The sequence below is a fragment of the Rattus norvegicus genome, chromosome 11 (assembly GCF_036323735.1).
Source record: "Rattus norvegicus strain BN/NHsdMcwi chromosome 11, GRCr8, whole genome shotgun sequence".
Classification (NCBI taxonomy): Eukaryota; Metazoa; Chordata; class Mammalia; order Rodentia; family Muridae; genus Rattus; species Rattus norvegicus.
In genome coordinates, this window is record NC_086029.1 from 43,650,055 (window position 1) to 43,755,991 (window position 105,937).

Genomic DNA, 105,937 nt, shown 5'->3' on the forward strand with positions numbered 1-105,937 from the left:
ATCGAGGAGGATATTGTAAGTGTTGGATGTGATGATTGAAAGAGTTGTTTTTTAAGGGGAGTATTGATCACTGTTTTAGTTTCTGTGACAAAATATCTGATGGTGCATGTGTGTGCCATGCACACACACACAGAGACACACACACAGACAGGCACACACACACACACACACAGGCACACATATAGACACACACAAAGACACACACACACACACAAAGACACATGCACAGGCGCACACACAGACACACAGGCATACACAGACACAGACACACACACAGACACAGAGACACACACAGACACAAAAACACACATACACAGGCATACATATAGACACAGACACACACAGACACATACATAGGCACACACACAGGCGCACACACAGACACACACATAAAGACACATGCACAGGCGCACACACAGATACACAGGCATACACAGACACAGACACACACACACAGACACAAAAACACACACATACACAGGCATACACATAGACACAGACACACACACAGACACATACATAGGCACACACACAGGCACTTACACAGACACAGGCATACACACAGACACACACACAGACACACATACACAAACATACACACAGGCATACACAGATACACAGATACACACACACAGTAAATAAATATACAATAAGACTTTGATAAAACTGGTAGGGAAGAAAACATGAGCTCAGAGGTATTTTATCATTTATTTATTTGAGTATTTAAAAGAATTGTTTATTTTATTTACACAAGCACACTGAGCTGTCTTCAGACACCAGGAAAGGACACTGGATCCATTACAGATGGTTGTGAGCCACCATGTGGTCGCTGGGATTTGAACTTAGGACCTCTGGCAAAGCAGTCAGCTCTAACCACTGAGCCATCTCTTCAAACCCCTGGTTTATTTATTTTTGAGGCACAACCACTCTGTGGATCCCAAGCTTGCTTTTCATTTGTGATCCGAGATCTGATCGCCTCAGCCTCTTCAACACTTGGGCTGCAGCCATGGTCACAGTCATGTGCCACCATGCCTGGCACACAGTTGATTTTTAATTCTCAGTATTATTTGTTTAGAGCAGAGACTCAACAGGATTTTTCTTGAAAGAAAGATGAGAAACTGCTCAGGCAGCGGAGGCCATGATTTTTTCTCCGTGTCTGTTGGGGGCCAGTTGATGGCTTCCTTCCCATCGCCATCGTGGGCTGGGTAGGAATGTCTGTTTGGAGGCCCTGTCCTTGTGGACACTGGCACTTGGATTCTGTTTACTTTCACACTCCGTTTGAGACTGTATCAAATGGCTTTTGTTATTTGTTGTCTTTTGAGACAGGGTCTCACATGTAGCTCAGGCTGGCCTCAAACTCACGACAACCCTCCCCCTAATGGGTGCTGGGAGCCCAGTGTGACTTCAGACACCCAGATCCAGCTGCTTAAAAAAAATCAACCATTCTGGGGGCTTAGGCTATGGCTTTCTCGTTAAGGATCCTGTGTGGCAAGCTTTGATTAGAATCTGCTCTTCAGAACACTTGTGAGAAAGCACGATGATCCTCCGCGCTCACCCCCAACCTAGCAATCTCGGAAAGTTCTAGGTTTAAGGGTGGAGTCGCCTAAGGACTGACACCCACGGTTAACACTTTAACAGTATGAAAGCTATCGGTAGCTCAAGGGCTATGCAAACCATGTAAGTGGTGCGATTTGGCCCATGCCCTGGTTTTGTTCCCCACAGTAAAAGTTTGCAGACTCCTGGGTTTGGGTTTTGAACCACAGCTTCTGGTCGTAATATCCAGCAGCTTGAGTGACCAAGGGTGTGAAGAGGGAGCTGTTGGTGACCACGTTCAAATCACTGCAAGGCTTGGGCTCTTCCCGCTGGAGCCGGTGAAGAGGAGAAAGAGAGGGCGCAGGGAGCAAGCCAGACAGGAACAGAGGTTGGTGGCATCTCTAGCTGACAGAACGCTCACAGCACGGGAGGTAGTATGACAAAAATTTTCTTCAGGGTCTTATGGGGCTTTGTCATGTTTAAACATTTGGTCCCCAGCTGGTAGCATTGAAATCTGGGGACCCAGCAGGAGGCTGTGCATTATAGGGGGGCAGGCTCTTGAGGTCCAACTGTCACCTTCCTTGTCCACGGATGCTATCCAAACAAGAGACCCCACATTCTGGTGCACGTTGCTTCTTCAACCACTGCAACGGACTGAAACTGTGGGCCGGAATAACCATTCTGCCGCACGCGCACTGCCTCTGCCAGGCACTGTGTTGCTTTAGTAACGCGAGACGTTTACTAATACGGACATGGAGCATGGGAGGGATCCTGCCGCATCTGTCACAGCCAGGGCCATCTGGGAATTCAGCCAACCTCATCGAATTGGTCCCTAGGCAAGCCTGTTGGGGGATTTCCTTGGGTAAGGATTGATGTAGGAGTTCTCACACCTTGGGTCGGTGGTGCTGGGTAGGAAAGGGTGCTGGGTAGGAAACAAAGCAGGCTGAGCAAGCCGGGAGGAATGAGGCAGAGAGCAGGTTCCTCTGCCATCCTGTCCCTGCCCTGCCTTCCTCAGTGTCAGGCTGCTGTGGCCAGTGCCTGTCCTCCCCAAGTGGCTTTGGGTGGTGGTGTTCATCACAGTGACGGAAAGCAGGACATGTGTCTCCTGAAGCCGGCTCTGCTGGCTCTCCCCGGCCTCATAGGAGTCTTCAAAGCATGTAGACCAGGCAACTGCAGGCCAACAGGCTAAGCACCGAGGCCCACAGCACACGGCTTTGTCAGAAAAGATGTCCTGTCATTTGAGTGGCAACAGAATTCCCTCAGGGTTCCCAGGTGTCTGACGCCTTCATCCACGTTTCAGGGCCTGGACAGAACTTGAGGGGTGCGGAGTGACATGTCCTAAATGTCACCGGGGAGTCATTTACTCTCCATTATAGCAGACAGGAGGTGACTTCTAGTACCCATTGCCCCCCTTTTTCTATTTGCATGTGGTGTGGTGTGCATATGTGTGAGCATATGTGGGGGGGTGGGGGCAGATGTGCACATATGTCCGCATGCGCGGAAGGCTTAAGGTTGATGTCAGGGATTCTCCATCATGCTTCCACCTAATTCATCAAGGCAGGGTCTCTTAATCAAACCTAGAGCTCACCGATCAAGGCTAGTCTTACTAGCCAGCTTGCTCTGCAGAGCGCCCAGCTTGTCCTTCCAAGGTTGGAGTTACAGGTGACCCCAGGTTCACCAACATGGTCTGTGCGTTCAGGGGGGGGGTCCCCAATCTCTCCTTATGCTTGTATGGCAAGCTCTCCAACCACGGAGCCTTCTCTCAGCCCTCAGAACCCGACCTCTTCATAATGATGTCGCTGTATTCTTTTCATTTCGCTGAACTTCAAGGGGCTGAATCCTGCTGCGGTCCTTGCTCTCAGAGTAACCCCCTCCTTAGTCGGTTTCTGCAGCCAACAAGGCCTCTTCTCCAGCTCTGGGAGCAGACGCTGTCAATCTAACATCTCTCCGTGGGACCAAAGAGAACATTGCAGCAGAAGGAGTTCCTTTACCACTTAGAGAGGGTTTTGCTCACACTAACACTGGCCACAAAGAATCCCACAGTGGTATCCTCTGAGTCCCTGTCTCCCCCAACACCTACCTACTACAGGCCTGCAGACATGCATTCTCTTAGCTATTACCTCTCTCTCTCTCTCTCTCTCTCTCTCTCTCTCTCTCTCACACACACACACACACACACACACACACACACACACACACACAGACACAGAGACAAACACAGAGACAGACAGACACAGAGACAGAGATAGACAGAGACAGATACAGAGATAGAGACAGAGATAGACAGAGACAGATACAGAGATAGAGACAGAGACAGAGATAGACAGAGACAGAGATAGATAGAGACAGACACAGAGATAGACAGAGACAGATAGACACAGAGACAGACAGAGACAGAGACAAACTCATGGCACATGCACATACTCTTCTCGGTCCCTTCGAGGGTGGCTGTACACCAGGCTGCCTAACCATGGATCAGTCTCTAGTCCCGCAAGTGCAATAAGCTGTTGGTTTGCATTTTCTGACCTCCAGCAGAGAACTCCCCTTTCTTCTCTGGGCCTCACGGGCCCTGCTGAAAGTGTTTGGTTGGGCACCAAGCCCAGAGGAAAATGACCGACGCACACTTGGATGAGGGCTGGCTGCTGGACCAGACTGTGGAGCACGGAGGGTAGGGTTGGGGGACGGGGGTGGGAAACGCCTACATGGAGGTGCGCCCAGGGAGCTCAGAGCCTCCACCCTCCACGACTGTGTGTGTTTCTGAGCAGAGGCATCCCTGCCACTACCAAGCCGTGGGGTCTTAGGAAGTGCTGTTGGGAGGTTTGCACACATAGCCACCTCGGTGGCCTGTGCTAATGCTGACTTTGAAGCTAAGTGCTGTCTGCAGTGAGCATCACCCTTCCAGATTGGCCTGAGTCATTAGAGGGTCTGCTGGGACCTTGGGGTGTCATGGTGTTTGCTACTGCTCTGGGGACAAGGAGTCTACATTCAGGAACCACCTGCGCTTTGTGAAGTCATGTGATCAGCCCACTACTGCTGACACATGAATGGAGTAGTTCGTGACATGGGTGTTTACTAGACCCCACAGCCATGGGAAGGGTGGCTGTGTCTGGTTCCTACCTGCCTTCCTCTGTGTAGAAGTGTCCCTCCCCTTCCCCTTCCCTGTCCCCTATCCCCCACCCCCACCTCTGCTGAGGGCTGGGAATAGGGCTCTGCTGCTGAGTGTTGGCCCAGCAGGAACGCAGTCTCAGGCCCATCTGTAGCACTGTATAAAGCAGCCATAGTGCGTGCCTATCACCCAGGAGCTGGAGGCAGAGAGATCAGATGTTCAAGGTCAAATCTCAAGCTGAGTTGGAGGCTGTCCTGGGAGACGAGAGCCCTGTCCTAAGATACAAAAACCAACACTTTCCACTTCAGAAACAGACTTAGAGCATCCACAGGGATGAGGTCTGGGTCCTGGGGAGGGTGCCATCCTTGGTGGTCCACGCTGTCCATGGGGAAATAGGGGAGGAACTCTTCAGAAAGTTTTTAGGAAGTCAGGGGATCCACTAGAACCCACTTACAACCAGCTCTTTCTTTCTCCACAAGTCTCTGGAAACCTGTCTGCTCCAGGTCACCCAAAAAAACCAAAGCCTGAGGCTGAGTGAGACTTAGCTGTCAGGCTGGAGCTGAGGTCCTTACCTCCATTTTCTGCTCACTGTAACAAAATATCTGTTGTTGGAAACTTTATAGAGAACTTGGGGCTGGAGAGATGGTTCAGCCAGTAAAGACTAGGCTCACAACCGGAATCTAATGGACAGAAGCTTATTTCCGGCATGTAGCTCTGCTTCTGTGGAAGGCTGCATGTGGCTGGCTCTGTGCCCGGGGAAGAAGAGGTGAGCGTCTCCAGAGGAAGTCACATGGCAGCAGGCGGCTGGAGGAAGCTGAGGGAGGTAAGCTCACTCTATACCAGAAAGCCCAGTGTCCAGGACAGCACAAGTATCTGAAAGAAGAAAATGGTATAAAGAAGGAAAAGAAGAACTTGAGCTTTCCTGAGTGTGAGGAATGTGAGCCGGCCGTGACTCCTTGAGTCACCTTGCCTAGCTTTAGGAAATAAGCTGGGTGCACAGATACCACACTGCCTCACTCCTGCGTGAAATATAAACTATCAGCCTCAGACAAGCTGGGAACAGGAGGGCGGCTATCGAGAGCTTAAGGAGCTTGGGAGGGGTGAGAATGGTTGTTATAGGGACAGCAAGCTCCAAGCTCTCAACTGAATAGAAGAAAGGATTTCCCATGTCTGTACCATGTAGATGCCACATCGGAGGAGAAAGACATCCCTAGCCCATTTTAAATATTGTACACTGTATATACGTATTGCGACATCTCTAGGTACCTCATCCATATGTGTGACAGCTGTTTTTCATAATCTATCTGTAGGATTAGTGGAGTCCCAAGTCTGCTCCTGCCACAGGGCTTGGCCGCTCAGGGAGTAAGGACATGGGAAGGTGACCCCATTTACGCCATACTACCCCATGCTGTTGCAAGGGGCTGTTGCCTATGGTGTTGGTCCCTAGGGAAGCCTGGGGACACTGCTCTCGGGGTGAGGAAGTGCAGTCTGAGGCACAGGACTGCCAGGGCTATCTGGTTCTCAGGCTCTTGGACATCCAGGCGCTGCTGGAAGCTGAGGAAGAGCTCAGAATGGAGTAGTCATTGGGCTGGATCTGATTGGGGCAGGGAGAGCTCCGGCTGGTCCCTCAGGGAGAATTTTTGGCTTGTTGGCTGTTGACTTGAGCTTGGGCTTGGTAGTGGCTGCGGCTGGGAACACAGGGAGGCTTTCTATGGGAGATTAGATGGTGGCTCTGTAGGCAAAGGCCTTCTGCATGGCTCCCCACAACCGATCCTGATGAAAAGAGGCAGTCCGTGGCTTTAAGACATTTATTGTCATGGTGGAAAGTGAAAGTGTAGAACAGTACCCCACTTCTCAGGGTGGGCCTGAGATTAAATACCTTTTGCAGGGAGGAGTGTCTGGGAAGGAAAGTTCATTGGCTAAGCCTCCAGGCCTTTAGGTACCTCATTATAATGGAGGTCTGTCTTGAGTCTACTTGACCTGTGGTCATGCCCTCTACCTGTGGAGGGGCTTGGGGCATTGCCCTTACCTGACTGATGGTCACAAATCTATGGGGGCCTGCGGCTAGAGACAGGGGCCTGGTGCCTGGGAACAGGTGAAGCTCTTACCTTCCCTTTGGGGTTTCAAGCCTTAGCTCAACCTGGAACCAGGCTGCTCTCGTGGTCCCACATCTATCAGCTAAAAATAGGTTTTGAACCAGTGTTGCTGTGTGCTTCAGGCTTCTTTAGAACTCTAATCCCCCACCTTAGCTTCCCAAGTGCTGGGACATGGAAGGCACCACTGCACCTGCCCTGGACATTATTTAATAACTAATACTACTAATAAAGACTGCCACTCACTTAGTCTTGAGAGCCTAGAAATTGCCAAATTACAGCTCAGTTCTGTTAGGAAACTAAAGCTGACTTTTCTTTTGGTCGGTTTATGTCATTTATTTTAATCTCTTCTTTGTTAAAAATTATTTTGTTTTCATTTCAGCCGCTGACCCCTCCCCATCCCTCTTCCCACAATTCTTCTTCCCCCTTGCCTCAGAGAGGGTGCTTCCCCTCTCCTCCCCCTAAAATTGACCTTCTTAGAGAGCTCCTGCAGCCGTGAGTCCTGTGAGCATTTAAGACGTAATTAGGCCCACCTTTGCAGGATTGTCAAGACCCTGACAGATTTTCTCCAGTGGAGCCCTGTTTTAAAAGGTTCCCAATCTTTTTTTGACAGTGGCTCACAGCATAAATTCATTTCTTTCAAATTGCTTCAGCAGAAAACGCACTTGAGAACTTATCTTGGGGTAGAAATACTGTTTTCCTGCTTTTGAGGGAACTGCCCATGCTATCATGAGCTTAGACTGGGCAGAACAAAGAGAGGAAAACTGGTCACTTCCGATTGCATGGGAGCCATGGAGTGGCCTTACTTTCTCTGTTCCAAGCTCTCGACTTCACAAACTGAGCGCTTTCAAGAAAAATAGAGCCTCTCTCATTTCCTTCAAAGACAGAGTCCAGCTCAGGACCAATGAGGAAGGCGGGAGGGGACCTGTGTTCAGATGACTAAGCACGCATCTGACCTGGAAAAGACTCATGTCCTTTATGCAGAAGGGACAGAGTCCAATTAGGGGCATGTATGAACAAATGACATTACCTCACTGAGAGAAAGGGAAAAGCTCCCTCTGGGCTAACAATGAACTTGAGAGAAAATGTGTTAACTAATCTACAAAGAATTTGCCAACCCGGTGAGTTGCCTCCGTGCCCGGAGCTCCCAAGCTTCCATCCTTAGAACTTGACCTCTGACCCAGTGCCGCTGGACCCTGAGAAAGTCAGGTGGGTGCTGGTCAGCTGAGGGGGCATCACATGAGCTGAATTTTCCTCTGGGGTCTCCTTTCTGTCACACAGCTTGTGCACAGAGATAAAATCTCCATGTTTTATTTAATTCATTTATTTTGCGTGTGTGTACCCGTGCCACGGTGTGTGTGGAGGTCAGAGGTCATCTTCCACCAAAGATTGTCAAGTGCCCTCACCCACTGAGCCATCTCAGTGGTCCTGGATACCTTTTTACTGAAAATGAGTCGGGAAGAAAAAAGTGATAACGTAAAGGCTGTGAAGTAATACACGGTTCATGACTGTTATGGCACAGCTCCTGAGTGGGTGCAGCCTGGGGCCAGTAGACAGGTTTCTGCTCCTCGAGGATGGGCAAACTCCCTGGAGGCTCTTCTTAGCTGGCTCTACAGTCCCACTTGTTGCTACTAATATCTTGGGGTTGCTAGTCCTGGGTTGCTCCATTATTCCGTTGCTGTGGTCCATACCCGGAAGCATGCACTTTGCCAGACTCTGCTCTGAATGCAGTCAGCCCCCATAGCAGAACCACCAGGGGCAGCCTCTGTCTCAGAGCAGTTTCTCTCCAGTGCTTGGGAGCAGAGACAGGGTACCTTTTCCAGAGTGGCACTGTCCTGGGAGAGGGCTGAGGTCAGTCCCTGGTCTTTCTGCTCTTCCAGTGCACCGAGAGAGCTGGCCTGAGGGTGGTAGAGACCTCAGGAACTTAGCCCAAAGCCTGAGAGGTGTAGATGGGTTAGGGAGTGAGTCCTGGTCTCTCAGCCATGCTCATCCAACATAGGGCTTTTATGGTGCGGAGCTCCATGAGTTTCTAATTCCTGCCCTTCACAGGATAAAACTAGACCCCTACAATGTGGCCCAGGGGAGAGGGAACCTCTGTCTCCCTGGTTGCAGCTGCCCACAGTGCAGTTCTAGTCTCAGGAAGCTGGGAGGAGGTCATCAGTGGCCCAGGCCATAGGCTGACCCTGTTGCTAGTGAGATCAGTAGGCTTTTTTCTTGGAAATGTTTTCCCATTTATTACACACCCCCAGGGCAGTTTCCAGTGGCTGTTCAGTGATGCTTTGGGTAGTTTTTAACAGTTATACAAATAGTTGCTTCAGAGCAGAGAGTGTGGGGAGCTTCTTATAAGGCTCCAAGGCAAGATCTATGCCAGTCTGTGGAGCCCCGTGCTGCCTACCCTGAGCTCCTGAAGAGAGACTGTGATGAGCTCCTGAGGTTAAACCACTTGGCATAGTGTGTGTGTGTGTGTGTGTGTGTGTGTGTGTGTGTGTGTGTGTGTGTCTGTCTGTCTGTCTGTGTGTGTGCGTGTATTTCCTGCATGTATGTCTATACACCACATGCATACATGTGTTCATGGATGCTAGAAGATGGAGTTACAGATGGTTGTGAGGTACCTTGTGGGTTCTGGGAACCAAACACATGACCCCTGGAAGAGCAGGAAGTGCTCTTTACCACACATCCGACTAGTCCAGTTTGTTTTTAAAACAGGCTTTTACTATGTGGGTCTGGCTGGCCTTGAATTCACAGATATCTTTTTGCCCCTGCCTCCTGGGTCAAAGGTGTGTGCCGCGCCCAACCTGGACCAGCAAGGAAGACACGACCACAGGAGATCTTCTTCAAGCAGTTTTACTCAGGAACCTTGATACAATCTTCTGACCTCTATCTCTTCTGACTCTCTCTCCTCTGACTCTCTCTCTCTCTCCCTTTCTCTCTTCTGATTCTCTCTTCTTGGGGAACGCCCTGCACCACACTTAAATAGCTAGCACTGGCCAGTCCTAGCAAGCCACGTGGGTCATGTAGATAGGCTGTCACTATGCGGAAGCTAGCGGGCCAGGCAGACATAGCCAAATAAGGACTTGTTTACTGCAAGGAGCGCTCACCGTTGGCAGGGTGGAAGGCAGAAACCAGGGCCAACTTTGAGGCGTGGCACGTCGAAGCTCTCTACAGATGTGCACCACCATGCCTTCATCATCATCATCATCATCATCATTGACACCACCACTATGCTTAACTAGCGCTCTGCTGCATTTCCACTCCAGACTCACAGCTAATTCTTCACTTACTATGTACTCTTGAAGCCCATGCAGACACGTGGGCCATGTTTTCTATCAATTTTTATTTCTTTCATGTTTAATGCTTGGGCATCATGCACTGAATCTGATGATACTAACTCCACGGATGAGCTCTTGGACCAAAGGTTCTTCCCCAACCTCTCCCACTCCATACATAAGACCTAGGACAGGCTGGCAGCTTCCTCCCCCTTCCTCCCGTGCCTATGCCAGTTTGTCTTGCTGTCATCCATCCATCCATCCATCCATCCTCCTGGTCACCAAGTTCTGTTGTATGCCAGTCTCTGGGACGAGAGATGGCACCGTCACAGTGAGTGGAGAGAGTCAGGGTGCTGTAAGGGTGGGTATCCTAGAGACAGCCTGACCCCAGTTGCTGGTTGGAGGGAATGCAGCTAGAAATCAAGACTGGCTCCATCCACCTCCACCCCACCTCATCCTGGTCTCAGCATTGCTCCCACCTCAGCCTCTGCAGAACACCCTGGAATGTCTCTCTCTCCCCCAACTCAGCATCCTCACAGGGATCAGGTCCACCTCTGGTGGCTCTGTTTTGAATCAGCTTGTCTAGAGAAGGAAAGTCATGGTCATCCTTGGAGGTCAGAGTCAGAGGTTCTGTTCTCAGAATCTGCGTACCTTACTGCACAGCTGCAGGGTTGCCTGTGAGGTGCTTGGCTGATGTCTGCTACTCCTGGGACTGTGGGAACCTCTAGCTGTCCCTCAGGAGCTGGTCCTGACTCCCAGCGCTTGCCTCCTCCCCTCTCACACTTTGGAAAGCTCTAGGAGTCAGTTATCTGGGGCACCCTCAGCTCTCAGTAGCTCAAAGTAACAAAATCTGAGACAGAGCCCATGGGAGGGCGATGGGCACTATCCCGGGAGAGCGTGGCCAGTCCTAGGTACATTGTGCATAGCTCTCTTGGCCTCTGTGTTCTTCTCTGTTATCCACTGCCTTGCCCACTCCACCCTCTCACCAGCCATGTGACCAGACATTGCACACCCAGTACAGCGGAGAACAACCCAGTATCGCAGGGTATTTGATCACACTGTGAATCTCAAGATTGTGAACTGGAAAAACCTGTTTCTTGTTGTGGTGCGGCTCAGCCCTAGCACTCACCTTTGACCCCAGAGCTTTCTGTTTACAAGAGTTAAATAAGGTCAGGGTTAGGTCAAGAGGCGGAGCAATCAGTTGACAGGGAGTGAACACAGGAAAGGCCAGGGAGGAGAAGGAAAAGGAGCTCTTTTCTCTTCTGGGAGTCAGTGGAGTAGGAAGGTCAGCTGGGCGCTTTCTCTGCTTCTTTGAGCTCGCAGGCCTTCACCACCACAGTGTCTGGCTCCTGAGTCTTTACTGGTAAGTCAAACGTTTGGGTTTTTGTTTTAAAAACAACAGCCCAGTTCATGGAGTCACACCAAAAGAGAACACAGGAAAGAGAATACACTGGCTTCTGGGACAAGCCTGAGGAGAGAGAGCAGGGCTTCTCGAGGCATCAAATTATGTTACCTCTGAGGGTGTGAGTGTCTGTTCCCAGACTTCCGCTGGCCGAGCCCCAACTGGCCCTTGGCGGAGGCCATGTGCTGCCTCTGCCCAGGTCTCTTCAACATTAGACATCTAAAATGATGGATCCTAATACAACCCCACCTCAGTTACTGAGAATCCTGAGCGCATGGCACATCCCTGCCATAGTTAGACGTCACTTCATACACAAAGATGATGAGATGAACTTTTGGGGGGTGGGTCCTGTGGATTCACATCTTCAGTATTAGCTAAGGGGTACCTGAGAGCCCTGCATGGTCCTGCCTGTGTTTCCAGGAGCCCAGTACTGGTTGCTTATTATATGGGCCTATCCCGCAGTGGGGTGTTTGTCCCAAAGCAGCCTCTTAGAGATCCTCACCCCCTTGAACACTTGTCTCCCTCCCTCTGCCTCTCCAGCCCCCACTGGGACCATAGCATTAGCTTTTGAGATGCTTTCCTGCCCCAAGTGTCTCCTCCAGGGACTGTTCCCTCCACTGGAGCCTCTAAGCCCCTGAAGTTGCAGGAAAGAGGAAGCGAGTTCCTGTGCTTTCTCGTTGGATGAGAATGAGGTTCAGTGAAGTAAGCAAGGCTGGCGTTGACAGGCGCGCCGTGCCCCACAGGTGTGAGGCATCACTATGGGCCCAGCAAGACTGATGGGAGTTGACATAGGTCTCTGAGTCTCCAGGGTCCTGGAAGCTTTGGCTGGATCTGCATGCAAATGAACAGTGACTTGTAAGTCTCTGAAGGTGACAAGGAAGAGACTGCATACACATGGAATGTAGGCTGTCACTGAAAAGCAAGATCCTCCATTAGTGGCCATGGGAGGTGGGGAGACAGGGGCAGAGCAGCAACCCAGGGCGTGTGAGCTGACGGCTGGGCAGACCCTGTTTACCCATGGGCTAATCAGGAAAGTGGAGCAGGTGGGCTCACAGGCCCCCTTTGCTCAGGAGTGCCAGGCAGCCCTTTCCCCATGTGATCTCTGCAGCAAGGATTCAGCAGTGTGGGGTGGGCTCCGTTTGCTCCTGATTCTTGTCCATCCAGGATCTGATCTTAGAGGATGCTGTGGTCGCATTTCTGTTGCTGTGATCAAACAAACAAACAAACAAACAAACAAACCCAACAATGTAGAGGAGAAGGGTAGCTCACAATTCTAGGTTACCACCCTCCATACCAGGAAAGGCAGAGGGGCAGAAACTAGAAACATCCAGTCACATCCACAGCCAAAGAGCTGAGACACAAGGCAAGAGGCAAGCTCGGTTCTGAGTGCTTTCCTTGGATGAGTGGCTGCTGCTGTCTACAGTTGCCTTGGCCCACGCAGCTCAGTCCTGCATCTGCCTCGGCTCTGAAGGGGACAGGCGCCTCCCGAGTTTAGAATTGCTATCTCTTGTCTCACAAACCCTCTCACATCCCTGCAGTTGGCACTTGATCCACGGCATGGTGTAGGCATCTTGTGATGACCGTTACTAGAAAATGTGGTCCCTCTGCCCTGGCTGGTTGGGGTGGGATTTGGGGAGCATTTGTTACAGCTGTCATCACCCCATTAGGGTAGCTCTTGGCTCACAGAGGCAACCCAGGCTCTGAAGTGCTGAGACTGGGGGATCAGCCCTGGGAAGTCCTGGTGGGGGGAGGTCACCCTGATGCTTACCTGTTCTGCCTGCTCAGCTTGAACAGCGAGACCCACAAGGACGTTGCTGTCACATTGCAATAAATAGCTGTGGGCTCTAAATCTCATTTTCCTTAAATCCATGTCCCAGAGAAATATTAGAGCATTTGCTCCTTCCATTTTATAAGACACAGTGAATAATGCCATTCATTCTAAATCCCTCTTTTCAGTCACTTTTAATATTCCTTTAAAAGAAAGAAAGGAAAACACTGTTGGGACCAAGAACCTCGCACACTTGGACCAAACCCAAAGGTGAACATTTATTTCAGCAAAACTCATTCAAGGTCTTGAAAGTCAAGTGTGTGGTTAAGATGCACCTTGTCAGCCAGGACAATGCCCTTTTCTGCCTCTGACAGGCTGACGTGTTTGCTGTTCCAGGAATGTGACCCTAGAGAGATCAAGGCGACTGTGCTGGTGGTGGGGGCCTCCTGGCTCGATGGAACCCGCCAGGATGGCTCCCTAACATGGGCTCTGGAAAGTCCCCTTCCATGTACCTTGTCACATGGTGGCTCTTCCTGAGACAATCCCCGGGACCAGACTTCAGGCCCCCACCTTCATCTCTAGTCAGTAAAAGGGAGTTCTGTCAGTGTTGCTTGACAAGCTCAGCTGTCAGCCCCGTTTCCAGCCTCAGGAGGTGTCTGGATGGTGTGCTGGGCACTCTCATGTGAGAGGGATCCATCAACACTTTCAAATTCTGGCCCTTGTCATGGTCATGGAGACACCACCTGCTCCTCACAAAGGGGATTTTGCCAGAGCTCTGTGAACAGGGCTCTCTTCCTGTCCTCCGCTCTTCATCCTAGCAAGGTTATTGAGAAAAGGGGGTGAGAACTGGCTTAGTAAATTCATCTGTTATTCATTCAATAAATGTTCCTTCCACCTCAACAATTCCTTGGATCATTTTTTTTAATTTGAGCAGTTTCTTATTGTAGCATTTAAGAAAATTTTAATTTATTTTGGATACTATTTCTTTGTCTTGATCCCCCCTCCACTCCCCCCGCTCCCAGTTTCAGGCCATTGCACATGCTGGCCAAGTGCTTACCTCTGAGCTACAATCCTTTGGTCTGTGATGGTTAGTGTTGTCAATGTGACAAAATCTAAAATGTCTGAGAGGTGGACCTCTGAGAATGTCCCTGAGGGGTTTATCTCGATTGTCTGAGTTAAGGCAGGAAGATCCTTCCACTGAGGGCGGCACCATTCCTTAGGCATGGTATCCTAGGTGCTTTAAATCGGAGAAAGCCAGTTGAGCAGTAGTGAGTCTGCATCGATTGCTCTCTTTTTCTGGTTGTGGACATCACGTGACCAGCTGCTGACGCTCCCATTGTCTTGACTTCCCCGAATGGTGGAACTGAGCTACAATAAGCTCTTTCTCCCCAAAGTTGCATTTGTAGAGTATTTTAAGACATGGTCTCATCTCTTGGTGTGAATAGTTAGGCTGTGCTTGGAGTAATAACTTACCTCATCAGAACTGCCAAATGGAAACTGACCGTGGAGTGAACTGTCCCAACTGTCAGGCTGACAGCATGGTGCCTGTTGTGGAGAAGACCCTTATTTCTGTTTTGTTTTTTTGTTGGTTTTTGTTGTTGTTTAATTATTTTTTTTAAAGCACAATGCATTGAAGCATCCCTCTTTAGTCCTTCAACCCTTGAGCACAATAGCCAGCAACACTACATCTTTGTTTACGAGAACCTTATGCAACTCTATCTGCTCCAATCTCGTTCCTCTCTGTGGCCTTGTGAGGCACTTCAGGGATGGGCCTGGCATGGTAGCAGGAGATGGGATGCCGGTTATTCCTGGTAGGATGAACAAAGGGTGAGCCACACATGTGATGGCTCACGGTGCTGCAGACCCAGACTCCTCCTCTCCTCTTGCTCTACTTATGGCTTCTCACCCAGGTCAGCTTCTCACCCAGGTCAGCTCCGAGCCCAGGTCAGCTTCTCACCCAGGTCAGCTCCAAGCCCAAGGTGCAGGTGCCATGGAGACCAGAGGTGTCAGGGTCAGACTTCCCTGGAATTGGAGTCCCAGGTGGCTGTGAACCACTAGACATGCGCTCTGAGAATAATCCTCCCTGACCCTTCTGCCCATGGACAGGAGCTCTGGAATCCATCTTACCCTCTCTGAAAGGGTGCCCGCTAGCTTCTGGATAAGGAGTCACAAGGCTGAGACTCAATGTTACAGTAGCCTAAGCAAGTGGCAGTTAACTGTAAGCTGGATGGCACATTCACTGCAGCAGAGTGACCAAGGGACAAGGCTGTCCTGCGACAGAAGTCTGGTTAGGCACTAGCAGTTGGATGGCTTAAAGGAGTTTAAGTGGTATCAAAATTTATCACCAGCATTCTTGATCACAGAGAGATATTCAAATTGTGTCAAAAGACAGAGAGAGCCACAGCTGGTCGGTGCAAACATCGGCTACTTCAGAACCCAAAGATGTACCAGGTCAAAAAGAAAAGAAACACAAGATTTCATGTTAGATGGTGGTCTGCACTGTCAAGGTGATGTCTGCTGGGAGTCTCCCAGAGATTCACCAGTCATGTGATCCAGGTGAGACACCAGGTTGGTAAACACATTGTGGTCACCTGCAGTGGGCCCTTCTGTATGGGCTGTTATGGAGGGGCCACGTTCCCCTGAGCATCTGGCTCTCAGTGGGGTTTGCAGCAGAGGATAAGAGGGCTGTGCATTGTATGGAGGACCTCCCTGTCTGCTGTTTCTTCCCTCAGAATGAGAAGAGAGGCTTGGGATGGCGAGTCCTGCTGCTTACGTGAAGCAAGTGTCACTGTGAGGCCACAGGCCACATCTGGTGTCACGGATGTCAGTTTCTAATCAGTGTAGTTTCTAAAAGTTCTGCTGAGGTCACACGCCTTGACTCACTCTCCCATGTAATTCAAAGCATGAATCTTCTGCACACAAACTGTACATGGGCAAAGGCAGGTTCCCCAGATACAACTGGAGGCTCTAAGAGCAAACATCATGCAAGGCCAAAACATTCCCAGAAAAAACTTAAAATTATAATCAAAGTAAGGAGGAATAGATGCAAATTTGGTTTGTACAAAATCTGATCAAAGTAGCAGAGCTACAAAGCATGGTCAGCTACATCTGGCTTGGGGAAGTGGCCTTTCAGGGGCTCCCTCTAAGTAGCTTGGTGAAGTAGCTTAGGAGATTGAAGCTTCTGGGAGAATCTCAAGGTGTGGGGCTTAGTCCCATGGCTTCTCCCAGATGCCCAAGTCTCCCTCCAAGTGTGGACAGGGACATCTAGCTAGTTTTATACCTGAGGATGAAGCTGGGCAGAAAAAGCGGCTTGCTCTTGTCACAGATCTGGGGTGCTGGCTCCAGAGAATGGCTGCCTTCGAGCAGTCGGAACCTGTCGGGATCAGCTCCCCTTGCTCCTACAGCTCCTTTCAAGGCTGTACTGGGGACCTTGGGTGCTCAGGTGGGAGGGGCAGTGAGTGGGAAGGGCAGTGAGTGGGAGGGCAGTGGGACAGGAAGTCCAGTGCAGGGAACAGTACTGTGCTTGCTTCCCGTTACGGGGCACAGGAACAATTTCCTTTTCACTGAGCCAGCATCCTGGAGGCCAAGGTCAAGGGTAAGTGTGTCTCTAGGACACTTGTGGCTGCAGGGAGCAGCCTGGGGTGTGCCTCATTTGTTGGCAGATGTAGGTGTTGTAGGTGTATAGTTGCTTGGGGCGGGGGGGGGGGGGAATAGTGACTTTAAAAAGGGCCAGTGCACCAGTATGTCCTATGGATGATTACTGAGCTGAACACAGCCTCACAGATCTGTTGTCATCAGCCTGACTGTGTGGACGTGGCCCAGGGACAGCAGGGAGCTGAGCCTGGAGTTGTTGTAGCCATCCCCAGGCATAGCTGTCTGGGCCTGGATCACAACTCCTTATCCCAACCTGTCTTAGTGCAGAGGAGATTTGAATGGTTAACTCAAGAATCAAGATGCCAGATTAGCCTAGCTGGCCACCAACTTGAACCATAGGTGGCCTCTCCTCCTGGCAGATCAGGCCAGGGAGCACCAAGCAGGAGCCAGGCTTAGCCTTGAGAGCTAGCACAGTCAGATCTGCCAGTGGATTCACCCTATGCTGCAGTTCTCAACCTTCTTAATGCTGCGACCTCTTAATACAGTTCCTCATGTTGTGGTGACCCCCAACCATAACATTATTTCAGTGCTACTTCACACTGTGATTTTGCTGTCATGAATCGTAATGTGAACACGTGACATGCGAGACATCTGGTTTACAACCCCTGTGAAAGGGTGGTTCGACCTACAGGTTAAGACTCAGAATTCAAGACCAGCAGTTGTACTGTAGCTGTTGGTTTCAAGCAGGCGCCTAAAGAGCTGTCCTCCTGTGGTTTATTGGCTCTTCTGGACTTCAATAGAGTGACTTCCCTCTGGAAGAAACAACCCCTTGTTCTGTCTGGTTTGACAGCTTCAGTAATGACTGATTCTTAGGAACAGCAGCGTACTGGGAAAAGTACTGGGAATAAACTAATTACTTAAAAAAAAAAAAAGACTCAGAATTCAACACCCATTCACAGCAGGAATGACAGGTCTGCAGCTAGCGGCCTCTAGTGGCCATGATGGTCAAGCTCCATATAGTTATGGGTATCTCGTGACAGAGGAAACTGAGATCCCCTCCAACACTGCACACACAAGATAAGGGAACTAGGGAAGACATGGCTCTAATGAACTATGATGCACCAACGAGGAAGTCCTTACATGTGACACAGTTGTCCTAAAATGAGGATGATTCACACATTTTCTTTTTTATTTATTGAGTTCTAAAACTACCAACAACTTATTTCAAAAATTCAAACAAAAGGAAAACCAGGGAAATAGAAATCTCCACATCTTTGATAGTGTTTTATAGTATTATGATTATTTTGCCCAAGGATGGTGGGCTGTGGTTCTGACAGCCGCATCAAGTGCTGGCATCACCTGGGTCGCCACTTTATGTCTTTTACCCCATGAAAATGTCTTTTCAAAGCCGTGTTGTCAGCCCACGGGGAGTTTAGACAGGAGTCATCGTCATTCTCTTCCAGTTTCTGGAAATAAACACGCCTTACTCAGGGCAGCACTTGAGGAAACAACTCAGGCCACTTCCTGCCGCCCAACCTGAACCCTGCCAGCAGTGGGACCCCCACCCTGTGGCCTAACGCTGGTGACAGCCTTGGAGAGCCAGAGAGCCCTTCCCCAGCACTGCATAGGCTGGATGGCACGGGGCCCCCGCCCGTGGGTGAGCACCGGATGCACGATGTGGCCCAGATCTGCTGCCACCCCTGCTGCCCAATGGCTACCTTGAGCTCCTCCTGCCTTCTGTGATAGAACAGCATCAGCTGCTTGTGCTCCTCACTGCTGATGAGCGGCTCCCTGGCGGGTGCACCCTGCCCTCTCTGCAAAGGCAAAGGCAGAGTCAACCAGGGCTGAGCCATCGTTTTGCAGAGACACTGGAGAGCAGCAGGGTTACTCTGCAGCTGCCTCTGCTCACAGCTTAGATGGCAGATGCTAAGCCAATGTGGGGTCATGGGCATGAGCCCTGCTGGGTTCTGGGCTCTGGGCTCCTAGTGGATGCCATCTCTGTCATGGTCCAGTGCAGACAGGACGACACTCAGAGCCATAACTCAGAAGACAGAAATCTTCAGGCCTTTTTCCTCAAATTAGTGGTTCAGGAATGTACCCTTGGATGAATGGCTTCCCTCACCTCCCATCAGACGGCAGCAGCCTGAAAAGCCTTAAACCAGTGTGGGCTGCATTCTCAGAATGAGGACATTTCTGTGCGTAGACCTGACTTTAGGTTGAAACAACATAGAAAGGAAATTTCTACTTCAAACTGGGGTGAACAAGGCAAAGTCCACACGGGGTCAGAGGACACACACAGTACTGAGGACACGTGAAGCAGAGGCGCTCACCTGCTGAATCTTGACAATGATTTTGGTTTTCTCATTTTTCCCCACATAGTCAGAAAGCTTCTTTGTTCTTCGCAGCTCCTTGGCAGCCCACCACAGCTGTGCCTCCGACTCCTGAATGACTTCAAGCGCTGCCTGTGGTAAGCCGCAGGAAGTGGCTTGAGGAGGAAAGCCATCCGCATCCCACCCCAGCACCAGAGCCTGGCTGCAGGCCCTGTAAGTCTCCCCACGCTGCCCCACACCTGAGTTCCTGACAGATCTTCTTTATTTTCAAACTCCATTCGGATAGGATCGTATGGCGGCAGCCCCATGGGGTAAACAATCATTACTGCACCTCGAAGCTGGTCCAAGGCATCTTTCACCATCTCCATGGTAACAAAGACTCCAGCTTCCACTTGTTTCTGAAAGTGGGTCAGGCATCACTATCAATTCAACCCCCCACCTCACCTCTGCACCCACCCCCGTCAGGTTCTCCTGTAAGGGCCCTGGTGGTCAGAGAAGGAATCAGAGAGGTGCTGCTCTCTGGGTGACTACTGTCCACTTTGGGGCTGAGCTGAGGACACTGTGGTCCAGGCAGACTGTGAGTGGCACCAGAGAAGCCTGCAGTGCTCAGGGCAGACAGCTGGGAGGAGAGAGTGAAGAGGTGGTGAGAGGCAGCTTCAGGACAGGTACTGCCCTGGGCAGGTGGGGGAGAAGGGGCAGGCAGAGCCTCAGTGTTAGGCAAAGGGTGACAATCTCCAAGGTGCAGGGACTACACTGGGAGCCTATCTTGCACTGAGCACAGTATGGACTGAGTTGGAGGGAAATCAGTCAGGAGGCTCTCAAGAGGACAGATGGAGGTCTATGAAAAGAACATAGCTAAAGTTTGTCCTGTTCCCTCGTACACAGAAGCCTGTGGGGTCACCAAGTGCTTGGATGGGGCAGTGCCTACAGGCACGTCTATGCTTGTACCATGCTATGCACCATGTGTTTGCCTGGTGCTTACAGAGGTCGTCACTGGACCCTCTGGGACTTGCGTTGAAGACCACTGTGAGTTGAGAGCCACGTGGGTGCTCTGAGCAGCAAGTGCTTTTAGCCACAGCCACCTGATGAGACAGATCTTCATGGGTAGGGCAGGCTGCCTGGGTCTCGGGGTTCTCACCTCAGCATCCTGTGTGCACCACCCGGCTTCCCTGCTGCCTACAAGAAGCTCCTCTTCATTAAACCCGTGTGCATCAGCAGCTTAGGTCATGGTCACTGGACACAGTCCCTGCCTAGCAAGGCGGAGAGGGGCTGGGGTCTTTATGCAGGGTGACTGGCTCACTGGGTGTTCTCTAGCTGGGGGATCTGAAACAAATGCAGGAGCTGAAGGGTGTGGCTCCTAACTGGGTCCCTGGGGCTGGACCTGAACTGATCTCCTGCTGGTACTGAGCAGGTTTTAAACAGCACCGGGGTGAGGGGTGGGAATGAGAGGAGGTGTTTCAGGAGTAGATGGTACAGGACCAGAAGATGACAGGCATGTGGATGACACAGGGAAGGAAGCTCTGAGGGTGACGCAGGATTATAGTCTATGAATTGTGTAAGTAACACTGTGGTCCTATGAACAGGAACCTACAGGGGATGCCCATTCTGAGGTACAGAATGCAGAGCAAAGGGTGAGGCTAGCGGAACTCTGTTCTAGAATCCTGACTGTCCCAATGGGGTGAAGGACTGTGGTCTGAGGTGAAGGATTCTGAGAGGACACGGGCTCTGAAGCCATGACCGACACTCTCCTCAGAGGCTCTTTGCTCAAATGTCTCTCCAAAACAGCAGGACTGAGGCTCTGGCGAGACTCCAGACCTCACCTCAACAGGCGGCTTTGCAGGAGCTCCTCGCAGACTGGGCAAGGCACATGGGGTGCATGCCTGTAATCCCAGCACTCAGAAGCTGATGCAGGAGGATTGCTATGGGTTCAAGGTCTGTTTGGGCCACGTAGCTGAGTATTAGGCTGGCAAAGGCTACATAGGAAGAGTTCAAATGTAATAAATTGAAAAAATATGTAGGCTAAGAGCTTGGAGAATGTTCAGAAGAACACTTTGTGGGGTAAATCTAGAAGCATGGGAGGACTGAGTTATGCCAAGACGCGCTCATGTGGGCATGTGGGTGGCAACGACTGTCACCCAACAGATAAATGTGACAAGTGAAAATACCAAAGATGTGTGTGTGTGTGTGCGTGCGTGCGTGCATGCGTGCGTGCGTGCGTGTGTGTGTGTGTGTGTGTGTGTGTGTGTGTGTGTGGTGTGTGCTATAGCACATTTTGGGGGTAGTGTGAGAGAACAATTTGTGGGAATTGGTTCTCTTACTACCAGGTGGGTCCTGAAATCAAACCCAGGTCTCTTGAACTTACGCCATCAGGCCCAGACGGCAGCAAGTGCTCTACCCACCCAGCCAGCTCTCCAGCCCCCAGGTGCTAAGACATGCCTGAATCCTCTTCATCCAGGGGCACATTATCTGCCCTTCAATGGTGGTATCTCCCTTCTGTGAGATGGGTCTTCTGTAAGCTGGAGATGATTACCACTGCTTTGTAGCAAACGTCTCTGTCAGCCCTGCATCTACAGCTCGGCTAGGACCTTCCCAGCTTAGCTTTCTAAATTCTTCAACACACAGAAAACTCAGTTCAGGTCGGGCTGCACACTGCACACCGCCCACATTCGCACAAGACAACGGAAACCTTTGTTTGCTTGGCAGGCACTGGCAGGGCTGGGTAACTGTCATCGTCAGGGAGGGAAAGCCAGGGCCCTCCGCAAACACCCTTGTTTGCTGTGCCACTGGAAGGCAGAGAAAGAAAGTAAAATGCAGAAGCCAAGGCAACAAAAAGGTGGGGAGGAGAGGAGAGGAGCAGGGACTGGTGCCGCCGATCGACAGCTAACTGACCCATCCTCTAGATCAGCCACTTCAAAGACAAGCTGACAGAAGTGCGTCCTGCGGAGAAGCTGACCTTAGACACCATCGCTTTGGCTTCTTCTACCGTCTTCTTTAAAACCTGCTTCATTTTCTCATTTGGAGCTACAAAAATAAAAAAAAAAGGGCAGTTGTCAAACACACAGCCTCTTTAAAAACTCATAATGTCCTCAAACTGGCCTGCCTGAGCCAGGGGGCTCGAGACATGGGTGTTCCAGTCTGGATTTAACCCACGGACATAGAGAACCCAGGTAGGGATCCCACAGCAAGGGGCGAGGCCTGCAGTGTCTTCTCCGCTGCTTGGCACAGGCTACAAAAGCAGGCCAGGGAAGTCGCTGAGCGGGCAGGGCAGCAAACCGAGCTCAAAGACTCTTAGGCCTCTTGAGCTACAAAGCTGCGACTCATCTCTGTCAGGATCTCAAAAGCAGACATGGCAGGAGCTGACTGGCTGGCTGCATGCTGTAGAACTTTGTGTGCTCATGCATGAGGTATGCTTGTCTGTCTGAGTTACGGCTGCCCTGTGCACCCAGGCTGTCCCAGTCTTCTTGTCCTAAGCTCCTGAGTGCTGGGATTATGCCTGTTTCCTCCTGACCCACAAAACTTTCCTTCACCCGACAATTGTCCAAATGTAGTATGGAGCACCAAATCATAACTTCCAAGCCTAAAACTGAGCACAGTGGAGACAAAGTCCCCACGTCTAGGGAGAAGGTTACAGTACCAGTCGGTCCATTTCTGGCCTACAGAAATGGCAAATTTGAATGGCACTTCATTAGGAGCAAGCAGACAGCGGGGTCCTCCCCTTGGCTCATCCTGGGCTGGGGTTTTAGCACAGGTGTTTCACAGTGCACTATTTCCCAGGTCTTCAGAGAAATGATGAAATTGCATGAGTGCGTGTGGGTGTGCATGTGTGTGACGATGCACACACGTGAACAGCGGGGAGTTAGCTCTCTCCATCCATCAAGGAATCTAGGGGCCAGACTCATCATTAGCACGCTTAACCTGCAGAGCCGTCCTGCTGGCCCGCATCTCTTAACCTAAAGCATTGCTTTCGGGTTTGCTGTGTTGTATGGGAGCCAAGGCAGAAGAGAGAGCTGGTTACCGTGCCCGTTCCTCCGTCCAATGTCGTCCTTCGTAAAAACAGACCCCCCGCTGGGCACACACTTCTCCCCCCACTCATCCTTTAGTTTCAGCTCTTCAATCTGCTCGTCAGTCAGTCCTTGCATGTTAGGGGGGAGAAACACACCGTGCTCTGCCAGCTCCTCTATCTCTGAAAAACAAGGGAAGGAAGGGCAGACCGTCTTCAACTGTAATCACGAACTAGACCCACAGACGTGCACACTCCTGGCTCAGGTCTGGCCCCTCTAGCTCACGATTTTAACACTCATATAGCACGAGCATGTGTCAGAGCTTTCCTCATCCTAGACAAAGCCACCGAGTCCTCCTCAGTCTGTCAACGTAGCCGTGAGCTTCAGATCCCCCTCCCCTGTCCCCAAGTCTATGCTCTAAGCCACTGCTCAGGCATTACCAGATCAACACTCAAGACCAAGCCCGTTCACACAGCTTTACCAACTTTTCAGGGAAAGTCTCAGATAGCCCCACTTAATGTACCTGTGTGAAGGGGGCAAGACAACTGCTCAAATGTCCTCTCCCTAGTGTGCAACTCTGTGATCTGAGGCTTGCTGAGAGCTCTGGCTAATATTTTATGAGACCCTTCCAAGAAGGCTCACTTGGTAAAGTGCTTGCTGTGTAAGCGTGAGGTGCTGACTTGAATCCCAGAACCCATGTAAGAAGGCCAGGTATGGTGGAGTGCACTTAAAACCTTTGCACTGGGGGTGGGAGTCCATATGGGAAGGTACAGACCTGGGAAACCCTGGGGATTGATTGCTGGTCAGCCTGCTTTGCTTAGGCCAACGAGATATCCTGTCTCAAAAAAAACCACGGTCACACAACACCCAAGTTACCCACCCCCCCCCCCACCACACACCCCTAACCCCAAACTCACTCATAAAACTTTCTATGACACTTCATAAAATCACTAGGAAGGATTTAAGGCAGCTTTCCAGGTTGGTTTTGTCAACCTGGCACGAATCTATACATGGCCTGGGAGTGGGAACCTCAACTGTGAACCTTCTCCCTCAGATGCCGACAGGCAGGTTGTAGGGCATACGTCTGAGTAACAACTAATGAGCACACTGCAGGCTTTGCCACCAGATGGGCAGACGGTCTGCAGAGGCAATGTCTAAGCAGACCTGAGGGGCAAGCAGGTCAACTGCTTTCCTTCAGGATCTCTGCTTCAGCTTTCTGCCTCATGTTCCCTCATGGACTAAAACTGCCAGAAAGAAAAAACCCTTTCTTCCCCAAGTTGTGTTTAGCCATGGTGTTGTTTGCTTTTCTTTCTTCTTCACAGCTACAGAGAGCTACTGAAGACAGAATTGGTATCAGGATCACGACCTATTATGCTAGGCCTGATCGTGTTGTTTGGGGACCACTGTGTGTTTGGAACTTTGGGCTGGAAAAGCCACTGAGCGCTCAGCACTTACTGGGCTGTTGGAGGAGCTCGAAGGCAGAGTGCAGAGAGCAGGGCAGACGATGCAGGTTTGCTTGTGAGGTGCAGAGGGAAACCAAGACTGCCTGGGTCAGTCCTGTGCTATTTCTGTATTAAGTATCTCCAAATGCCTTTCATCCCAGCACCTGGGAGGTAGAGGCCTCTGAGTTTGAGGCCAGCTTGGTCTACAGAGTAAGTTTCAGTCAAGGCTACATGGAGAAACCCTGTCTGGAACCAACCAACCACCCACCCTGTGGTTCTGGTCAGTCATCGAGAACTCAGCTGTGACTAATAAGAGACCAGAACCACTGAAGTGAAACCTTTGCCAGGGCTGAGATCAGCTGTGACTAAGAAAATACCAACATCACTGAAGCCAAGAGTCCTCTGGGATCCGCTTCCTCAGGGTCAGCGGACAGAAGCTGTTGTATAGAAGGGGCCAAAGCTAGGTCTCATGCCTGCAGTCAAACTTGGCAATGTGTATGAACTGGTTTTGAGGGCATGCAGAGTCATGGAGAAGGTGGGCCCAGGAAGAGGCCAGGAGATGCTCTCTGTGAAGGTGATACTTTAGTTTCAGGGAAACCCTAGGATTGAAAGGATCCTGGAGAGGCCGAGGCTTGGCATCATGAGGTGGGGTGAGACCCTGAAGAGAGGCCAAGAGGCAATTGATGCTACGGGTAAAGGTGAAGTCTGTGGCATTCCAGCATTTTGGCAATGCCAGTACCATGGGACGACAGCCAAGGACAGCAGCAGCTGTGGCCAGAGCCAGCCTCAGCCTATGAGATGTGTTCTGTGGGCTCTGGGTGGCAGAACAGAGGGGAGCCCAGATCATGAGTCCCATACGTCTGACACCGAGCTTCACTGTGTTGTGCATCGGTTTTCATTTGAATGCAACTGTGCTCTGGGTGTTATTTTTATAGGAGCCCAGTTATGAATATTATGGAGAGGTTTGAACTCTGAAAGAGACTGAACTTTTAAAGTGAATTTTTAAAAGCCTGTGGAACTTCTGACAGTTGAAATTGGTTTTATATTGAGATATTAATATTAATTAGGTCTTGGGGATAAACAAAAAGGGGAGGGTTGTGGTTTAATGGTGATGTATTGATGTTGACAAGGAAGCGTTCTGGTTAGCTTTTTTGGACCTGGCATGAACGGAGACATCTAGGAAGAAGGAACCTTGGTTGAGAAAATGTCTACACCAGCTTGCTCCAGACTTACAGGCATTTCTCAATGACAGTAATGGAAGGACCTGGCACCCTCTGGGTGTTACCACCCCTGGGCAAGTGGTCCTGGGTAGTGTGAGAAAGCAGGCTGAGCAAGTCACGAGGAGCAGGCCAGGGAGCGGTGCTCCTCATGGTATCTGCTTCAATGCCTACCTCTGTGCTTCTGCCCAGCATCCATTCATGATGGGCCGACCACAACTGTATGATGAAATAAACCCCTTTCTCTCCACGCTGCATTTTGTCAATGTTTTATCACAGCAATAGAAAACCTAAGCCTACCCCTCAAAACTGAGGGGTTTCACTTCATGCTCAGTCTTCAAAAGCATGGTTTGGTACTTTTCCTATCTCCTAAGTGTTTAAACCTACACTGGGCTTTTGAGGCTGGCTACACTGCCTCTCTTTCTCCTTTCTTCCTTCCCTTCCTGTGAGGAAGACACCGAGTGTTTCTCGAATGGGAAGATAGCATATGACCCGCGGCCATACAATACTACAGGGTAAATGATGTAAGGGGATGTTTGCTTACAGCCTCTCTCCATTTCGAGACTAAGGGACTTGGGAGACAAGGGGCTGGTGTGTCCCACCCTCATCTTCCGAAGGCAGACCACATCAGTGCCTGTCTGAGTGCCGGCTGGCAATGGTAACAGTATATCTGTAGGTTCAAAACTCACCCACGCAATTCTTACATGCTGCGCCACACTTTCAATTTATGATGTCAAAGACCCGGAGGTGTTTTTTCCCCCTAAATGTTTTACTTTTAATATGTCACTTAATATTGAGCCTTCTTTGAAAGCAGTTAAGTTTAATTAAAAAACATATAACGGGTCTTAAGGCGTTCTCTATAATGTAAAAAAAAAATAATACGTGTTTCCTAGGAAACAGAAAACAACACCAAGGTTCTCCCAGTGAGAACTTTTAATGGGCGGTTTCAGAGCCAGGAGACTCAAGGGCCAGGGCTCTTAACGTCTCAAACAAGGCATTCACTTTTGTAAACCCCCTTCCCTGCAGCTACCACTCCACTCTCATCCTTGCCAACTCCCACTGTTGCGCTGGATCACTCTGCTCGGTCACGCGGCCTCTCGACCCAGTTCGTTCGCACTTCCGGGAAGCCCAAATCCTGTCTCGGCCGTACTTGGCTTACCCGCCGCTCTCCTCTGAGTCGAGTGGCAGACTTGCCTGGGTTTCTCCAGTTGTTGGTTTTTCATCCCGGGTCAACCCTGATGCTCCTTTCCCACCCCAGGCTACTGCAAATCTTCCCGAATCCTCACAGCCCCGAGCTCTCCCACCACGTCCGCCGTCCTCCCGTTCCGCACCTGTGCAGAGCCGGTGCACCTTCAGCCGCCCGTTGTAGACGCGGGTCACCTGAGCCGTGAGCTCTTCCAGCTCGGTGCTCCCGGGCGCCTGCAGCAAGAACTGGCTCTCATCGCCTCTCTTCACGTGTAGCACCACCATGGCTGCGCCAGAGGCGCCGCCGAGGCGGCAGGGCTGCAGGCAGGGAACACGAGGCCCGAACAGAGTAGGCCTGACCCGCACCGCCCTGAGACTAACCGCTGCTTCGATGCGGAACCCCGGAACGCGGGCTCACGCGTCCGCCGGGTGGGGTAAGGAAAACGACGCACGCTCGCGGAAGTGACTGTTGCCAAGGGCAACAGTCAAACCCTGAGCCCGCGCCCAGCTAGAAGGCTCGCCTGGGAAGCCAGAGGCGCTGTAGAGCAGGTTGTCCGGTCCGCCGAGGCAGGAGTCTCGGTGCACGCTCCTCGCTACCGGAAGTAGCTGTTGCCCGGGCAACCGAAACCCAAACTAAGCAGCTATAGGCCTGTACGGACCGTCCAGGGGTCTCGGGAGATGAGCTGGAGGAGCATGGTAGCTCCTGGGTTGAGAATGAGTGGAAGGTGGGCACTACGGGAGCATAGCCGCCGCGAAACTGGTTTCGCACAGGCACCGATGGCTTCCGGAAATGCCTACGGTCTCCGGAAATAAGAAAGTGGGGAGCTCTGCTGCTGCGCACAGCTGATTTAGTCTCACTGCGGTCTACCGCCGGTCCCTGGACTGTCCTGCCAAGTCTGGCTCCCCACAATCTCAGAAAGGGCAAGCGAGAGCTGCGCTGTTCTTTCAGGGAGTTCAGACACACTTAAGGATCCCATTTTAGTGTTACAAAGAGGAAACAAATGGTCTGAGGAAATTCAAATGGAGGAGTAAAGAAAATTAACCAAATTAAAGAAAATTAACCTGTGCTTTGAATTGATCTCAAACTCATAGCTTGGCTAAATGGTGAGGTGTTTGTTTGTGGTGATGGATCATTAAATTTCTTTTTTACTTGCTAATGGAAATTCCTGGGAAGAAGCTGTGTCTGTAACTAATTAAAACTGCAGTGATGTGGAGAGACAGGGATTCTGCAGGTCCGGAGACTGGTTACCTTGTCTCTGTTAGCTTTAGCTTTCGGAACAGCCGTCCACTGCCCTCCTCTGGGCCAGAACTAACGCCCCTATAACCTTTAAAATCTATAAATGTAGCTTTCACTAGCCCAAAAGTTGGGAATGTCATCAAACAGCATCTGGTACCTATAGAAAAGCTCCATCTTGATGTAAGTGCCTCTCTGGCATTTCCACCAATGTATTTTAAACTTGCCATGACTTAATGACTTTGTCCTATAGAGCTATAAAACTTTGCGAAACTGCTTCCATGGCAAAACATGGAATTTGGGGTAACCTAAATCTGCCATGGTCACTCAAATTTGGCTTCAGAATAAACTATCTTATTCCCTGCATATATTATGTACACACACACACACACACACACACACACACACACACACACACACACACACTAATGCACACGCACATGGATGTGCACACACACACACAAAAAAAGTACAGAAGTCAGCTAGTGGTAAAGACATATTTATTTCATATGACAGCACATTTCACAGGATATGTACAGAATGTATACCAGCGACTTTAATACTGTACTTCTATAAAGTATATAGTTATAAATACTGTATGCCACATAAGCAATAAACCTCTTACATACATATAAACAGCAATCTACTAGAGAGAACAGAGACTCACAAAGATTCTTAGTGTCTGTTTTCTGCTTTGACCAGAGCTGGTAAATACACACAATGTTGAGTTCTTTGTAGCAAACTTTAACTTCCTTTGTGCGTTTCAGCAGCTACCAGACTTCCTGATAAGGAAGAGCTATTGCTCTGCAGACATTACAGTGGTTTATACCCGAGGGAGTCACTGCTCGGGGCTGCAATCCACACTCTGCTTCAGTTTCCTAAAATGGATTATGCTAATGGGGAGTGGATACCATACACACTACTCACACAGATGTTACAGCCACAATCTCCACAAATTAATTCACATTTTGAAGTACACTGCTCTAGTAATACTGCAGTTTAAAAGCTACTACTGCTGAAATGTTTAGAACCCCAACAAGCACAATATAAAACTCACAAGAGTTATTGCTAACAGCAAGTTACGGCTGTAGCAGAGAGTTACTTCTATAAATACAGGGTTTGATAACACTGAGCATTTGCAAAGGTGCTCTGTCCTAACAGATCTGCTCTATGATAGAAGTGCAATGCAGTCTGCTGTGCTTTTACAGAGGTGAGGGCAGCCATAAATTCTTTCTAATCTCACAATACACATCTTTAAAGGTTCATGTAGACTAGGAACTTGGGTGTAAGCATGGAACTCTTTTTATATAAAGAGAACATTAAGTCTTAATGGGTAAGGATGATTTTAACTTCAACTGACAACCAACAAAACAATAGCTTAGGGAATTTTCTGACTGGCTTACCTAATGATATCAAAATACTATGGTTTTGGGTGTTTTTGTTTTTTGTTTTTTGTTTTTTTTTTTTTGTAAAAATTCCATGTATTTTTTCACAAAATTAATAAATGCAAGATCAGTTGCATACTGGCAGTGCAGGAGACAAAATCCACAGCTAATTTGAGGTATAGCCTCTAAAACCTTAAAGCAGCATCATGGATATGTTATGTAGCCTCTTACATGGGAGAGAACCTATACTGGACATGTTCCTAATTCGGACCACTCAACAGCTGAGAGCAAAGCTCCAGGCAATTGGCAAACAGAAAGGTCTGAAGGGAAAGGGCTGTGCAGAGAAAGGAGCACACTGATAGTGTTCCTCCTGGAATCTGGTGGCAGGTGCCTACTGTTTTGAGTATCTGTCACATGACTGACCACGTCTGTACTGCCCATTGTAAATGCCCAGGGAAAGGCATACCAGAGGAGGAAGGTAGTAGGATGAATGTGAAGGTCTGAGGTGCAGCGTAACAGGAGATGGCAGCTCTGTAAAGGGACTGACCCTTCCATTCTGGGAGGCAGTTAGTGACGTAATGAAGCACACCCAGTGGCAGCCAGCTTCTTGATAGTGAGATATTGAAAAAAAGGACATTGTCAGAACTGTTAGGTAAAATTTGATCTGAATTATATCAAGACAGATTTTATAAGTATGTGGATGTACACATGTGTGTTTGTGCATACATACAGACATACACACACAGTGTATATATACACAGACCTTTTGGCTAAAGTAATGCCGTTCAAAGCAATCTCACCAGAACTCTGGAAGCTCTTTGGTAAGTATCCACGAATACCAATCGTCAACAGCACAATGGGCTGGCAGTACTGTCAGCTGCAGTTGTGTGGGCTTTACGTGATTGCTATGTGAGTATCTGAGTAAGGACTATTCTAGAGTAGTTTTAAGCACTTTTAAAAATGGTTCCTATTCTCTTCCATTCATCTGAAGAGAAAGGCCAGAACTCCAGTTAAGAGGATGTCTTTGCTATTTCTGATATACACAAACTCCAGCTTTGTCCACATCCTCTAGTGGTATTTTATATAGATATCAGTGCACTTACTGATTATTTATTGCACATAACAACTAATTAATGCCCCATTCTCTTGGGTCTACCCTGACAAACAGAAACAAACAGTCACACCACACCAGGAGAAACTCCCTTCCCTCCATGTCATTATCTTTCTGTGAAGTCCAATGTGGGAGATGCCTTAGATGACAGGGTTGTGCTAGGTCCTGCAGATGAGGTGGTGCCAGGTGGTAGCAGAGGGACAGGAGGTGGTGGAGGTGGTGGCCTTCTGGCTGGCAGCACACAGAAAGAAACGTTTGTACCTTTACTCCAGTCATCATCAAATGAAGCTGCTGTATTACCCAGGGAGTCTGGATAAACCGACCTTGACTTTCCTTTTGTAGGAAAGTCTTCATCTTCGTCAAATGTTACCCATCCTTTGGGGTTGCTTGTTTTTACTGTAGACTGGCTCTGCAGATCAAAATTGTCCTCAAAACCATCTAGTGAACTTGAAGGCTTGCTCATGTCGTGACTGAGAGGCATGAGAGGAGGGAAAGGACTGTTAGAAACAGGCTCTTCTTTGGATAGCCAAGAAGTTGCCTCTGATTCTTGAGACTGAACTCTAAATGGGTTTCCAGGGGCAGCAGTCCTGTCTGTAAAAGGGTTCCTGGTAGGCAGGCTGGGAAATGGGTTTGCAGAACTCCCCACACTTTCCTGTGACTTGCTTTGCTCTGGAACTGGAGGCATGGTTAGCATGCAACTTACAGAACTCAAAGAGTTAACTTTACTTTGCGATGCAGAAGGCAACTGAATCAACATCTTTGGGTCTGGGGTTAGAACAGGTGAAATCTGAGCAGAAGGCTGAGCCTTGGATACAGCAAGCACACTAAGTGAGAGGTCTTCAAATGGGTCACTCTTCAATGTTGGCTCTTGTTTGACACCACAAGCTCCATTTATTTTTACCTGGAAAAGAATGAACACTGAATGATTGGTTTTTTGTTTTTTTTTTTGTTTTTTTTTTTTATTCATTAATACTCTTCTCTTTCTCTTTTTATTATTTCTGCTTTTTTTTAAGCAACTATATAAATTCAAAAACTAAAAAGTACCTGTATAGAATTTTTGCTTTGGTGGTTTAATAAATAGGGTGAAATTGGTAAAATTATGTTCTTTAAGAATTCATAACTAAGTAAATCCATGTTTTTTTAAATCTCAAAGAAATGTGATAGGATAATTTCTTCCATTCTGTTTTTGAAATGGTAAAAAAGAGAATTTAAAAAAAATTATGAGTTTGCTCATGCTCTGTTATTTTAGAGTTTAACACAAACTAAAGGAACATATAGTAAAAGCATTGGGTAAACACACACAGTAAACTTCCAACACCATCTATGAGGATATGTGTCGTCTAAATTCCCTATAGAAATTCAACTTTATGAATAAAAGCTAACTTATTAGTATATTCATACATTCAAAGCTATAAATGGAATTTTTCCCTTTTGTATTTGGAAAGGTGAATTTTCAAAGCTTTCTTTTACTTTTCAATGGTAGTTTGTTTGCCTTTGTAGTTTACTCACTGAATAATGTAAGTTTCCTTAGCTGACCTTCCTTGTCCTGTCAAGCAAGGCAGATAAAACCAATGATTATTTAAAGTGCAAGGGGACATTCCATTTTCTATGAACACTGATTCTAAAAAAAAAGAAAGAAAGAAAAGCAGGTGTACTCTGAGAGCACTGGCCACGGAGGAATGTTCAGAGTTAAGTTCGTGGCCATAAAAAATTTGCACTTCTTCATAAATCCCTTTGTTCACCATGAGGCTGGTTACCGGAAGTCAGCCTTTGGAGTGAACGGGGCTCAGATGAGACTACCAATTACAGTGAGACCCACATTACCACCCTTAGAATTAAATTATGATCCAAGCAAGATTTGGAAACTCATGATGGCATCAGTAGTGCTTGTACAGGTGCTGGAAGGGCTTTTAAGTATCATTAATTTTAATCTAAATCACCAATTCTTTCATACCAAAAAGAATCTGAAAAAATCATCTGAAAAAAATATTTCCCAAAAGAAACCTAAGGAAAAAACAATTAGGTTTTCCCATTTATGTAGTTCTGTCAGATACAAATAGTTGGCGTTTTTGAAATTATACTTTTTAGTTTTGTTAATTTTCATAGAAAACAAAGCAAAAAATGAAAAGGCATTAGCAAAAACTAATATGATTCCTAAAAACCCAAAGTACTAAGAAAAAAAGCAGATATGAGTTTATGACAAGATAATAGAACTTATTAATGTGAGCGAGGAGATTTAAATGGGTGAAACTCTAGATGTATGAAGCAAAAGACTCATACATCGGATGCACGGGGAGACAGATGAAAAGCACATGGAAGGCGGATAAAGAGTCAGGTACCTGCTGTTACCCTGTTGGTTGCTCCTGCTTTGAGAAAAGGAACACAGACATCAAAGTAAAGAGTTAGGACAATTCCACCAAGCCGCAGCCCCAACAAGTCAGTCCTCAGAAAGCTTGTGGCCCCAGGTCACAGGTGGGGTCCAAGAGCAGTAACACTTGCAGGTGCTACTGTCAGTCAGAGCACAGTTCCGGTCTCTGTAACCTCACGGTGTATGTTTAACAGTGCCTAGGTTGATGACTAGCCAGTTTGTTATTCTGTGTTTCAGACTCGGAAGGCTAGAGAAAATGTACACAATCCCACTTTGCAGGTGTACAACCACACATTCATCGTCACAAAACATCAGGATGCAGGCCTGCTCTATATTGCTCACGTTTTCTAAAGAGTTTAGAAAAGTTAATTCCCTTACTGTTTACTAGTTGGGAAGTACAACAAGAAACTAATTTTTGGTGTTTAAATCTTAAATTATAATCTTTCAATAATTTCATGGCATCAGAACAATCTGGGGTTCTTAAATTGGATACTCTAACACTGCAGGTTATTTGTAAACAGTGACATCTTAGAGAAACATTACAGACTTTAGTATCTCCCCTCCTCACCGCCCCTAGTCCTTCCCCAGTACACAGATGACCCAGTGATACATGTGTGGCTAATGTCCTCCCACTGCCGTACAACCGTTAACATGATGCTCTGTGACTTCAGTCCCCACCATCTTGATGACCTAGGATGTTATGTGGCCAGTGTCCTGCCACTGACATGCATTAGTGTGATGCTTTGAAATGAACTTTGCGTTCTCCCTTCTCTCAGCTCTCCTACGGTGCCCTGTGCACATCTGTCACTGTGCTGTCCTTTGTTCTGTTCCTCTCTCTCTAGATTTTAGCTCACGGTGAGATGACTAAGATGTTAGAAGTGAGAGCAGGTAGCCCCTTACACCACATAAAGGCTGTACAGCATTTTCTCGAGCTAAAGAGCAGCAGGCAACACAGAGTAAAGCTGGCTCACAAGTCTCCTCTATGCTTTAGATACACCATAGAGTTGGGCCTGGATTAATAAAGACTTAAGAAATTACCAAACATTCACTTCTGAAACAATATAAGACTAAACAAAACAACAAACAACTCAGTAAATAGTGATAAAATACCAAACTTGTACAATTAAAATTCTCATCAGTGGTATGTACCTGAATATACTGTACACACACACACACACACACACACACACACACACACACACACACACACACACACAGTCAATGTATAGGAAAATCTCATTACTTAGGAGAATTTTTCAATTTTGTACCTTTTTTTAAAAACAGCATGATTACTATTATGATTCCAAATTCAAAAGGTAGAGAAGTGCAGGAAGTGCTGCCTTCCTGTTCTACTCAGTATCACACTCCTCCTCAGGGGACACTCTAGCCTATGTGACCCTACATCACAGTGGACTCATAAACAAGACCTGGAAAGGCAGAGTGTCTGGCTAAGCTAGGGTCAAATATGGATGGCTCAGGCAAAGAGAACTAGAACTTAGAGCATCTAGATCTCTGTCCTTTTTAGTGGGTAGACTGCAGCAAGATTCAATTCAGGGCCGGAGAAACGGCTCAGCTCAGTAAAGTGTTCGCCGTGTGAGCAAGCGAGCAAGAGAACGGGGGTTCAGTGCCCAGGGCCCATGGGAATCACTGGCCTAGTGGTGTAATCTTAGCACAGAGAATGCCTGCAGCTCAGTGCAGCTCAGTGCAGCCAGACGCGCCTCTTCAGCGCACCCCAGCTACTTGAGAGACTCTGTCGCAAACTCTCCAGGTTGATGGCTTCTATGGAATAACGTCTGAGGGTACAACACCATGAGTACACACGCAAAAGGGGGGGGGGGCACTCCAAAACAGTCTACCATGCCACCTGTAGACTCTGCTGCAGGCTGCTGTCTTCCCAGTCTTTTGTTTCTTCAGTGGGAAACAAAGAGGCAAGCAGAGAAAAGGATGGTTCCTGTCATCTCCACGGCCAATTACAGTGCCGGGCCACAGAAGGGGAGCGCCTGAGCCTCCAGTTGTCTCTAGCCATTTGCCATTTGCTCCTGCTTAACTTTTCATAGCAGAGCCCCGTTCTGCTCTCACAGGGGTCTATGGATACTTAAAGCCATTACAAGTGGATGGAGTTGTGTGTGGTGCCTTCTATCTGAAATGGATGCCTTAAAACAGCGCTGATAACATTCACAGTGACTAGTTTAAAAGACTTCAGCCTTCGGGACAAGATAAGTCTTCATTGTTGGAGAAGAGGAAAAAGAACAGGATACATTACTCTTTGTAGGGTTTCTATTAAATATCTTTAGCACTACTACTTAACCTATAAAAATCAGAGTAACCTTTAGATTTCATCGTCTGAGAACATTTTCCTATTTCTGTTGTTTTCTTTAGAGTTCACAAATGTGAGCAATAGTCTTGGCAAGTGCAAACTGCTAATGAACGGCTCTTAATCTTAGCTACTTTATTTAGTATTTGCTTTGCAACAGAGATATATGTTTGAAACAGTTTGCCAACTAGGGTGATATACACATATATCTGCAAAAATGCAAATTATTACTCATAAACTGTGTTCAAAGGCTACTGCCAACACACAGTATTTCAGATTAAATCATGGACTTCTAAAACCTTACACATTGATGTGGCTTTGATGGCATTTTTAAGTAAAGAATTTGTGAGCCAGCAAAATATACCTATTAAATTTATCAACTTTAGTGAAATGCACACAACAAAACTAGATCAGAATGTAAACATAGAACACTATGTGTGTGTGTGTGTGTGTGTGTGTGTCTGTGTGTGTGTATCACATGTAATTACAGTGGTTATCACAGCAGCCTGACACACAGCAGTGCTGTGGACAGGACACACGGAATGCCCGTGACATCAACATGTCAGGCCATGGACCAAGCTTCTACGAGACATTAATGAATGGATGTGCTCCTCTGTGGTTTTTGTGTGAGTGAATGAACCTTTTGCTTAGAAACCCAAACCTGCTAAGCTACTCCGGTAATGACTGTAACCTCTGGACCCAGTGCCAGCTCAACACAGGAGAGCCACTGCTCACGTCAGGAAGCACTGAAGAATCACTCTGCAGGAAATTAGCCATCATGCCAATGTCTAAACACTGAGCTGATCTTGGTTTGCCTGTCTCTCAAACTAACTCATCACCTCAGTGTTAATAAGAGGCCTCTATATTATCTAATTAACTAACTGCCTAGAGCAAACAATGTATTTAAAATGTTACAAATTAGCATGAAGAAACACTTGAACTTCCTAAAGAACCTGCTTTAGTATCAAGGGAACTGAGAACTGTTTGACTGTCTAGCTCTAGCTAGCCTGGAACTTACTATGTAGACCAGGCTGGCCTTCAACTTGTAACTCTCCTACCTCTGCCTCCTAACCTGAGATTACCTCCTAACTACTCCCGTTGCTCTCTGAGGTTTTCTTACTTAAGCAACACATACAAGCAAACAAACAAACCCTTAAAATTCTTGAATAATCAACAGCATATAGTCATTTTAGGTATCAAAGGATACAAAAAATCATCTCAAGATGCTATTACTTTCAAGCAGCAAAAATAAAATTTCTTATTTACTCTTATGAATGCTGATCATTAAAATAATTGTGCCCCACACTACGCAGTGTGGGCATCTGAGACACTTCCTTCAGTAGTGACACTTACTTGTAGCTGTGGTGAGGAGTCTGAAGGCAAGCTTTGAGATGACCTGCTCCGAGGTGGGGGCAGGGGTGGAGTTTCCAAATTCGATTGGGGAATGGAGGGAGGCATAGGTGCTGCTATGGGGACAAGTGGGTCCTGTAACTTTTGAGCAGGTGTGGGCAGAGAAGGCTGCGGAGGAAATGCAGCCTGAGGCTTCAGTGGTTCTGGAAGGACAGCAGGACCTAAAACACCAAGGATTGTCACACATTAGCTGTGCTCTAAACACCATGGTTTTTCTCTTGTTAACGGGCAGAGGGATTCTAGTTGTTGCCCTTTCCCATGGCAAACAGCCTCAATTCTAGGGCTACAGGGGAAAGATCCTGTTTGGATATGTTAGGTTTTATGGAGGGTGGAAGAAGAAAGGAGGCTCACAGAGCTGAGTGTGCCCCAGCAGTGCCTACCTTTCGATGTCTCCAAGGGTTTGCTTTGGCTTTCAGGAGTCAGCCTTCCAGCAGACACCCGAGCCTGGCTCTGAGGGGCACTGATCACTCCAGCACGAGCTGGAATTGTCTACAAATGGAAACATATAGTTAGATTCTGTGAAGAATCCATGTTTTCACGTCTCACTGATTCTCTGGATAATTTCCCACCTTGCCATTTGAATTGTTCTCAATTTGTAGCCAAACAGTGATACTTTCCTTTTTATTTTTGACAGTGTACTGTGTACCAGGCTCTTGTAAGTATGATATAGACATTTTTATTTAACCCTCAAAATAACTTATCTGACTCAGTCATCTTCATTTTAAATTAAGGTGAAGACCGTACAGAGGACGTGGGTGTTAGGATATACACAGGATGTGGTGTTGGGATGACAGGACTCATGCCTGGCTAGCTGTAGGTGAGGGACCTGACTGTGAGCAGTGCTACCTTAGGAAGCGATGCGTGCTGTGAGAGCATAAGCAGTGGAGACAATCCTAACACACTAGGAGACTTCCGAATTAACCCTCCCGGGTTGTTCTGAACATCAAATAACATTCTTAAATATCTAAATATTTAAATGAAGTAAGCCAGAAGACACATTGGTGAACAATGCTTTTTATTCTCGTATGTTTGGTGAAGGCTCTAAGCCCATATACTTATGAAAAGATGAAATTAGTATAGGTTTTTGGTTTAGGCCTGGGTGTTTTAAGCAAAGGTCTCACTCTGCGGTCCCAGGTGCTCTGGAACTCACTGTGTAGACCAGGGCGGCCTTGGACTCACAACAGCAATTTCCCAGCCTCAGCCACCTACTGCTGGGATACAGATGTGCGACCTTAGGCCTGCTGTTAGGACAGCTTTTAACCCACCCAAATCCTGACTTTCCTTCCCTATCCCTGCACTATCAAAGCACATGGAGGAGCGTGGCAGCAGAGTCAATACAAGCAGACTTCCCTTTGTGTGAAATAGAGAGTAACAATTATCTTGAGGTATATCCTAATTTAAAGAATAGAATTCATGTAGAAAAGGACCTTTGGTTTGTTACGCAAACAGTTACAATCTAAGCACAGTGGTAATTCTAGGTTCTCCGCTCTGCAGATGTAGTCTCTACTCTAGTGCCCTCAGCTACACTTAAAAAACATTATTTGTGTGTGTGTATGTATAGGCACTCATGCATGGCACAAGAGAGATGTCAGAAGAAACTGTTGGGTCTCTCCCCCACCATGACATGGGTTACGTGAAGATATACACAGGTTATCACACCTGCACAGCAAGCACTTGACCCAGCGAGCCATCTCTATGGTCCTATCTTTTTCGAGTATCTGGTATAAGTTAGAGGAATTTTATTTGAGTGAATAATGGAAAATATGATAACATATGATAAACTCACAGAAAGATTTAGATTTATAAAGAATACTGCAAGCCATCTTATTTTTGGTATCTCTAGAAACAGTTTAAGTATTCTATCACAATTTCATGTTAATCAAAGTCCTTACAAATAATTTTTTGGGGGTAGGGTGACACAGGGTCTCTCTCTATAGTCCTGACTGTCCTAGAAACTTGCTATGTAGACCATGCAGGCCTCAATCTCAGAGATCCACTTGCCCCTGCCTCCTGAGTGCTGGGATTAAAGTTGTGTGCCATCACACCTAGCTGGAAAGACAACTTATGATTTCTACTGATTTAATAGCTTAAATGATAAACAGCTATTCAAATACATTAGCTCTTTATATTTATTTTGAGAGACTTTACAAAATATTTATTTAGTGACCATAATTAAGTACATAATTTTTATGCAAAGCAGTTAATGTAGTCATTTGCAAGTCTATGAGAAAGGTTGAGTTGAGGTGTAATTGGAGATGACCGATTCCCGTATGTTAAGTTGAAGAACCAAAGCCTGGGAGGTTTCTTTGGATTCTCTCCAAGGTAACAAATACCCTAATTGTAGACTGGAACCTAGGACAAACTCCTCTTACCTCCCAGGCTAGGTGTTACCTACCGGTCTAGCTGCACCATATCCAGAAGGTCCTGGGCCTGCAAGTCCGGCTTGAGGGGAAGGCTGATTACGCCCTGAAACAAAAAAACACCAACCACAGTGTATATTTAAGTATAAGAGAGTTTTTTAAAAAGTAAAAAGAAATGAGAAGCCATGTACTTCTATTCCCAGTGTCTATTTTATGGTCCAGTTTTAAGGGGAAGTAACTACATTCAAGTGTTTTTACCTATATTATCTTTCCGTGCTGTTCCCGGGCTTTTGGGTGCTTTGAAGCAGAAAAGAAAAAGAGTCAATCATAAGTAAATGGTAAAACCACAATGCACGGCATCACCAGATTGTTCGGTTCACTGCCCACAGAGACAAAGGAGACAGCAACAAAACAAGCACCACGCTCTGGGTAAAGACAGAAACTGGAGTATTAGAGACCTGCATGGGAGACAAAGGGAGTCACACTAAGGTGACAGTCTTCACAGACCTCTGTCCATGAACCTTGAAGACCTGGTCAGGTGCTCCTTATAGCTTGTGGCTCCTGAGCCACCACTCCTAAGAGCTTAGCTTGTCATCTAGAGGTCTGACCATGGATAAAGTTATCCTAGGGTGAGGTCTTTCCAATCTCTACAAGAGACTATTAGCATCAAGACAGAAGACAGGTATGCACATATTTACAGCTGTATTACAATATTGTGCAAACCCAGTAGAAGGATAGCCTAGGGATGAAGAGATAACTACTCTGGGGACAAAAAGAGTAGAAGATAGGAGCAAGTAATATCTGTCTTTCCATTTTGAGAAGAAATTCAAGTACAATGGTTCTATTGAATACGACATCCCATAAATAATGATAGTCTCAAAGCGGCGCTAGACTTAGTGGTCTTTCAAGCAAATCCAGCTCAACATCGAGATCTTTAGAAGCACCTTTTATAAAAAAATCTGTAAAACACTAAGGACTTACAGTTACTAACTTATAAAGCTTCAGTTTAATCAAGAACATTGTCAAACATGTGACTTGTTCAAGAGAAAATGAAGGCGTTGTTCTTTCAACAGTTACTGCGGAGCCTGAGTACATGGGACTCGGTATGAACAACACAGAACCCTCGGGGACATTGAATGGATTGCCACTGGACACTATACAGACAGCATAGAAGGACAGAGGAGAAAAGTACAAGGTTTATGTACGGGGAAGGAGGGTGCTTCTGGTAGGACCCAGTGCCTTCAAGCGCTGGATGGACTGACAACAGAACAAGTCTACAGTGCAGAAGCCTTGTTACCTTCCATCTCTCTCCTAGTAACCCCGGGACTGGGAGGGGCTCCGACACCTTTTTAGAAAAAGAACAAAAGCTATATATTGTTCAGATCCCACAGCACAGGATGAAAGGCAGGCACACTACTACTCTTGCACGAAGGGTCTTTTATTGCTTTAAGTCTCTTGGAAGGTATCGATCAAAAGTCACTAAGAGTGACTGAAAGGACACTCATCTCTTCAAAGCTAGTTTCTGACGTGTGTATTCCCTTCTGTCTTAGAGGACTAGTGGCTGCAGAGTAAGGCGGTTGTAGAGGAATTATGAAAAGGGACATCTAGAAATGGAAACAGATTTCTAAATAAGCTACTGGTTTGCTGATATGGTACAAGTTTTTACAAGTTCATTGCAAAATTTATTTTCTAGATTGGTTTCCTAGTAAAGCAGGAGAATTCACCCCAAAAATAAACAAATAAATGAAAAAAGGAAAAGGTTTCACAGAAGCTATCCTGTTCAAATAAGTTATCTATTTTTATTACAAAGTCATCAAAATCTTCACCTAAGCAGTGTGAGTTCCATAACTGACCCTGTGTCTCAGGGACCAACAATGGAGGTAGCCAGGACCTCTGTACAGCCAGGGCTTTAGGAACACTAGTTAGAGCTGCTCAAGCTCTGAAGAACTGGTACAGTCTCCATCTTTTCTTGAGCCTTACTAAGTGTACCAAGCAAGAAGTGCTTCAGACTGGGCTGCCAGTTTACCCTTTGCGGTTGTAAGTACTAGGGTCTAAATCCATGGCGTGCACATGTCAGGTGAGCACACTGGTGAATGTACAGCCCACTTGCAGTTTTCATGTGAATGAAACAAATTACGTTTTAAAACCATCCAATAGTGAACACAAATTACCTCATTAAAAGTTATATTTTTCCATAAACAAATGAGGCAAGAATTTGATGATTTATTAAAAAAGCAAAATAAGATATAGTCTATTAGTTATACTCACAGAATAACTAAGCTCTAATATAGAAGTTTGGAGTATAAATGCCATACATTTTGATGCTTACCAAACAGATTTAAACTGTCTCTGAGTTACAAAATATTAAACTCCAAAATATCAATAAGCCAGTAGTCACACAGGATAGTGAATGTAAATGGTTACCTCCAAATTCTTTTCTAGCAGGTGCCGGACTCCTAGCCCCTTATAGTTCATAAGAAATTAGGCAGCAGAAAGGGAATGACATTAAATAAAGAGTTGAAATGTCAAAATCTGCTCTAATAGTCATGAATGCACACAGCATGTACAATATGTAAATATCTAGACATTACACAGAGCTGTTGTTCAGTGCAGATGCTCACAAGAAGTGGGCATTGCATTTAGCTAAGAGAACATTTAAAGAGGTATATAAAACATATTAAAAACATGTATGTTCTTCACTTCTAAAATACATTTTCCAGAAATTAATAAATGTTAATTGTCTTTGTAAAACTACAGATGAGGAATTAAAAAAATATTAAATTTAGTTTTACCAAAGAACTTCATACATGCCCAACCACATCAAAGTAGCAAAATGCAAGCAAGTGTCTCCTGTGCAAGGCAAGGAGGCAGCCTGACCCTGCTCGAGAAACCCGCTGGATAGACACACCATCTTGCTGCTCCCCAGCGTTCCTTTCAGACAAGCTCAAGAGGTAGCAATAATGACATAAACACGGAAAGTCCAGAGGATGAAGAGAAAACATGCACAATGTGTTAAATGAAGTGGAGGAAACCTTAAGTTAAACAGGCATCCTAAGAGTAGCTGGTTACCTGAAGGTGGAGGTGGCCTCTGTGGTGGGGCAGGACGTGCTGGAGGAGCAACTGGGCGGGGAGGGGGTGGCCTCTTGGGCTCTATGGTCTGGGAAGACTCCTTCTGGGCTGCTGGCTGGGTGTCAACTGGAGCACCTGTGGGAGTGAGTAGGTGAGGTCAGGTGCTAAGCCGGTGCTAGTGAGAAGGAATGCGCACATGTAATGCACTGACCCAGTTTTCTCCTCTAAAAATTCTGTGCATCAAAGAAAGAATAGAACCAAAGCAGTGGTTGCCATGGGACCACCTTCTGGAGCCATGGGCACCATGGGCTACCCTGTGCTGACTTTTACATGGCTGAGGTGCTACAGGCTGCTTTACTGAGGAGGACTATTATTAGGAGACAAATTTACTGTTTGAGTTAGGTCATACATAACTTGCTGGTCAGCAGAGAGGGGAAAAGCCCGATTAGTCACGGATTCGTAGGATAGAAAATCACCAGCTGTAAACAGACACTTCTGACCACATGGATAGGACTGAGGCAAACCATCCAGTGGCAGCAATGGCACAGTTCTTTCACAAAGAGTTACGGTCAGGAAATCCACCTTCTGTCTACAGTGCACTCAGCACACAGTTAAAACAATGTGCGCTGATTAGTTTTTGTCAACTTGATATGAGTTAGAGTCACTGGGGGAAGGAACTTCAACTGAGGAACTATGTCAGATTGGCTTGCAGGCCAATCTCCTTGATTAATGACTAATAGGACCAGGCCCTGTGGGTGGTACTACCCTTGGGGGGTGGTCCAGGAGGAACAGGAGAGCAGACAGAGTTAGCCACTGGGAGCAAGCCTCTGTGTCAGCTCCTGCCTCCAGATTCTTTCCCTGAGTTTCTGGCTTCCCTTGATTACCTGTAAAGCAAAGAAGCCCTTCCCTCCCCATGCTGGCTTTGGTCAGTATATTAGGGTTTCCATTGCTGTGATGAAACACCACGACCAAGAAGCAAATTGGGGAGGAAAGGGCTTATCTGGCTTACACTTCCATATTGCTGTTCATCATTGAAGGAAATTAGGGCAGGAACCTGGAGGCAGGAGCTGATGCAGAGGCCATGGAAGGGTGCTTCTCACTGGCTTGCTCAGCCTGCTTTCTTACAGAACTCCAGGGCTACCAGCTCAGAAACAGCACTACCTACCACGGGTTGGAACCTCTCCCATGAATCACTATAGTCCCTATAGCTGAATCTTATTGGAGGCATTTTCTCCATTAAGTTCCCTCCTTTCAGATAACTCTAGCTTGTGGGTCAAGCTGACAGAAGACCAACTATCACAGTCAGTGTCTTATCACAGCAACAGGGAGCAAACGAGGACACAACAGTTCTCCAAAGTTCAAACAAACTGTCTTGACAAAGTCGCACAAAATCTTCAAATAAAACACTCACCCTGTGAACTTAGAGGTCCTGGAGTTCTTGATGGTGCTCGACTAGGTCTGATGGGAAGAGAAGGTGCGGAGTACTCTGGTGCTGTGGGTGACTGGCAGGGACTGGTCCGGGGCGAAGAGCTTGGAGAGGTGCCGAGGCCAGAGCTGGAGGATGGCTGGAGGTGCTGAGGAAGAAGCTCCTCCACCTCAGCACTGTAGTCGTCGACATCACCTAACGAAAGCAAGGCCAGCAGAGAGCACCTTTTAACTTTTCATCTTAGGCTTTACAGGGCTAAAAGGCAAATAGTAAGCCATCACCAACACACAGGGAGTAAGCATAAAGGCGTGTAAAAATATTTGTAAATATAAAGATTAGCGTCAGCACAAATGTTCTTACAGAGAACCTAAAGATGACCATCCCTTCAGCTGCAGCTGCACCCGGAGCTTGCTGACTGGAAGCACTATTAACTGAGCAGCAGTGAAACCAACTTTGCCCATGTGCTCTGTGTGATGCCTCTACTCCCTGCCCAACCCAGGTCCAACTTAACAGTCCACGAGGTCTTGGGCAGTCACACACCCTTAGCCAGAAGTCTCCTATTTCAAGCCTTTCACTCAGCATAGATCCATTTCTTCCATCAGGTCTCATCTCCACTTACCTAAGGATTGGAGAGTGGGGTCAGGGTACCCCATGCAAGAGGACCCATAACCTACAAACTAGCCGTCCTTCCAAGTCCTGTTTTTTTAAGGCTGTTACCAGGAGTTTATGAGACACCCTTTCTCTCACCTACTTCAGAAAACTCCACCCTCTGTCCCTCCAGTGACTGAACTATCTAATAAGCCATTCAGGACTAAGCAGAAAGCACTACAGTAAGTGGGCCCTACCACCCTTCTGCACACCCGAAGTCCTACGGACAGCACGCACGGCAGTCTGAACAGCTCAGTGTTGTCCTCAGCGACAGGGCTGCCTCCGCCTTCAGCTATATGGCCTCTGGGTCTTCCCCTGCAACACTTCAGTCAGCTCCTCAGCTCCACCCTTTACTCCACCAAGATCGGGGGCTTGCTTCAGCCCTGTTCAATCTGGTCCTTCTGTGTTTGGTGCCCGATGTTCGCTAAGGTTCTCCTGTTGCCTGTGCATGATAAACCCTACCAATCCTCATCCACACCTCACGTCTCTGCCAACTGCACGTGTCTGTGAGTGTCACTTCTTGAAGAAACATGAAATCTTCATGGTTACATTAACGATGTTTGTAGTTTCAATCTCCTTTGGGTTCCCCAAGTTGCCTGAAAATTCTATGATCTCCTGGTTGGTTATCCCTCTCATTCTTTTGCCAGACACAGTATTTGAAAGCATCTCAGGTCCCCTCAAACTGAGGGCTGTCCTACTCCTGCAAATGACGTGAATATATAAACCTGTGAGCAAAAATAAATATACTTTCCATAACCTGTTTCTGTAGGGGATTTGGTCACGACTAGAAAAGGAACAACGTAACCTGGCACACAGAGCGCACACACTTGTAGCTAGCTGTGATCATCCTAATGATGTTTAACCTGGCTGTACTAGATTGCAGTGCGGAGTCAGGTATGCCTTTTTAGAAAGGCTGGTGACAGAACCAGGGCCTCACCTACACTGATCACAGAGCTACATCCTATAAAACTATGCCACACATATAACATATAAAAAGAAAATGGACTTTCAAATAATGGTAAGAAAACTACAATACCCACGCAATTTGTCCCAAAGTCTTGACTGCCTTTTTATCCATGGGTTCAGTTCTGTGAGCCGCTTGGACTCTTTCTGAAGTCCTTTGGAAGGTATCTTCTTTTGTATAATTATGAACTTACTGGAACTTCTACTTAACTTTAATTCTGGCACAAACTGCACACTCAAAATACTAATTCACACTTTTACCATACAATATAAACTAAAATGTGCAATTGTATTTACTATTTAATGACAAAATAACACATAAATTACCAAGTATAATGTAATCAGGTAAACATTATGCTATAGGAAATAAGTCACCGAGGCAAGTGCAGGAACCCAAGCAACAGAAACCAAGACTACATGGCATCATCGGAGCCCAATTCTTCCACCAAAGCAAACACGGAATATCCAAACGCACCAGAAAAGCAAGATCTAGATTTAAAATCACATTTGATCATGATGCTGGAGGACTTCAAGAAAGACGTGAAGAACTCCCTTAGAGAAACACAGGAAAACATTAATAAACAAGTAGAAGCCTACAGAGAGGAATCACAAAAATCCCTGAAAGAATTCCAGGAAAACATAAATAAACAAGTAGAAGCCCATAGAGAGGAGTCACAAAAATCCCTGAAAGAATTCCAGGAAAACACAATCAAACAGTTGAAGGAATTAAAAATGGAAATAGAAGCAATCAAGAAAGAACACATGGAAACAACCCTGGATATAGAAAACCAAAAGAAGAGACAAGGAGCTGTAGATACGAGCTTCACCAACAGAATACAAGAGATGGAAGAGAGAATCTCAGGAGCAGAAGATTCCATAGAAATCATCGACTCAACTGTCAAAGATAATGTAAAGCGGAAAAAGCTACTGGTCCAAAACATACAGGAAATCTAGGACTCAATGAGAAGATCAAATCTAAGGATAATAGGTATAGAAGAGAGTGAAGACTCCCAGCTCAAAGGACCAGTAAATATCTTCAACAAAATCATAGAAGAAAACTTCCCTAACCTAAAGAAAGAGATACCCATAAGCATACAAGAAGCCTACAGAACTGCAAATAGATTGGACCAGAAAAGAAACTCCTCCCGTCACATAATAATCAAAACACCAAACGCACAAAATAAAGAAAGAATATTAAAAGCAGTAAGGGAAAAAGGTCAAGTAACATAAGGCAGACCTATCAGAATCACACCAGACTTTTCGCCAGAGACTATGAAAGCCAGAAGATCCTGGACAGATGTCATACAGACCCGAAGAGAATACAAATGCCAGCCCAGGTTACTGTATCCTGCAAAATTCTCAATTAACATAGATGGAGAAACCAAGATATTCCATGACAAAACCAAATTTACACAATATCTTTCTACAAATCCAGCACTACAAAGGATAATAAATGGTAAAGCCCAACATAAGGAGGCAAGCTATACCCTAGAAGAAGCAAGAAACTAATCGTCTTGGCAACAAAACAAAGAGAAGAAAAGCACACAAATATAACCTCATATCCAAATATGAATATAACAGGAAGCAATAATCACTATTCCTTAATATCTCTCAACATCAATGGCCTCAACTCCCCAATAAAAAGACATAGATTAACAAACTGGATACGCAACGAGGACCCTGCATTCTGCTGCCTACAGGAAACATACCTCAGAGACAAAGACAGACACTACCTCAGAGTGAAAGGCTGGAAAACAAATTTCCAAGCAAATGGTTGGAAGAAGCAAGCTGGAGTAGCCATTCTAATATCAAATAAAATCAATTTTCAACTAAAATTCATCAAAAAAGATAAGGAAGGACACTTCATATTCATCAAAGGAAAAATCCACCAAGATGAACTCTCAATCCTAAATATCTATGCCCCAAATACAAGGGCACCTACATACGTAAAAGAAACCTTACTAAAGCTCAAAACACACATTGGACCTCACACAATAATAGTAGGAGATTTCAACACCACTCTCATCAATGGACAGATCATGGAAACAGAAATTAAACAGAGACGTAGACAGACTAAGAGAAGTCATGAGCCAAATGGACTTAACAGATATTTATAGAACATTCTATCCTAAAGCAAAAGGATATACCTTCTTCTCAGCTCCTCATGGTACTTTCTCCAAAATTGACAATATAATTGGTCAAAAAACGGGCCTCAACAGGTACAGAAAGATAGAAATAATCCCATGCGTGCTATCAGACCACCACGGCCTAAAGCTGGTCTTCAATAACAATAAGGGAAGAATGCCCACATATACGTGGAAATTGAACAATGCTCTACTCAATGATAACCTGGTCAAGGAAGAAATAAAGAAAGAAATTAAAGACTTTTTAGAATTTAATGAAAATGAAGGTACAACATACCCAAACTTATGGGACACAATGAAAGCTGTGCTAAAAAGATAGCATTTTCAGCAAATGGTGCTGGTTCAACTGGAGGTCAACATGTAGAAGAATGCAGAGCGATCCATGCTTATCACCCTGTACAAAGCTTAAGTCCAAGTGGATCAAGGACCTCCACATCAAACCAGATACACTCAAACTAATAGAAGAAAAACTAGGGAAGCATCTGGAACACATGGGCACTGGAAAAAATTTCCTGAACAAAACACCAATGGCTTATGCTCTAAGATCAAGAATCGACAAATGGGATCTCATAAAACTGCAAAGCTTCTGTAAGGCAAAGGACACTGTGGTTAGGACAAAACGGCAACCAACAGATTGGGAAAAAATCTTTACCAATCCTACAACAGATAGAGGCCTTATATCCAAAATATACAAAGAACTCAAGAGGTTAGACTGCAGGGAGACAAATAACCCTATTAAAAAATGGGGTTCAGAGCTAAACAAAGAATTCACAGCTGAGGAATGTCGAATGGCTGAGAAACACCTAAAGAAATGTTCAACATCTTTAGTCATAAGGGAAATGCAAATCAAAACAACCCTGAGATTTCACCTCACACCAGTGAGAATGGCTAAGATCAAAAACTCAGGTGACAGCAGATGCTGGCGAGGATGTGGAGAAAGAGGAACACTCCTCCATTGTTGGTGGGATTGCAGACTGGTACAACCATTCTGGAAATCAGTCTGGAGGTTCCTCAGAAAATTGGACATTGAACTGCCTGAGGATCCAGCTATACCTCTCTTGGGCATATACCCAAAAGATGCCCCAACATATAAAAAAGACACGTGCTCCACTATGTTCATCGCAGCCTTATTTATAATAGCCAGAAGCTGGAAAGAACCCAGATGCCCTTCAACAGAGGAATGGATACAGAAAATGTGGTACATCTACACAATGGAATATTACTCAGCTATCAAATACAATGACTTTGTGAAATTCGTAGGCAAATGGTTGGAACTGGAAAATATCATCCTGAGTGAGGTAACCCAATCACAGAAAAACACACATGGTATGCACTCATTGATAAGTGGCTATTAGCCCAAATGCTTGAATTACCCTAGATGCCTAGAACAAATGAAACTCAAGACGGATGATCAAAATGTGAATGCTTCACTCCTTCTTTAAAAGGGGAACAAGAATACCCTTGGCAGGGAATAGAGAGGCAAAGATTAAAACAGATACAGAAGGAACACCCATTCAGAGCCTGCCCCACATGTGGCCCATACATATACAGCCATCCAATTAGACAAGATGGATGAAGCAAAGAAGTGCAGGCCGACAGGAGCCGGATGTAGATCGCTCCTGAGAGACACAGCCAGAATACAGCAAATACAGAGGCGAATGCCAGCAGCAAACCACTGAACTGAGAATAGGACCCCCGTTGAAGGAATCAGAGAAAGAACTGGAAGAGCTTGAAGGGGCTCGAGACCCCATATGTACAACAATGCCAAGCAACCAGAGCTTCCAGGGACTAAGCCACTACCTAAAGACTATACATGGACTGACCCTGGACTCTGACCTCATAGATAGCAATGAATATCCTAGTAAGAGCACCAGTGGAAGGGGAAGCCCTGGGTCCTGCTAAGACTGAACCCCCAGTGAACTAGATTGTTGGGGGGAGGGCGGCAATGGGGGGAGGATGGGGAGGGGAACACCCATAAAGGAGGGGAGGGGGAGGGATTAGGGGGATGTTTGCCCGGAAACCGGGAAAGGGAATAACACTCGAAATGTAAATAAGAAATACTCAAGTTAATAAAAAAAAAAAAGAAAGAAAGAAAATAAGTCACCATTAACACTGTGTTCAAGGAGAGAGAGGAAGTGGGATACTAAGCCATCGTACACATACACACCTTCCATGTCAAAGTCCGCTGAGACCTCTGCATCTTCACCGAGCAGGGTGGAACTGGTTGATGAGGGCAATGTGACACTGATTTTCTCTAAACTCATCTCTTCTTCCAAAGTTTTGATCCAGTCTGGACTTTTTAAAGTAATTGTTATAGTCCGATTTAATAACTAGTTGATATAAAAAAAAGATACAGAAAATGTATTAACATGGAAATGACTGTGGGAGAAGGGTCACTATGTCATACCATGCCGTGGCATCAACACTTTAGTTGGATTATCATCAAAATCCAATCTGCCACACACACCGAAACTTTCCATGTTAAGGTTGCTCACATTCTGCCTTATGGTGCCAAATAAAAGTAGTTAGGACTCCTTATCTCTTCCTGGCCAAATATAAACCACTGATAATCTGTGATGTAATTTTGGTTTGGGTCCATAAATTAAAGAACTGCTCCTGCGTGAAACTACACAGGAGAGGGGCTTTGAGCATGCGCGTGCTGTGGTTCGTCCTTTCTCACTTGGCACACCAGCCCTGAGAGCTGCCCCACCGCATGCTGAAACAGCTAACCTATGCTTTTAGCATCTCAAATGTCGGGAGAATGTTGTGTGAGGATTATTTTGAATCTTCTACAAAAATGAACGGTTGCGGAACTGGAATGGCTGCAGCATGTAAAGCATGCCCTCAGCTTTTCTTATACATTTAAGTGACTTTTAGATCTAAGGATGATTCGATAAACATCAACATGTAATAATCAAGTTACATGTGTCTTGGATTTATTTTAAATTCTTCAAAACTGTGTTGTTGGGTCAAAGCAGACTCCTTTATCCTGGGCATGGAGATGATATGACCCTCATTTACAGTTCACAGCACACAGGAGACCCGCTCCCTATTGATAAGCTCTTTATTGCAGGTTCAAATTTCCTTTGTTTGAAGAGTTGATCTGCATAGGTACGGCCAATGCGCCATGCTGACAGTTGGCAACTCTGTGGGTAGATCCAGCTCAAAGTATTACCGCTCCCCAGAGCTACTCACTTAAGCAGCATGGCTGTCTGACAGCCACTGAGCTTTAAATTCAGAGTTCCTAAATCCATTACTTGTTTCACCAAACCCAGCATTGAAATGAATTTAATTAGTTTACATAGACATTTCATAGATCATAGATCAAGTCAACAAAAATCTTATATTTACCAAATATCATTTAAAGAACATGACCCCCCCTCTCTTTCCCTCCGTCCACCCCCTCCCCCTCGTGTGTATGTGTGTGTGTGTTGTGGTGTGTGTGTGTGTGTGTGTGTTTGAGTCTCTGTATGGTGTGTGTGTGTGTGTGTGTGTGTGTGTGTGTGTGTGTGTGAGAGAGAGAGAGAGAGAGAGAGAGAGAGAGAGAGAGAGTATCATAGGCTGGTTCAGACTGTTTTCTTTGAAATGGGATAATACCTGAAATACTAGGGTTAAATTCATGATTCTAACAAAGTCAACACATTAGAGGTTTAGAAATGTATTCCAAATTTCCAAAAGGGTCAACTAAGTATTATCTTATATTTTCTGTTTTTTTTTTATCATTTTGACATAAGTATATTAGTAATACATTAAAAAACAAACAAACAAATAAAACTCAGGCAATATACACATGCAAATATTCTCCTTTAAGAAAGCAAATGTAACATGACAAGAGAAGGGTAGTCAACTCCTGGGGAGTTGCTCACTGTTAGAGAAATGGAGCCTAGAATTCAATCTAGTGTATAATGGACCATACAATTATCAATACAGATTTCGCTAGAAAAGAAAAATGAAGATACAATTTACAGACCACATGAAGCTCAAGAAGAAGGAAGACCAACGTGTGGATGCTTCAGTCCTTCTTAGAAGGGGGAACAAAAATACTCACAGGAGGAAATACGGAGACAAAGTGTGGAGCAGAGACTAAAGGAAAGGTCATCCAGAGACTGCCCCACCTGGGGATCCATCCCGTATGCAGTTCAGTCACTATTGTGGATGCCAAGAAGTGCATACTGACAGGAGCCTGATATAGCTGTCTCCTGAGAGGCTCTGCCAGAGCCTGACAAATACAGAGGCAAATGCTTGCAGCCAACCATTGGACTGAGTGAGCATGGGGTCTCCATTGCAGGAGTTAGAAAAGGACTAAAGAAGCTGAAGGGGTTTGCAACCCCATAGGAAGAACAACAATATCAACCAACCAGAGCTCCCAGAGCTCCCAGAGCTCCCAGGGACTAAACCACCAACCAAAGAGTACACATGGAGGGACCCATGAGTCCAGCTGCATATGTAGCAGAGGATGGCCTTGTCTGGCATCAGTGGGAGGAGAGGCCCTTGGTCCTGTGAAGGCTCAATGCCCCAGTATAGGGGAATGCTAGGTTGGGGAGGTGGGAAGGAGTGGGTGGGTGGGGGAAGAACCCTCATAGAGGCAGGGAGTGGGAGGATGGGATAGGGGGCTTCTGGAGAGGAAACCAGGAAGGGGGATAATATTTGAAATGTAGATAAAGAAAATATCCAATAAAAAATGAAAAAAAAGGAGTGAAAATGTGAAAAAAAAGGAAAAATGATTCATAAAAATTGACAGATGCAACATTTTACAGAAACAAAATTACACAGGCCATCAGTGTAAGTTCCCCATCAATGACATTTCAAACCAAAGACTAGAAACAGCTCCAGCAGTTAATCTGAGAATGCTACAATGTGGTGTGTTTGCTATATGAGGATATTCTATACCCATGCTGGGAAAGGGCATTGGACAGGAAAGTCCCTCCTTGGTCATTCATGGGTAACTCCTGGGAAGGGTAAGGGCCTTCTGCACCCTCTGCCCCATGTTCTTGTCAAGAAAGCATGTTCTCCACTTGGTAGCAATGCGGAGAAGCTGAAATATCTAATTTTAATTAAAATTTTATAGTAATTTGTATTAAATATCATAGAAATCAAATTAGGCAGGGGCTGTGTTTTCCTTTTCATTTCTGTCAATGGTTAATAGCTCTGAGGGGAAAGTAAAATAACCTTAAGTTAGGCAGAAAACAGACTAGTAAATAAAAATACTAAGTGACCCTCATAGAGTTCACGGTTTTCCATTTGTCTTAACTGAAAATACATCTAGACATCAAGTGGCTGTCTGCACAAACACAATCCTGAGACATATGGAATGGTTTGGGATCAGCAAGTCTACCTTACCTCTTTACCATTTAGGCTCAGAACATTCAAGGCAGAGCTCCCCTCCAAAAATGTAACCCACATTTTATCTTCTACGAATCTTTAAGAGAAAGAATAAACAATGAGTAAGAATATAATTAACTTCTCAGACATAACTAGCTCAATCTGTAGCCACTGGTGTACGAATGAACAGCCGGGGCCAAAGAGAACATGGTGGCCACTGGCTGGTTCTCAGAGGACGCTCTCTTTCTACACAGCACTTCCTTCACCCTGTGACAAGCACAGGCAGGAGAAAGGGCCTCATTCAAGGCGAGCCAATGCACCTATGGCGTTCCTTCCCCGCAACAGATTATTTTCTTATCAGTACGCTCCCTAACGTTGGCAATATTCTGAGGAAAGTTTTAAATTTCAGTTCTGAATTAGGAAGACCCCAGTGAGCTAAAAATCCACAAATCCCTTCTCCTTTATCCGTCTCTCTCCCTTACACAGTGTGGACCTTACCTTTGTTCATGCAGCTACCTGTGCCTACTCGCACAGCTCACAGAGTTTCTATGCTTGGCAAGGCTTACTGTTATCTGTAAATGTCGAAGCCTTTACAGTGTACTTTCTAAAGCCTTAAGTTCTTAAGCCTTTTACAAAAAAATGAATTCATTATTGCTAGGGCATGCATGTGGAGGTCAGAGGACAACTCTGTAGGGTCTGCTATCTCCTTCCTCCTTACATGGGTCCCAAGTGTGGAACCGAGGCAATGCCTTTGTGCACTGAGCCATCTGTCAGGCTCAGGTTTTATAAAAGTTTGATGATTTAAAATAGAATGCTCTCAAAGGTTTGGGGAGGGGTAAGAAAAATCAAAGGGCCTATTAAAAAATGTCTATTTTTTAAAATTTGTTCCTCTGCTCCTTGAAAAGACCTGTTATGTCTCAGGCATGAATTCCACCTGACAGAAACTACCCCATCATCATTCCATGGGTCTGGAGAAAAAGCCACTACAATGACTTTTCCAAATAGATAAAGCAGAGCCACATCTTTAAGTTCTCTGCTCTTCTATGGTTTCTACAATTCCATACCTTACAGAGGTTTGCCTACTGAACACAAATAAACTATCCTCAAAGAAGCAAATGAACATCATACAAAGGCAGTGAGTAGAGAAGTAGGGTGAGAGAAAGCCCTGCTAGGACAAGAGGCATGCTGGCCTGCAGGAAGCAGGTGGGTAAGTCAGCACAGGGACTGAGACCAGAATAAATGGCTCCTACTCATCACATTGCTGCTGGCTAGAAATTGAACATTTATCTCTTATAATGACATTTATAATATAAACATCAGATTTCTTAAGCTTTGGGAATTAAAAAAATCCCTCCAGGTTGTTTACTTATTAAATAGTTATTTACATATTTTCTATGTAGTTCACACTGTCCTTGAGGTAATTATCCTCCTGCCTCTTGAGTCCTAAAGTACTGGTGTGCACTATCAAACCTTTATTTTTCTCTCCTTAAAACACTAAAATGTCCAAGCATAGCTTCCCTCTCACACAAACCTTGCTACATTGTTCCACTGTACGGAATCAGGAAGAGGCCATTCCTGAATTAAAAAATGTCTTTGTCTTCAATTGTTCATGTATGTTTCATTATTCATTTTAAGTTTCCTACAGAGAACTTAATTTGAAAACCCAGGAGCTCTTGAAGAACATCCCAAGTGCGGCTGTCTAGTGTGGAGCACCAGCCCATGAAGCAGTCAGTCAGTAGAACAGACTCCCCAGTGCACAAACGACCACTTATATGTGCTGGGTCATAAACCCTCACTTACCTTATAAGTATAACTTCGCCGAAGTGTGCAAACTGCTGCAGAAGCTCATCGATCAAAGCATCGTCAAAGAAAGTATTCTCTTGTGCAGAACTTTTGATTGAGACCAGTACTGTGCCGTCCGGTGGGCCCTGGACTGCAATAACTTCTTTATAAATTTTTTGTCTCTCTTCAGCTTCAACTTCAAATATATCTATATCGATCAGGGCGACAACGGGCCTTAAGGCACAGAGGAAGGTAGATGCATTAGAAATGTTTCTAAAGGGTTTTATTTCAAACAAACTTCAAGCATCATTAGAAGAACTGAGGCTGTTTAAACCTGTGGTCAGAAGTCTTCAGCTCGGCTCTTCCATAGTGCAGCAAGGTGCCAGGAGTCCATGTATACAGGATTTTACTTTCATCTTGGAAACTAGCATTCAGAAGATCTAAGTCTTCAGCTGCAATTAGAATAAAGGAAAGTTCAAGAGAGGCCACATGAGAAGGAGAGGCAGGGCATACGGCACACGTAAGTGCATACTTTCTTCTAGAACCTTCAGCAGTCTGAGGACAGGATGACAGAACACTGGAAGCAGCCACTATTAGACATCTTTAACCTAGAAATTTGTTTGTCAAGTTATTTTATTCTTTACTCAGGGAGATGTTGCTTGCTTCTAAAATTACTTAAAGGCCTGAGACCAAACAATGTTTCATAAACGTTCTATTAAATGACCAAATGGTCATTGAAAAACCACAATTTCAGGATTGCAATCAGAAATTTTACAAAATAAATGTTTCTTTACATGAAATTATATCACTTAAAAATGGGCATAAAATGTTTGTTTTGTGCTAGATAACCTTTGTATAAAATAGCTTTTGTTGCTTAATATTTATTGCTCCTTTCTTCCTTCTCACAAAATTCAGATTAATTTACCTAAATAGAAAAGTTCACTCCTCACCTGATCTGTCAAAAGGCCACTTCCTCCTTCTCCAGAGGACTCGGTCTGTCCAAGCAGGGGTGCGGCACTTTTCACTGGTGTCATAGTCTTCGGAAAACAAGTCATATTTATAGGTTGGAGCAAACGTTACTTTTCCCTCTAAAAATCCTCTAAAGATCTAAAATAAACATACACAAAGTTTTTTTCAAAACACATAAACGTTTATGTTTTTATTTAAACTTTTTCTGGATTTTTGAGACTCCATGTATGCAATGAAACATGATCATAGATAGCCTCTGTTGTCCCTCTTCAGTGCTCCTCCATCCTCAACATCCTGTCTTCCTTTTTGATAACTCATTAAATCCCACTAGTGCTGTACAGATGTGCTTGGGTGTGGGAACATCCACTACTGCAGCAGCTCTCACCCTCCCTAATGCTGTGACCCCTTAGTACAGCTCCTCACGTGCTGACCCCAACCATAAAATCATTTTTGTTACTGCTTCAGAACTGTAATTTTGCTACCACTATGAATCCTACTGTAACTCTCTGGTATGTGGTTCCCAAAGGGTCATGACATAGGTTCATAACCAGTGTACCAGGGCATGGAAAACCTGCCAGTGGCCAGATCTTTAAAAAATGGTTCTCTCTCCTACAGTAACTCTCAGCTGCCAATGGCTGCTCCACAAGAGTCATCCAGCCTCTCTGTAGGCAACTCTGGCTGGCTGGTCCTATGTGGGTGCTGTGTCTCGGCCCCCCTCATCCTATTACCGCACTTTCTGCCTCACCGTCTGAGACGTCCCTGAGCCTTGGGGGTGGGGTTAATAGGGATGGATGATAAGACGGAGTGCTTATCCCAGGGCAGCTGCGCATCTCTCCACGGATTGCTGACACTATAAGGAGCTTATTTGTCCAAGGCTGAGTGAGAGCAGCCCAAGTCTGCGGTGGCCAGGAACTGCTGATGTATTTTATTTATGTGCTTGTCTTTGCTGGTGTCCACGGAGGTCACAATAGGGCTTTGGATCCAGAGTCTTCAGACAGGGCGGCAAGTGCCCTTAACCACTGAGCCATCTCTCCAGAACTATACTTTTATGCTTATGTGCTGGACAGTCTCATACAAAATATCTGTCTATCTAGTAAGTATTTCTAACAGAAAGAACGAAAGTAACAATAACCACCCCCCCAATAAAAATAAAAACCCCACAATGGAAAAATATGACCTTTTCCCTATCACTTAACCTTGCCATTAGTGAAACTTTAAAAGCATGAATAAAGAAATCATTCTGCTTTATGAGACACTCAGAACTCTAGGAAGGACTGGGATTGCAGTTCAGAAGCAGAACACTTGCCTGGGAAGCACAAAAACCTAGGTTCAATACCCAGTCTTACCCAATCTTAAAGAAAAAAGTGCCAATTGGTATGAAGCTCTGGGAACCATCTAGCCTGATATTGTGCTTTGGAATGACAGAGCTGACATCTATGATGGTGACACTCAGCTCCATGGTCCCACGCACTGTACCAGTGGCTCCTATCCCTTCTCCTTAAGCTGAGAGTCAACATTATCACCATCCCTACAATATAAGCCTTCTGTTTGACAGCGCATCTCACAAAGAAATTAATGTATTTTCTTCCTAGGAAGAATCATAAACTTTTTGTTTAATATTCCCTTCCCCTTCCTTTCTTTCTTATTTCTTTTCTTTCATTCTTTCAAGAAAAAATAATCCTGAATGCTACAGATATGTAGAAATGACTCACAATAAATACAGAAATAAAATAAGAAAATATGTTTAATGCCAAAATTCAAAGCCTCCTTTTACAGCTTTTCTTTATTGTGTGTGTATATATAATTTTATGTGTGAGTGTGTTGAGTGAAGAGGGCACATATGTGTCACAGGACACATGTGGAGGTCAGGGACAACTCTCAGGAAGCAGGATTCATCTGGATTCTGCAGTTTTACTCCAGGCTGGCTGGTCCAGAACCTTCTGGCAATTGACTGTTATTGTGTCTGCTTCCCAGCTGTCTAAGGACTGCAGGTGATGCCGCTGTATCGGCGTTTACCTGGGGCTTTCTGTGTAGGTTCTGAAGATCACACTTGACCTCCAGCACTGCAGGGCAAGTGCTTTAGCCCCATTCTCATCTCCCCAGTCCCAAGTCCCAAGTCCTCTCTCTCTCTCTCCCTCTCCCCCTCCCCTTCCCCTCTCTGAGGAAATATAAACTTATACTCCTTTTTATTTCTGTGTATCTTTTTATATGCCTACTTGTCTATTGTGTGTCAGAAGAGGACACTGGATCCCCTGGACCTAGAGTTACGGTCCTAGAGTTATGGACCTAGTGTTACAGTGGTTGTGAGCTGCCCAGTGTGTGGGTGCTGGGAACTGGACCTGAATTTTTGGTAAGAGCAGTAAGTGCACTTAACAGCTGACCCATGTCTCTAGCTCTCCAAAAGTCCCTCCTGTAAGACAATTATCTTCTCAGGATGTATTTACCTGTCCTGCATTTTTCTGATTGATGAGTTGATCTCCAGCTATAAGAGAATCCCAATTTTGCTGTCTTATGAGCTCTTTAACTTCTTCATTAGGAAGATCGATTCGATAGTTGAAATCACCACACCAGAATACGTAATCATGGGAGAAGAGCATTCTTCCCTGGAAACACGAGACAGCACTTGAAGTTCAAAATAACCCGTGTGTCACTGTCTCTCTGCTTCACGGGGCTTGCACTCTGCCACGAGCCCACGAGTAACAAGACAGCAGTCGAGAGGTAGGTGAGCACTGTTGGTGTCTCTAAGGACTGCTTTAAATCTTCAACACGGCTGACAGAAAATGGAGGATAAACTTAAATACAGTGCAGGGTTCTCTTAAGGAACAAAAGCAGAAGCTTACCATGGGGAAACTCAATTTTCGTGCTATTTCTACGAAATCTTCATTTCTCTCTTTGACTTGGGACTGGCCTGCAGCAAAGTGACTGCAGACAAAGCAAAGGCTGGTGGTGTGGAAGAGCATCCGGATTGCAACAGCGCCCTTATTTCCAGTCGCGCCTCCCATCCCAGTTTTCACAGTATCGACTGCAACATCCCTACACACAGAAGTCATGAATGGAAGAGCTGACATCGCTAGACCTTTCTTGTCAGGTAGTGAGAAGAGACACAGAACGGGTCTGTCACTGACCTGATAAAGGGAGCATGCTGCGGTCTGATAAAGACAAACAGGCAGACACCCACCAACTGCTCCGAGGCCAGGAGAACATACTTGTTGTCTCTGGAGATGGTCTTCTGCAGTTCCACTGCCCACAGCTTCTGGTTTGTTGTGCTGCCAAAGTGTTACAGAGGGAATCTTTAGGGAAAGTCTTATACACTTTTATACATCTCATTTCTTAAGAAGAAAAACATTTTCATGCAAGCTGCTTTCTGTTTCTGTTAAAAAGAAAAATGTGCAGCTCGACCAAAACAATAAAGTGTTTAAAACTTACAACTCATCCAAGAGGAGATATGGGTTTGGTGAGAAGGCACATCACGTAAAGGTACCATAGCCAAGCCTGACAACATGAGTCTGATCCCCATGACCCTTGGGGAAGGAGAGAACTGACCCTGAGGTTATCCTCTGACCTCTGCATGCACAGCACTGCACATGTGTGCCTTCATACACACATGCCCCCAAACAAATAATGCTAAAATAAAAAACCACCAAGAAACAAAACAACAAGAGAAATAAGAAATGAGTTAAAAAGAGACATGAGGTGAGTGACTCAGACAAACTCTACACTTTAATGTCGAGTATTATTAAGCTAATGAGAAACATGTACTTCTACACATCACCTTGTCTCACCCCCACTTATCTTATTCATGAATTTAAATTTTATTTAAAAACTACTCTGTGTGTGTGTGTGTGTGTGTGTGTGTGTGTGTGTGTGTGTGTGTGTGTGTGTGTTAAAAGTCCTGGAGAAAGAGATATAGGTTGTTGTGAGCCATTTTATATGGATGATGGGAACTAAATTCTGGTTTACAGGAAGAACAGCAAGAGATCTTAACTGCTAAGGTACCTCTCCAGTCCCCTAAATTAATTTTTATTTTAGTTTACAAAATTTTTCTTTTAAATGATTATGGAAAAAAATTTTAAGAGCTTACAACTGTAAAATAAGTCACCACAAACCAATATTTAGCTTCAAAAATCTCTCTTCTTCCCTCCTCCTTATAAACCTGGGACATTTTAGGCCAAGTCTAAGACATTTACCATTTTACTCCTAATTACTTTTATGTCTTTAATACAGTGGACATTTTCATCTTTACAAAAAACACAATACCATCACCAAACAATAACCCTTAATATCACCTAAAACTGAGAAACAAGGTCAACTTTATTTCTACTAGCAAAATGAGGCTACTGTAGTCTTTGTAGTTGCGCATGGCTGTCCTTCAGGGCATGTTATCAATCAACATCATCCACTGATGGTCAGTGTACAGTCTACAAAAATTCAGGTTATTATAATTAGGATTCAGAAAGAACTGACATCAACTATTCAAATTAAACTGTAAAAATATCCACAGGTTTAACAGACTGGCTCTAAGGAAGTGGTGATCATTATTGGTCTCACTGAAGTCCACCTGGGAGCTGCCCCCCTCAATGTTCTGAGCACATTTCTCTAATCACTGAATGGAAGCCCCTGCCATTCTACACTATGAACTACCTGCTGCCTCTCATAGCACATAGCCCTTGAAAGAACCACTCGAGAGTGTGGTCATTTCGACTGATGTTATTGGGAGGTATTTCTTTAGACTGTCCTGTTTGTTATGAGGAAAACAGGCAACAGTATTAACTTCTAATAATAAGACCTGAAGAGCATGGGATGTAGCTCCCTTAGAATAGGGTCTATCTAGCATGCATGAAGCCCTGGGCTCAATCCCATCCATGGATAAAAGTGGGGTAGCATTGTCACCTGAAACTCAGCACCTGGGAGGCAGGGGCAAAAAAATCAGAAGTTTAAGGCCAGCCACAACTAAATGGCTATGGGTAGTTTGTGGCCAGACTGGATCTTTGTCTGAAAAAGAAAACCCCAGAGTCAAAAAAAAAAAAAAAAGAATAAAGCTTGAAATTTTCTTCTATATTTTTAAAAATTATTGTTTACATGGCTGTAGTGTGCCAGTGTCTGTAGGAGAGAGCATAAGAAGACAACTTGTAGGAGCTGTCCTTTCGCTTTTGCCATGTGGATTCTAGTGAACAAACTAGGTCATCAGGCTTGGTGGCAAAGACCCTCACCTGCTGTGCTAGCTTGCTGGTCCGCTCAAAAGTTGTATTTTCAAGCAAAAGTGAGAATTTTTATAAAACTTGGGTTAGCCACTGTGATTTCACTACTTCCCAGTATTTGAAGAGTTTGATGAAATATCCATTGCTGATCCCAACCAAAACAGTATTGTAGATGTGTCAGAACTTAGGACTATGTACACACTCAGTGAACTTTTCTAAATAACCAAAGCCCACAGTGTTAGAAGACTGATCCACAGTAAGAGTGAAGGATTTTAGCACAACAAAAGCACAGAAAGCTCACTAATTGTTGGAGGTGGTCAGCAGCTACCAGCATTGACTGCTCTCCAGGGCACGCAAGCACTCACAGGGCAGCTCACAGCTGTCTGTTAACCCAGTCTCGTTCGTGAGCATCTCAGACCCTCTTCTGACCTCTCAGGCAGAGTCTATATATGACTCACTTATATACACAAAGGCAAAACACTAATACACATACAAACAAACAAACCTGTCTTTTCAAATTTCACTAACAAGGTTTTAGCTTCCATTTTCAACTAATTCCCCCCCCCCCCCACACCCACCAGAGCTGAGGACCGAACCCAGGGCCTCGAGCTTGCTAGGTAAGCGCTCTACCACTGAGCTAAATCCCCAACCCCTTCAACTGAGTTTTAAGAGGTACTACCATTTGTTCAGTTTTTATATAGCACCTTTCAGAGGAGACATTTTCTAGAAAGGTTATTAAAGTATTTTTCCAACTATATATTTATCTGGGTTTTTCTTTCACGTAATTCACTCCTAACAACTTGCAGCACAATATGGAAGCACGTGAAGTATGTGGAGGAACTCAGGTGTCTTTTTTTTTTTTTTCTTTTTTTCGGAGCTGGGGACCGAACTCAGGGCCTTGCGCATGCTAGGCAAGCGCTCTACCACTGAGCTAAATCCCCAACCCCCAGAACTCAGGTGTCTTAATGTAGACATTAAGCAATGTAAAACCCACAAACAATGCCATGCTTCCCAGTAAACTTCTGGTTTAGACCACAGTGCACATCTGGAGGTCAGAAGTCAACTCTGTAGAGCCACTTTCTCCTTCTCCTTTTTATAGTGGTTCCAGGATCAAACTCAGATCATCAGGTTTGGAGAAAAGACATCTTGCCAATATAAAATAACTGTTTACACTTTTCCAGTCTTATTTTCTACTATAATATCAATCTTTTAAGTTTAGAAAGAGACTCATACCAAAACTATTGAGAACTGCTATTTACAGTTTGAAAAGTTCCTTTCCACACACTTTCTCAATCCCAGCACTGTGACAGCTCACTGACCCGCCTTCCAGTGCTGTTACCAAGCTAGCTCACCTTGCATTCACAATGTTCCCAGCATTCAGCTCCACCATTTCTTCAAAGCCAATTGCAAATATATCAGTTGGCTTACTTCTCTTATCTACAATTAAGCATTCAAAAATACCTTTAAATATAGCATAGGTCAAATGGCAGCCTTACCCAATAAATTCAGTCCCAGATCACATAAAACTCCTTCTATGTTTTCAATTTGACCAAACTCCCATCAAAAGTAAAAATTCATCAGTGAGCTACACTGCTGCAAATTTAAGTCTATTTAAGAGTATTTTGAATATCCTTAAGAACTAAATAAAATCGTTTAAAAACAACGGTTAAAGTTTGTGCCTCTAACAATAGAGAAACACGCCTCGCTTCTTAAAGGTGAAGGCGAATCAAATTTGCAGAATTAAAGGAATTACTCCGAGAAGATATATGATCGAGATGCAGAAGGCATTTGCTGGTGGGGATTCTGCGCAAGGGCCACACTGCGCCTGCCCATCATTACACAAGCACGTGATGAAGCAGTTCTTGCTTTTGTTTGCTGACAGGAAACTGTACATGAAGGAACTAAGTAGGGAAATATAGCATGACACACACACACTGGGAACCATAATGGAGCTCAGACCCTGCCTTTGTTACACTGGCTGCAGGACCCTTTCTGTGTTTTAGGTTCTTTATCTATGAAACTAGAATAGCAGCATCAATGTAACGAATCTGCTAGAGAATTAAAGATGTGGAAAAAAACCCTATGATGTTCTTTTTATTATTAATCATTCTATTACTGTCACTTTTTTCCAATTTTGATTACTGTGACTGAAATGGCCAGAGTTTACTAAAATGTTTGAAATAAATTCCAAAAGCTAAGATATGATTGATTAAAAAGGACTAAAAAAGGAAAATTTCTATCCCGCACAATTTCCTACACATAGCCCCTTCATGTGTACTACTGGTATAACAGACTATTCTTAATGGAAGTTTAAGTGGAGTCGTAAGTTCCTAACTCGAATTACTTCATAATGTTGGAAAGCTGTTCTATGAATAGCTTCATGACAGGTATCTAACTAAGTTTTGTGTTGTTGTTAGTGTGTGTGTGTGTGTGTGTGTGTGTGTGTGTGTGTGTGTGTGTGTATAAACCTAAGGGCTTATGTGCGCCACATCTGTGAAACCTCAGAGTTGTGGAAGAACAGTAAGGCCTTTTCTCTCTGAGCCATCTCTCCAGGCCTTTTACAACCAAGGTATCACAATTTCTTTAAGACTGCTCATGATCTGCTCTGGAAAATGGAACATTCTGGGCTTGCATCATAAAGTACAAATGATCAACTATAAAATAAACTTGGGTCATGTCTATTTAAATCAAAACAGAAGTAGTTTCTCTTATATGTGTGGCTGCCTTCAAAGATGTCTCCATCCTGATCTCCTGAGAAACAACTGGACAAAAAATTTTTAAAAATTTGTGTTGCTTTTGTTTATGTTTATTTTGTTTTATGAATCAAAGTTTTACTGTATTTGACTAGAAATTAGAGCAATCCTCCTGTCTCAGTCTCCAGAGTGCTGGGATTATGGATGTAAACCACCACACCCAGCTCCATCATTGCTTTTTTTTTTTTTAACTAAATAGCAAATTTTCTATAAATAAAAAGTGAGGTAAGATTTTGTCAGACTTAGCCTGAGAAATACTGGCTTTCAAACTAATTTTAAAAAGGCAAGCCAAGTTTCTTTTCTAAATTAGTGAAGTGTCACACTGCAGTCAGGATTTTAAACCCCTGATATAAAAATCCAACCTTGAAACTCCTGGATGCCAGCTAACTTGGGTGCATCAAGAAGCCAGTCGGTGAGGGTCTGGTTCTTGAATGCTATGCTGCGGAACTGTTTCCCGCCGTTCACATTCCAGGTTCCAACACACACTCGGATCTTCTTGGGCTTTGAGTACTTGTAGAAGTTCTCACACATGTTCTTTAAGACTTTGGAAGATGCTAGACAAAAACAAGATGCAAGAGAATGTTAGCTGCAGCAAATCATCTGTAAAAGTGTTTTTCAGTGACAGAGGTATCTAGAAAGTACAACTATCATCACAAGCACAAATAAAATGCATGCGCAGGCACAAGGAAGATATCAGCCCTCAACGCCAAGCCCAGCCGGATGCATTAACCACACTGCATCAAAGAAATTAAAGGCTGACATAAAAACTACTACAGAATGACTGAAGAGACATAACGCATGCAGGAGGAACAGTTCGGATTCAATGGTATGCTTGTTCATATACCTAAAACTTAAATGCCTTTTTTAAAAAAAGCAATACAGCAAATGACTTAAAATCTTAATTAGGAAGCTGGTAAAAATATAAATTTTATTTCTCCCTAAACAAAAGCACTTAAAAATATCTCGAGTTAAAATTCAAATTACTGACAAGCAGCTTGAGAACAATGGCTCCCTCACAAAAATGAGCACAGAGAAGAAGATGAGAGGCTGGGTGAAATCCTACTGAATGCTTCCCTCTCATGGAAGGAGCTCATGAGCTCAGTAGAGACCTCCAGGGTCTGTCTATCTGTCCTCCTCTTCAGCCCTCTGTTCACTCACCACTCAGCGACCAGCCGTATCAGGCTTGCTCCCATTACACATTTTTAGCCTACAGTTTCCACCGCCTGCAGCACTCTTCCCTCCCTCCTCCGCCTCTCTACTCTCTCCTCTCATTAGCCAGTGAGAACTGCACTGTGTCATCCAGGTCCCCTGTCCTCCCTTGCTTAGTTCCATACACTCTCTCACTCTATGACAAATGACCTCACCTTCCCATGTTATTATTTATGATACTGAGAATTAGCAGAGGCCTGAGAACTGGCACTGTAAAGGTCAGTACCACATTTGTCTCCTGACCGTAGTTTTAACTTCGGAGCCACTGGGACCTGAAGATTATTTGGACAATCCTATCTCCACTTTCTTAAAGGCAGATGTGTACATTTCTCAACCTCTTCCTGTTTGATTTGATTGTCTATAGCAGTGACAGGGTGCAAACAAAAGCAAATTATTTGCTCTGTCCTCAGTACACCTAACTAAAGCTGATAACATCCAGTAAAAAGCCATTCTCTATTGTGATGGACATTACTGGCTCTAAAGTCATTGCTACTGCTACTGTGAAAACAGCATTAAAATCCACTCAGTATCAAGATGTCAATTCTGTGATTGTACAGCTTAAGGAACTGAACAAACAGTAATGCCTTGTGAACAAACCCAGGCTGTCTTGTTGTTTGAATGAACAAGGTCAAGTCACTTTACGAATGGAATAAGAAGGTAAAGTATAATCCTAGTTTCTTCTCACCATGATGGCACCTTGCTGTGCTTAAAGAAATGGGTCCGTTAAGACCACAGATGTCTAGACACTACATCCTTACAGAAATGGTGTTCATCACATAAACCACTGCACAGCCAAGCGCTCCCTCCTCACTTTCATTTAAAACAAAAACAGCAATGGTTGTCAGAAGACACAGTGGTGGTCAGGCAAAACATCCTAAGAAGGGAAGAGAAGGTGTTGCTTTGCAGCTAAGTTTCAGGCCAAACTTTGGCTTTGTCCTGTTTGCTACAGAGTTGGCTTTAAAGACAAGATCACGAACCACAGAGGATGAAGAGACGGGGTCCCTACGAATGCACAGGCAAGGAGAAGAGAGCCATATTAAGCATTGCCCATGCACCAGCTCTGACTTGGGGAGCAACACGATGCTGTTTAAAGTGAGCCGGTTTCAGATCTTGTTTCGGTGCAGGCCTGTACTTCTAGAGAACGGTCATCTGCACGGTAAGGGAGTGAGCCAGCAGCCTGTGTGCCAGGCAGTGCTGAGTGAGTACAACCAGCATGGGCAGGATCTGCACCACCGCAGAAAGTCCCATGCAGACCTTTGCCTGCAGCCTGGAAGAGTAAGATCTAACGGGGATAATGTTCAAGGAAACAGGACGTGAACTTTCATCTAGCTGAATTATCTCCCATTAGAGTACGCCTGTGATGCAGGAAGAGAAAGAATCCTGTATATTTCTTCCCAAATAAAGTACTTAATTTCTGCAAACTTAAAATTTTTATTTAGAGTAATAATATTAATTTACTCTGTAATATGATAAAATTATACCTGTGTTTTCAACATCAGCTTTAAAAAATAAAGAAAAGGTTGCTTTTATTTATACATGGATTTTTCTATACTGTACCTGACTGTAATGTCTGTTCAGACACTATGGATGCATCAAGAAGAAAACAAAGAATCATTAGTAAAACAACAAGTTACATTGAAAACTTATTGTGTCACCTTAAAACATCCTGAGGTGGCGCTATTTCTGTCAGGTTGACAACCTGAGTTTGTGTTTGAAGGTAGAACACCAAAGACAATAAATAACAATAACTGGTACAAACCCGTGTGTCTGAGGGTGTCCTGTCCTCATGATGTCCACTGCTTTGCAATATGAAGGTTTTCCTCTTCCAGAAGCTTGTGTGTGTGTGTGTGTGTGTGTGTGTGTGTGTGTGTGTGTGTGTGTGTCTGTCTGTCTGCGCACACGTGAAAGAGAGAGTATGAGCATAAAAATCTAAGAGGTTGAAGGACACCGAAGACACAGAAAGCTATGTCTTAACACCTAACGTTCAATGTTCTGGGACTCTCCAATGATAACTGCTATCATTTCAGCTATAAGAAGACAAGTGCATTAAAACCATCAACTATACTATGTAAAACTATGAAAATTCATGTGGCTATCGAAGTTTTGGGGAAAATGGGATTGGGTATCACATATAAAAACTTCAAAAGTGACACAGCAAAGAAGACAGAGCCTAGTTTTGAAGACAGCATGGCACTATGTATGTTAAATGTATGAAATGCAGGACTATACAACAGTAAGGCATTACAGCTCTTAAAAATATGAAGGTGGCTTGTAGAAATCAGCACCAGAAGGGCACAGCAACTGTGAATGGCAGCAAAAGGGCCCTAAGAAAATGGATGGATGTCGAGCATCAGATGTGGGTGGGTATGGCTCAAAGGGCATTGAACTGCAGAAGGGAAGATGTTTAAGGTATGTGCATATGGCTATGCACGTTTTGCATATCTGCACCCATGCTGGTTCTGCTGGGTAGTTTTCTGCATTTGCCTAATGCTGCTTGCCAGCAAAACCACGCAAAAGCTCATGCAAAACTGGCACCATGTCCACATTATTACCTAACATGTCAACCACACTGGACCAAGCTGTCTCTCAGTGTCAGAATAAGCATGGCATGGAGCTGACCACTTCTGAGAGGCGTGTGACACACGGTGAGCTGTGCAGGGAACTAGACACCTGCCGCTTAGCTTGGGGAGTTCCTGGGCATCTTGCTTCTCCTCTCCCCTCACACTTACTTTCCACTGTTGTTTATTAATGCCTCCACATCAAGTAGGCACGGGTGCAAAGAGGTGACAAAACAGAGCTCAGTCAGTCTCTACTGGAAACCAGGAAGAAGTCTGAAGTTCAAAGACGTAGTAAGTATCAGACTTATTTTAAAAATAGAATTTGAGTAGGTCACATCCCCCAAGACTACTTATACATTCCTAGGAGGCTACTTGTGATAGGCAACCTTCACGGCATCAGGAGAAATCTGACATTCTGTGATCACCTGCATGGTCAGTCTCCAGAGGGCATTACCAGATCCAGGAATGTCCTGTGTGAAGAGCAAGTGCTGGAAGGTTTGGGGCTGAGGAAAGATGTCCACGGCTCTAAAGTCCTAATGGGAACTAAAGGAATCTAAGTGAGCTTGTCAATTATACCCTATCAAAGCTGGAGAGAGGCAGGAAGTCTAATGTATGGCATGTACAATGAATGTTGTTTAGTTTCCTCATAATATTGCTTCTATGTATTCAATAACATGAAAAGTTAATGTTTTTGACATTTAGTACAAGACATACGAAAAGATAAAAAGCTATGTTGGGGGAAAAGTTACTTTGAAAGCTACATATTTAAGACAACTATTAGAATAGGTCATAGGGGTTAGTGACCAATAATAAACACTGCTTTCAATCATTACTGTGATTTAAGCTGATTCAGACAATAACAACCAGTTAGGATGTGATTATAAGAAATTAACCAACACAGAGAGAGGGTTTTTTCAATGAAGCATTGCCTGTAGAGTTGGATTACTGAATGCTTTAAAGTGCTACCCTATGCTCTATGGGATCCTGCCTTGTATCAGGTTAGCAGCACTTAGACTACACAGTCCTCAAGTCATAATCTGTAGAAGAAAGTACACGTAGTGTTCAGAATGAAACAGCCAGTTTGTGGCTAAGTATCACAGTATTAACATTTGACAAGAGAAAAACTTCATTGGAGAATCCTACTTTATAAAAACCACTTGTCCCAAATTATTTAAATCAACTACAGCCTAGAAACTATTCATGTAAATAGGTTTAGTTTGCTTTTTAGGGGGGCTTTTAAAGACTGTAAATAAATGAGGTAGGTAAAATATAAAGTGTGCATACCACGCAAACTCCCAGTAGTTAGAAGTGCCCGGGCTTTGTCGGCTAAGTCGCTGTTCAGAGTGTTTCCCAGAAGCAGAACATCAATGGCTTCTTGCTTGGAGCTGTCGAAGAAGTTATTCTGAATGGTTCTGGTGACAGATCGCGCACCATCTTTTAACTTTCCAGCCTGTTGTGTGAAAAAGGAGCATGGACCCTTGTTTGAAATACTGATTATTTTGCTCAATGGGTATTTTGCAATTTTATATGGATTTTTATAAAATTCTAGTATTAAAAAAGTTCTAATAATTATCTTTTAAATGGGTAACCACATTGAAAGGCTTTAAAATGTAACTTTCCTTTATGGTCCACACAAAGAAAATGATAAACAAAATGCCATAACTTCATCTAGCAATATATGGAGCAGTAAATATTGTGTTTATTTGAATTAAGAAAATGCCTTTCTATATCATAACTTTTAAATGTAAGGATGGGCTGGGTGGGAAAAGATAGCGGGGACAAAGGATGAGACGCTGAACTTACAGTGCCTAGAAAACCTTCTAAGTACTCTGATCGTATAAAAGTAAAATTGTACCGCAATTATTTAATGGTAGTTAAAGACAGAATTGAATCTAAAACCAAAGGTCTTGTTAAAAAAACAAATTTGTAATTACATCTCAAATATGATATATAAATTTTGGTTTGTTTATTAGAGATATTTTGTTGCCTATACAAATATAAATCACAAAAACAAATACCTATTCCAATAGTAAGGGAGTTGATTACAACTTTAATGAACAGGTATTTCACTTATCCATATTATCAGATAATATATATTTTGGTCTTACAGAGTTTTAACTGTCAAAAATAATTTTGGTTTGGAATGTGTCATTTTCATCCCTTTGAAAAGTAACAGTAACTACAGCCTTCTTTTTAAAATAAAGAGCCATTTTTATATGCCACTAAATGCAATATGGCATTAAATCATAATTTTTGTCATGAAATAAATAAAATGTTATTGAAAAAAAGAACACTCACCATTCACATTATCAGGCAATTAATCAAAAGGAGCCGAGAGAAAGGAAAAGAAAGCAGTTTGGATGTTAGATTTTAGCTCAATTCAGACTAGTATATTTAATATTAAGATATAAAGATTCCATATCTATACTTATGTTAGAGATAAGAATACTGAACATATATGCAACTTATGTACATATATTGTCATGGCCACAGCAGAAACCAAAGGCAGAGAAGAATATACATGAGTATTTCAAAGCAACAGTCGGAATGGCAGTGTTTAATAAAATGATTATGCTGTTTTAAAAGGAGTAAATGAAAGTCAAGCAGCCTCAGGTTCTCTACAGACAGCAGTGTTTAGGGAGTGGATTTCTACAAAGCATTCTGAGGGATGAGGTGCCTGCAGGTGAGGCCAGCCTGCAGCAGGGAGCTGACTGAACACAAAGACCTGAGATGCTGAGTTATCCTCATGGGACACAGCTGCTCAGCCGCAGCTCCTGAGACCATTAAGATGGCTAACACTTTCTCCTTTTGTTGACGGGTGTTTTTGTTTTGCTTTTAAACTGGGACTTGTCAGACCTGGTACTCTCTCTATACCCTAGGTTGGTCTTGAGCTTGTGGCAATCCTCCTGTCTCAACTTCTCCAGTGCTGAGATTATAGGTATGAACCACCATACCTAGCTAAATGTTTTCACTTTTATCCAGAAATAATTTGAGGAATTAAGAGATTTAGGAAAAAATAAACTAAGGTCCAGGCCCTTAAAGAGTTAAACAAGATTTAAGTACACAGAATTATAAAACATATTCCAAACACAGCCCCAAATCCTACAACGAAGGCCAAGTACAGAAGAGAAAAGCAACCTGAAACCAATATAAGCAGCCACGAGTCCTGGTGAGGTTCAGAACCGTAACTACAGCCACGCTCCACCCTACTACACAGTGATAGCTTCCTTTTAAAAGCAAAAGAGCAGAGAGTAGTGTCACCAACTGAGCCCACCTATCCTGGGCTCACTGTACTGCTTGTATAAACTGGTGATGGCCCACAGGTCTGTCCACTGCTTGTGACACGCCTCCTAAATAGAGGGCCCGTGTCAAGTGCAGGACACAAAGACGATGAGACAGGATACACTATTAGGACATTGTTGTTGTTGTTGAAATTTTACTTAAAAGCAATATAAACAATTTAAAAAGTAAGAGAGGCAGACAATATTAAACCATATAAAATAACATAAGAATTTTTTAGGTTTCATTAATCATCAGAATCTATGACATGTATCAGACAGGACATGAAAGAATTCTAAAAGACACCTGTTAACATAAAAAACTACTATTTAGAAAGTTATTTCAAAACTCTCTACAGAGAGGAGAAAGATGACAATCAGTGACAGATCCGGCTCTACCTTGGCCTTCCCTTCCAGGGCTCCGGTGCCTGCATATATTTTACTGATTGAATCGCCATTCACAGACCACATGGACCGGAAAACTTCTTGAAAGCGAGTCACCAACTGAGGCTTTTCAGCCAAGCCCAGAGCTTCCAGCTGTTTAGCTAGCATCTGAAAGAGCAAACAAGGATTTTCAAGGTAAATGTAGTAATATAATCATTGTAATGTGACTTTTTTACAACTATAAAATTAAAGTTAAAATTTATGAATATACAACTCTGAAAGTTTTAACACTTTATTGGGCTATGTTTATTACCACTTCAATATTTAAGGTAAAACTTGTAGTTTTTTAAGGTAAAATGGTCTTTCAGGAGATTCAAAAAAGAACATGGATTCGGAAACAAAAGAAGTAATGTTCCCTCAAATTAACTTATAGCCATCCATCCATTTACCTTGCTTACTGAAGAAACAGTCACAACTAATCTATAAAGAAGAGCAGAAATACGCACTGAGGTTCCCTAAATATAAACAGAGTTTTCATCTTGGACTTTGTTCTTGAAGCTTGGGTAATTAAGGTCACAGGAGAAGCAGCAAGCTATTCCTAAGTGTCATAAAGAAAACACCACGGCAGCTTTTTATGTGTGCAGTCTACACTGATGGCATGTTTAAAAGAACTATGGAACCAAGCGCACATTTCAAGGGCTTTTTGGCGACAAACCCTCCAAGGTGGACGGCAATGCATGCATTGTACAAGCTACTGATCTTGGGCTGCAGCAGCATGGGCATGCTGTCTGTCCCTCTTACTAACCCCCCAGTTGGCCATCCCTGCTCTTCTGCTAAGCTCCTTCCCACTTATATTTTCTTCCTTTCTGTTAGGTGTGGTAATTATCTATAATTTCAAAAGATTTAGAAATATATTAAGGCCTCTCAATGGGCTCGTTTTATTACTGAGGCTTATGCTGGAGTTGTTCTGTGTTTACACGGGACATAAAATAGCCCAAGGGTCTCCTTTATTGCTTAAATCTGTCAATCTTTAAGAAATAGGAAAAGCAAATTTCACTTTACTATTATTGGGTATAACTCTAAGTTAACAATAAGTTTTTTAACTGGTTAACCAAATGCGACCAACAGAGAGGCACGTTCTCACGTCACACTTCAGATAGTGAAGGTCCACTGAGACAGACTAGAAATGAACACTTAGTAAGTTAAGTATAAGAACTCCAATAAGTGTGGGCAGATCCTGCAAACACAGCCAGCCACTGAAAGCCAGGGCCTCAATCAAATCTGAATTTATCTAATTACCACCTGCCTTTTTTCACGTCTCCTATGTCATAAAAAATGTCAAGGTTTCAAATGATAGGTTTCAAAAAGAAATCAAAACAGTAAAATTTATTTACTTACATAAAATATATCTCTGCTGCTGAGAATTTTATACAACTGAATTTTCATTTTTGAGACAGAAGCTGAGCTTCAATAATTAATTAACCAACTCACTGGCCAAATTTAAGATCATTAACTACAGAAAAAAAAAATCAGTTACTTTCTATTTCTGCCTTTACAGTTCTTGAAAACTATATCCTTCCTAATGCAAAGAGAATGCACCGCCGCCTTATGACCCTGACTTACTGGACAGGGAAGACCTGGGCAGCTCAGAGCTGCTGCAGTTCACTGACTAGCTGAGACTCTGCCTGCTCTAGACGACATGGTAAGTAAACACTGAAACATACATAAATAATGCCCACTTGGATTGAGTTACAAACTATCAAAAATCTAACTCTATAGAAATATACATGTAAAACCAGATTTTAAAATCCTAAAATAAAATCTTGAAAACTTCAGCATAAAGTTAAAAATCCATGCACACTGTTTCAAGAGACAGGCCAAACAAAACAAAACAAAACAAAACAAAAAAACCGTCAATGATCACTCCAATATACACACAGGCGTCTGTCTAGAAGACATCTTAAGGAACAATAGAAGGAAACAGTTGACAGCTCTCAGAGCAGATGAAGGGACAGTTAAATCACAAGGGTTTGAGAGTGGTGGGGGTGGGGAGAAAGGCAGGAAGTGAAAACAGGCCTAAGAAGGCCCTGCTTCATTACTTTGTACAGCTGAGAAACGGGCTTCACAAGAGCACGCGGGCTGCACACGGCACAGGCAGTGATCTTACCTCTAAGCCAAGGAACGCCTGCACACTGTTTGTTCTATCCAGACAGTCCAGGCAGTTTGTCCGAACTGTACCACTCTGGCACCTGTAACAATTCGATAGTTACACAGCTAGATTACACCAGGAATAAAGTATAAACAAACTGGCTGAAACAGACAGGAAGAAAACTGCATGCCCTTCCACTTCCAACTTTACACCGCCACCATTTTCAGGCACAAAATAACCATAAAAATAGGAAACAGTTAGCACACCTGCCGTCTACATGCTGATGTTTTACTACATGGCTTTTTTTTTTCTTTCTTTTTTTTTGTTTTTTTTTTGTTTTTTTGTTTTTGTTTTTTTTTCGGAGCTGGGGACCGAACCCAGGGCCTTGTGCTTGCTAGGCAAGCGCTCTACCACTGAGCTAAATCCCCAGCCCCACTACATGGCTTTCATTCCATATCTACCACACATTCATTTTAACCAAGCCTGAAGTTAGGAGATGAACAGACATTCAGGTTTATAATCCTACTGTTCTTTCCACAAAAATAACAAATATTTTGGGAATGGTTTTTTTAAACAAACAAACAAGCAAACAAATAAGTTCTCTTCTGCTGACTGCCCTATAAAGCCACGATAACATAAAAGCACAGATTGGAAGAATAACTTTGATATTTGTTCACAAGTTTACTTCCATGTAAAATCTGAACTTAAACCTTTTGACTTTTTTTCTTATTTCATATGCAAAAGCTAAGGATTTAAGTTACACCAATGTGCACAATAAGTAAAAATTTCCCTTTATTTGCATGCAATGGTCTTACTAGAGTCAAGAGTTACTGAAACCTCAACTTCACTGTACGTGGAGTCGGAAGCCAGGTGAACAGCAGCTCCAGTGCTTCCCAGTCACGGGCTATGGAGCTGAGCAAGCCCATGCCTCAGTTTCCTCAGATGCAAAAGGCACCATCACAGATCCTATTTGTTACAATAAAGACACACACACTGCTGCCCCACACTATGTTCTGGATGATGGAACATATTATTATTATTAGTTGAAATCTAGAGAAAAAATCCAAATTTAACATAAAGTATTAAAAATACTTTAAAATTATAAACTGCAACATAAAAAAAGAAAAATTAAAAGTTCAATGTTAAGAATAATTTATATCAAAGTTCCAATTTAAAGAGAAGAATTGAACCACCAAACCTTTGAACTGCACTGCCATCGAAATAAAAAAATCCATAATCTAGAAACTTCTGGACTTGTGGTTTGAGAACACTGTGCAATTTTTCTGCCTTTCCTCCTTTAACCATTTGATGATAATCAAAGGACACCATGTGGATATCAGAAGCGTGTTCAGAGGCTTTCAAGTGACTCTGAAAGTAAAACAGCAAATGTTCACACAGGCGTTGGCTGCGGCCTATCGCTGCAGCACCACAGACACACATGTAATTCCAAGCTGGGACCCAGGGAAGAAGTTCCCTGAAATCCACCCTGCCCCAGTTCCCTGGAATTTTACTAACCCCCAAACCTTTCACTGACATTGGCAGCAGAAGGGACATCTTTTGATACCTAATGGCATTTACTGTTATTATCTAAAACCCATACACTATTCCAGAGGGACTGAGTGGCAATATTAACTCAATACTTAATTAATACTTTAGTTTGGTTTAGAAAATGAAATAGTTTCTAATAACTAGTATTTTATTGTTATGAACAAATTTAGTAAGTAATTTTACCTTCTAGAGAATATAAAATAAAGTACCTTAATTTTTTTTTTTTCAGAGCTGGGGACGGAACCCAGGGCCTTGAGCTTGCTAGGCAAGCGCTCTACCACTGAGCTAAATCCCCAACCTTAATTTTTAACACAAAGTCTAATCAGACATTAAAAGGTTCATCTTTATGCTCTCATTCAATGCTATGCATATTAAGTTCACCTTTAAAATATGGCTCTCAAAAGCATAACGTTTAAGTAACAATTTCCTCACAATCTTAAAAAGTAGCTAATTAGGTTATTTTTCCACTCAACTAGGCTCCTAATTTAAACCTCAGAAAATGTTTTCTGGCTACTTTATGTAGATTGTATAACATAATTTACATCATCCCAAAATTGATCAATTATTGTGCCTCTACTAATTTCTAACAGCCTCAGAGAGTTAAGGGCATCACCAGGACCTAACTTTTGCTCTCTGAGGAGGTGGGGAGTCTGGCTACTTTGTTTTTGTTTCCACTCTAGGTGAGCAAGGGCCAGACAGAAGCTAAAGCTGGTACTCACCTGGAAGGCCTTGCTCAGCATATGCTCACCCTCCTTAGATCCAAGCAGATTTACTACTATTTGTTTACCATATAAGTCCTTAAGGGTTCGGAAATGCCTATTGACAAAAGACAGGAAACAGCATATAGTCTCCCCCAGTAAACAAGAAACTCCTAACATTTGCTAACTTGGATATAACCCACCCTACATGTTCTCAAACATCTGTATTCACAAAGTTCAGGAAGCACAATTTTCTCTCTGACTTATGGATGCTATACTCTCTGGAGCTCCCACTGGAGCTCCCACTGGAGCTCTGGGGTCGCCCAGCCTCTAGCTCACTTCCCATGGTGAAGCGAACAACGGACAAAGCAGATTGGAGCACACTGGGCCCTTCTGATGGCCACCTGCTTCAGCAGTGTTCAGAAGGGCCTCCTGACTAGCTTGAGCCCTTGAAGGCTCCCTTAGCGATGGCTTTTCTTCCCACAGTTTCTGTTACCTAAGGTCAATCAGGGCCCCAAAATGCTAACACCTGTTCTGACTCTTTCCTCAGAGATGTTACATTGTGCATTAATTTTAGTTTAGCACAGTTATAATTCTCCCATTTAAAAAATTTTTATTGAGAATTTCATACATGCATATAATACAATTAGTTATTAATAAGAGTTAATCTCTCACTATCTATTAATAAATTAAAGTTTAATATATTTATATATGCTCAAGAGAAACTTAAGTGCAAGGTATAGTTAATAGTTTCTGTTATATATAGCAATGCTGCACAAAGCAAATACCACATGAACTTCATCTACAGTACTACACAAAAATAACCAGTTCTACCTGTCAAAGGCAGGCGCATTGGCTTCAAATCCCCTTGACATTCGAACACGATGAGATCCCACCTTAGGCAAGAAAAAAAATTTAATCATTACCCAAACCACTGTCGGGACAAAAGAAACATCACTACTTGCAATCCAAGTAATTCATTTAGTGACCACAGTAACCAGAAGGCCTCTCTCAGGGTAATTTGTTTAGAGTTCAAGGGGCCCCTATTCCTAGCTGTAAGAAGCAGTCGGATAGAAAAAGAACGGTGGCCAGGCATGCAGGCACGCAGATGTATTGCAGCACTCATCCTCACACTGATGGAAACAACAACAACAACAACAAGCCCAATCTACATGTAGAAACTTGGATTTAAAAAGTAACATAAGAGCTTGGCTTGGTATTGTTTGTTGTGTGAATCATCTACATTTAGCATACAACAGAGAGGGTTTTCTATGCTTTGTATCTTTTAACAAAGACAGAAAGGAAAATACATAAGGTGATACGGCCAACATGCAAAGTTCACTTTTATTTCCATGACATAAGAAGACTAGGAAGCGAGAACAGAAAGGAGACACAGGAGAGAGGAGAGGGTGAGAAGCCATGGCAGGTGATGTTAAGATTCTGCTCTGTGTATTTACAGGTTGTTATTAATGTTCCTAAGGGATGGATGGTACCAGGCTTTGTATGTTTAAGTGGGCAATTATATCTATCAATTGGATCTAAGATTATTGTGTTGTGTGTTCTTTTATGTGAGGGTTTGAGTGTAGGAAAGTGTGCGGCTGGGATGTTTCCACCAAGATACCTAGTAGATATCTTGGGGCACTGTGGTGCAGACCTAGGGAGGTAAAAGACAATCATACTTATATTATTTTTATATTTATACAACAACAAGCCATGGTAATGTATGCCTATAATCCCAGCACGGGGAAAGGTAAATAGGTCAGAAGCTCAAAGGCATTCTTAGATACTTGAAACTCTGTCTCAAAAAAAAAAAAAAAAAAAAAAAAACTTAAGTAATTTGAATACTGTTTTGCCTTCTCATTATGTACTTTCCAATAAATTATATTCATCTTTTCTCTGCTCCAGCTTAAAAAAGAAGAAGAAGAAGAAGACTAGGAAGCTAGGCACGGTGGTACACCTTTAATTCTAGCACTGGGGACTGAGAGATAGGAAGAATGCTGTCAAATTCAAGACTAAACTGATCTACGTGGATCCAGGCCAGGGCTACATAACATAGTGAGACCCTGTTTTTAAAAAAAAAAACAAACAAACACGTGTCTTTGACTCTCATAATGGTCACATATGCTGTAAATGATAAAAGGAAATAGAAAAGAAAAAAAGAACAAGCTATACCCACTAGGAAATACTCATTAATAGCAATTTTTTGATGGTAGAGATTTTTGAGTGCTTTCATACATACTATCTACCTTATTTCAAACTTAAATATATATTCTGTTTAAGTTCCATGTAACTATTTTTTTAAAATGTTCAGATGAGAGATTTACATTCCTGACCAAAATTTGTACTTTTCCAAGTAGCCTATTACTAACAATGTCCACGTGTCTTTTTCTCTATGATGGTAAAGACTCTAGTTATCTCATCTCAGTAAAACTCCAAACACACTAAAGAACAAACCAAGCCAAACCATTCCTTCCTGGAGCTGGAAAGATAGCTCAGTGGTTAAGAGCACTTGTTGCTCTTCCACGGGACCTGAGTTCAAGTAGCACCCATGTCAGGTAGCTCACAAGTGCCTGTAGCTGCAGACTCAGAAGGGGAGCCTGGACACAAGTGATGTGTGCATGTACACGTTCCTGCCCTCCCACCCCCCAAATACAAAGAAGGAAGTAATTTTTTCCTGCAGACTCAGATTTTCCAGGCCAATCTCATGGCCACATAACCATAAGAACAGCACATTTTGCAGAATTAAGAATCTTGTGCTAGTGGAAAAAACACGATGGGGAATATCTGCCTAATGTGGGTTATACTTTTTTCCTCACACAGGCAAGAGGAGGGACTGAGAGACCTAACGTTTCTCTGAGACTTATGGATCAACGTTTTCCAGAAGTCTTTCCTGCTAATCCATGAACAAAGCAACTTGTTAAAAGGGGTTAAGCAGGAACTCTGCCATGTCAACTCCACAGTGCAGAACTATAAACCCAGCTTCGAGAGGTAGACACAAGAGGACCACAGCTCCAGACAACACACCACCATAAATGGATGAACAAAAAAAAAGTCAGTCCCTAAGATAAATTCTCCTCCTGAGAATATATGAAACAGAACCATTTCTAACAGCCCTAAAGCAAGAGTCCTAGTTTTATTCCACAGAACAGTTGATCCTTGGCATTTTTATTTTTGAAAATCAGTTGTCTATTTTTATACTTTCTTAAAAATAAATAATGTATTTTCATTTTTTTAATTACCACTCTTTTAGAACAATAGAGGAAATGTTTCAGTATTTACAAAAAGGATCCATTCTCAGGAGGCTAAAGCAGGGCAAGTGCCATATGTTGGAGGGCAGCCTGGGATACACCAGCCAGGTCTATATTGCAAGAACCTTTCTCAAAACAAAAGCAAAGACCAATCTTACTCAAAGGAAAGTTGATTTTAGAGACCACTAAAGTAAATAACTGTGAAAAACAGAATCAAGCATCTCTCCAACCAGTCAACAACAGACCAGCTAGGTCATAATTTAGGAGAATTCTTAGAGTATCTCAGTGACTCAAAATTTACTGTCTCTCTGAAGACATGCATGGTTTACAACATGAAAGTTTTCAGAGAACATTAGCCAGCAAGATTCCCAGTCAGGTGAGAAGGAAGAAGCAAAATCCAGTCCAAGGGGGCTCCTTTAATGTAGCTATTCAGGATCCAACTTTTCTAAACAATCAAATACCATGATTCAGGACCTCCTGAAAAAGTATCAGACAAGCAGTACGATGTGGGCCTGTGACTCAACCACTGTTCTCCAAACAAGAGCATTCACCTTGCATCAGGCTGGGGCTTTAGGACTGTTCTCAAATCGATACTCCCAACTACTCACCAAAGATCACAAAAGCATAGGAAAAGTGAGGCTGGGCAGGCATGCTCTTCTAAGAGAGTCAGTCAGGAAGCTGCCCTATGCTTAAAACAGTCTACACCTGGCTGGATGTGGTGGCACACATCTTTATACCAGCACTCGGGAGGCAGAGGTAGGTGAATCTCGGAGTTCAAGGCCAGTTTGGTCTACATACAGAGGCTCCAGGCCAACCAGAACTACAGTGAGACTCTACCTCAAAATAAACAACAAAACAAAATAAAAGCCCACCACCTTCCAAAACAACACCACCACCCCCTCACATCAGTCAGACTAGTCTAGACAATAACTAAGAATGTTAGCAAAACAGAACAAGTATTCATTGCGTTGTTAGTCCTTGGCATACCTTAAGTAAACTAACACTGGAAAATTCAGAGGCCTCCACTTCCTACAGGGGAAGCAGGGCTTTGTTTTCATTCTCAATACTGAGACCCAGCTGCTGGATCCCACAGCAGACAGAGGCCTACAATGAACATGGCTCTTTAAAGTCCTAAGCACTTTCCAATAGAATTCATGTCAGAATAGATTTTTGGAAATAATTTAACATAACCTTATATTTTTAAAATATTTCATAAAGATGAAGTATTATGTTTTTAAAAATGAAGTTAAAATTCATCAGGAATATCCTGAGAATGATAAGACATCACATATTATAAAGCAAAGGTCGGGCCACAAACATGTCACTGAGCCAGCAGTGGCTCACCGGACCTGCTGCTGCTGTGTGCCAGGCACTGCTTCCCGTGGTTTTAGTTAGCCTACATGGCAATCCCAGGAAGGAGGTAGTATTCACGTCATTCTCATTTACAGATGAGGAGACTGAGACAGAAAGAGGGATTCAGTCACTTGTGGAAGATCACCTAGCTAGCAATGGTAGATAGACAGAGAAAGGGCTATAAGTAAGTCAGGAATAGAGACTTTTTTAGCTACTAAATTCTCCTACAGAGTAACTCATTCTACACTATAGTTATGAGAAAATAATAATGAAAACATTGTTTTAAATCTTGAAATCTAAAATACTGAACAGCTCCTAAGTTGCTACAGTTATGTTATGTGGTTTGGAAGTGGTCCGTCCCTTAAGCTTTCCTGATGGAGGTTTGGTGCCCAGGGTGCAGGGCTGGTGATGGTGTGGAACTGTTAGGAAGCGGGGGCCTTGTGGGGCGGGAACACTGGTTCCCTGTGGCGCACTCTACGGAGCCAGCAGTCACAGAGGCCTGAGTTGAATATGGGACATTTTCTTTGGCTTCCTGTTGAGAGACATTCCCACATATACCCCGTGGTAAGGCCGTGCGTGAGGTGCCAAACCAATTGGCCTGTCCAGTTGTGACTTCTGATCTCTAAAATTATCAGCCAAAATAAAAATAAGACTTTTTTCTCTATGAAATTAGCCTGACTATAGTAGATCACTACAGCAATAAACAGCAGCTAACCCAGAACTGAAAGGAAAGGCGCCCCAGAGAAGGTGTTCTGCAGAGCCTCCCTTGTGAGTGTTACGCACAGAGAATGATCAGTAAACTTGAAGAACCATGTTGAAAATATGGACAATGTGGAAATTTTCAAAAGAAAACAACAATAACAAGAAAACAACTGACTGTCAGGCACATACTTGCAACCCTGGTTGCTCCCAGAACAACGGAACAGATCCTCGGATTTGTATGAAGGAGGAGACACAGTCATCTAAGTATATAACCTACCAAAAAAGTCCAAAGAAAAAACTGTTAATTCTGGATTAGAAAAGCAGCCACTAAAGTCTCTGAGCGCTGTGAGGGCCACTTATGAATAAACTGTCCCAATCAAGGCAACCAACAACAGGAGACTAAGAGTTTCAGTTAATGATAATATTGAACAAGAAAACAATAAAATGTAAAAACTCAACTTTAAAAAAGGAACTCCTTTTTAATCTCACTGTTATATACATATACCCTTGTATTTCTTTTAATTTGTTCCTTAGCCTTTTTATATTTTTCCAAACCTAATTTAAAGATCTGAGTGGGGCTAATTTACAGCCTGAAACTTTAGCCACAGCTAAGCCATAACTTTAAAATTTTAGGACTCTTAAAGATAAATATGTACACATAAAATATTTTTATTAAGCAACTTGCTCTATGATTGAAGATTTTAAAATTTACTGTCAAACGTGGAGCCCTGACTATGTAACAATACTTAATTAGTATTATATACCTGTGTGAGTTTGCTCTAGGAAAGCCTTTCTTAAGGCCAATAAGTAGTCAAGAACACCAACACTAAACATGACAAAATGCATTTGCAAAGGACAGGTAACTGTCACCTAGCATCTCCCGTGTCCCTCACAAGAGCATTACCTAGTACTTCCTGAGTCTGTCTTACAACATTGTAAGACACACAAAGCACTGTGTTACCTGCTCTGTCTCTACAAAGTTGGCAACATGACCGTCATCATTTGTTCCCCGGACGTTGAACCTTGTCCCAGCTCGCTCACAGCTTAGTCTTGAAATGAGGCAAGCTTTTGCCTGTTTATGGGCAGCATAAATTGTTCTAATCTCTACTCCTCCACACATGAGCCGTAACAACCAGTCATCACAATTCACACCATAGTGCTTGAGATGCAGATGCAAAGACTGATTCCTAAAGGAGGAAGAAGTGATGGATTAGGTTACTAAGTACAAAAGATACACAGAGGACATTTTATAACATCAGTATTATTATTAAAAGGCTCCCCAAATAAAGAATACATTTACATTTGCTATGCTAAAAACAAGGTTATAGAATGAGATGCAGATGCCTCATCAGGTGAGCCAGTGAACTTGCCTGTGGTATTGGTAAAACATTTCTAGGGTATAGACTATAGCATACACAGAACTTAACTTGTTCCGAAAGGGGTTTTGCAAACACAGTCTACTTTAAAGAGACATATATATAAGACTTATATATAAAGAGACTTATCTAAAAGGCTATATTTTAATTAAGTTTAAATAGCCAGCATAGTTAGTAGCTGTCATATCACACAACTTAAGGCAGTGTTTTCTATATCTCCAAAAAAATTTTTGTTTCAGTTTTGGTCATGAAATCCAGGACACCACTCATACTAACAAGTGCTTTATCTGAGCACACCCACAGACCCATACAAACACGGTAGTACCTTAGGTATCAGACAAGGCCTAGTTTACAAACTTGAAGGGAAAATTTTTTTATTCAAGCAAAGACACAGCCCAATGGTCAAAAAAGATAAAAAATATTTAGTGTCACAATGACTAAACTGTGAATGGGGGAGTGAGCCCTACCAAGTCAGTCCCCCCCCTCCCCGTGTAATACTCTTTAGAAGTCTGTCTTCTATTGGAACCTTAGTCTTCCACAGAACACATATGGAAGACTCTGGAATATTCTAGGGAACCCACTAAAAAAGACGCCTTTCAGCAAACGATTCCATCAGTTCAAAAGTTACTTTTCTCTATATTACTGTAAGCTCAAGTTTTAAGATGTTGACCCATTTTAAATGGACTTTAAATGTTTTACGATACCCTGGTATCTTACAAAAAGAGAACAGGAATATAACAGTACCTTCCTAAACACAGTAAAAAGGAACAAAGCTGCTTTCAGTTAATACTAGGTAGAGGCCATGTGCACATTTGTAGACCAGCTACCATCCTAAGCCTTCCTGCTATTTACAAAGCAGACTGGGATACAATGTGAAGTCCAGCAGCCATTACTTATTTGGCTGATACCATGACCCATGCTCTCATACTTTACTCTTATTCACACCGACCTGAGGAAAACCTCACCAATTCTGACCCAACATGTCGGAAGGGCTATGTCACGGTGTAGACACGTGATGTAGTTGCTCTCATTTGAATGGAGCGTGGACCTGAGGCACTGCAAGCAGGTAGCTTCTCTTGGCTCTGCTGTAACTTACATTCTCCCTCCATCACTGCCAATGCATGGCCGTGTTATTTATTCTATTTACATCTATGCAAGTCTTGAACAATAGCAGCTTAAGCTCTCTAATGGAACACAACTACAGTTTTTGAAAGAGGTATTTGGCAGTCTAGCTACAAAGCTTACTCTATATCTTTCAAAGAAAAAAAGAGACAAAGCTACAATGATATGAATTCTAAAACTTCCATTTTTTTTCCTACGCAAAATTAAACTCAAATATTTCAATCTTTAGCAAAACACAAGTTCAATCTATTGATCCCTGGACTAAGATCTAAGACTAAGATCCCTCAGGCTAAGATCTAAACTTGTCCTGATCCCCACCTTTAATTAACGAAAAGAAAAAGAATTATTTCTACTACTGAAACATTGCCAACACAATTGCACCTGTCTGGACTTCCTACTGCGGTGGGAGTTTCTCTCTGTCCATCTGGGATGGAGATAGGAGTGAGTGAGTGAGGACAGAGAGGCGTGGCAGCTGCCCCAGCACAGCGGGACTACCACTATTTACTTCAAGGGCTTTAAGGTCCTACTAGAGAAACCCATAGGATCGACAGGCTTCACTTTGGAAAGCCTCTGTGTGTGTCTGACAAAGTACGTTCCATCTTCTTCCTCTCCTTTGCCAAGCCCAAGACCCTGACAGGCAATGCTCTACAGACTGTTTATCTGCCCTTGTGCTCCATTCTCTCTCTTCTGTGAGTCAAGACTCTTGCACATAAACTATGAGACAAGTTTGTCTTCTCTCCTCAAGCTGTCCTTAACACGGAGCCCTCTGACAGCCGGAGCAAATGTGTCAGAGCTGAATGTACAACTAAGAACCACACAGTATGCTGAGAGGGAGAGGGAGGATGGCCTCAGAGCAAATGCTTCGAATCTGAAGACCAAGATGGGGCTTTAGCTTTACAATGTGTGTTAATATGGTGAAATATAATTTCTATATGCAGTAAAGAGAAGTCATCACTGATGCGGCCACAGACAACAGAAACACCATAACTAGAAGCACTGAAATCCAGTCTGCTACACAACTTTCAGTCTGATGTGTTCTGATCCCCATTTGTGCTTGCCTGTAGCACAGCACATTGGTACCTCAGGTAACACCCTGGATACCCACCCAAGTTTTAGTGACTGCAGTGCAGACTGTGTCTAGTGCAGGGCTTCTTCAGAGCCTGCTGCTCTCACACCAGACATCTGCTCAGGCTACAGGACTGCTCAGCTGCCTGACGTGCACAAAGCACATTCGATTTCCAGCACAAAAAAGAGGCTCAGCTACTTACTATCTTAACACTGAAAATAAGGAAATGCTGCTTAGAAGGTCGATCGTGTCAGAGATGATGAACTAAGCTAAGAATGAGTGACACCTACAGACAAATGCCACAGATGGGTAGTTCTCAGATGAGAGCACGGTTGAGTCCAGCTCAGGAAGAGCCTAATTGCTTCATCCCATATGGCAGCTCCACCAAGGCTGCCACGCTCTGCTGCACGCACAGGGCAGGGAAGAGTACGCTCATCAACCATTTCCACCCTTTGCTCTCTCCATGGAGCACACTAGGCCCCACATCTCTGAGCTATCACAGAGTAAATAATTACAAAGGAAGAAAGATAACAGAGACTCACCAGAAAAACCTATTGTCAGTTGTGTGCTCCTGCATGCTTCGATGTGCGTTCAGACTCAGATCTAAGCTGACTCCAGATGCAGACCATGCAAAATAAAAGTTTCCTGAGTTCAAAACCTTTCGTACTTCTGAAATGCGGTCCTCATCTGAAGCATCAACTCGAAGTGATATAAACTCAGTGGAAGTAACTCGGAAGACTTCAGATTCTTGAATTTTCCCAACAGACATGCATCCAGTGACTAGGACCAGATAATGCAACATGGTATCACCTGCGAAAACCAAAGATTTTACTGGACAGAACACCAACTTTTCAAGCTTATAGCTTCAACTCACATAGTTTCTCCTGACGACTTCCTGCGTTTCCATCTTTAAAATCTGATGTTGTAATTTTTTTGTTTCTTTTTTCAAGACAGTCTTTCTATGCTTCATAAACTGACTTAGAACTCCTAATTCTCTGGCCTCAGTCTAGCAAATGCAGGGATTAGAGTGAGTACCACCATGCCTGGCCATTCTGATTATTCTAAACTCTTCATCAATATGTTTAAATTTACAACTATAGGTATTTTTTTTCCAGGGGAAAAATTCTTGTTTAAATACATTCAGTATGTGAAACACCAAAACATTAAAGAGACAATGTCACATTCACAAAATTATTTCTATACCTAATCTGAGATAGATGGACAGAAAGTTCAGATGAGATAGTGAATGTCCAAGTGTCTTATAATGGTTAAATTTAAAATGTAGATCAGGGAATGATGGAAACAAGGCCTTGTAACAATTCAATAAGCAATCTGGTTCATGAAAACTTTCACAGACTTCGTGTGGTTTTGTTCTCTTTCTTTTTTGTGGCAAAGGGGTGATATTGGGATCCATTCTGTGGCCCTAACTCCTGAATACCAGGAGTTTTAAATTTTTCATGTAATGACAACAAAAATCTTATGAAATTATGAGTTAGCATCACAGGCATTGCATGGTTCTTTACATATTACCCAGACTAAATTGAGTGAATCAGCATGACCATCCTGTAATATGATTCCCTATGAAAGGGAGGAAAACATTTATGTCATGATTCCTTAAGATAAGACAGTAAACAATCCAGCACAGTCTTTTGCATATGACAGATTAATAACAAGGGTAATCCCCTCTTGGCAGGCTAGCGCTGCTCAAAGCAGTCCATCAACTCTTGGACACAATAAACACACAATAAGAAAAGTACCTGAATCATAATGAAAACCTATATAGCTAAATCCACACTTTAGTTTACTTACTTTTTAAAAAAATGTCATAGTTAGACTTCATCAAGGAAGAAAACCACATGTTATATATGCATGATAATGTAAGCTTCCTTTTTTTATTGGATATTTTCAATAAACATTTCAAATGTTATTCCGTTTCTGGGTTTCCTGGACATAAGCCCCCTATCCCATCCCCCTTCCCTTTCTTCTTCTATAAGGGTGTTCCCCCTCCCCAACCACCCCACCTCCCCACCTTGACATTCCCCTACACTGGGGGTGTCCAGCCTTGGTGGGACTAAGGGCTTCTCCTCCCATTGGTGCCCAACTAGGGCATCCTCTGCTACATAAGCATGGTCTGTTCATGTGTAGTCTTTGGGTGGTGGTTTAGTCTCTGGGAGCTCTGGTTGGTTGGTATTGTTGTTCTTGTGGGATTGCAAGCCCCTTCAGCTCCTTCAATCCTTTCTCTAACTCCTCCAATGGGGACCCTGTTCTCAGTTCAGTGGTTTGCTGCTAGCATTCGCCTCTGTATTTGTCATGCTCTAGCTGTGCCTCTCAGGAGACAGCCATATCAGGCTCCTGTCAGCATGCACTTCTTGGCTTCATCAATATTGTCTAGTTTTGGTGGCTGTATATATATGGGCTGGGGCAAGCATACTTTCTTACATAGACCCTTAAAAACATGGACGAGGTCTAGTCTCTGAACCACACTTCAAGTCATACTTTGTATACACAAATTGCTAATCATAAAAGTTACCCAGAAGACCATGGTAACATTAAGTCAGGACTGGAGAGATTGCGCAGTGGTTAAGAGTCCTGCTCTTCCAGAGGACCCAAGTTCAATTCCCAGCACCCACATGGTGGCTTTCAACTAACTGTTTGAGCTCTAGTCCTAGGGGATCTGAAACCCTATTCTTTTTTTTTTTTTTTTTTTTTTTTTTTGGTTCTTTTTTTCGGAGCTGGGGACCGAACCCAGGCCCTTGCGCTTCCTAGGTAAGCGCTCTACCACTGAGCTAAATCCCCAGCCCCCTGAAACCCTATTCTTAATTCAGTGGGCTATGTGCGCATCTTTTACAGACATACATGATATACATCAAAAACTCTTACACATAAAAATAAACAATTTTAAGTTAAAAAAGAACATTAAATAGCAGACATTTCTGACTCTAGAATAGATGCTTTTCCCACAATATACTAGGGAATCAGCGTGTTTCTCATACGGACTCCTATTCCTTAATATACTGAGAAGAAGAAAGATAATACTTTCATTTTCTGCTGATGTATTTCAACAGAACACTGTCCTTGGATCCTAAAACGAAAGAAACATATAAGATTAGCCTAATTATTTTTATGGTATGTGTAGGAGTGTTTTCTCTGTATGTATCTATGTGCACCACATGTAACCCTGGAGTTATGAGCTACTATGTGAGTACTGGAAAGCAAACCTGGGTCCTCTGTAAAAAGACCTCGTACTTTTAACCACTGAGGCAGGCAGCTGCAGGAAAGGCACGGTCTGTTTGCTTTAGGGGTATGACCTCTGATACACTGATCACACACCAGGAATAGACCCCACAACCACGAGTGCTGGTTAACCAATGTATAGGTTTGAGAGAGGGATGGGGGAGGGAGGGATGGTGAGAGATTGAGATAGAGAGGGGGGGAGGGAGGGAGCGGGGAGAAGGAGAGGGAGAGTTTGTTGGGTGAGGATTGGCAGTAGATCTGGAAGGAGCTGGGTGGTTAAATATGATCAAAATACATTACATGAAGTTCTCAGTTAATAAAAATATTTTAAAAGATTATCCTGATGAATATTTAAAAGGTATATAATACTTAAAGCTCAAATACTGGGTCTGAAATGATATACAGGAAGTCTCTGCCATCTTTAGAACTATAAAAACAGAAATGAAAAAGTAGATGAACCACACTGAACAACAAACTTACCAAGATTTAATCGTAAAACTCCCAAAAGTCCATATGCATCCAGCACTTTGGCATATGTGCCTTTAATGGCCTCCTTTTCTGCAGATGCTGTTAAAAATAATAATTGAAAACATTAGAATCTATTTAGTTACAAAGCCAGATTTGAAACAAAATTTCAAAAATGTGATACGTTTCCCCATTTATTTATTTGTTGATCTATTTTCCTATTTATTTATCTGTTTTCTCTTTTCCCTCTCTGATTTTAGACCCGCATTACTTGGTTTTCCCCTATGTCCCAGGGCTATCTAGTCTGTTATTGACCACTCAAGCTGTGTCAGGTCTGGGTTCACCTCCTGAAGTGAGCCTCGAGCCAAATCAGTTGTTGGTCAGTTACTCCCGCAAGCTTTGTGCCACCATTACCCTAGCAGATCTTACAGGCAGGACACCACTGGGGATAAAGGGTTGCGGCTGGCTTGCTGCTTACGTCACTCTTGATAACGTGCAGAACCCCTTTCTGTATCAAGGACGCGGGAACATAGGGATAAAGGTGTCTGTGGGCACTGGCTCAGTATCTCCATGTTTGATATAGGTGTCGGGGTCCTAACACTGCATTAGGTATTCTGTCCAAATAGTAGTAGAGCTTTCTTGCTGGACTTACATAATTTCAAGTGTCTAGTGAGTCCGTTTTCTTGTCCATAGCCTGCTTTACTCACCCTTTTATTCTTGATACTGGAATAGTGCCTGAACACAGAAGCTGAATACATTTGTAAATACTGCTCACCACTGCTTGACCACACAGTTTAGCATGGCAGTGGGCAGTCTTTAATGCATCTCACTTCCTTCGCTTTAAGCTGATGCAAACTTGGTAATAAGCTCAAGTCAGACAATAAATTCCCTAGAGCAGGCTACTATGATTAGTCTACTGATAAAAAATAAATAAATAAAAGACAACAAAAATATCCTGGAGGTTTAAAGGAAAAACCTTCCTAGCACTTAGCAGATATACATTTAAGATATAACAAAAAAATCAAAGAAAAAGAAGCCACATGTAGTATTCCAAAGAAATTCAAATAACACATTCTGAAGTGTGAAATTCAAACTTACCCACTGCCCTTCTTTCCCTGTCCCACCTCTTCCCAGCTCACTGCGGCTGGCTAGGTCACAGGTTTCCCTGTACTCATCACACTTAGCCTTCTCCCTCTCCTCTGTCCACACCACAGAACCACAGAAGCCTTGGCAGGGCTCCTGTTCACTGCTCCAGGAAAGCAAGTCAGCAGATTGCTCGACCTCTCACTTCCTGTCTATCTTCTCTGCTGACACAGGCTCTTCTCAACCTACATCTTGCCTAAGATTCCTTGCCAATTCCTTGGATTCCAGACTTTTAAAGCGCTTGCCCAGAGTTCCACAAAGTTGCACTTCCCATCTGCCTCTCCTCATGCTAGCTACTCAAGCTTCTTCCCTGGAATCTCACATTGGCCAGCCGGTGATTTGTGTTCAGCTAGCTGGCAGCATGAAGGCTAAATGACTCAACTAACACCATCACATTCCTAATATGTTCATTAAGTGTGGGCCTTTCTCTAACCAGCATGAACCAGGAGTGGGGAAGAATTTTAGCATGATAGGGGAATCGTGTCTTACTCCACATTCCTAGCTGTCCTGGCATTGTATTATTCCACGTGTTTACAGAACTTACATCTAATGGGCAATTATAAAACTTTACAACAAAAACTGAATTCTGCTTTCTAGAGGAAACCAGAGCTGCCTTCCTTAAACACTACACTTCCTCATTCAGAGTACCAAGGGTGGGGCTGGGAGTTGATCTCAACAGCAGAGCACTTACCTAACCCTTGCAAGGAGAGGATTTTTTTTTTTAAGTTTTTATACTATATACACAAAAGCAGATAGCCAAAACAACTGTTTAGTTTCTCATGGCAGAAAATATGGTTTCCAGGTCAGATTGCTCTACAGAGTCCCATAGGCTACATGCTGTATGAATTTAAAATACTATTGCTGACATAGGAATGCAGGAATTACTGATGTATTAGTGTCAGCAGCAATCATCATTAGGTTCAATGACCACAGCCAGCTGAGTTAAAAAGAAAATGTAATTTAATATTAAGTCATTCTCTTCCTGTATGAATAGTCTCTGTAACCTAATTTTCATAATAAAAAATTCTCTCTTAATAACTATTTTCTTCTCAATTGCACTACAGATAAATACTGTCTCTCAGGCCCAGTGACCATCCTTCTATTGCTGTCATCTAGCTTAAACATGTAAACACATGCCAAGCTGCTTAATTAGTTTTATTTCAGAATTATCTTCTGGGAGCTTCTTCTCTTCTCTTCTCTTCTCTTCTCTTCTCTTCTCTTCTCTTCTCTTCTCTTCTCTTCTCTTCTCTTCTCTTTCCCTTCCCTTCCCTTCCCCTCCTCTCTCCTCCTCTCCCCCTTCCCTCCCTCCGTCCCTGTCTCTGTCTTTATCTCTGTTCTCTCCCTCTCTGACTAGAGAAAAGTAGATGAGATTACATTTTTCCTACCATGAGTTTTTGTTTTCCTCTTAAAGTATTGCCAGCAACTTAAGAGTGGTATTGCAGCTAAAGTACTTGTTTATTATCTCTGCAAGTATCATGGCACTAACACTAGGCCAGGTGTTTATGAGCATTATTCAATTTTTATAGCGCTCCAAGGACAAAGCTACAATTTCCATTTGACATGAGGAAATTGACTTAAATCAGTTACTAATTATCTAAGTCTAAGGAGCCAGCATTAGAGAGAAGAGAGCTTTTCTGGGCAGGGTGACTCAGACTTTAATCCTAGCACTGGGGAGGCAGAGGCAGGTCAACCTGGTTTCCACAGAGTCCCAGGCTAGTCCCAGGGGTACAATGTAAGACCCTGAAAGAACTACCTACCTCCTGCTCTTGTAATTAGAATAGGTTCATTGTTACGTGTTCAATGGTACTAAGTACAAGCAACAAAGTAAACAATAATATGCTATCAGTCCCCCAATACACTTATAGACTAGAAGTTCCACAAGGAAAGGGATATTTATATGGTCTCAAAGTCCTTAAAATAATCATGAAGGAGGACAAAAGCCTGTCAGACACGCCTGGTAGACAGTTACCTTTACCAGTTATCAAAGTGAATACGGAGATTAACGAGACAGTTAAAGCTGTCACTGGGAAGAAAACAGCCAGCTTCTGTAATAGCTCTGCCATAGGTGAACAGCAGCAGAAGCACCACACAGCAAGGAGGGGTATCCTATAAAGCAACTGTACTCCTAGGTCCTGCGTGTCAGAGACTGGAGCTCTAGAGTTGAGGAGATTAAGACCCGACTTTTAAATAAACTGCACAAATCTGAATGGATCTTTTCGTCAGAAAAAGCATGGCTGGAACTACTGGTAGGAGCTGGAGAGGGTCTGAGCATTAGCAGTGGCAGAGCCGCTGTACGCCTTTATGCCGGAGACTATCTAGGAAACACACAGTACAGAATCTGGGGACAGTAAGGTATCATGTCAGCAATCTGCTCTCAAGGAAGTAAGAAAATACCTTGTTTTTATTATTTTACTGAGCTTCAACTTTTCTGTACATTTAAAATTGTTTCATCTTCCTAAATTTAGATAAATATGTCTAAATAGCATTAATAGAATAAATTCTTACAATACCCTATTAACCATTTATAACTTATTTTGTCAGAGAAAGAGCCTCATTGTGTGGGCCCAGATTAGTCTTGAGTTCACCCTCTTCATGCCTCAGCCTACTGAGAGGTGAGGTAATCCAGCTCAAACATTGCTTTTAAGTGTGGGAAAAGAGCTTCTTATTTTATCAGACCTTGTAAAATATACCAAAAGAGATTATATGAGGGTTAATTATGATCACTGTTCCGCTTTCCTGACAATCTCACTTTAGAAATAATGTAAGAATCTTCGACTATGGAGATTATCTGAAATAAAACCACTTATACCATAATCAAGATTATGTGCATGACCTTTAGGTTAAAAAGGAAAACCCCTTGACAATACCAAGCAATCCTTCCTGTCTTCCTTTCCTTCTCACTACCTCTTGGCACACCAGGCTTCAGCCAAAATTAGTCATCCTCTGTCCACCTGGCCTGCACTCTCTTCTCTTCCTCTGTCACAGTGTCCTCCATCTGGAATAGCCACTAGTCACCCTCCTATTTTCAAATATTACCCATCCTTCAATCTCTAAGCAAAATGCCACTTCCTGGAGTTTTGCCCTTATCACTCAAGTAGAAGTAAATCTTTCTTTTTATTCTGTATTTCAGTCGCTTGTATATTAATAGCACCTGTAGTCAGGCTTCACTTTTTCACACCTCAGTGTGACACTTAACTTAGCAGACACTGAACATCCCAGCTGCAATACTCATGTCTCAGGCAAAACACACTGAGTGCTCACGGCACAGAAGGACATGCTTTGCTGACTTTTTTTTTCTTTTCTTTTTTTTTTTCAGAGCTGGGGACTGAACCCAGGGCCTTGTGCTTGCTAGGCAAGCGCTCTACCACTGAGCTAAATCCCCAACCCCATGTTTTGCTGACTTTAAAGAACATTTTACAGAGACCTTTCTCTTCCCAGGATAGAATCCTGACAGATATCCTCATTGCAGATGATCCTATTCAATAATCCTCCTCAAGTGTGTGAGGAGGGCAGTGTAGGAAGATAAATGTGGGGAACACAGGACTGTTAACTATCAACCAGGGTATAAACAGTCGAGTTCATAAAGCAGCAGAGGGAACAGAGGGAAAGACTGAGTGGAAATCAAGGCTGGGGAGATAGGTTGATATGGAAGTACGGCGTTCACTGTACTTTCCTGAGAGGATAAATTGTCTTTTGTGCAGAAGGTTGTCTGTTTTCTTTTCTTTGATGGTAGTTATTAAATAAATAAAGCACTAGAGAAAATAAACTCTTTTTACAAGTTACTGATTTCTAACCACAAGTGGGTATGATTTCCAAGAAGCCCACTGTTTTTGGAGTGACTCTGAGCCAATTAAGACTTCAGTAGTTCAGCTAAGGTAACCAGGCGTGTGTCCTTGCAGTTCATGTATTTAAAACACTTAAGCAAAAGCAAATTTTGGCTTCTAAGGTATGACTGTCACCATATACTAGGGATAAGCAGTAACTCAACTACACAAAGGTTTATTTAAAGGGAGCAACTCTTCTCCCCATGCTACAATTCGCCTGTCACTCATTTGGATGTAAATACTTTCTTATGCCAAGCATGAGGTCTCTAAGCACACAGACCCATTTCATGCAAAGATCTAGCTCCCCTGTGCTCAGGCTTGTACATCTGCATTTTAAATGTATCTCCACATCACTAACATTAACATCGTAAAGTTTTCAGACTCCCACTGCTAGACAACATACCTATCAATAAGCTCATAGAACAGAATTTTAAACAAGATAAGTGCAATAAACATCTTCATGAAAATATCTTTGAGGCACCAGGACACAATCTGAATGCTAATTATATATTCAGTATTTTTGGAACCATTGTTAAATTTTCAGATGTCTTAATGATGACATAATTAGGTTTAAGAAATGAACAGAGAACGTCTTATGGTGCACTCCTGCACCCCCAGCCTTAAGAGTCAAGGCAAGCAAGACTTCAGAAAAGCTGCTAAAAGCGAACACTCAGCCCATATCTTACTAAAAGCACATGCTGAAACATTTATGATGCAGTTCCCATCTTCATCGTAATTCTATCATCTAAACAGCAAATCACAAAGCTGCACCTTATCCTAGACCAGAACATTAAGTTACTTGTATCAAATTAAAAGGTATTTGAAGGACGAAATTAAATGTAAACTTCTCTAACTTTCAGTGAATTACGATAATTCAAACTAGATAATAAAGCTATTCAAGAAGGCCCTGCTATCCAATGAAAACATTCTTGTGGCACAAACCTTCCATTCTGGTATTAGATTTTACTTCTCCAATTGAAGCAGAAGACCAAGCAAAAATCTGTGGGCCCATAAAGTATAGAACCTGGGATCAAATCAAAATCAAAATGCCTATAATTCTGGTATTTCTGAAGCCTAAGATCGGAGAATTTTGAGCTTGAGGCCAACAGGGGTAAATACAAAGTTCCATGCTACACCCCACACTAAGCTACATGTCAACTACACGCCACATACTAAGCTACATGTCAGCTACACGCCACATACTAAGCTACATGTCAGCTACACGCCACATACTAAGCTACATGTCAGCTACACACCCCACACTAAGCTACATGTCAACTACACGCCACATACTAAGCTACATGTCAGCTACATGCCACATACTAAGCTACATGTCAGCTACACACCCCACACTAAGCTACATATCAAGACTCCGGCTCAAAAAGGCAGGGCGGGGTTGCTCCTAGAATCGCAATTTGCCTGTGGTTGCACAGGTGGCAATTTGTGGTCAGCCCATTTGCATGCAAACAGCATGTTGGTACAGAAGCTGCAGAGAGTGCTAGAGATCGTGGAGTGCAAGCTTCTCATTTTCAGAAGAAAAGGACTGGCAATCATCTGATTCATCCACGAGCATATGACTAGCTAGCAGTAAAGCCTGTTCCCATTTCATCACACATAAAACAAAAGGTTTAGAAGGTAAAGTTTTTTTTTGGTAGAATTAAAAAAAATCAAAAATATACATGAAAGACAGGAAACAAATTACTGTTCTATATAACCTACACATCCAAATATTAGAAACACTTTCAAAAAAATAACTTTTCTCACTCAAAGTATCTGTCAAAGATTCTAGGTTCCTGATAGGACAAAAGAAAGAAAACCGGTGTTATATAACCAAACAAATGCCAAATTCTAGCTAACTGCTAGGCATGGTCACAATGCCTGTCAATCCAGTTTCCCCAGCAACGAGCTATCACAGAAGGATCAAAAGTTCAAGGCAGGTGTGGACAATTTAGTAAGAATCTGTTTCAAGAGAAACATTTAAAAGGCCTAGTGTGGTACAACTCAGTGGTAAATTTACATGGCTCTGGTCTCAGTCCACAAAACAACAAACCAGTCCTAATAGAGATCTGACCGCCATGTTAATTAACATGCTGAATTCCAATGGAGTCATCCTGCATAGCCAGCTCTGTATCGATCCCACTCAGCTTCCCAACAACTATGAATCTAACATGCTTTCAATCACATTTTCCACGAGAGTCATTAAATAAGATAGGTCAAAGACACATTTTCAGTGTTGACCAGAGACCAACAAACTAACAAGCACTCGTGAACAAGCAGCCAGAAGCCACTTAATTATAAGAGTCATCCTGTCTATTCACGTGTGGTCCCTCAAAAGACTGCTAGTCTGTACTTCAGTAAAGCAATTCAAAAGATAGCAGCAGTACTACGGCTACTAGAGAACATGGTAACACACAAACCATAATAAACTCTTATCACTAAGAGCCAGTTTCTATAAGGAACACATTGTATCAATTAAGTTATATAGGAAGACTATGGCTAGGGAACATTATATTAAAGAGTTTAACATTTAATATACAGGAATGCTAGCAGAGAATAACAATACTAAATATATTTGTTTTTCTTTCCAGCTGTCTATCTCAATTTTAGCCTGCGAAAAAGAAAACACAAGTTAGTGGGAGCTCGTGCTAAAACTCCAGCACTCAGGAAGCTGAAGCAGGAGAATTACCATAACTTAGCTCAATGAGTTATAGCCCAGTCCAGCCTGGACTACAGTATGTGAGACACCACATCTCAAACAAGCACTATAAATTCAAGTGAGCAAATCAAAATATAATGTGCCATTTGCCAAGCCACACTTCTTTCCGGTACCCCAGTTACATGGCTGTCCCAGTGTGACTGTCTACTGAACACCATAGTGTTTCTCTCCTTGTGGTTCTTTCAAAATGGCACTGCCTCAGCCTTCACTACAGCAAACCATCAGAGAGCAAAAGCAACTCCATTTCCCTGCTACCCTCCACAGAGCTAAGAGTTTCTAGCTTCTGAATGCGTGGGGAAAGCCTCTTTTTCTTCAGTAGTTCTAGAGAGCCCCACCCAAGTGGGTCATTTGGTTCTGTTTCCCCTTTCAGTACTTGGTGTTTCTTTGTTCTCTGGCTTGGAGTGCTTCTAAGGGAAATCCCAAGATCACTCTTTTGTATATACAGGTTCCCTTTTCTCTGAGTTGCTTTAAAGACTTTCCTCTGTATCTGATTTAATAGCCTTTTAATTTTGTATCACAGTGTAATTTTCTTCATGTTTCTTCTACCTGGAGTTCATTTAACTTCTTGGATGGGTAGACTGACAGTTTCCACCAACCTTGGAAAATTGTCAACTGCCATTTCTTCAAACGTTTTCTTCTCTCTTCCTTCCAAATATACATATATGTTAGGCAGCTGTTCCATAACTCACCCATGCAACTGATTTATACTGGTCTTTTTGCCTTCTGTATATTTCACTTTGGATAATTTCTATCACTAGTTCTTTATAAGCTTACCAACCACTCATTCTGTAGCATTAAATACAGGGTTTCTATCAGTGTGGAATATCATTAGATATTGTTATTGTCACTTTGAATAACTGATCTGAGTCGTGCTTTTCATGCTGTTAACTTCTTGAACATATGGAATATATTTTTATCAAAGCTGTTATAAGTCTACAGATTGACTTTCCTCCTCATTAAGAAGTGTATTTTCTGCTTCTTTGCATATATACTAGTTTCAGTGTGAATATGGGTTGAACGATATGTATGTATCATGGAAACCTAACTTTGGTGTGTGTGTGTCCATACAGATAAACACACACACACACACACACACACACACACACACACACACACACACTTGTTTTTCTTAAACTTCTTTTCTTTTCTTTTTTTTTTTTTTTTTCGGAGCTGGGGACCGAACCCAGGGCCTTGCGCTTCCTAGGTAAGCGCTCTACCACTGAGCTAAATCCCCAGCCCCTTTTCTTAAACTTCTTAGATACTGTTATTCAAAACTTAAATTAGTGGAAAATGTAATTTTGGGTCCAAAAGCAAATCCTTTGGGGTTGTAAACTTTGTTAGGTAGGACCAAAGAAGAATTTAGTTGAGAGCTACTTTGCTCCCTTAATGAAGTAGTATCCTTGTATGTAACCTGTCTTATTTTTTTATATCTGAAAATCATTTTGTGCATTTCTTTTAGTTTGCTGTTGTTATTGTCATATGGGGTGGGGGGAGACCCAGGTCCCACTATTCATCTTCACATAGGAGGGAAAAACCCAGTGCCTACTACTCCGCCACAGTAAAAAACAAAAGTCTGGGTGTATTTCTGGACTATTTGCCTTTCGGGCCAAGAAACAGTATTTGATAGATCCATGATTGTGTGATAAACATGTCATCTATGGGACTCTGCTGTTCAGTGAGAGGCTCTAGCTCTCCTTTAATTTGCCCACAGAAAAGTAAAGAAGGAAATGAAAGTACTTGGGAACTGCTGATGTGCTCTGATGCGGTCCTATTATTCCCACTCCGGCTACTCTTCATTCAGACTTGAGGACCTGTGCTGATTTCATTTTAAGTTGGTATTAAAGCTACTGTTTATTTTGTATTAAATATGCACATTCTGCATTTTTATAAAAAAAACTTCAGAATCTTAACACAAGCAGTGTTAACAAGTCTACATTTCATTTAATGCTTTAAAAGTCAACTCTAAAGTCACTTCTTCACTCACTTATGTTTTTTCAAAAAAAAAAAAAAGGGTTCTGCAACTTATCTAAAGGGCAACCATGTTGACTGACAGCATTTGGCAATTGAAAAAAATACACTGCCTGTCATTGCTTCTTATTACACTTGGCATCCAAAATTCTACAAGGTAACATTATATATAATTTGGCCCAGAAAAACAATTATGTTCTTAATGGATATAGTTAAAATCTTATATTTTTGGTTGTGAGCCTAGCCTTTAACAGCTGAGCCATCTCTCCAGCCCGATATAGTTAAAATCTAACCATACTTCTATATACTAACAGTAGTAGCTTATAGGCAAAAATACAAATTAATTAATTCCCTCACTAGAAAACACTGCCAACTTCAATTTTAACTGAGGACACTTCTATGGGTTCACCTTTCTCTTTTGAGAAGGGACATTTACATTTTTTTAAGTTTATTTTTATGTGTTTGAGTATTGTACCTGAATGCATATCTGTGCCCTGTAAGCATGCCTGGTGCCTGTGGAAGACAGAAGAGGGTGTCGGATCCCCTGAAACTGGAGTTACTCATGGTTGTAAGCTGTCGTGTGGGTGCTGGGAACTGAGGCCAGGTCCTTTGGAAGAACAGCCAGTGCTCTTAACCTCAGAGCCTCTTGCCTCCCTCTAGTCCCTTGCTTCCCTCCAGCCCCTTGATTGTCTTTTTGCTCCTCATTTCCTACTCAGACACTAAGAGCCATCAGCATTCTACAGCAGAGACAACCACAGTGAAAGACCATCAGGTGGAAGGGCTGTTGCTGCAGATTTAATCTTTTAAAGTTACACTTTCCACGTCTGGAACATAAGTACAAAACGTAAGTAACAGAACTGAAAGGAATACAGCATGTGACTGCTACAACTCCTGAATTGCCTGAAGAGGGGCCTCAGGGCACTATCCTCAACTGGGAGGTGCAAGGCTAATTTAAATTGAAGAGAACACCTAGGGTTTCAACATATATTGGATACCAGGTAAACTATTAGCCTGAGGTAGTTCAGAGCTCATGACTACAATGTATCCATTCTATGATCCCTGCCTGTGTGAAGCTAGGTGTCCAGCAGTCCCTGTGGTAAATAGCAACTCCTAAGGGAAATCGACAGAGAACAGGAGATGAGGATGGCCGCCCTCCAGCTGCCTCCACAGTGGGAAAGCTGTCTGGAGCCCACCAAGCATGCACAGACCATTAGTAAACAACTGTAGCTACGTATGAAGAAGATAAATGAGTCTCTACTTGTCTGCAACACTTTGAACAACAGCTAAAGTTATTGGGATTTAAATCTTTGCTGTTTAGCTGTAAGCTCGGGAAATTAGGGCTGGGGCAGGAGGACTATTGTGAGCTTGATACAGTAAGTTCCAAGCTAGCTGGGGCTAGAGTGAGACCCTTTTGCTAAAACAAAGTCACACGGCTTGAGTCTACTGAAGACTTAGCAGACATTATTATGACCTACAGGTTTTCTAAAACACAGTGAGACCCAGAGGCATCATGGAAAATTCAGGTTTATAAATGTCTTGCATAGTATTTTGATGGCAGAATAAGCTAGCAAATGAATTATTTTTTTACACTGTAATTTTTTCTCAGACTGTGCAGTTTCATAGAAGCAGGAGGGCTAACATCCTGTGAAGACATCTAGAATGTACTGCTAAAGTGTTATGACTCGCATTCCTGTAATATGAAGAGTAAGTAGAACGGGTAAAGCCAGGTCCAGAACTCAGTATTACAGTTTTGCAATCTACTTATATGTATTTAAGTATATGACTTGGGCCTGAAAATGACCCAAATTATGCTATTTTAAAAGGCTGAAAATAATTAATTTTAATCTTTATACTAGCACGTGATACCAAAAGGAGCAAAGGCTTCAATTTTAAGAGCTAGCATTGCCAGCATAAGAGTTTATAGCAACACCTTGCATTGCTAGCTTTATTTTTGGTGTTTTTACAATGGTGGGAACTGAATTCAAAACTTCACACACATAGGTAAGTATTCTAACCACTGAGCAACACTCCCATATCTCAACCATACTTGTAAATTAACAACTCTTCAGAGTCATTCTCCAACTCCCACATGTGACCTTCTCGTTCCTATTTTATTTAAGCTTCAGTTCTGAAGAGGATTATTTATTTGCTGAAGCATGAGAAGACTGTGGCCCACAAGGATGCAGATTTAAGGCATGCCCACGTGAGACCTTATCACCTACGAAGGTCTGTTTTGGTGCAACCATACCTAGTGCAATTCTCTAAAATACAGAAGATACATTTCCTAGAAAAATAACCACAGGCATTCTGTGTGTGCGTGCCTCTGTGTGTGTGTGTGTGTGTGTGTGTGTGTGTGTGTGTGTGTGTGTGTGTGCGCGCGATTTCGCCCATGCCTGACTATGTGGTTAGAGGTTGGTGACTCGGGTATTCTCCTATCACTCCCCACAGTATTTTTGAGAGAGCATCTGTTAGGCCAGAGCTGGCTGTTTGAGATGACCAACTGACCCTGGGATCTGCCCCTCTCCACCTCATACCCAGTCTGAATTTTAGGTGGGTGCTGAAATTCACATTTAAGTCTGGGTGATTGCTCAGCAAACATTATCCACTAAGCCATCTCCTTAGCTCAAAATACCATATTTTGAAACAGACAACAGCTTTGAGTCTGTCAACTTTCTAATGTAGGTTAGTCTTTCCCACTTAATAACTCTGTGTCCCTCAGTCACGAGTAAAATATTGTGCCAAGCATTAGAGATAGAAACCTGCATACAGTTCCATGTGATGTGAAAACACTGTACTGAAAGTCAGTACATCATGGGAGAATTATCATTTGGTTCAGTCTGAGGGCTTCAAGAAGATGATTAGCCTCGTAATACACAATCACTGAATTAAAATTCTGAAAACACGGTTATTTTAGATAAAATCTATAGGTAAAAACAAAACAAAACAAAAAAAACCTCATCTGGTAATCTGTAAAAGCAAGACACATGTAAGGTTTGCTCAGAAATTTTCATTCTGATGTAACCATAGGAACCCAAGCATGGTACTTGTAAAGTCTTCCTAGATGGTTATGTTGTGCAGCCTGGGCACAGAAACTACTGTCTCAGACTAGGACACGCTGGCTGAGCACTTAGGAGGATCCAGAGGTTAAGGTCATCTTCAGCTACACAGCAAGTTTGAGATTAGCCTAAGGTACGAGAAACACTGTGAGAAACAAAAACAAAAACACCTAAAACAAACAACCAACCGCAAACATTAATTAAGTCATTGCAAGTCTAATAAGAACATAGTGAAGACTGGTGAGTCCCTAGTGCTTCGGGAGAACTGAAAACACCAGTCTCTTGGAAGGAGACCAGCGCTGAACAGGAAGAGTGGCGTAAGATTGAGGAAGACCTTGAAAAACAGGCCGAGGAGTTTGAATTCTATCCTCACAAAAGAGGGACACACTTTGACGTAATATAAAAATGACCTCAGAGAATGGTTCTTGCAGATTGATAGGCAGTGTGCCCTGAGGCTTCTAGGCCAGGAATGGTGAAGGTGAGGAGGACACACCCAGATCTCCAAGACAGTCCCTGAGTGCAGCAGGCATTGGAAATTCTGCAGGTTGTTTTTTTTTTGCAGGACAACATCTATCTTGCTATCATCCAAACTAAAGGTCAGGTTAGTTGTTTTGTGTGTGTGACAGGATATTGCTATGTAGCCCAAGATAGCCTCAAAGACGTGCTCTTTCTGCTTCTGCCTCCAGTGTGCTGGGTTACAGATATGCAACATCTTACTAGCACCTAACTAATTTTATAAATCAATGTATCTAATACTGTTCTGTATATTTTATGAAAACTAGAAAAAGAGTTCTGCATGTTTTCACCATAAATTGCAAATGTCTAACACCATTTCAACATTATATAATGTATAAATGTACTGAAACATCATGGATTGTAGCTACATGTATAATTTTTACATGTCAATTAAAAAGTCAAATCAAAATATATTTAAGTGTTGCTGCATTTACAGAAAAGATAACATATCCAAGAGAATATGTATCCATTTATGTTAGTTTTCTGGAGAGAAGCAGTATTCAAACTCTTGTGCTCTCTGAGAATTACCTACATAGCTTAAATCCAGTGAAGACAAAAGAAAAGATTAAGATAGGGATAGGGTAGAGAGCTTAATATACAGTACCTAGGTTCAATTCCCAGCACTGAAAATAGATATATATTGTTAAGAAAATATTTTAATGTTATTCCACTTCATAATTAATGAACCAACTAGATGTTTTTGAGCCTTTTAAAAACCATTATTTGGCATGAAAACTACTGGAGGTTTAGAAGTATGATTACTTTTAGGTTTTTTTCTTAACAGACAGCAATAATTCTGAAAACAACAGGTAAAGTCATAGTCTGTAAACTCCATAGCGACTTTCCACTTGTAACTGTGAGTAACCACAATTTTAAAATACACTAGAATCCAGACAACATTAATAATCAGGTAACGGCAGCCAAAACACCAGCAGCTGAAAAACAATGCATTACTGGCCAAGCCCCTCCGACCTAATGATTTTACCTCGGTGTTCCACAGTATAATCACATCTCCGCATGAAGACATGTTATGGAGATTAACACTGGAGCGTGGCATTTTCCATTTTATTAGAACATAATAAACACACTGTAATAAACACAACATAAAGACAATTTGGGACACTGAAGTTCACACTGAATACCACATTACTGGGAACACCAAAGATATAGATCTACGTTACACACTAACCTCTGCTTAGGTGTCCTTCATTCTGTCACTACCACTTCCCCCAGGATACAATTTTACCATTTCAGTCACGTTACACTTGAACAACATAAAAACCACATATGCATAGGTCTGGGTCTGGTGCTCTTATTGAGTCTAAAGAGCAACATTTAAGATATTTAAGGCTTATATTAGCAAATATGTCTCTTAATCATCACTGTGAGAGAGAGAGAGAGAGTGTGTGTGTGTGTGTGTGTGTGTAGGCCAGAGGTTGATAAAGCGCCTTCCTTTACTGTTCTCCATATTATTTTTGAGATAGATTCTTATGCCAAATCAGGAGCTTAAAAACTTGACTGCAACAACTGAGCAGAAAGCCCCAGAGACCTTCCTGTCTCTGCCCCCCAGTACTGGGATTATAAGCATGCAAGGCCCTGCCAGGCTTTTCTGGAGGAGCTGGGGATCAAACTCAATAAACAATCTGAGCAAAATATAACCGAGGGCTGAGATACAGCTCAGTTGGCAGAGTGCTGGCATAGCGTGCATAAAGCCCTGAGGTCAGTCCCCAGTATGAATATACTTGGTGCAGTAGGGCACATCTGTATTCTCAGCACTCAGGAGATGGAGGCAGGGGATCTGGAATTCAATGGCACTGGCTATATTATGACGGCCCTGGCTATAACCATAAGAGACTGTTAAGAAGATGATGATGATGATGATGATGATGATGATGATGATGATGATGGAGGAAGAAGAAGGAAGAAAGACGAAGAAGGAAGAAGAAGGAAGAAGGAAGAAGGAAGAAGGAAGAAGGAAGAAGAAGGAGGAGAAGGAGGAGGAAGAGGAAGAAGAGGAGGAGGAGGAGGAGGAGGAGGAGGAGGAGGAGGAGGAGGAGGAGGAGAAGAAGAAGAAGAAGAAGAAGAAGAAGAAGAAGAAGAAGAAGAAGAAGAAGAAGAAGAAGAAGAAGAAATCATTAGAAAAATCTGTTTAAAAAAATACTTGAGACAATCCCAAACAGGTTATCTGCCCCAGTCTTACATTAAGAATGAAGCATGGACTACCTTAGATGTCTCATTAGGTAGAAAGCTTTTGCCACCAAGCCTTAAGACCTGAGTTCAATCCCTGGTGCCTATATAGTAGGAAGAGGTTCCACAAGCTGTCCTCTGACCTCCACTTGTCCCCCACCCACCCACAAATAAATGACTAAATGTTAAAAAAAAGAAGCACAATGTTAATCTTTTTATTTTCATCTATCTGCCACAAATTTATCCAAATGTTATTATTTTTAAGGTACAAATAACTAGTCCTTTTCTTTAAAATAAAGGTCATTTTTTCAATAATATGAAATCAATAATACATGTTACATGAAAATTTTAGGAGCTGTTTGCAATTCCTATTAAAGATATAAAAGCTTAGGCTGGAGAAGCAGACAGTATAGCACTTGCCTAGTATGACTAAAGCCCTTCCTCTGACCCACCAATATCACACATGAGCACACCGAATGCCTAAATAAAATAAAAAAAATTTAAAAAAAGGTCTGATGTAAGATGGACAGAAACCTCTAACAGATAATACCATTAATATTAAATCTGACTTGCAAAATTCTGTGCATTACAGGAAAAGCAAGCTGTCTTATGGGTTAATGTGATAAGACAAAACTGCAACACCATTTTACAAAAAGATAAACTTCTAGAAGCAGAACAGGAGGAAAACAAACTCCTATCCGCCAGATCTGGGCTTCCTTGCACCACCGTCACCCCAATAAAAACCTAAGTCTGAGTTTACAGAAAATAAGGTTTCATTCAAATTAAGTCAAACCACAAATCCATAAGATAAAATTCAGTAAAAAGGTTTTTTGTTTTAAACTTTAACTTGCAAGTTACAACCAAAACAGAGATCATAATCAGTCAGGTTAAAACATGTGACTTACAGAGCACTGCCACGGCCCCAGACTCGAACATGAGACATTCTTCCTTATGCCTAGTTTCCACTATGAGGCTGAACGGTGGGGGATCCAATTTGTGGTAGATTCGAAATCCTTTGCTGAACGCCATTCTCCTTTCTTCAGAGGCAGCCCTGTGAAAACCAAGCCCGAGGACCTAAGGTTTCCTTCTGCTGCAAGGACTGCTTAGGCATCCTGAGGTCCCTCCCTGACAACTTCGATGGGGGTAGGGGTAGAGAAAAAGAGAGCTCAGGGGTGAACGATTTATTCCAAAAGATAAGGCGTCACCAAATTTTTACCAGAAGGCAAAAGGAAAACGTTTCCAATTCTCAGATACAGCAAGGCAAGGCAGGGCAGGGTTTTAGCATCGTTGGTCCTAGTTTGGATAAGGTGAATTTCCCATTTAATTTATGTTTACCCAAAGGAAAAATCTGGAGCGTATTTTCAGTTGCGGTTGTTTATCAGCTTCCTGCTTCACGATTTGTCACTACTGGAAGGGAACTGATGGGGAAACTTCAAGCCGATCCTTAGGCGGAAAAGGCGAGAGGATGGGAGGGAAGGCTAATCAGGATGGTTCAAAGCTCCCGAGGGGGCCGGGGAGGGAAGGATTATCACACCGCGGACTCTCCAGGGCGGCGGCGAAGGGCAGGGAAAGCCACACAGGTGACCGCCGCCTCCTGTCCAGTCACGAAGCTCACCGTGACAAATAGATCCCACCGTCACTCAGGCAGTTCCCGGGCGGCCGGGGAAACGGAGGCACCGGGCAGTCCAGCGCCTCCATTACGCACCTCAAGAGATGCCCCGGAGCCGGTGCTGACTGGGTTCTTTCCCGCCCGCTGGGTGACAGCCGCTGTCACGGCAGCCGCCCGCCGCCCCGGGGTCTCCTCACAACCCGCTGCCCTCGGCCCTCTGCTGCCTCTCACCGCTTGCGACCCGGCTGCGACGGCCGCCACCGCTCAGGAAGCGTCCACCCACCCGGCCGGCTGCCGCTGGGTCTAGCCCGGGCCGCTCCCCGCCCCCCCTCCCGCCGCCTCACCTCTTCCTCCGGCTCCTCCTTCTCCTTCTCCCGCAGCCGCCGCCGCTACAGCCGCCCGAAGCGTCACTTCCGCTCCAGCAGGTCCAGCTCTTCCGCATTGCGCCGCTGCCGGGGCGGAAAACCCGCCCCTTGGGGTGAAGGGGCGGAGCCGTTTCCGCCCACGCGGGACCGTGCAGCGGAGCCGGGCGTTTGCTGGCCACCTAGTTTTTGCGGCCGATGCGACCAGGGTCCGTGAAGCCTCGGTCACCCCGGGAGTGGACGGGAGGCACGGCCAGGGGAGCCGGCAGAGGGAGGGTCCGGCCTCCTCGCGTGGAGCCCTCTAGCTCAGCCCTCCCCGCGGGCGACAGGGAGGGACTGCAGGAAAGAACTGTGGGGAGCCCGTGTTGATTCGTGCTTGAGTCGGGCATCAGGACCACCCCCTGCCGCCTCCGCGGACCCGACGGGCGAGTGAAAGGCGGGGGATGGTCTGCACCCCGCGCCGGCTGGGTGGTGCTCGAAGAGCTGTCCATGGTGTCTGTCGTCAGGGAGGCAGCAGGAGACTGTTCCGGTGCGTTCTCAGAGCACCAGGGGCTGTGGAAGTGTGCTCAACTAAATGTAGTGGAAAGTGGGGGAAATCAGCAACCAGAAACTCAAGGCAGTAAAACAAAACATGGCTGTCACTTACTGCTGTACCAATTTGCTAACGGTGGATACCAATACCAATTGGTACCCAAAATTTGCATACCGATTTTATAGCTAAGGGTATCACACCGCTTCATACTATAATTTTAAATGAGACATTATGCCTATAA

At 43.6% G+C, this 105,937-nt stretch overlaps 2 protein-coding genes and 1 non-coding gene across 40 annotated transcripts; 1 reads left to right on the plus strand and 2 right to left on the minus strand.

Moving 5' to 3' along the window:
* The first annotated feature begins 17,456 nt into the window (after nt 1–17,456).
* Nucleotides 17,457–17,589, plus strand: LOC120095736 (small nucleolar RNA SNORA2/SNORA34 family). The gene has a single exon (XR_005491529.1). It is a non-coding gene; the product is annotated as a small nucleolar RNA SNORA2/SNORA34 family (small nucleolar RNA).
* Nucleotides 17,590–17,941: 352 nt separating this feature from the next.
* Cfap298 (cilia and flagella associated protein 298) lies at nt 17,942–27,995 on the minus strand. 2 transcript variants are annotated; one of them, NM_001008288.1, is made up of 7 exons: nt 27,084–27,328; nt 23,108–23,275; nt 22,046–22,113; nt 19,332–19,490; nt 19,093–19,224; nt 18,481–18,576; nt 17,942–18,228 (listed from the first exon to the last, which is right to left on the minus strand). In NM_001008288.1, exons 1-7 carry the CDS (start codon nt 27,220–27,222, stop codon nt 18,118–18,120), a joined length of 873 nt encoding a protein of 290 aa, NP_001008289.1. In that variant the 5' UTR covers nt 27,223–27,328; the 3' UTR covers nt 17,942–18,117. The 2 variants fall into 2 exon arrangements, with proteins under 2 accessions (NP_001008289.1, XP_063126500.1); XM_063270430.1 differs by having other exon boundaries at nt 17,942–18,576; nt 27,084–27,995.
* A 659-nt stretch (nt 27,996–28,654) lies between these two features.
* Nucleotides 28,655–105,472, minus strand: Synj1 (synaptojanin 1). 37 transcript variants are annotated; one of them, XM_063270819.1, is made up of 34 exons: nt 105,147–105,305; nt 104,099–104,244; nt 87,799–87,885; nt 84,627–84,894; nt 81,482–81,707; nt 80,710–80,793; nt 76,052–76,113; nt 75,239–75,335; nt 74,170–74,339; nt 72,990–73,071; nt 70,838–70,990; nt 68,445–68,601; nt 66,160–66,183; nt 63,756–63,947; nt 61,993–62,077; nt 58,568–58,708; nt 58,283–58,475; nt 57,887–58,045; nt 55,424–55,580; nt 54,808–54,925; nt 54,492–54,707; nt 52,710–52,788; nt 49,537–49,699; nt 43,600–43,809; nt 42,189–42,323; nt 41,544–41,582; nt 40,417–40,464; nt 39,378–39,416; nt 39,155–39,225; nt 37,140–37,248; nt 36,703–36,920; nt 33,007–33,033; nt 32,177–32,213; nt 31,431–31,568 (listed from the first exon to the last, which is right to left on the minus strand). In XM_063270819.1, exons 1-32 carry the CDS (start codon nt 105,242–105,244, stop codon nt 33,013–33,015), a joined length of 4,047 nt encoding a protein of 1,348 aa, XP_063126889.1. In that variant the 5' UTR covers nt 105,245–105,305; the 3' UTR covers nt 31,431–31,568; nt 32,177–32,213; nt 33,007–33,012. The 37 variants fall into 37 exon arrangements, with proteins under 37 accessions (NP_001401979.1, NP_445928.3, XP_038944619.1 ...); XM_039088699.2 differs by having other exon boundaries at nt 68,445–68,610; NM_001415050.1 differs by lacking the exons at nt 32,177–32,213; nt 105,147–105,305 and adding an exon at nt 105,034–105,107 and having other exon boundaries at nt 28,655–31,568.
* Between the last annotated feature and the right edge of the window lie 465 nt (nt 105,473–105,937).

Bases quoted from the DNA above. Each gene is read 5' to 3' on its own strand.
- Synj1 (XM_039088690.2), bottom strand. From the start codon at position 105,244: ATGCGGAAGAGCTGGACCTGCTGGAGCGGAAGTGACGCTTCGGGCGGC. The intron at 70,991-72,989 runs GTAAGATCACTG...TTGCTCTTTCAG, and splicing joins AGGCGTTCCTTGGCTTAGAG to ATGCTAGCTAAACAGCTGGA. The intron at 31,569-36,702 runs GTAAGTGTCACT...ATTCTTTTCCAG, and splicing joins ACTCCTCACCACAGCTACAA to GTAAAAATAAATGGAGCTTG.
- Cfap298 (XM_063270430.1), bottom strand. From the start codon at position 27,222: ATGGTGGTGCTACACGTGAAGAGAGGCGATGAGAGCCAGTTCTTGCTG. The intron at 23,276-27,083 runs GTGCGGAACGGG...CTTGTTTTTCAG, and splicing joins GGTGCACCGGCTCTGCACAG to AGATAGAGGAGCTGGCAGAG. The intron at 19,225-19,331 runs GTGTGGGGCAGC...GGCTTACCACAG, and splicing joins AAGATCTGTCAGGAACTCAG to GCAGCGCTTGAAGTCATTCA.